Genomic DNA, 121896 nt, shown 5'->3' on the forward strand with positions numbered 1-121896 from the left:
CCAGCCCTATTTCCCCTGTTCTGGTCCAAGATTTGATTTGTTTTAAGAACATAAGAACATAAGAACATAAGAAATAGGAGCAGGAGTAGGCCATCTGGCCCTTCGAGCCTGCCCCGCCATTCAATAAGATCATGGCTGATCTGTCGTGGCTCAGTTCCACTTTCCCGCCCTCTCCCCATAACCCTTAATCCCCTCTCTTATCAAGAACCCATCAACCCGCTTCTTAAAAATATTTAGCGAGGCAGCCTCCACCACTTCAACGGGCAGAGAATTCCAGAGATTCACCACCCTTTGAGTGAAGAAGTTCCTCCTCAACTCCGTTCTGAACCGCCCCCCCTTTATCTTGAGGCTGTGCCCCCTAGTCCTACTGTCTTTTTTGAGCGGGAAGAGTCTTTCCACCTCTATCCTATCCATCCCATTCATCATCTTATACGTCTCAATGAGATCTCCCCTCATTCTTCTAAACTCTATTATCGCAAGAAACTACAAAAGGTTGTGAATGTAGCCCAATCCATCATACAAATCAGCCTGCCATCCATTGACTTTGCTCCCTCAGTGAAGCAGCCAGCATAATTAAGGACTCCAGATACCCTGGACATACATTCTTCCACCTTCTTCTGTCAGGAAAAAGATACAATAGTCTGAGGTTACGTACCAACTGATACAAGAACAGTTTCTTCCCTGCTGCCATCAGACTTTTGAATGGACCTACCACACATTAAGTTGATCTTTCTCTACACCCTAGCTATGACTGTAACACTACATTCTGCAGTCTCTCATTTCCTTCTCTATGAACAGTATGCTTTGTATAGCACGCAAGAAACAATACTTTTCATTGTATACTTATATATGTATACTTATATATGTAATAATAATAAATCATTACAATCTGCACTGCTCAGCCTTATAACATGACAACCCTTTGGCATGCAGGCTTACCTATTGGGAATACATCCATGTTAAAAGTATGAGCACATGCTCTCACAATTTTCAAGCTTTTTAAATCACATAAAATGGGCCTTTAGTGGAGACAATGGGTCTTTCATTTATTTTTCAAAGGATTTGGGCATTGTTGGATAGGCCAGTATTTTTATTACCCGCCCCTAATTGTCCTTGAGAAAATGGTGGTGAGCTGCCTTCTTGAACACTGCAGTCCATGTGATATAGGTACACTCACCATGCTGTTTCAGGAAGGAGTTCCACGATTTTGATTGAGTGACAGTGAAGGCACAGTAATATATTTTGAAGTCAGAATGGTGAGTGACTTGGACAGGAACTTGCAGGTGATGGTGTTCTCATATATCTACTGCCGTTGGTAGAGATTGCGGGTTTAAAAGGCATTGGTCAAAGGATCCTTGCTGCAGTACATCTTGTGAATGGTACATACCGTGTGTCTGTGGAGGTAGTGGATGTTGGAGGTGATGGGTGGGGTGCCAATCAAGTGGGCTGCTTTGTTCTGGCTGGTGTTAAGCTTCTTAAGTGTTCAAGCTGCACTTAGCCAGACAAATAAAAACTATTTCAGCGCAATTCTGGCTTGTACTTTTTAGATTGCGGATAGGCTTTGAGGAGTCAAGAGGTGAGTTACTCTCTGCAGAGTTCCCAGCCTCTGACTTGTTCTTGTGTCTACTGTTCAGTTTCTGGTCAGTGGTAACCCCTAAGATATTGGTGGTGAGGGACTCAGTGATGGTAATGCTATTGAATGTCAAGAGGAGATGGTTGGATTCTCTCTTGTTGGAGATTGTCAATGCCTGGCACTTATGTGGCATGAATATTATTTGTCACTTATCAGCCTAAGCCTGAATGTTGTTCAGGTCATGCTGCATGTGGGCACAGGACTGCTTCACTATGTGAGGAGTCACAAATGGTGAAAATTGTGTGCATTGATACCATTATCAGCAACACAGGAAAAAGATGACTGTCAATGGTTTAATTCATTTGCAAGACATGCCATCGAGGCTTGTGGCTATCTTCCAACCTCATTTAACATGAATACTCTTGCCCAGTTTGGATCATACTTAATGTCCTACCCGGTAAACCCACCTGCTCTAGAGGTCTGGCTTGTAATTTATACTCAGTTCTATCCACGTGACCTTTATGTGGTTGCTGGACTTGATACTACTGCTTCCTGGCCTGCCCAATCACACTGTGACCCAAGACCTCCTGACCTCACCCTCATGGCTCCTGTCTTCTATAACCTCTTTGCAACTCCCGGTTCAACAACTCAATTTCCCTTGCACTGCTCCTTCTCTTATAGATCAAACTTAGTCTGTCTGCTTTGCTGGCATAAGCTGACCACCAGCTTTTGGTCAACCACAGGGTGGGAGAAGAATGTTAAAGTGATTGCAGAACTGACAGCGGCCATCAGTAGTACTGTGGAACTGAGGGGCATTCCCACACCTCTGACTCAATATGAAAGTTTTGTGAAAAGTTTCTTGGTAGAACAAACAAAAATTCAAAGGCCAAGTCTAGGCTCAGGGTTCAATTACATCTCTAATTACAATCTCTTCTCAAGTTTAAAAAAAATCCTAAATTGGATGTCCTGATAATATGTGCATTTCCTCTTAATGATATAGTAACTCTTAATGAGTCCTTCTTCATCTTGCACAAAGGATCTGATGAAACTGTAACTACAAGTTATAATATAAGAAAGTGTTTCATGTCATTTACCTAAAGCAGATGTTACCCTTGAAAGTTCAGCTGCTTAACAGGTGACTGAAGCATGTAAAGCATTCCCATTCATTGGAACCTGAGAGAATCAATTACCATCAAAAATAACAATGTAATGATACAGCTTTCTAACAGGTATATTACCCATAGACAAAAATGCAGAATTCATTTGTTTCTAGTGGTGGGAAATTTTGCAATTACATTGAAAATTGGTTTAATTTAGTTGTATTACCTTTTATCTTGCCAATTTTCCTCTTCTGCTGTGCAGTAGAGTCTCAGATTCCTCTTCTTGAAGAGTGGCCATTAATCACAAGGCAACCTTGTTTGACCTGATAGTTTTTTTTTCCCTAGAAATTTTTACGAGATAATTTTGTGCAGTGCTCTTAGTCTTGCTGCACACAAAATGTTTATGCTTAAAAATGGAGGAATTTACCTGGTGTTAGTACAGCATTAGAGTGGCATGGTGGCAAACACTGTTGCCTCATGGTGTCAAGGACCCAAGTTCAATTCCAGCCAGGGTGACTGTTTGGAGTTTGCACATTCTGCCCATGACTGCAAGGGTTTCCTCTGGGTCTCCTCCCAAAGATGTTGGGTGGGTTGCCCATGCTAAATTGCCTCTTAGAGTCAGGGGGACTAGCTAGGATAAATATGTGGGGTTATGGGGATAGGGCCTGGGTAGGATTGTTCTCGGTGCAGGTTTGATGGGCCGAATGACTTCCTTCTACACTGTAGGGATTCTATGATTCTCTAGGTGAGCTGGATGCTACTTTTGCTCAGCGCAAAAGTGAAAAGTTTCATGCTGCAGCAATGCCATATTTCACCTTGATGGTTACATGACTCATCACTAAACTTTGGCACTAGGTAGAAGTGCAAGTTGTTATTTTCAAATGGTTGCAGGTCTGATGGACAGCACTCACCATGTTCAGTGTCTAAAGGGGCTGCACTAAAGGGTCACAGTTTATCTGGTTGCACTCCAATCCCTTAATTTATAATTTGTCTTCATACCAATGTGAACCAAATTGAAAATATGTCAACCTCATTTCATGCAGAATCCAGGGCACACATGCTGCATCACCCACCTCTGATCATTCAGCTGATGAGCTCACTTTGGCACATATCAGAAAGTGTGCACAGGGAGTTGATATGATCTAGTACTGGTCTATCTCTAATCTCGTGCAGTAGGTAGAGGCATAGGGGTGATTGCTTCATTCAATGAACAGATAAATCATTTTAAAGGTGCAGCATCAGTATTTCTACTTGTAAACCAGCAATTCCTCATTGTAAATTTTGATTTATATTATTTTAGATAATTAGCAGCAATGCATTCTGTCTTTATATCTTTACCATTGTTGTCAGAGGGAAGACATACATTTATATCGTGACTTTCACAAGCACAGTCTACAATACTGACAATGAAGTCTACATCATTATTGTAATGTACAAAATGCAACAATCAATTTGCACACAGCAAACTCCCACGAACAGCAATATAATGATGAGATATTTTTGTTTTAGTGATGTGATTAAAAGATAAACATTGGACAGGATACCCGGGATAACTCCTCTGCTCTTCTTTGAAATAGTAGCATGGGATTTTTCACAGTAACTTCATTGCAGTGTTTATGTAAGCCTTACTTGTGACTAATAAGTAAAATTTAAGCTTTAACTTTATATTCACTTGGCAAGAATGCACAGGCCTTCAGTTTAATGTCTATTGGAAAGGACTGCACCTCTAACAATGCAGCACTCTATTAATACCATACCGAGTGTCAGCCTTGATATTTATGCTCAAATACTGGAGTTAGACTTGAACCTAAAGCCCTGTGAATAAGAGGGCACCAGCAAATGAGGCACAGCTGGCATACATTGCATAGAATTTACAATAATGGTTATCTGGCACAGGAGTGAGCCAGTTCCTTCTTTTCCTCTGTGCTTGTCTGCCAATGAAAGGGAACATGTACCATGTATGAATGTGTATGTGTACATGTATGTATGCAGGAGACTAAATAGTATAGGTCACAAGTCAAAATTAAATTTCCCCATTGACAATTATGTAATATCAAAGGTCATAATTATTCTGCTTTGAAAGCTATCAATCTGAATTAATGGAATTGTGTTGATATATCTAATTTATATTAGATTTCAAATATTTCAGTTGCTAAAGTGCACCGTATATTGTCATCAAGCAGCAATATTGTTAGATTGACCTGGAAATCATACTGTACAATGTTACCAAATAAGTTGCGTATCTGTTGTCAATTCCTGAATGAGCCAATCATACACCAGATATTCCATCTGCAGCTCAGAGGATCAGGCCCCCCAGTCCACTAACCTTTAGCTGCCTCCTCAAGCTGAGCCTGGATCTGAGGAGCATTGGTGCCTTGCTTGACCCTGAGCTCAGCTTGTGGGAGCTCCATAACTACAAAGATTGCAGCAGTTCCAGAACAAGGTCCACTATCATCTCTTTGAGCAATTAGAGATGGATAAAAATTTACCCTTATCAGCATCATTCCCAATGTGAAAATACATATTTTTTCCTCCATTACCAAAACAGTTGCAACACTACAATGCTGCATGCTTCTATCCTTTCTCCTTCTGCCGCTGAAACCCTCACCCATACTTTCATTACCTCAAGGCTTGACTTGTTTAATACCATTTCAGTTGGACTCCTCGACTTCTACCACAGCCTATTGCTTTTGAAACCTTAATCCTTGCCTTTGACATCCCCAGACTCAATTATTCTAAGGCACTCCTGGCCAGCCTCCCATGCTTCACTGTTTAACACATACGAACCTCAGCTGCCTATATGATATACTGCACACCCATCTCCAGTTATCTAACAGTTGTTTTATTTTTTTCATATTGACCATCCTCAATGCCCCTTTCAATATTGATCATGGATCAGTTTCCTTTAGAGTGCACTGGGTTCTTTTAGCAATTCTCCCAGACTTCTCACAGTGTAAGCTGTGGATTCCCAGGGTTGACTTTATTGTTGAGGTTGTTATCTACCCCTCTCTTGGCTGGTCTCTTCAGTTTGCAGCTATCGATTTTCCCACTGATTTCTCTGAGCTCCTTTCTATTAAGGAGCAAGTCCAATTCCATTTGTCAGCTGCAAATAATGATGATAAAATAATTATTAAAATAATCATAAAATGTAATAGATTCAATCCTTCCTATTGAACCTCCATTAGGGTTCCCAGCGGCATCCGTCTAAGTGCAACCAATCCAGTATTTCTTGGTGGCTCCCCAATATCCTTGGTTGAGGGATTTTTTCAATTTGTGTGATTGTTTGTACAGCTACAATCTGTGCTTTATGCTTTTTAATCAGGCTTGCAATCTTGTCATTACTAGAGTAAGCCATACATCTTTGAATGTCAGTGAGAGGGCTGGGAGCATTAAGCAGCTTACATCAAAGTCCTTTCTTTAAACCTGTAAGAGGCTTTGATTATGGCTTCCAGACTTTATTTTGAAATGTTACTAAAACCTTCAAAAGAAGTCAAAACAAAGAGCAGAGACTGAACTCCAGTAGAGAGAGGGTGTGGTTTGTGGGAAATCTTTGGGAAAGATTATCGGGATCTTAAGCCCGATTTGCAGCAAAGATGTACAGCCATAATGAATCTCAATTTGTAATTCATTCAAATCAAAAGTTGTCTGTAATGAATATGAAATAAAGCATATAATGCATCACAAATTTTATGGTGATCAGTATACTCATTGCCATTTTGGAAATTAAGTAGTTTTTCAACACATTGGACAATCAATAGATTCCACATATCAGGCACGTCACTGCTATGACTTGGCATTCTCTGAAGCATATTTCTAGGACTCCATATAACCTGAGAAATAATATCTAAGGATTTGGAGAAGTCAGCGTTGGACTGAGGTAAGCACAGTAAGGAGTCTCACAACACCAGGTTAAAGTCCAACAGGTTTATTTGGTAGCACGAGCCATTAGCTTTCGGAGCACTGCCCCTTCATCAGGTGAGTGGGAGTTCTGTTCACAATCAGGGCATATAAAGACACAAACTCAATTTACAAAATAATGGTTGGAATGTGAGTCTTTTCAGGTAATCAAGTCTTAAAGGTACAGAAATTGTGAATGGAGAGAGGATTAAGCACAGGTTAAAGAGATGTGTATTGCCTCCAGCCAGGACAGTTAGTGAGATTTTGCAAACCCAGGCAAGTCGTGGGGGCTACAGATGGTGTGACATGAACCCAAGATCCCAGTTGGGGCTATCCTTATGCGTGCAGAACTTGGCTATCAGTCTGTGCTCAGCGACTTTGCACTGTCGTGTGCTGTGAAGGCCACCTTGGAGAATGTTTACCTGAAGATCAGAGGCTGAATGCCTGTGACCGCTAAAGTGTTCCCCAACAGAAAGAGAACGCTCTTGCCTGGTGATTGTCGAGCAGCGTTCATTCATCCGTTGTCATAGTGTCTGCATGGTCTCCCCAGTGTACCATGCCTCGGGACATTCTTTCCTGCAGTATATCAGGTAGACAACATTGGTCGAGTTGGAAGTGTATGTACGTGTACCTGGTGGATGGTGTTCCCACGTGAGATGATGGCATCTGTGTCGATGATCTGGCACGTCTTGCAGAGGTTGTGGCAGGGTTGTGTGGTGTCGTGGTTCTCCTGAAAGCTGGGTAATTTGCTGCGAACAACGGTCTGTTTGAGGCTGTGCAGTTGTTTGAAGGCAAGAAGTGGGGTGTGGGATGGTCTTGGTGAGATGTTCGTCTTCATCAATGACATGTTGAAGGCTCTGGAGAAGATGTCATAGCTTCTCCGCTCCGGGGATGTATTGGATAACAAAGGATACTCTGTCTGCCGGTCCCGCGTTTGTTTTCTGAGGTCGGTGCGGTTTTTCGCTGTGGCATGTCAGAACTGTCGATCGATGAGACTAGCGCCATATCCTGTTCTTATGAGGGCATCTTTCAGCGTCTGGAGGTGTCTGTCATGATCCTCCTCATCTGAGCAGATCCTGTGTATATGGAGGGCTTGTCCGTAGGGGATGGCTTCTTTAACATGTTTAGGGTGGAAGCTGGAGAAGTGGAGCATTGTGAGGTTATCCATGGGCTTGCGGTACAGCGAGTTAGCTGAAAGTAAGGCTGAGGTGATCATCCTTGATGGAGATGCGTATGTCCAAGAGTGCAACCAATTCCGGAGAGTAGTTAATAATATCTAATCCATGGAACATAAGTAAGGCATTTCTATTACTAGTGTTATAGGATATCTCCAGGCAGCTCTGCGTCTAGATGCTATTTTTAACTGTTAGGCCCAGTCACAATCATGTTGTCACCATATTGTATTACAAGTTGACATGGGGTGGCATGGTGGCACAGTGGTTAGCATTGATGTGTCAAAGCTCCAGGGACCCAGGTTCAATTCCAGCCTTGGTTGACTGTCTGTGTGGAGTTTGCACATTCTCCCTGTGTCTGGGTAAGTTTTCTCTCATTTCCTCCCACATTCCAAAGATGTACAGGTTAGGTGGATTGGCCATGCTAAATTATCCCTTAGAATAGACGGATTAGCCATCTAGGTGTTACAGTGATAGGACAGAGCCAGGGGCCTGGGTAAGATGCACTGACAAAGAGTTGGTGCAGACTCGATGGGCCAAATGGCCTCTTCTGCAGTGATTCCAGATCATAACCACTGGCTATTGCTTCAGGTTCCCTTTTTCATTTTTATGGTGTTCTGTCACACAAGCTGCTATTTTATTCTGTACAATTTGTGATATTTGAGAGGGGGAAGATTTAAAATGAAAACTCAAAACAATTGGGGAGGCACTGGCCTAGTGGTATTAAAGCTGGCCTATTAATCCAAAAACTTAGCTAACGTTCTGGGGCCTGGGCTCAAATCATGCCATGGCGGATGGTGGAATTTGAATTCAATAAAAAATATCTGGAAATAAAACTGATGACCATGAAACCACTGTTGACTGCCTGAAAAACCTATCTGGTTCACTAATGTCCTTTAGGGGAAGGAAATCTGCCGTCCTTACCTGGTCTGGCCTAATGTAACTCCAGAGCCTCAGCCACATGATTGACTTCCAAGTGTCCTCTGAAATGAACTAGCAAGCCACTCAGTTCAAGGGTGACCAGGTATGAGTAATAAATAGTGGCCAGCCAGCCATGCCTATGTCTCAGGAATGAATTAAAAAAAAGCTTGGTCAGCTTATAGTGGAGGAGAAGCCCTGATTAGCATCAATTGACATCAAGGCGTCCAATGGAAATAATTTGTTTTTATCCTCCAGCCAAAACCATTGATACAGACGATTTGGTTACAATCACATTGCTGGCAGTAGGACCCTGTTGTGTGTAAATAGTCTATCTCACCTCCTGCAATAGCGACCATTATTCAAAAGTATTTCATTGGTTCAAAAGCACTTTTGAAACATTCTGAGATTGTGGAAGTGCTGTATAAATGTAAATCTGTACCTATAATCATAGAGGTTTACAGCATGGAAACAGGCTCTTCACCCCAACTTGTCCACGCTGCCCTTTTTTAACCACTAAGCTAGTCCCAATTGCCCGCATTTGGACTATATGCCTCTATACACTTCCTACCCATGTAACTGTCTAAATGTTTTTTAAAAGACAAAATTATAATAGACAATTAAATAACCTATTAATCCATAGGTTTTCTCCATAGATGATAACTAACCTACTGAAAGTTCTCAGTATTTTGTGTGTTAGATAACGTGGTTTTCTAAATTCAGTGAAGCCTTCTCATATTTAAAAATGCTTTTAGGTGGAGTATAGCCCTGTTTCAGTGTTGCTTGCCGTTCTTCAGCAATTTTTCATTGCTTTGCTTCGTGTTTGTTCTCTTTTCCGAAAGCAAACATGCTCTCCCTGTCTAACCGAGAGGAAGAGATTCTGTCTCCACCTTTCTGTCCTGTTCCTACATGTATACAGACCAGTACTGGTGGTGCTGCATCAATGTACTTGCAAGATAAGCTATCGGAATGGTTGATACTTGGCCAACTCCAGCAGCAACCATGCCCAGGCATTGTTCACCCAAGAGTGTAAACACACTTAACAGTTCCCTTGAAGCACTACTTCACTGCAATCAGACAAAATATCACTCATAGCGTGTAGGTGCACGTCAGTCTTTTCAGGAGGAAGAATTCAATTAATCAGGGTGATTTTGGATGCTTACCTTAAAGTTTTCAAGAGCGTGTCTTTGGACCACCAAAATGTAAGGCAAGTCAAAGTTATCGCCAGAGAGATCTTTCCACAATCTGCGTTTCTCATCCGATGCCACCTGACAGGTTTTTCAACAAGCAAAATAACTATACGGGTGAAATTTGGTACAGCAGTGTAAGTCCCTCAGGTAAAGCATATTAGCTGTTCTATTTTAATTGTCCACCACTGTTTTTATCCCATATATAGGACAAGAGACTAAGTTGCTAATGACTCCAAACAGCAGATGATATTGAAGAGTCCTTCACTGAACCCTCGAGCGTATAAAAAAGAAGGGAGAGCAAGATTTGCCCTTACCACACGCTTCTTCTAACACCCAGGAGATCAATTCTAGTGGATTACTTTGCAACATACAATATCCTAAAGGAAATCAGCTGAAAATAACCATTAATAAGCAAAGAAAAATATTCCTGAGACGTGGGTGAACAGCAAAGGCAAACCTAAATTTGCATCGTTCTCTACTTTCCTCCCCACCTCCCCTAGCCTGCCCCATTGCCACTCTGATCTCAGCTTGCCCATGAGACACAGTTCCTGTTTCTTCAGTCTCATTCCTGCAAATTCGTGTTTGAATCCCTCCCCTCAGGTTCCTGCTCCTGTCACAGTATAAAAACAATCTTATCAATGTTACAAATAACATTCAATCTGACAGCGTTCATGGTAAACTATTTCTCTTCATCCTTCTTCAGCCTGTCTGAAGCCTTTGACATGGCTGACTAATGTTTTTCCACCTCTGTTGAGTTGGGGAACTGCCCCTTGCTTGGTTCAAATACTGTAGCCTATCACGTGTTAGCACTGATGACATGGTAAGCGCCGTTTTGAAAGCCATCCACTGTCAGGCCTATAGTCGTTGTCTGTTTCAGACTTTGGGCCTCTATAAATCTTTACAACATAAGAACATAAGAAATAGGAGCAGGAGTAGGCCATCCAGCCCTTCGAGCCTGCCCCGCCATTCAATAAGATCATAGCTGATCTGTCGCTGCTCAGTTCCACTTTCCCGCTTTCTCCCCATAACCCTTAATCCCCTCTCCTATCAAAAACCCATCAACCCGCGTCTTAAAAATATTTAGCGAGGCAGCTTCCACCACTTCAACGGGCAGAGAATTCCAGAGATTCACCACTCTTTGAGTGAAGAAGTTCCTCCTCAACTCCGTTCTAAACCGCCCCACTTTTATCTTGAGGCTGTGCCCCCTAGTCCTACTGTCTTTTTTGAGCGGGAAGAGTCTTTCCACCTCTATCCTATCCATCCCATTCATCATCTTATACGTCTCAATGAGATCTCCCCTCATTCTTCTAAACTCTAACGAGTACAAGCCCAGTTTATTCAGCCTCTCCTCATCGCTCAACCCCCTCAACTCCGGTATCAGCCTAGTAAACCTCCTCTGCACTCCCTCCAAGGCCAAAATATCTTTGCGCAGGTGCAGCGCCCAAAACTGCACACAGTACTCCAGCTGCGGCCTCACCAATGCCCTATACAGCTGCAGCAAGACCTCCCTACTTTTATATTCAATCCCCCTCGCTATGAAGGCCAGCATCCCATTAAGGAAATTGGGGTCTGAAGACATAAATAGAAATGGTCACATACCATGCATATTCTGACAGTACCACAAGCGATAGCTCCAATAAGGGTTGCCAAAGGTAGGAGTCAAATTACTTCTGCGAGTCCCAGAGTTGCAGGAGATGCTGCAGCCCAATCTTCAATCTCAACCTGGTGAGCATCGATTACCTTTCTTGCGCCTTATAGTTGGTCTGCTAAATTTAACTGAGGTCAGGCCAGGGTCTCAAAATTGTGGGGACCTCTTTGCTGTTGAAATGAAGAGCCAATCAGTGCCATCTGCCATTCAGTTGCTTGAAAGTCAAAGTCAACCTTTATCACAAACCACTACAGTGATACAATTTACTAATTGGAAGAAAGAACTTTCAAGCGGTGAGCTTTTTATTCTGAGATAGTTATGTGTGTTCCTGTGAGTATGAAAAAATTGTAATTGCTCTGATTGCTCAACTCTTGTAGTTTATGCTTTGCACTCTATTATTATAATTGAATACAGGGCGAGACAGAGAGAGTATGGGTTCAGAGAGACAAAAATAGGAGAGAAAGAAAAGAAGGAGAGTGGCCTAGATTTTCAATCTGGGGTTAGGAACTGCACATTCTGATCATTTCAGAGTCTTGGCCCTTTGTCACTTCAGCATCAGTGACGCGATGTGATTCTCTTATATTTAGAACTTAATTGGCCAGGCTCAGTGAGCAGTGACCAATGCTTCTCCTCCATTGTTCAACCCAGTGTTGAAAATTCAGTAATCTATCTAGTACTTTGCCAGGTTCAGTGAGCCATTAGTGGTACTGGGAGCAGCCTGGATGCAGAACCCAGGAACCAAGGGTCCCTTCAAAAGACAAACGCCAGCCATGCGTGGGCTTGCCATTCACTGATGAGGTGCAGCAGTGTGTGCAATGGATCAAAGCTGGCATGGACAAGTGTCTATGGGTGGCACCAAGGTTCTGCGATGCCTCTCTCGCACCACGGGCAACTTCTGATATGAGTGTCTTGCTGAAAAAGGTGAAGGAGGGCAGACTCCTGATAAATAATTGTCTCCTCACACTGTAAAAAAAGAGAGTGTGCATGCTAGCAAGAACATTTTCAGATGGGTAGTGCTGTGGCGGCAGACCTTGACATTTGGACCATAATGGAGGTAGTGGTACTGGATAGTGTGCAGGTACTAGGCCACTAGTGATGGTGTGACAGAGCTTCATACAGAATTTGATAATTCTATCTTCAGATGAAGAGAATGGAGGAAACTCCTGCCTAATGCACCCTTGGCTATTTGACTGCTTTCATCAATGGGGTTTGTAGTGCTCTCGTCTCTTCAATACCTTTCCTCTTGTGTCGCCAGCAACAAGCAGAGGGCAAAATGGAATAGATGTTGCTGACCTCCTCGGTGGGGACAGACTCCACAGAGCTGGCACCATTAAATCAGACTTCCACAGGATGCACCAGCGCTGCCACACATACCTGGGGCCACAAATTAGAACAGGAAGCACAGACTGAACAGCAGGAGAATGAGGCAGAGTCAGCTGTAACCAGCCTCCTTCAGAGGATGGAGGACTGACAATTATCCATGCCCCACAGGAAGAGGAATCTGGCTTTGGGTATCACAAACAACAAGAGTCTATCCGCAGAATCAGAGGTGGATAAGTCCCTGAATATTGTATATTTGAAGGTCCTGCAGAGCTACAGGCAGTCAATGGAGGAGTTCTTGCAGTACATGTGCACCGTCATTGCTCAGGGATTTGATGAGTGAGTATCTGCACAGAAAGTGGCCATCTGCTTGGACAAATGAACCTGCACCTGGGTACAGGAGCAGTGCACAGACATGTACAGGAAGAGTGACGTGGAGTGCTCAGTGTCACTGATGGCACAGAGATCCATGGAGAGGGTGCTAGCTGGGACTAGCCACTTGTCAAGGACAGCATGAATGGGCTGAGGCAATTAAGAGGCAGATGAAGAGGCCACCCCTCAGGAAACACAGGAGTCATCCCTTGCCTCCTCAGCCCTTCCAACTCAGAAACCATCTGTGCTGCAAAGCCCTGTGGCAGAGGCTGCCCCTGTAATGGCACAGGCACAGCAGCCAGTGGAGGAACCCTCATCGACACCTCCATGATGAGGGTGGAAGCCAAGTATATCTCAGTCAGATGCAGAGAAAATGAAACAGACTGTCCCAACCTCATTCTCAGCCACAGCTGGACTCTTGTAGGAGTTGGTGTGAGCACAAGGCACCCCACCACATTTTGCACTCGATGGGACACCTGGGTTATAGTTTTACAATTTGCTTCTTCATTTCCTTTTCACGTAATGATAATTGCTTATGTTCTCAATCAAATGTGTTATTAACACTCAATGTCTGAAAGGAAGTGGAGTTTAGGGCTGGGGACAGATGGTGTCTGAGCCATGGTCTGTTCTGTAGGGCAGTGGTGTCAATGGAAACCCTATTCTCAATATTTTTAGTTGACAATGAAATTATTCAGATGTCCCGTTGTAGGATGATTTCTCCCTTTCACTAGCATTTGGAGGCATTTGAGTGAAGTGTTGCTGAATCAGCAAGGTCCTGCTGTAATGCCACCCTGTTGATCGCTTTGAGGCCAGGGACTGTCTCAGTGATCTTCCTCCAATGCCTGGGCACCAGGCACCTTTGGAGCACACACTTTTTCCTTCTCTTTCCTCTCTGCCCTGTCTTCCATTCCAAGTCCTTCTCTTGATCCAGCTCTAGGCCTCTTTCTATTGTCATGTTGTGCTGCAAGCAGCAGATGAGCACAATACAAGAGACCCCTGCTGCCTGGTACTGGAGGCAACCATTACAACTAAAGGCATTGAAAATGCATATTCAAGATGCCAATAATCAGTGCAGACATGTTTTAGTAGATGGCTCTGGTTGCAGTATCTCTCTGCATTATGTCAGGGATCTGGACAGGTAACAGAAGCCACCTCTTTAGAGGATAACTTTTATTCCCCAGCAGCCACTCATGGAGTCTGGATGTTGGCCTGTAGAGGTGTCGCACCTTAAAGGGTGCAGACCTGCAAAACGTGATTCATGTGATCACAGACCAGATAGATATTAGTGAGTGGAAGCTCTGCTCAGCAATCTGGCTGACTAATCTGTTGGTACCTTAATACCTACATGAGTTCAATCAATGTCCCTTGAAAGTGAGGGAATCCATTGAAAGTAGCAAAGCCCAATGCTCTTGTTGCCTGTACTGGCCCATCTATCTCAAAATGAATGTTTCTCCACCCTCCAGAATAGGGCATCTGTGACCATTTTAATGGCATGATGAGTTACCTGCTGCAAGATGCTAACCAGGTTCACAGTTGATCCTTGGAGTGACCCAGATACATAAAAATTCAGTGTCAGACTGACCTTGATGGGTGCAGATAGGGAACTGCCATGGGAGCATTGTGGTTTGGAATGCAAATATCTGAGGCCAACTGTTTGGATAAGAGTAACCTCCTACAGCTCTGTAATATGTAGGGAACTGACTCTTGAGGAGTACCCCAATGTCTTGGGCAGTGCTGTCCTATTCTTGTGCCCTCCTGACCAGAAAGATGCATCAGTGGAAGCTTCTCCTCACTCCTCTGCCCAATGTCAGAGTATCCTTTTCCCATCTCCATTCTCCACCTCAGTGGGAGGCAATGGTACAGTGGTATTGTCACTCGACTAGTAATTCAGAGAGCCAGGACAGGATTTGGGGATCTAGGTTCAAATCCCCCAATGACAGATGGTAACATCTGAATTCAGTTAAAATCTGGAATTAAAGGGTCTAATGATGACCATGAACCTATTGTTGTAAAACCTATCGGGTTAACCAATGTCTTTTAGGGAAGGAAATCTGCCGTTCTTATCTGTCTGGACTATGTGACTCCAGATCCACAGCAATGTGGGTGACTCCAGCAAGTTAGCCAGCCAGTGACACCCAAATCCCATAAATGATTTTTTTTAAAAAGCTAACACTTCTTCTTTTATCAAAATTACTTCTGCCAACCTTTGGGCAGCAACCTCACATCTGTTTCGAGAAACATACAGCTCACTGTTCACAAAAGCAAACATTTCAGCTTTAGTAGCAGTAATTATGATTGAACAGCTGAGCATTATTTCCTATTCCTTAAATACACTGACCAGTGAATCCAATAGCCTGACAGCTCCGTGCTGTGGACTTATAAAAGCTGCACCCTTACATGTCTCAGACAATATGTTGTCCCCATGCTTTCCAATTGAACATTTCAAAGTGCTCTTCTGAAGCCTTGTAATCAGCTCAACACTGAGCTCAGCAACCAGTTATTGGAGATGTATAGGTTTCCAGCTCCTCCTTTGAAAATCGCTTTGTGTTCTAGAAGTGTTGGAATGCAATGACGCCTTCTGAAAGGAGATTTTCAATGTTCACCTGCACTGTCAATTGAAAATCTAGCCTAAACGTCTATCTTCATGTTGAAGTTTGAGAGAGGCGGAAAGTAGCATCCTTCATTATTCCAATTTGATTTACTTTTAATCTATGGCTGGAATTTATGCTCTCTCTGCCAGCAAGTTTCCTACCCACCTGCCCACCTGACTTGTATCTAATTTTACAGGGGGTTGAGGAAGTTGCAGTTGCAGCCCGTGTACACTTGGGCCTATCACATTCCTTAAGTGACCAATTAATCATTACTTAAGGCCCTCATTCCACTCCTGACTCTATTTTGTCCACAGCAAGCAGCACCTTACCATTGCCATTTGAGAAAGCCTGCAGCACTATGCATTGGCTGATGTCTGGCAAGGTGGGGGAAACACTTGTGGGTTTCCTGTACCATTTGGAAGCACCCCTCGTACATACATGCCCCTTGACCCTTCCCATCAGGCATCTCAAAACCAGCTCCCAGCATCCCTATCCCTGCCAGCTTGATCCCAGGGAAGGCCCTAAACCCCATCCACTTCTCCTGTTTACCTTGGTGTCTGGCTTCAGCAATGATCTCCATCGGGGACTGCCTATAGTCTAAGCAGTGGCCACCCGATTGGTCAGCAGCTCACTGATGTGGGACTTCCTGTCCCTGAAGTGCAGAAATCCTGTCTCCAGTTCTTCCCCTGAGAGGAATCTATTAGCCAGGGAAGGGTGGGTGGAATGGCAATCATGAAATCCAAACCTTTCAGAATTTTGAAAGTAAACAGACTCTTTATCAAGGAATCATAGAATGGTTAAAGCTTTGGGTAATGGGCAGCACAGTGGCACAGTGCCACCTCACAATGCCAGGGACCTGGGTTTGATTCTAGCCTTGAGTGACTGTCTGTGTGGAGTTTGTATGTTCTCCCTGTGTCTGTGTGGGTTTCCTCTGAGTGCTCTGGTTTCTGCTCACAGTCTAAAGATGTGCAAGTTAGGTGGATTGGCCTACTTTAGTGTAGGTTAGATGGATTAGCCATTGTAAGTGTACTGGGTTACAGGGATAGGGCTGGAGGTTTGGCCTGGGTAAGATGCTCTTTTGAAGAGTTGGCGCAGACTTGATGAGCTAAATGGCCTCCTTTTGCATTGTAGTGATCTTATGTTACAATATTGTAAAAGCCCATTGAGTCAATGCTAGTTCACTGCAAGAGCAACTCAGCTGGTTCCACTCCTCTGCCATTTGTCCTTAATTCATGTTTTTTTCAGGATGAATACCCTGTTGAAAACCACAATTGATTTTGTGTCCATCACATTCTCTTGCAGTGCATTCCAGATGCTAATCATTCACTAGGTTAAAAAAAAGTTCTCTCATGTCACATTTTTTCCTTTGCCAATCACCTTTAATCTGTGTCCTCTGTGGTTCCCTCTTTCTATTCTGTTTAGACCAGTCATGATTTTCAACACTTAATCAAATCTTCACTCAATCTTCTCTTTTCCCTAAGGAATATAACCCCAGGATACCCAATCTGTTCTCGTAACTGAAGTACCTCATTCCTGGAACCATTATAAAAATCTTTTCTGGACCCTTTCTAATGCGTTCACATCCTTCCTAAAGTGTGGTGCCCAGAAGTGAGCACATTATTTCATCATAATCACTTCATATTTCTTTGCATTAAATGTCATCTACCACTTACATGCCTATCCCATCAGTATTATATTTAGACTAGTAGGGGAGTTATCCCTAATCAATCAACACACAAACATGGACGGCATGGTGGCACAGTGGGTTAGCACTGCTGCTTCACAGCTCCAGGTACCTGGGTTTAATTCCCGGTTCGGGTCACTGTCTGTGTGGAGTTTGCACATTCTCCTTGTGTCTGTGTGGGTTTCCTCCGGGTGCTCCGGTTTCCTCCCACAGTCCAAAGATGTATGGGTTAGGTTGATTGGCCATGCTAAAATTGCCCCTTAGTGTCCTGGAATGTGTAGTTTAGAGGGATTAGCGGGTAAATTAGTCGGAGAGAAAGTTTGATGAGGACTTGTCAGTTGAGGTAGTATGGGCGGAGATTAGAAATAGGAGAGGAGAGGTCACCCTGTTGGGAGTCTTTTATAGACCTCCTAAAAGTTCTAGAGAGGTTGAGGAAAGGATTGCGGAGACAATCCTGGTTAGGAGTGAAAGTAATAGGGTAATTGTTATGGGGGACTTTAACTTTACGAATATTGATTGGAGTTGCTATAGTTCTAGCTCGCTAGAGGGGTCAGTGTTTGTACAAAGCGTGCAGGAAGGTTTTTTGTCTCAGTATGTAGACAGGCCAACTAGAGGTGAGGCTATATTGGATTTGGTGCTGGGAAATGAGCCAGACCAGGTGCTAGACTTGGAAGTTGGTGTGCATTTTGGTGATAGTGACCACAATTCGGTTACGTTCACCTTAGTGATGGGAAGAGATAGGCGTGAACCTCGGGTCAGCAATTTTAGCTGGGGTAAGGGCGATTATGAGGCTATCAGGAGTGAATTAGGAAGCATGGATTGGATTAGGGGATTACAGGGACTGGGAACATCTGAAATGTGGAATTTTTTCAAGGAGCAGCTACTGCGAGTCCTTGATAGGTATGTCCCTGTCAGGCATGGTGGATTTGGTAGATCTAGGGAACCGTGGTGCACTAAAAGAGTTGAGTCGATGGTTAAAAAGAAAAAGGAGGCTTATGTTCGGATGAGATTGGAGGGCTCAGATAGTGCACTAGAAAGCTTTAGATTGGCTAGGAGGGAGTTGAAGAGTGAGTTGAGAAGGGCTAAAAGAGGACATGAGAAGACTTTGGCTGATAGGATTAAGGAGAATCCTAAGGCGTTCTATAAGTATGTCAAGAACAGAAGGTTGGTCAGGGCAAGATTAGGGCCAGTTACAGACAGCAGGGGGAAGTTGTGTGTGGAACCGGAGGAGATTGGAGAAGTATTGAACCAATATTTCTCTTCGGTGTTCACGCAGGGGGACATGAATATAGCTGAGGAGGACATTGGGTTGCAGGGGTGTAAAATAGAAAGTATTACAGTTGATAAAGAGGATGTGCTGGAAATTCTTGAGGGGCTGAAAATAGATAAGTCCCCTGGTCCGGATGGGATCTACCCTAGGATTCTCTGGGAGGCTAGAGAGGTGATTGCAGAGCCTCTGGCTCAGATCTTCAGGTCGTCATTGGTCTCTGGTGTAGTCCCGGAGGATTGGAGGATAGCGAATGTTGTCCCATTGTTTAAGAAGGGGAACAGAGACTTTGCCGGGAATTATAGACCGGTGAGTCTTACTTCTGTTGTGGGCAAGGTTTTAGAAAAAATTATTAGGGATAGGATTTATAGTTATTTGGAGTGTAATGAATTGATTAGAAATAGTCAGCATGGTTTTGTAGCAGGTAGGTCGTGCCTTACTAACCTTATTGAGTTTTTTGAGAAGGTGACCAAAGAGGTGGATGGGGGTAAGGCAGTTGACGTGGTATACATGGATTTTAGTAAGGCGTTCGATAAGGTTCACCATGGTAGGCTTCTGCAGAAAATGCAGATGTATGGGATTGTGGGTAATCTAGGAAGTTGGATCAGGAATTGGCTATCAGATAGGAGACAGAGGGTGGTGGTGGATGGTAAATATTCATCATGGAGTGCAGTTACGAGTGGTGTGCCTCAGGGATCTGTTTTGGGGCCACTGTTGTTTGTAATTTTTATTAATGATCTGGATGAGGGTATAGTTGGGTGGATTAGTAAATTTGCTGATGACACCAAAGTTGGAGGTGTGGTAGATTGTGAGGAAGGGTGTCATAGTCTGCAGGGAGACTTAGATAGGTTGCAGAGCTGGGCCGAGAGGTGGCGGATGGAATTTAATGCGGAGAAGTGTGAGGTAATTCACTTTGGTAGGAGCAACAGATGTGTCGAGTATAGGGCTAACGGGAGGACTTTGAATAGTGTGGATGAACAGAGGGATCTAGGTGTGTGTGTACATAGATCCCTGAAAGTTGGGAATCAAGTAGATAAGGTTGTCAAGAAGGCGTACGGTGTCTTGGCGTTTATTGGTAGGGGGATTGAATTTAGGAGTCGCAGTGTAATGTTGCAACTGTACACTACTCTAGTGCGGCCGCACTTGGAGTACTGTGTGCAGTTCTGGTCCCCGCATTACAAGAAGGATGTGGAGGCGTTGGAGAGGGTGCAGAGGAGGTTTACTAGGATGTTGCCTGGTATGGTGGGGAGGTCCTATGAGGAGAGACTGAGGGATCTAGGGTTGTTTTCGTTGGGAAGAAGGCGGCTAAGAGGGGATCTTATTGAAACATATAAGATGATTAGGGGTTTAGATAGGGTGGATAGTGATAGCCTTTTTCCTCGGATGGAGAAAGCTAGCACGAGGGGGCATGACTTTAAATTAAGGGGGGGTAGCTACAGGACGGATGTCAGGGGTAGGTTCTTTACCCAGCGGGTGGTGAGGGATTGGAATGCCCTGCCTGCTGCAGTTGTAGATGCGTCTAGTTTGGGGGCGTTTAAGAGATCTCTGGATAGGTTTATGGACGAAAAGGGATTGGTATAGGCTAGTGGGTCATTGTTTTTGTAACTGGTCGGCGCAACATCGTGGGCCGAAGGGCCTGTTCTGCGCTGTAATGTTCTATGTTCTATGTTCTATGTTCTATATTTCTCTTGAAATCTATTACTATCTCCTCCCTTTGCACAATATTTTGTAGTGTTATGTCATCTGCAAATTTCAAAGTTGATTCTTGAAGGTCATTAATACAGTTCAAGAAAAGTGGCAGCCCGAATAATGACCTCTGGAGAAGACCACTGTAAACATTCCTCCATTCTGAAAAGCAACCATTTACCAATACTCTGTTTTCTGTTAGTTAGCCAACTTTGTATCCATGCTATTTAGTCCCTTTTCTATTCCACGAGCCTTAACTTTGCTGACAATGCTTTTTATAAGTCCACATACACCACATTAACTAGATTACCCTCATTAAATTCTGTTACATCATCAAAAAGCTTAATGAAGTTAGTTAAACAAGACTTGCCTTTAACAAATTTGAGCTAGCTTTCCTTAATTAATCCATTTTTGCCCAAGTAATGGTTAATTTTGCCCCAAGTCATCACCCATTTCTAAAATCTTTCCTAGCAGTATTTAATCTGATTGGATGTAATTGCTGGATTTATCCTTACACCTTTTTTTAAACAAGGATGTAACATTGGTAATTCTCCATTCCTCTGGCATCACCCTTATCTCCAAAGAGGATTGGAAGATTATGGCTAGTGCCTCCACAATTTATATCCTCACTCCCCTCAGCATCCTTGTGTGTTTTGTTAAATTCATTTATGGGATATGGGCATCACTGGCTAGGCTAGCATTTATTGCCCATCCCTAATTGCTCTCGAAATGGTGATATATCCCAATCGTGCTTGTGCCTTATGAACCTTAATTACAATCAGCCTTTCTAATGCCTCCTCTCAACTGTTAGCCCATCTTTAATTACTCGTCCTGCACTATGACTTGGACAGCATTTTTTCCTTGGTAAAAACATAACCAGAGTACCCATTGAGTACATCAGCAGAGCCTCTGCCCTTATGCGTACATCCCTTTTAAGTTGGTAATTGGCCCCCACTCTTCCTCTTAGTACAATTTAATATTTGTATGTCTACAAAAGTCTTTTTGATTCCTTTTTATGTTAGTTACCAGTCTCATACTTGCTGTTTGCTTCTCTTATTTCCTTTTCTGCTGCTCCTCTGAACATTCTATAGACTATATAAGGGAGGAGGTAGCACCTCTTGGTTGAAGGGTCTAACATCTACATTAAAAGAATGCCACTGGCAAAGCATTAACATTACTATGAGCCATATGAGACAGTCTTCTGCAGATAGTGTTTCAGCTGATAATGGACCATAGCTTAACACATATCATCACTGCCTCATTTTTATGGAAGTCAGAAATGGGTAGGTACTTCCTGTGTCCGGTGGAGATGAAATTGAAAATTGAACTTAACTAGTTTTTCTCTGCAGACGCTCTCCTTGTAGAAATAGGAGAGAAGAACCAACAGGACATGAGGGTAAAATCAGAGAAGCATCTTGCTTCACTCATGTTAGCTGCAGGAGCAGTAAATGCTCCGTGAGCCTGGTCCCATTCCTAACATCTTGAGTGGGACACTGAGAAGGGGAAGAAATGAGAAACAGTAAGAAATGACCATTTTGCTGATTGACTGACTCTCCAAGTATTATGTGTTGTCAGCTAGACTGAGGAACAGGCAAAAAGGAAGCTTTCCAAAATCTTATGTTTGAATGTTATATTCACAATGTTGTTAAGATCCTGCAAAAGATTACACTAGTGTTCTTGGTGTTCAAGGGCATTGTAAAGAGAACAGAGCTTACCAGGAAGCCCTGTTATTAAAGAAATATGTGAACAGGCTGAAAGACAGGAATTTTATAGCTGATAAGTATCTTTAGTTGAACTAATCTCATTTAAAGTCACTGCAGTGAAAATAATTGAAGTTCTCTTTAAGCGTTTGCTATCAACCATCATGACCACCATAGCCCAGTGAAGCTAGTCACCTTCTTCAATTCACAACAAAATGTACAATTTAAACAGCTATGTCTTGTTTTTTTTTGAACCCTTTCAGATTTCCACTTAACGTTCTCTTGGCTGTTGCTGTAGGAATGCTTGTTCAAACAGTACTGGGTTTAAAGGACCTTTTGAAAATCTGATATAAACAAGTGTAATCATAGCCTTTACTGTCTTGGTATTTATAAAATGAAGTCAAAGTGCAACTTCAAGCTAATCAGATCAAGGGAAAAGTTTATTTAAAGAGGAATATAGAAATATGGGATCAGTAGTTGACTATTCGGCCCTTCAAGCCTGTTCAGTAGTATAGTAAATTACAACTAATTTTAGCACAGCTCCATTTACCCTGCACTTCTTCAATCCCTGGATACTTTTACCTAATAATCTATTGATCTAAACTTTTAACATGCGTATTGTAGGGACATTACTGGTACATTTCTCCTGGCATTGCTAATTGACTAAAAAGTCTGACAACACCAGGTTTAAGTCCAACTGATTTATTTGATAGTACACTCACTAGCTTTCAGGTTAGTCCTTTCGTCAGGTGAATGAAGACTTCTGGCCTCAGACAGAGCATATAAAGCACAGACAGTTTACAGATTACTGATTAGAATGCGAACCTTTACACCTAACCTGCTGTTCAAATCTTAAAGTGGTCGACAATGTGAGTGGAAGGAGCACTGATCACAGGTTAAAGAGATGTGTATTGTCTCCAGACAGTACAGTAAGTGAGATTTTGCAAACCCAGGCAAGTCACGGGGGTTACAGATAGTGCGACATGAACCCAAGATCCTTGTTGAGACCGTCCTCATGTGTGCGGAACTTGGCTATCAGTCTCTGCTCAGTGACTCTGCGCTGTCGTGTGTCGTGAAGGCCGCCTTGGAGAATGCTTACCCGAAGGTCAGAGGCTGAATGCCCGTGACCACTGAAGTGTTCGCCAACAGGAAGGGAACAGTCTTGCCTGGTGATTGTCGAGCGATGTTCATTCATCCGTTGTCATAGCGTCTGCATGGTCTCCCCAATGTACCATGCTTCGGGACATCCTTTCTTGCAACGTATCAGGTAGACAACGTTGGCTGTGCTGCAAAAGTATTTTCCGTGTACCTGGTGCATGGTATTCTCACGTGTGATGATGTCATCCACGTTGATGATCCGGCATGTCTTGCAGAGGTTGCTGTGGCAGGGTTGTGTGGTGTTGTGGTCACTGTTTTCCTGGAGGCTGGGTAGTTTGCTGCGAACAATGGTCTGTTTGAGGTTGCGTGGTTGTCTGAAAGCAAGAAGGGGGTGTGGGGATGGCCCTGGCAAGATGTTCGTCTTCATCAATGATATGTTGAAGACTCCGGAGATGTCGTAGCTTCTCCGCTCCGGGGAAGTACTGGACGACGAAGGGTACTCTGTCCACCTTGTCCCGTGCGTTTTTTTGCTGTGGCGCATTGGAACTGTTAATTCAAGTCGAGCGCCATATCCTGTTCTTATGAGGGCATCTTTCAGCGTCTGGAGGTGTCTGTCACGATCTTCCTCATCTGAGCAAATCCTATGTATACGGAGGGCTTGTCCATAGGGGATGGCTTCTTTAACATGTTTAGGGTGGAAGCAGAGAAGTGGAGCATTGTGAGATTGTCTGTGGGCTTGCGGTACAGTGACGTGCTGAGATGACCGTCCTTGATGGAGATGCGTGTGTCCAAGAATGCAACTGATTCTGGGGAATAGTCCATGGTGAGTCTGATGGTGGGATGGAACTTGTTGATGTCCTCATATAGTTGTTTCAGTGATTGTTCTCCATGAGGCCAAAGGAAGAAAACGTCATCGATGTATCTAGTGTATAGCATCGGTTGAAGATTCTGTGCAGTGAAGAACTCTAATTGAGCCAGAGATCACATTGTTGACTAAGGGGTTGGGGGTGGTATGAGATGTGAAAAGGACTATGGTCCTTGCATACTATTACCAAAACTACTGAAAGGTAAATTGCTGAACAAGCATATGGTGAAATACATTCTATAATAAAATTTCATAATTTAATTCAAATAGTTTACCAAAAATGTTTAGGAAGATAAAAGAGCAAAAGGAAAAGAATTAAGTTAGGTAAAGCTGTGACAAGTGACAGGGCAACATCCTCATGTCTGATGGCTGATGAAGTGGACATCCTGTTACGTGAGCTGAAAGGAGTGATGTCATACATGAGACTCTGGACTGCCTTTTAGACTATACAAGTGAACCATGCTTGGTATGAAGTGGTAATCAGGCTCCACACCGTGTACTATGTGCACAGGACCTAGGAACAGATGCAGAAAGTGATATATGTTAAGGAATTTAAGATTGCACATAACAAAGTTGCCAATATTTTTTACATTTATGTTTGGTAGTATCATACCCTTGTACAATATTATTACTTGTTGATAAGATATAATGTGATATTTCAAGGCATACATTCAAGCTACAATACACAATTGAATGATAGACAACATTGACATCTAGGGCCACATATATCAAATCATTGTAACACAACATGCCTGTATCATCTGATCCTGTCTGATCTCATGTCTCTGTTCTTGGTCTATAGACCTATAGGTTACATTAGTTCAAGTGCACGTCCAAGTAATTTTTAAATGTGATGAAGTTTAATGCTTCTAAAAAAAAATTCTCATCTCCACTCAGGACTGGTAAGGGTCTTTATGGAACAATAGGACAGCTTTTCTGTGCTTCCAGACAAGTCAAGGTACTGGCAAAACACCATGCTCAGAATGATTATCTTGGGAAGACAAAAGGACAAGTATCAAGGTCCCTAGTTATAATGGCCATGGGACATATTCCTTATATGTTCCATGGGGAGAGTATTGTCCTTCAATGCTGCGGCTTTATTGGTCAATCGTTTGCTGCTCCTCCTCTATGGTCAATACAGAATAACCAAACTTGCTCAGGAAAAGGCCGTTGAAGTCGTTCAGGGTCATATCTTGTCAGAACCAGTGGGAAAAACAGATCTTTGTAGGTACATTGCTGAAGAAAGTTTAGCTACAGAAACTACTATTTGAAACTCCTTTTTACCAGTAAGTGTAATAGCTCATACCGCCTTGGTTTCCCTCTGCTGAGATCAGGACAATTTGCTTATTTTGATGCCACCTGAGCATGAAGTGCATGTTCATGAAGTGGATGTATATCATGCTCAGGTGGCATCAAAATATCATGAAATGGATGTTCTATAAATGTACATTCTTCTCAGATTGTTCAAATTTCTCCCATATTCTTAATCCCTTATTTCTATCTTCCCATTTATGCACAAAGGCTTTTACACAACTCCATTATGTTTCAAGATTTAAAAAAAACACCATCTGACTTTTAACACCCAAAGCTCTCATTTTCATTATATGCTGGATTACTGTGAGGTCCACATTTTCCTACTGAGATGTTTTGCAGCAGTAACATAGAGATCATTAAGTTTACTAATAAGGCTTGGTTCAATGAATATAGTTATTCAGTGCTAGTCACAGTTTAAGTGGAGGATATGGTGTTAGATCAAATTCACAATGGTAGTTTAGTTACCTTCTGGGGACTAATTGTCACATATAAACTGTTTCAAACTGACCCAAAAACAGAAGCAACCAGATCCAAATTGCCCATTGAGTCTTTAAATGCCCATAAAATGAGAGCATAAAATATTTCACAGCCTCATAAGACATAGTCAAAATTAGGATGTGGACAAGGCTGCCATCTAGGAATAGAAAATATATACAGCAAGTGACAGGTATAGATGTAGGAGACTACCGCATGCTTATTAAAATGCATGTTTCCACAGCAACTCAGACTCCTGAGTGAACTGCAATAAACCGTAAGGGAGAAGCTTGCACTTTGAGATTTGCATTTTAGGTATTTCACTCTTTAAAATGAAGTGATTTTGATAATACACAGTTTAAAATAAATTATTGCAATTATTTTGAGTTGCCAGATTTTGCTAGTTTTTGAAGCTCACAACCAACAAGCATGAAAAAATTAATGTTTTCCTTTTATTTGATGTGTAACATGTCCAGTAGCTGACAGAAGTAAACAGCCCACAGCACCACAAGAGCAAATTATTCACTTTGCAGTACAAGTGCTGGAGCCATGGCCCATCAAATTCTCTCTCTTTTCCTTTACCAAGTACCAAAGCAATCTAGATATTAGCAAATAAAAAATCCTACTGCATGTACTAAAGCCCTCTCACCATTATCAGTGAAGACGTAATTTAAGAATATTTGTGTTGAGACATTTTTAATTTGTCACCTGGATGCAAAAATATCTTAAATGGTTATTTTAAATGAAAAAAGATTCACATTCATTGGCCAATTTTTAAATGTTAGCTTTATGTGCAGCCAACAAGATAAAAATCTACTTACGTCTCCAATGAAATAGAAGTGTCATTTTTGATAATAATGATAAGCATTTATCTACCAGTATCCCACAATATACTTTCAAGTTTAACTACTGGAAAAATAGCTTCAGTGCAATGAATTGTATTGAGATCTCATACATTAACTCAGAAAACCATTAAAAAAAAATACAGAAAACTGCAGATTACAGCAGATGATTATAAATTCAAATCCATCACTGGTTGGTTTGCCAGTGTTCTTCTATGCTGAAGTTTCTATGCCAGGCAAAAATCATTGACTGGCTTTAATAAAACTGTTTAGCACATTAAAGCAAGAAAGACGTTTACCAGGAATTCCATTGCATTTGTGTAAACCACTAGTGGCAGTCAGAAGCTATGAAGTTAGCATAAGCTAGTAAAACAATTGTGAAGTATATTCATGACCCTCCAGTTGAGGTAAATAAAACATTAACTTTAGCAGCAACCATACCATGAACAGCAATTCCTCTAAAATGGAGGCCCGAGCTGGATTTTCATTTGCTATATACCCAGAATAGGAAGTTAGACAAAGTGTAGAAAGATAGGAAAGGACTATCATAAGATTGCCAGGCTCTGCAAGGTTTTTGTTTAATCAACTTGGATGTAGGATTTACTTTTAATCAATGGTGAGCAAGTTTTCAGCAGATGTATTTTGGTGTTTTAATACTTTGAAACAATTATTTGCTTTACAGTAATTAGTCCACATATATGTATACATAGGGGATATACATATGTATATTGCTACATGGGGATTTTCACAGTAACTTCATTGCAGTGTTAATGTAAGCCTACTTGTGACAATATTTAAACATGTTTCATTTATACTGACAATGAACAGACTTAACAAAATGGACTATAACCAAGGAACATCTCAAAGCATGTTGATTTGACCACATTCCTTAGAGATTCAATTAATTTCACTAATAAGGCCATAAAATACTAATGGCTTTATCAATTGAAGCAGTCACATTTGAGACTGTTTTAATAAAGCTTTGTGATGCTGCTGTCAAAATAAGAGACATTGGATAAAGATGTCTAAGAGAAGTATTGAGATAAGGGGCTCAAGAATAGTTCACAAGGCTTGATGGTGATATATTGATGTCCCACAAGGTACTGTGATCTCACAGCCCAGGGATGTTCAGTATTTCATTCTAATGGATCAATATTTATGCCATTTGTAACCCTTTTGATTGGATTATGTCCAGCTAATGTAAGCTGTAGAATTGTATAAACCACAATGATTTTCTTCGTCCAGTGGAGTAGTGTTTTGACCCTTTGCCTCAAGCACCCTCCCCTTGCTGGCAAATAATAAAAAAAAGACCATCTGTTGGTTAAGTATCTTGTGTTAGTGTGCGTTTGTGTTAAAGTCAAACTTGGAAGTTGAGACTTTGACAAAGGTCTCCTCCTGCCACATTCCTATTTCACAATTTCCACTTTACACCCCAATAAGCAAGATGGATGACAGCTCACCTGCCCTTTTGCATGTAAATGATAAGAGATGGGATCCAGGAACATGCTCAACTTTCAAGCCTACCCATGACCTTGGGAATGGTGAGCAGAGGTGCTACAATTAGTTAAGAGTGCCATCGCATTTTCCCAAGCAGTGGTTGCAAAGATGTCTGTGTACACACTCTGACCTAGGAAAAGAATCTGGGTCACTGCCATTAAACAGCAACCAGAACTCCTCCTTCACCTCATCAGCGGAGCATACCTCCGAGGAAAATCCAACATCAAGTTTCACTGCTGTCAAACCCTGAAGTCCCATGAAAGCACCATCTTGTCAGAGAATTATTTTCATATGCCCATGCAAAAGCTAAACAGCTTCAATTATAAAAATGGGCAATAATAGTCTACTAAATAATTAGACATGAAATAATAAGTAATAAAAAATCACCTGAGAAAGAATAACTTCTGCAGAGATGAATTCGGGTCAACATTTCAGATAACTGGCTGACCAGGTCTGGGACAAATACTGTTTTCCTGTACATAAAAAAGTTGCTTTGCTGTGTGGCAACCTTAGAACAAAAGTGACTCAAGTTTTCAAAATTACATTTCAATTACATCCATATTTTAAATGTATATATATATATATAGACAAAATATACAAACATTGTGAAGTATTAAGTTTCTGAATTTTTTTTATTAGTTTTACTCCTATGCTGCCCTCAAACAAAACAAAAAGTATTTACATACATACAATCACCTTTTGGTTATAAATCAAGCTGGAAAACAAAGTACTGGATGCAAATTGTACACTATTTTTCCACCAGAAGGTCAAGCACTTAAGACATATGTTACTGTGTTGCATAGAACTGGAATCACAGCCCCTTTCTGTATACTTGAAATAATGGCCCAGTAAAGTGTGTCCTGATGCAAAGCACATAAGCTTTTGTGACTTAGTAGCAAGACAAAAGCTGCAATAAGTTATCAACACATAGCAAATTATAGAATTTACACTGCTTTGTGCATTTTTAATGAACTAGGGTTCTTTAAGTTTGATTTTGAACAGAAAATGCTAAAGAATTGAAATCAAATAAATTCCAAAGCCAGAAATAAAATCTCAAGTTTTACATTAGGGGTAATTTTAACCTATGCAAAGTAGGCAATTTACTTTTACTCATTATATAATTTTGCTCTTAAAATGTTGTTGACATTAAACTAGCTTAAAGTTATGAAATAACTGTACAACTTAAGTAATACTGTCTTTGATTTACAGATGGGAAATTTTTAGAAATCAATTCAGGTGCTTGAGTACGAGCTTTGTATTAGATTGAATTTGTGAAAAGCATCCAGACAGTTATAAATAAGGAAAGTCTGAGATCCAAAGAAGTCACAAAATAAATCAAAGCAGGAGAACACTGATTTTCGATAAGTTGGAAATAATGTGTATTTTTTGGTGTACTAGAGTGTTGTAATATTAAATCAAATGAGTTGCACAAATCTGGTTAATGAAGGGAGTTGGGGATGGGGGTTTGTTCACATAGGGCAGCTGCAAGCAAAACTATTCAAACCATGTCAATTCCAAAGAGGGTAGTAGACAATACCTCAAGGTGTTACTTATAAATTGCCAAAAACTGAATTGGGGGCTCACATGCCCCCCGATTCAAACAGCCAATGTCAAATTACATTTGGATGAGCGTTGATTGGGACTTCCACCCCTCACCTGGGAGAAACCTGCACCTTTCAGAGCTGCTGGTCAATCTGATTGCCTGGCAGCTCTCCAGGCAGAGTGCTGCAGTGGCTTGGAGACACTGCAGGAAGTTGTCTGGCACTAAGTGGCAGGAGTGAGGTGGTCACCTGGCCTTATTAGGTAGAGCTACTTACACTTGCTACAAGATTGGGGCAGGTGAAATGCAGAGGGAATCTTCTTTATGCAAGATCACTCACTTCTCCCCTTCAGAATCCACGGTGGGGGGTGGGGGTTTCAAACATTCACCAAGTGTGGCTAGAAGTGCATAATTGATGGGGTGCAAGAAAGATTTACAAGAATCAAACAAGAAGTCAAATGTCTCAAAAAAAAAGGAAGACACAAATGGGGCTCTCTGAGAAAAGTGAAGGCCGAAAGATCATAATAGAATTTTTTTTAAAAATGAAGAGGTCCAGCAGGTGGACCCAGAGAGCATTTTTCTACTTATGGGCAATCCAATATATATTAAAAAGTGGTTGAAGTGTGGCACTTAATGCCACATTGAATAGCTGCATTAGGGGGAAACTAGATAAAAACATGAGGGAGAAATGAACAGAGATGCTAATAGGCTTTGAGAAAGTTGGGGAAGGTGAGAGGCATAAGCAGTAGCACTGACCAGTTGGACTGAGTGGTCTTTCTATGCCAGAGATTTTATGTAATACAAAACCATCTCTTCCACTTTGTCTTTTGATGAAGAACAAGTAACAATCAATTATCAATACGTAAAAATGAAAAGGTGCCATTCTGTGGAATACAGTAAGTCTACAATAATGCTGTTATTACCTTATGATACTTATACACAAGTTACAAGCATCAAAACGAAGTTCTTTGCTTAAAAAAAACAGTATCTCAGTAGCACAGCAGTAACAGCACCAACAATACACCTTTATCCAAATTCCAGGAACAGATCATTGATCTGTCAATTCTCAGGTACATCCTGTAATTGGAAAAAAAATACAGTAGATCATTCATTAAAAAAGCAATGTATATCTGTATTGAGGCAGGAGGGAGGAGATGACACCATCACTGGAAAGATGCAGAAGGAGGAATGAATACATTCCATAAAAGTGAATTGTTTTTCAAGTCAGAATAATTCATGGAGCTACCAATTGCTTATTCCAGTTTTATTTCCTACTTGTTCAAGACTGGGCTCATCTCATTTGTCATCTAACAATGTCACAATGCCACAGGCAGGACATGAAAACTAAATAGACTGCGGCCAATCCAGTGTCACTTAGAAACTCAGCAATTCCAGCATGTGATCATTTCTTTTTTAAATAGCTTGTGTGACTCAGGTGAGTAAGTAAGTAAAACTCTTTACTGGTGCATTAATAATACACAGGATACTGTACTATAACAAAGCTTTAAAAAATAAATCAAACAAGTAATGCAGCTTCAAACTCCACATCACTCATGCTGTAGCATCCAATTCCTGAGACTTGAGAGTAGTTTCCGTTTCCATGGGTTCTCCTTTGCCACCTTCATCTAGATTCTCCTTATTCTCTTCTTCCTCTGTTATCACTGCAGCAGATTCCTTTTCAGATTTTGTTTTGAGAACTTCTTTCTGTTAAAATATAGTTTGAAAATTATTTTAGAAAAAATTGTTTATTGTGTCTCCTGATACTAACCAGTTAGGCACCTGGAAACAATTGCATGTGCATTCAGCCCACATTGTGACTACTGGTGCACATGGGATTTCTCCCATCAAAATGACAACTTTGGTGCCCGGCCAGTTTAACACTACAACATTAACTGTGTAAATGGAATATCAACAGTCAGGTTGCAACAGCATGTTTTCTGCACCAGTCTCTCTGGCACACTCTGTATCACAATCTTTCGACACTTGGTGCAATGAAAGAGCCGCCATGCGAATCATGCCAGCATGGAGGCTCTAGGTGAGTGATTCGTCCAAAATGGCCACAGCTGTGCACCTTTAACAAAGGGGGCTGCAGTTAAGCACTCAAGTCAGTCATATCAAGATGATAGCACGTTGTAGAGCAGCTCCACGGTTTGAGAGGGGATAATTGGGTCGGCTACTGGACACCGTGTAGAAGTAAGCTGCAATGCGCCAAGATACTTGTCCCTCTCTTGCACTGAGCCATGTGTCTTCTGTTGCAGATGACCCCGATGAGACTGGTGTGACAGGAGGCAGCATCTCCCTTGTGACCCCAGTCGACACCCTGAATGGAAAGTCTGAGGAAAAAGTCTTGGAGGAACGCCCCAAAGAAACCTCCGAGAAAAGCACCAACCAGTTGGCATCACGTGCACCATCCACCAGTGCAAATACATTAATAGTGAGGATTCTGGGGCACATTCTGTGAGCCCCAGTTGCATATGCACATCAGGAGGAGATGGGAACATCCGAGGGATTGAGAAGACGGAAGTCTCCCCAAGCCAAGGAAACTGCTGGCTCCCAGCCAGGTGCTGAGTCGCTGGGATCAGTTCTCCCAAAGCTGCTGGAGATACAGAAACAGAGCAGGGGATTGCAGGAGGGGCTGTCAGCAACATTCCGGCAACTGAGAGGCTGCCTGGAGGAGTCCCATAACCTTTAGGTGCAGGAGGCAGTGCCATTGTTGTGTTTCACCCAGGCCAACACTGCAAGGGTGGTGATCGCAGTGGAGCGCCTCCAGCAGGAAGTGGTAGTCATGGGTAGCAGGGTTCAAGGCATGACCTGGTCTCATAGGACAGTAAGGAGTCTCACAACACCAGGTTAAAGTCCAACAGGTTTATTTGGTAGCACAAGCCACTACCTTTTGGAGCACCATCCCTTCAATCGCTCACCTGTTAGACTTTAACCTGGTGTTGAGACTTCTTACTGTGCTTACCCCAGTCCAACATCAGCACCTCCACATCTAGCCTCAGAGGACCATGGCTGAGGAGCTCCGTAGTTTGGACATCACCGAGGACTTGCACAGACACAGCTGAGCCTCCAGAACTGTCCAGCTGTCTCATGTTGGAGTGTCACGGAGGAACAAACCCCCGAGGCAGGAAGGAGGGCTGAAACCCATGCAGAGCCTTTTACCCAGGAGACCCTGGTCCCCAACCCTTCCAAATCCCCCCTTCCTGACACGGTGCATCTCACAGGCAGAGAGGAAGCTGAACAGGTGGTATCCCTGAGAACTGAAAGTCATCTGGGGCTTGCTAGGGAATGCCTGCCAAGGCCATCACATGCCACATGGTGCAGAACACAGCTGATCACCTCCAGTTCTGTTGTGCATTCTGGAGGAGCATTAAGGTGTAGTCAAGGTTAAGTAGTTGTAGGGTCACCCAGAGGGCATGGGGGAATGCAAGCAACACAAGCCCCAAGCCAGTGGCGACCGCCAACCCATGGACCCCCCAGACTGGCATGAGCCCTGCTCAATCCCAGCACCCATGCAAGTTCCCACTCCATCCTGCACTATGGCAGCAGCTGAGACCCTCTCCCACCTTGCACTCCAGGGGGTGGTGCTCAGTGGTACTCACTTTTTTGCTCTCCTTCGCTACTGCTGCATGTGAACCACACTTAGAGCAGTAGCGAATTATGCTGGCATGACATCATGCCAGAGAGGTGGGAAACTTCAGGAAGCAGACGGTATGCATGCTGAACTCACTAATGATATAGAATAGAGTCAAATTCATGCTAATAAGCTTTGTGCCATTAAAAAGGATCTGGTAAGATAGCAAACTGATTTGCACACTTTTTCCAGCTTATCACATTGATCGCTGGGAACAGCGAGGTGACAAGATACTGCCTTTTGTTAGAAGGTTTTAATATTACTTGATTTGGTCATCTCCTCCAATGCATACCTAATGACTGACATCTTCTCAGGAAAAATATACAACTTAATGGCTATACCTTACTGCTCCCTTTTTTTTGCCTTCCTAAATGTTTTCCCTCATTTATGACTTACGTTGGTGTACAAATTCACACTTTGCTTCTTGATATCCAAATTATAACTTTTATACAGTTCAAGTGGATGTTAAATGTGGTTGGGCACATTACAGCAGTCAAATTTTGACCCCGCTTTCTAGAAAGGATCACTAAAGTTGCATTTAGTAGTGGGAATTCAGACTAATTCAGGGACTTGAATACCAACTGATGCAACTAAACCAAGGCCAGAAAACTCGGTATCAACTAGGGATTAAACATGGGACTCTCCTGTCTAAATGGTACAATATTATATCATTGAAACAGCAGGCAACATTCCATATAATCAACTGCTGACTAAAATGAGAAGTCACACTTGAGCAGGTAATTAATAGTTAAGACTTCCAGTTTTCAGAATAACATCTCTGCCCCTCCAGACAAAATTTTAAAACTAATGTTTCAACTGATAAATATTGTGCAAACTTAAAATAACGTGCCCCAATTAAATGTTGGGTTTCTCATTCTTGTGAAAATCTCTATTTCTGGTGTGAAGAATAAAAGCACGTTTAGCAGAATTAAAATTTTTTAAAAAGTAGAAGTTAACGTTCCATCTTAGGTGACCTCGGGGCACAGTCTGTTTTAATTACTCAAGACTGTACAATGTAACATTTTCTCATTTTCTTTCTTGGAAAATGATACAAAGCTTAAGGTGCAAATGGCAAACTGCTTAAAAACCCTAAAATCAAATAAACAGCCATTTCATCTGGTAATCCCAAATATGGTGCTAGCAAACTTAAATGTTGCCATATATGGGAAATGTTCACATTGGAAAAATAAATGGGATTGCTCAGGGACTGAAGCTTGGAATCAATACTTCATTTAATAGTTTTTTTTTATTAATTACATGGGAGTAAAATTTTAAATTTTAGAAAATTTATACCCAAATAGAAAGCAGAATAAATAATGATAAATACAGTCAGAATCAAAGATTTTGGTGAAGGCATTAGGCGGACCTCATGTGAACTATTGAGTAGTTCTGACCTAATCATAAGAAATTTACTGCAAGGTGACCCACAGACAAGCAACAAAAGGTGATTCTTGATATTAGGAGTTTACGTTGAGAAAATATACTGGTTGGACAGTTTTAATTTAAAAATAAATGGAAGTACCCTAATAATTTGAGATTACAAACATAACTTGAGTGATCTAGGCAAATTGTTCATTATAGTGGTGAAGCAGGATAAAAACATGAAAGAATTAGATGGATCTTCTCTCCATCTAAAGGGTAATACAAATGTATGATGTTAAAAGTTGCCACTGAAGCATACTGTATTAATTTGTTTAAGGGGCATTTAGATGCGATCAATTAATAAGAATCAGAAAATCCTACAGTGCAGAGGGGCCCACTTGGCCCGTCAAATCTCACTGACCATAAGCCCACCCAGACCCTATCCCCATACATTTACCCTAACTAGTCCCCCAATGCTAAAGAGCAATTTAGCATAGCCAATCCGCCTAACCTGCACATATTTGGACTGTGGGAAACCGGAACACCAAGGAAACCCACACAAACACAGGGAGAATTTGCAAACTCCACATAGACAGAGACACAAGTTAGGTCCCTGTGAGACAGCAGTGCTAACCACTTTGCCACCCTTATTAAGGGGCGGTTTCCTGGTTTAACTATCTTTTCCAGTTTCTACAGTTCTTGCGCTTAAAAGATTCAATATTTGTTAGCTCCAATACTTACATTGGCACTGGTATCTGCAAATTTTGGGAACATTTTAGCATAGATCTTTTTCTCCAGGTCCAACTGCTCTCTTATTTTTTTCTGGCAGATTCCAATCTGGACTTTGGCTGCCTTGTTGGGGTAAAGCTGCAGAACCTTTTGGAAGTTTTCTTTTGCCAGTTCATAATCATTCATTGCGAGTCTGGCCTCACCCATTCTAAAAAGGGCCTTTTCATTGGTTGCATCTAGCTCCAATGCCTGAAATAAAAGCAGAAGTTTAGAAACATCCTCACCCTCTTATCCCAGAAAGCAATCACAAATCAGGTACGAAAACAGGATTAGGAGTAGGCCAGTTAGCCTCTTGAGCCTGCTCAACCATTTAGTGAAAATGTGCTGATCCCTTACCTATCTGCATATATCAATCCACCTTTGCCCTATCTCTGGTTAGCAAGACTTTGATCAACCTCTGTTTTAAAATTTAGTATTGACCAGGCATCAACAGCTTTTTTTCAGAATAAAGTTCCATTGCTACCATCATTTGTGCATAGAAGTGTTTTCTAACTTCATTTTTAAGAGTGGCTCCTTGCAGGTTAACATTTGGAGTCTGGGTACCATTTTAAATCTAGACAGCACTCCCACAAAGGGTATATATCCTTGTTAAGGTGTAATGCAAAGAACTCCAGGGTATATGGTCTACGCAGAGCTCTGTATAGCTGAAACAGGATTTCAACTCCTTCCCTAACATCTCCTACTGTAGCTTAGTCCTCTACATTTAAGCCCAGCATTCATTTTGCCTTTGATTAAGTTCTATACCTGGTTAGCTATTTTCATAGTCAATGTACATAAATCCTCAAGACACTTTTAAACTTCCAATGTCTGTAGATTTTCATATTTAGTAAGTACTTTTCACCTTTCTTTTCAAGGCTAAAACAGGTGACCTCACACTTGCCTTTGCCAAAATTCATTTGCCATAGTTTTGCCCTCTCACTTAAGTATTGTCTCATTGCAAGTTTACGCTTTCGCCTACACTGCTTATACGTAAATGTTACCTCAGCGTCATTACTTGAATATAATTTGACAATTCCATCATCCAAATTTTTAATAAAAATGGTTGAGACTCCCAGATTCCTGTGGTGCACCACTAGTCACATTTTATGCACAATATAAGCTTTCACGACTCAAACATTTATCAAAGCAAACTGACATTGTCAAGCTATGGGCAGTTTTGTTATGGTTTGAAGACTACCTTGTGCCATTCTACTTAACAGTATGCTTTCTTGAGCTCCCAATGTTTCTCCCCAGTCTTCATAAGGCAATAACTGATAGATGTGCCAAGGTATCAATATTTGTGAATTTGGAGAGTAACAGCATGAAAGATACAAGCCTTATGAACATCTCATCTGAAAATCAAAGCCAATTTCTAGCAAGTGCCATTGACTGGCAATCAGGAACAGGAACTCCTTTACACTTTATAGGCCGGATGCCAAATGCAGTTCTATGCGTTTATTCAACATGGCACTCATCATGGATTATAGCCAAGGTCTTTCTAAATTTGGAAACTTATTTCTGCATCAAAAGTGATACATTAACTGAATTAAGAGAACTTATATGTCACTGATGTTTACAATTGATGATTTGTACATTAGGAATTAAAAAGTTCCTCACCTTTTCACAATTCTCTACAGCTTGCAAATTCTCATCCATTTTGATGTAGCACATGGCAAGGTTGAGATGGGCTGCTAGCCTTAATGCATTGGATTGTTTTAGGTTTTCTTCAGTTAGTCCGCTCTCATGTTCTAGCCAAGATACAATTTTCTTGTAGTGGATGGTGGCCTGCTTATACTTGCCCCCCTGGCAACAAAAGGTTACATGAAGCTTGTAGTTATAAGGAAGAATAACATAATTCTCAGCAACTTAAGATTCTAGCAACTTTCCACTCTACTCTAATCGTCACTGTTTTGCCAATTCTGACAGCTAACATTTATTTTACATTTCATGATTATTCAGAAAAATCAGTACAAGTATTTGGGTAAACATTTTTAAATTACTGTTTAGGTGCATTTCTTACTTTAACAGATAGCTATTAAATCACTTATCAAGTATCAACAGATTACATTGCACATGAAAGATGGAAAGGATAATGTGTGGGGCAAACGTTAATACAGTATTCAAGTTAAATAAGCTCAACTATTTTCTTTTGTGTTCATGATCATATTAAGTTCACAAATCCCAGTTTCACATTTTATTTGGCCTTGAAAAGAATGCGAGGTGTAGAAGACATCTAATGAACAATACCAGCTGTGTACAGGAGGCACATGATTCACTCATGGAGATGGGCAGAGGAAGGACTGTATTGGCCTACCAGGTTTTCTGTGTGAGTGAATGTCAAAAAGCGCACACATGATCAAAGGCACGTGGGTGGCGGCTCACAGACAATGGTATGCCCAAGGAAGAATGGATTAGCTTTTAGTGAAGATGCGGATCTGAATCCTGGAATTCTGAGAGGTTCTATTAATACTGGGAGATGGAGCAAATTGACTTTTTCTTTTAGCATGTTGTGGGTTTAGATTATTTGTTGGTTCGTTTAAAATGCTCTGGATCATTTCTACTGCAGTGATCTAATTTGTCAAAGTTGTCAAAATGTGAGTTTTCAAAGCAGGTCGTTGGATATGAATTTGGCCTGAAGCCTCCTGTGATTTGGAGGCTCTTATTAAAAGATTTTTTGCAGGGCAGAAGAATTCTTATGGAACATTTAAGTAATTGTATTAATGTTGAGATAACGTGAAGGTACGTGCTCTTTCCTTTTTATTTAATCGAAAATGGCAAAATTCATTTGTCTCTGATTGTTGTCTCTCCTTTTTAATTTTTATATCAAAGATAATGACGCTGTGGTGCGTTCCTGCATTCCACACTTATCCTATCTAATTTTCTGGAACTAGATTCAACATCATTTTCTTTGTTGTCCTAAAAACATACTGATTGAGAAAGCAGTTAATAGGGCATAGGGAATAAAATTACTGCACAGGCAAAACAAAACTCAAAGCCACTTTATCTGAATGCACAAAACATTTGCCTTAATAATGAACTGACGGCATATAGAGATAAATACATATTCTAAAGTGCATAATATTTCAAAAAGACAAGACTGAATGGAAAAGCAACAGTAGTCTCGATAGCAAAGGATCACATTAGGATAGTGGTGAAAAAAGATCTGGGCTCGGATTCGGGATATGGATCAATATGAATGGAGGTTAGGAACAAGGATCAGAAAATGACAGAAGTTAATGGACCCCTAACATTAATTACACTGGTAGACAGAACATTTATTGAATGTTGGAACAAAGGTAACACAATCATTGTCGGGACTTTAGTCTTTAGACTAGATCAACTAAGTAGACAAAAATGGTTTAAAGGTGAGTTTGTAGAATGTTTTTGGGAGTTTTCTGGAAATTGTTTCATCTCGTTTCATGCATTAATTAGTAAACTCATGGTGAAAGATCCCTTGAGAAAACGTGATCCTAATGTCTAATTCTGTATTGTGACGTACTCCAGACCGAAACAAAGTCAATTACAGTGGTGTGATGGAAGTGTTGGTCAAGGTTAACTGTGTAAATAGACTAAAAGGTATGACAACAAACATTTATACAGATAAATGCGAGGTGATGCATTTTGGAAGAAATAATGTAGAGGGGAGTTATATGATAAATGGTAGGACTATTAAGAGTATAGAAACACAGAGGGACCCAGGTGTGCAAGTACACAAGTCCTTGAAGGTGTCAGTACAGGTGGAGAAGGTGGCGAAGAAGGCTTATGGTATTCTTGCCTTTATAGGAAGGGGTATAGAGTATAAAAGCTGGCGTCTAATGTTGCAGTTGTATAGAACGTTGGTTAGACCGCATTTGGAGTACTCCATCCAGTTCTGGTTGCCGTACTACCGGAAGAACATGGAGACCCTGGAGAGAGTGCAGAGGAGGTTTACCAGGATGCTGCCTAGTATGGAAGGTCTTAGCTATGAGGAGAGATCGGGCAAATTGGGGCTGTTCTCCCTGGAAAGACGGAGAATGAGGGGAGATCTAATAGATGTGTATATTAAGGGTATAGATATAGTGAACAGTGGGAAGCTTTTCCCCTGGTTGGATACAAAAATCACAAGGGGCCACGGGTTTAGGGTGAGAGGAGAGAGGTATAATTCAGATGTTAGAGGGAGGTTTTTCACGTAGAGGGTTATGGGAGCCTGGAATGCACTGCCAAGTAGCGTGGTGGAGGCAGGCACGCTAGAGTTGTTTAAGGCTTACCTAGGTAGACACATGAGCAGACTAGAGATGGAGGAGTCAAAAGACTGTTCTAAATAAGGATCAAGAGCCTCAGGACATTCCTGGGAATCAACAGATTCCTATGGGCCGTCCAACATATTGTATGGCTCACCTGTCTTACGTTTGAGCTTCTGGGGATCTTCCGCGAATGTTCTGAAAGAAACGGCGGAGGTGATAGTGGATGCCTTGGTGGTTATTTTCCAGACGTCGCTGGATTCCGGGGAAGTGCCGGAAGATTGGAAAACGGCTAATGTTACGCCATTGTTTAAGAAGGGTGCCAGGCAAAAGGCAGGGAATTATCGGCCGGTTAGTTTAACGTCGGTTGTAGGTAAAACGTTAGAATCCGTCATCAAGGAGGAATTAGCGAGGCATCTTGAGGGGAATTGCTTGATAGAGCAGACACAGCACGGTTTCGTTAAAGGGAAGTCGTGCCTGACAAATTTACTGGAGTTCTATGAGGATGTGTCTAGGGCGGTGGATAGAGGAGAGCCGGTGGATATGGTCTTCCTTGATTTTCAGAAGGCGTTTGACAAGGTACCTCACAAGAGGTTATTGCAGAAGGTCAGGGGACATGGAGTTGGGGGTAGGGTGTTAGCGTGGATAGAGGATTGGTTGTCAAATAGGAGGCAGAGAGTGGGGGTCAATGGGTGCTATTCGGATTGGCGGTTGGTGACTAGTGGAGTGCCCCAGGGGTCGGTGCTGGGGCCTCAGCTATTTACCATTTATATAGATGATCTGGAGGAGGGAACCGAGTGCATGGTGTCAAAATTTGCCGATGACACCAAGATTGGTGGAACGGCAAATTGTGCGGAGGGTGTGGAGAGTCTACAGTAAGATCTAGATAGGCTGGGCGAATGGGCCAGGAGCTGGCAAATGGAATTTAATGTTGGCAAGTGCGAGGTGGTCCACTTTGGTAGGAATAATGGTAGGAAGGATTATTACTTACGTGGCGAAAAACTGCAGCAGGTGACGGTGCAAAGGGACCTCGGGGTCCTTGTGCATGAGTCGCAAAAACCCAGCTTGCAGGTGCAGCAGGTGGTCAGGAAGGCTAATGGGATGCTGGCCTTCATAGCGAGGGGGATTGAATATAAAAGTAGGGAGGTCTTGCTGCGGCTGTATAGGGCATTGGTGAGGCCGCAGCTGGAGTACTGTGTGCAGTTTTGGGCGCCGTACTTACGCAAGGATATTTTGGCCTTGGAGGGAGTGCAGAGCAGGTTTACTAGGCTGATGCCGGAGTTGAGGGGGTTGAGCTATGAGGAGAGGCTGAATAAACTAGGCTTGTACTCGTTAGAGTTTAGAAGAATGAGGGGAGATTTCATTGAGATGTATAAGATGATGAATGGGATGTCTAGGATAGAGGTGGAGAGACTCTTCCTGCTCAGAAAGGACAGTAGGACTAGGGGGCACAGCCTCAAGATAAAGGGGGGGGCAGTTTAGAACGGAGTTGAGGAAGAACTTCTTCACTCAAAGGGTGGTGAATCTCTGGAATTCTCTGCCCGTTGAAGTGGTGGAGGCTACCTTGCTAAATATTGTTAAGACGCGGGTTGATGGGTTTTTGATAAGAGAGGGGATTAAGGGTTATGGGGAGAGGGCGGGAATGCGGAACTGAGCCATGACAGATCAGCCATGATCTTATTGAATGGTGGGGCAGGCTCAAGGGGCTAGATGGCCTACTCCTGCTCCTATTTCTTATGTTCTTATGTCTGTATAAGCTGTGTATGTTTATTGATGTCTTTTGTTTTTACATCCACAGGTGATTCGGTCCGCCTTGTTGGCCAACAAGGGGCATACACGCGGTGGGTCGTGCGAGGGCTGCTCTTGCATGTTGCTTCGAGAGTTGCCGAGTGCTTCATGTTGTCAGTGTACGCTTAAACCAGACCAACTGACGGGCAACACGACAGCTCAGTGACCATCACTGTTTGCTGTGCAGATACGTGGACTTGGGTCGGTGTCTGTGGGAGTTTGCACGTTCTCCCCGTGCTTGCGTGGGTTTTCTCCAGGTGCTCCGGTTTCCTCCCAAACCCCAAAAATGTGCTTTTAGGTTGATTGGTGTTAACAAATTGTCCCTAAGTTAGACCTCCCTCAATCTGGCACACATATTTCTGTAAATTTGCACACCTTTATTGTGGAATCCTAGGTCGTAGGTAGGAGGAAGATTGGAATGAGGCATTCACTGAATGTTATAATGGTGGCGTGGGCTTGTTGGGCCGAACAGCCTGTTTCCTGTGCTGTGTTGTTCTTTGTTTGTTAAACAGTGGGAAACATAAATAAATAATTCCGAATATTCAACAAAATCATGTTCCATTAAGAAATAAAACTCAGCAAGAAAGATCCATCCCTGGCTTAGTAGGGAAGTTAAGGATTGCACTACATTAAAAAAAGGCTTATAATATTGGAAAGAATGATATCAAGTCTGGGGGATATGGCAGAGGTAGATATTAAATATTTATTTGGTCTTCACAGTACAAAACAAATTTTAAACCAGAAAATGAGGGAACATTAACTTAGGGCAATTAGTATGAGCAAAACAAAAGCAATGGAAAAGCTCAGGGGACTAAAATCTGACAAATCCCCAGACCTGATTGCCTACATTCTAGAGTTTTAAAATAGGTTGCCATGGATAGAGTGGATGTGCTGATGATAGTTTCCCAAAATTCCCTAGAGATTCTAGAATGGTTCCAACAGACTAGAAATTAAAACACCAGTATTACAAAAAGCTGGGAAGAGGAAACAGAGAACTAGGGGCCAACTGGCCTGACATCAGATGACAGGAAAATGTAAGATTACATTGTGGGGGAAGTCTTAACATACTTATTCTATAATCTGACCAAATCAAATTGGCTTTACTTAAAGAAATCCTGTTTGACAATTGTTTTTGAGGATGTCATCAATGGGATACGTGTGAATTAGATGTTGATATTTCCAAAACATATTCAATAAGGTGAGCATTAAAGGTTAATTTACAAGGTATTATAAATTTGGGCTGATATATTGGCAAAGATAGAGGATTGGTTAACAGTCAGGAAGGGCAGGAATAAATGGCACATTTTCAAGTTGGCATGCTATGCCTAGTAGAGCCTCATTAGGATCAGTATTGGAGCCTCAGCCATTTACAATCTATATTAATGACTTAGCTGGAGAAATCAAAAATAACGTATCTAAGTTTGCAACATAACCAGTGGAACTGTGGCACAGTGATTAGCACTCTGCCTCACAGCGCCAGGGACCCAGGTTTGATTTTGGACTTGGGTGACTGCCTGTGCAGAGTCTCTGCGTGGGTTTCCTCTGGTGCTCCTGTTTCCACAGTAAAACGTCTGACAACACCAGGTTTAAGTCCAACCGATTTATTTGATAGTAAACTCACTTTTTTTTTAAGTTTACTATCAAATAAATCGGTTGGACTTCAACCTGGTGTTGTCAGACTTTTTACCGTGTTTACCCCAGTTCAACGCTGGCATATCCACATCATGGCTCCTGTTTCCTCCCAGTCTGAAAGACGCACTTGATTAGGTGCATTGGCCATGCTAAATTCTCCCTCAGTGTATCTGAGCAGGTGCTTGAGTGTGGTGACTCGGGGATTTTCACAGTAATTTCATTGCAGCATTAATATAAGCCTACTTGTGACACTAATAAACTTACGCTTGAGGAGGATGCTGAGGCTGCAAAGATATAGACAGGTCAAGTGAGTGGGCAATATGATGGTAGATTGAGTATAACATAGCAAATTGTGAATTTATCAAAGCTGAATATTTTTCAAATGCCATGAAACCTATGTCGATATTCAGAGGGATTTGAGTATACTTGTACAAGGAACTTAGGAAGTCAGCATGCAGCTACAGCATACAACAAAGGCAGCAAATGGCAAGTGGGCCTTATATTGCAAAGAGACTGGAGTATAAGGAGGAAATCATTGCAACAATTGCACAGAGCTTTAGGTAAGACCACACCTGGAATATGGTCCCATATTTAAGGGAGAATATACTTGCATTGAAGATGACAGCAAAGATTCACTAGATTGGTTCCTGGGATGAAGACTGTCTCGCAATGAGTCGCTAAGTAAATTAGGGTTATACTCTGGCATTTACAAGAATGAATGACGATTGCATTAAAACACGCAAGATTCTGAAGGGGCTTTCCACTGAGATGTAATTTTCCCAACTTGGGAATCAGGAACATGGAGGAAAACAATCTCTGGACAATTGAGAGCGCTGATCAGTTAGGACTCAGATGAGAAATGCCTTCACTTTTCAAAGATTTGTGAATCTTAAGGATTCTTATTTGAGATATGCTTCATTGTTGAATATATTTAAGGCTGTGGGAGTCAGATTTTTGGTCTCTCGGGAATCAAGGGGAAGGGGTGTTGAGCAAATATGAAGCTGAGACACACAAATTCAGAGGGATTTGCATCTCCTATCGCATAATTCACAAAAGGCTTGTATGCAAGTATAGTAGGTAATTAGGAAAGCTTATAGAATTGGTGATGTGATAAATAAAGGAAAAAAGCCTTCAGATTATTGGGTAATATAGTTGGGCAGAGCAGTGACAACTGGATTTTAACCTTGAAGTGAGAGGTCTTGCATTTTGGGAGGAACAACAACACAAGGGCATACACAATGAATGGTAGGTTTCTAGGAAGTACAGAGTGCACTGAAGGAAGCAGGATAGGTATACAAGGTGGTTAAGAAAGAATATGGGATACTTGCGTTTATAAAGTTTATAGTCACAAATAGGCTTACATTCACACTGCAATGAAGTTCTGTGAAAACCTCTTAGTCGCCACACTCCGGCACCTGTTCAGATACACTGAGGGAGAATTTAGCATGGCCAATTCACCTAACCTGCACGTCTTTGGACTGTGGGAGAAAAATGGCGCACCCAGAGGAAACCCACGTGGACACAGGAAGAACATACAAACTCCACACAGACAGTGACCCAAGCCAGAAATCAAAACCGGGTCCTTGGCACTGTGAAGCAGCAGTGCTAACCACTGCCGTGCCACATAGAATAGCAGGGGGCTTATGATCGAGCTGTATAAAACACTCGATAGGCTATGACTAGAGTACTGTGTGCAGTTCTAGTCGCCACACTAAAGGATGTGACTGCATTAGAAAGGGTACAGATGAGATTCACCATGATGTTTCAGCTATGAAGAGCTGGCTAGGCTGGGGTTGTTTTCCTTAGAGCAGAGAAGGCTGAGGGGCTACCTGATTGAGGTGTACAAAATTGCTTCCCCTTAGTATAGGGGTCAATAACCAGGGGGATAGATTTAAGGTAATGGACAGGAGATTTAGAGGGTATTTGAGGAAGAACAGTAACCCAGAGGCTGCTGCAAATCTGGAACTCTTTGCCTGAAAAGGCAGTAGAAGCAGGATCCCTCAACATCTAAGAAGCATTCGGATGAGCACTTGAAACACCATAGCATGCAAGGCTTCAGACAAGTGCTGGAAATGAATTTAGAATAGATAGGAGCTTGATGGCCAGTGCAGATACAATGGATTTTTCGGTGCTGTCAAAACTCTATGACTTTATGTTATCATTACTGCAAAGAGAATTGAATACAAAAGCAGGGAGGTTTTGTTTCAGTTATACAGGGCATTGATCTGGATGCGGCGTATTGTGTACAGTATTGGTCTCCTTATTTAAGATGTAAATGCATTGGAAACAGTTCAGAGAAGGCTTATTAGACTAATACCAGGAATTGTCTTATGAGGAAAGATTGGACAAGGCAGGCTTGTACCCACCTGTGGGAGAACCTAGAGCTAGGAGTACTATTTAAAAATAAGGGGTTAGCTAGCAAATATGGATAGTTTAAGACTGCGTGTTTGAAATAAGGTATGCCTATAAGTTTAAGCTTAATATGTTTCTGTATTTGCACGCGAAGGGCTAAAACTTCAGTTTAGTTTCATGTTAAACAAAGGTACCTGCCAGTCTTTGATTGAAGTTTTTTGCCTGCATTCCAATGGAGGCCTTCTGACGCAAAAAAAATTTAAAAAACTAAGCTGTTTAGCAACCAGAAGCTCACGTTGAAAAGCAGAAGCAATTGAGTTCAGTTGGCACAGGTAACTGAGAAACAAGAAGCTTTGTACAGAAACTGCTAGGACAATGCAGAGGGACAGAAGTTAAAGAACATAATGTCCCAGAATCCAGAAGGAACAAATAACATATCTGGACAACAGATTCTGTTCAATGAGGTCAGGCACAAAGAGAAAGAGGCTCCCAGTTAAAGACAGAGCTGCAAAGTGCAGATCTGGAAATAACAGCTCACGAGAAGCCAGACACCTTAAGGTTAGCCTGTAAAGTAATAGTATTCTGTTTGGTGTGACTGGGTGTCCGAAAGATAACGCGAAGGTTTGAATGCACATGAATATGCAGGGCAGGGGAACACCAAAAGGAGGTTCAAAGTCTGAAGGCAGATCCTTTGTGAAAGCATCAGAGAGGGAGCAATGTTTGGAAACCTATGTGAGAAAGGCAGAGTTCCAATGAGACCAGTTTGCTCACAGTGCGACAAGTATCTGGGGAAAATTGACAAATCTTCAAATTGTTTTGGGGGGCATCTATCATTTGGTTTCAGAGATTTCTGGCTTGGGTCAGTGAGTGGAGACTGCACATTCTCCCTGTGTCTGGCATGGGTTTTCTCCAGGAGATCTGGTTTTGTCCCACAATGAGGCGGGTAGAATTAGGGACCTTGCGGTGAAGGATCCTCTTGGAGAGAGTGATCATTGCATGGTGGAGTTTCTGTTGCAGATGGAGGAGGAGAAAGTGGGTTCCCGGGCACGCGTCCTTTGTTTGAATAGAGGGGGAGTACGGTAGGATGAGAGAAGAATTGGCGAATGTGGACTGGGGGAGCGCGTTGGAAGGTAGGTCTGCTGAGGAGCAGTGGAGGATCTTTAAGGAGATCTTTCTTGGTGCTCAGCAGAAATTTATTCCGATGGTCAAAAAGGACAGTAGGAGGAGAGGTAATAAGCCGTGGATAACGAAGGAGGTGAAGGAAAGTGTTAAATTAAAAGCGGAGGAATTTAGAGTAGCTAAGAGCAGTGGGCGAGAAGAGGATTGGGAAAGGTTTAAATGTCAACAAAGACTGACAAAGAAGTTGATAAAGGAGGGTAGGAGAAGCTATGAAGCTGGGCTAGCACTTAATATAAAAAAGGATAGCAAGAATTTTTATAAATATATAAAAAGGAAGAGGCTGGCTAGGGTGAACGTTGGTCCTTTAGAGGATGAGAAAGGGTACCTAGTGGTAGGGGATGGGGAAATGGCTAAGGTCTTGAATAACTTTTTTGTTTCTGTCTTCACGGAGGAGGACGTGAATAATTTGCCGGGTGTTAGCGATGGAAAGGTGGTAGGACTGGAGGGTCTTAATGACATTACTGTTACTAGAGAGGTGGTGCTTGACAGACTGGAGGGGCTGATTGTGGACAAGTCCCCAGGACCGGATGGAATGCATCCGAGGGTTCTGAAAGAAATGGCAGAGGTTATAGTGGATGCCTTGGTGGTTATTTTCCAGACGTCGCTGGATTCCGGGGAAGTGCCGGAAGATTGGAAAACGGCTAATGTTACGCCGTTGTTTAAGAAGGGTGCCAGGCAAAAGGCGGGGAATTATAGGCCGGTTAGTTTAACGTCTGTGGTAGGTAAAATGTTAGAATCCGTCATTAAGGAGGAAATTGCGAGGCATCTTGAAGGGAATTGCTTGATAGGGCAGACGCAACACGGTTTCATTAAAGGGAAGTCGTGTCTGACAAATTTACTGGAGTTCTATGAGGATGTGTCTAGGGCAGTGGATAGAGGAGAGCCGGTGGATGTGGTCTTTCTGGATTTTCAGAAGGCGTTTGACAAGGTACCTCACAAGAGGTTATTGCAGAAGGTCAGGGGACATGGAGTTGGGGGTAGGGTGTTAGCGTGGATAGAGGATTGGTTGTCAAATAGGAGGCAGAGAGTGGGGGTCAATGGGTGCTATTCGGATTGGCGGTTGGTGACTAGTGGGGTGCCCCAGGGGTCGGTGCTGGGGCCTCAGCTATTTACCATTTATATAGATGATCTGGAGGAGGGAACCGAGTGCAGGGTGTCGAAATTTGCTGATGACACCAAGATTGGGGGAAAGGCAAATTGTGCGGAGGGTGTGGAGAGTCTGCAGAAGGATCTAGATAGGCTGGGCGAATGGGCCAGGAAATGGCAAATGGAATTTAATGTTGGCAAGTGTGAGGTGGTCCACTTTGGTAGGAAGGATGGTAAGAAGGACTATTACTTGTGTGGCGAAAAACTGCAGCAGGCGACGGTGCAGAGGGACCTCGGGGTCCTTGTGCATGAGTCGCAAAAACCCAGCTTGCAGGTGCAGCAGGTGGTCAGGAGGCTAATGGGATGCTGGCCTTCATAGCGAGGGGGATTGAATATAAAAGTAGGGAGGTCTTGCTGCAGCTGTATAGGGCATTGGTGAGGCCGCAGCTGGAGTACTGTGTGCAGTTTTGGGTGCCGCACCTGCGCAAGGATATTTTGGCCCTGGAGGGAGTGCAGAGGAGGTTTACTAGGCTGATACCGGAGTTGAGGGGATTGAGCTATGAGGAGAGGCTGAATAAACTAGGCTTGTACTCGTTAGAGTTTAGAAGAATGAGGGGAGATCTCATTGAGACGTATAAGATGATGAATGGGATGGATAGGATAGAGGTGGAGAGACTCTTCCCGCTCAAAAAAGACAGTAGGACTAGGGGGCACAGCCTCAAGATAAGGGGGAGGTGGTTTAGAACGGAGTTGAGGAGGAACTTCTTCACTCAAAGGGTGGTGAATCTCTGGAATTCTCTGCCCGTTGAAGTGGTGGCGGCTGCCTCGCTAAATATTTTTAAGAAGCGGGTTGATGGGTTCTTGATAAGAGAGGGGATTAAGGGTTATGGGGAGAGGGCGGGAAAGTGGAACTGAGCCACGACAGATCAGCCATGATCTTATTGAATGGCGGGGCAGGCTTGAAGGGCTAGATGGCCTACTCCTGCTCCTATTTCTTATGTTCTTAGTCCAAAGATGTGCAGGTTAGGTTGACTGGTCATGCTAAATTGCCTCTTAGCATCCTGGGACGTGTAGATTAGAGGGATTAGCAGGGTAAATATACAGGGTTACAGGAATGGAGCCTAGGTGGGATTGTTGTAGGTGCAGACTCAATAGACTGAATGGCCTCCTTCTGCGCTGCAGGGATTCTATATGTCTTACCATTTTTCACTTATGTGTTTACATGGCTTATGTATTTACTGTGAACATTAGAGTATATAAATAAACTTTGCAACTTGTAAAGGTATAGTTAGGGTGAAGAGGTAGTGTATTATAGTCAATCTTTTCTTCCTAATAAAAGGTTTTATCCTTTTGTTAGAAATTCATTGGCAGTCCTGTGACCCTGTTCATCCGTGTTGTTAAACAAAAGATAAAAGTCTACTGAGCTGGGTTTCACTCTGGGACCGGACTATCCAGTCGTGACATCAGCTGGGATAATTTTTAAGGCAGGTGGATTCTTGATAAGCAAGGGGGTGAAAGGTTATCAGGTGCAGGCAGGAGGTTACCATCAGATTAGCTACGATCTTATTCAATGGCAGAGCAGGCTCAAGGGGTTGAGTTACCTACTCTTGTTCTTGGTTCGTATGATCATACCGAATGGTGAAATAGGCTCAAGGTGAAGAATGGTCTATTCCAGCTCTAACTAAACTACTTATACTCTCTCATTCTGTAAAATCATCCCAGAGACAGCACTCTTTCCTGTACAAATCTTAATCATGTTAGCACAAGCTATTGGTTCAAAGGTGATCAGTGACATTGGCTCCAAATTATGAGTAAGTGACTGTAACTACAGTGGTAGCCGAGACCTGTAAGTCACAAATACTGTGCTGACTAATCACATACGTTAACAGCAATGGCAGATCAGCATGTAAATCTACACACTATTACCCAGGAAAAAGCAGCTGGACTTCATATTTCTGTCAACCAGGATACATTGGCTTTTTATGTTGAATAAGACACAGATAATCAATTTAGCTCTAATTGCATTACCTTGAAATACAACGTTCCCTTCTCTTTGACAATGAGACATTGCTCCAGTTTCTCATCAATGTTCATTTCCCAAGACTCTTTTGCCTGATAAAATGTAAAAATCATTTATACTCAGTTTAATGATTAGTACAGGGCAACCAGTCATAGATCTAAAACAAAAGCAAAACTCTGTAGATGCTGGAACTTGAAAACTAATAAAAGACGTAGGAAAAACTCAGCAGGTCTGGCAGCATCTGTGGAGAAAGAGTTAACAATTTGAAGCTGAATGATGATGGAATTATAGACCTACTCCAATAGGAATGAGCTATGGAAAAAAAAACACATACCCCTAGGATTTCTATTTCCTAGTGATCTTTGCTGCAAGGTGCACAAAAATCATTATTAGGCAAAAACAGAATAGGCAGCGACCCCCTCCTGACAAATAGTTTACCACAAATGATTAAACCTTGACTAACCACTACTCCATCCATTAGAAGCTGAAACTTTTCAAAGATGGTTGGTCCCAACGTTTCACTGAAACTAGAAGCAGCAGTAGCCCATTTGGCTCTTCGAGCCTGCTCTGCCCTTCATTTAGATCACGGCCAATCATCAGATTCAATATCCCAATCCCCCTCCCCGCCCCCATATCCCTTGATCCTTTTTGCCCCAAGAACCATATTTACTTTCTTCTAGAAATCAACCAACATTCGACCTCAACTACTTTCTGTGGTAGTGAATTCCACACATTCACCACCCTCTGGGTGAAGAGATTTCTCTCATCTCAATTCTAAAAGGTTTATCCCTTATCCTCAAACTCTGACCCCTAATTCTAGACTTTCCCACCAATGGGAACATTCTTTCCACCCTGTCTAATCCTGTTAGAATTTTAAGTTTCTCTGAGATCCCCTCTCACTTTTTTGAACTCCACTGAATATAATCCTAACCGACTTAGTCTCTGCTCACATGACATTCCCAAGAATCAGCCTGGTAAATCTTCACTGTACTCCCTCTATAGCAAGGATTTCCTTCCTCAGGACACCAAAACTGGTACAATACTCCAGGTGGGGCCTCATCAATGCCCTATACAATCGCAGTGAAACATCCCATTTGATTCACTAATGTCCTTTAGGGAAGGAAATCTGCCATCCTTACCTGGTCTGGCCTACATGTGACTCCAGAGCCACAGCAATGTGGTTGACTCTCAACTGCCCTTCAAAGGCAACTAGGAATGGGTAATAAATGCTGGGCAGCCAGTGATGCCCATGTCCCACATATGAATAAGAAAATCCCCATTCCTATACTCAAATCCCCTTACAATGAAGGCCAACATATCATTTGTCTTTACCTGTTGCTATACCTGCAAATTTGCAGAAGATACAAAGTTGGGTGGAAGGGTGAGATGTGAGGAGGATGCAGAGATACTCCAGTGTGATTTAGACAGGCTGTGTGGGTGTATGTATGGCAGATGCAGTATAATATGGATAAACGTGAGGTTATCCATTTTGGTAACAATAATAGAAGAGTTTCAGTGACTAATGCACAAAGACACAAATGTCTTGCTGACTATCCACCACTCTCAATTTACACCCATCCAAGTAACTGAAACTACCTATTATTACCAAAGTGGATAACCTCACGTTTATCCATATTATACTGCATCTGCCATGCAAATACCCACACAGCCTGTCTAAATCACACTGGAGTATCTCTGCATCCTCCTCACATCTCACTCTTCTACAGATTTGAAGATAATACATTTAGTTCCCACTTCCAAATCATTAATATATATTTCCAATATACATTAGAGCTTTTAATGATAATCATTTGTTTGGCCCATTCTCCTCACAACAACCTTGTTGTATACAGTCTAGAACAAAATTAATTGGTCATTAATGTCAGTTACAGTGACAGAATTGAGCTTCAAAGCAGATGTACAGTAGAATAGCTGATGGCACAACATCAGCAGTAATCTGGCTGCACCTTACCTTTTCAAAGTTTTTCAATACAACTTCATACACCAGGTTTGCACTTGGTGGGACGTTCAATGTTGAGTTTCCAGATTCTCCAAATCCATATCTACATGAAAAACACAAGGTCAAAGAAACATTCAAAATAATCCACAAATGCCATATTCTGAAGTTCTATTCATTAATAATCCTTGCTCCTCACATAATTACTCGTGTCTGGGCTGTTTTTATGTAAACCACTGATACCTTATAACAACTTACAACCCTCAGGATCTCTGATTCTTCAATTCAGTAGGATTAACAATTCTAGCTTCAATGTAGGATTCAAATCACCAAGGCATGCAATTTCCATTTTTTTAGCAGTGCAATAAATGGCTGGAGTACTTCAATCTTCTCAATTCCATTTGATGAATTGTAAATTTGTTTCTTCCAATTCTTCAAAGTCAGAGTTTATCGGTCTGTCTTTCAGATACAAGTACCACCTTGTATCAACTAAGGAGTTTCTCAGCAAGATGAAATCTCATTAACAGTACCTTTAGGACATGCTAGCTATTGACTGCCTATTTTAATACAGGTAGCAGCCAGTTCAGAAATTCAGCTGGGAATTCACCCTCAGCTCCCCTTGGGAGGCCAGGTGCAGATATTCCTTTTCCAGCCTCATCTCCCTGAATCAACCAGGATGCTCAACATGCCACGCAACAGGATTTCCATGGACTGAAGGTGAGCCTCCACCAAGCAAACTGCCCTCTCGGCTGACAGGATTCTCTTCTCTGCTTCATCCGTTCTCTTCATGTGTGCTGAAGAGCTGAAACCATCTTCACTCTGCTCATAATGGCAGCCATCAACTTGTTGCCATACGTGTAGGCCCACTGACCAGTGAAACCACCACTGCAAACAGGATCCCAACCCAGCCATTTTCAACTGCCTCAATCAAACCTTGTTTTGTCACCAAATTTTAACCAGGATCTTAACACAGATTATAGACACCAGGATCAAATAATTATGGATTGTGCACCAAGATGAATGGCACCAGAACCCGTGTCAACAAAGTCACTCCTGTGCTTACACCACGTTGACACCCTGCCCTGGGCCATTTTTGAATCCATTTCGATTCTCAAATGGAATTCCAAGTGTCTTGTTCCAGGTATTGGGAAGGTGTTGTCAATAATACTACCCAGCAGCACTTACTCACCAGTAGTCAATCCGTGTTCCATCCAGGGTCACACTATTTTGGTGATACCAATTGTATATCTATGGTCATCTATTTTCAGAACCATAGAAGCCCTACAGTGCAGAAGGAGTCCATTTGGCCCATCAAGTCTGCAGCAATGCTCTGGAAGAGCATCTTACCCAGGCCCATAACCCCCACCCTATTCCCCATAATCCCATGCATTTACCATGGCCAATCCACCTAACCTGCACGTCTTTGAACTTCCCTCATTCTTCATAGAACATTATTACTCTGCACATTTTGCCATTCTTGCATCTTCAGCATGTTAAAAAAACTCAAACTGTCTCCTCCTTGGATATAGTCTTCTCAGGAAACTATTCCCTTTAGTCTTTCATTCTATTTGCTTTCAACAGGTTTTTAAAAATGTTTCTAATTATTTATTCGTTCACCTTGTCTTCTTTACTATGTTTTTCAACCTTGAGGGGCCAACAATCTTGGCCCTTCATCTACGTTGCCTAATAAAAATGCTTAGCTATTGCTTCAGACAGGAGTATATAAGTTGTCTCTAAGGGCACTTTATTTAAACTTACTTTGGCTTTAGTGATATAATAGCCTCTTCTCCCTTTTCCATTTCTTGTAATGCCTTCTCAATTCCTGGAGGAATATTATATTCTTCACCATCTCCAATGATAAATGACACATCACGACTGTCAAAGGTTGTACCCTGATATTTTCCTTCCAAGTGGACTGAAATAAAAGAAAGGGGAGGTTTAAAAGAATAGCAGCTGACTATACATACACACTATAGGACTACTTTGTTCCAAGATTGCTAACTTTCCATTTCATCCATGTCATTTGTACCCGAATGTTTGTACTTGTTATTTTAAGTCTGAGTTCTAAATGAACTAGCAAACGTTTTGCTAAGTTTCTCAAAAAAAATCTAGCAACATCTAGAAAATGTTACTTTGCTCGATACAACATCTAATCATCTAATAAAAATGTTGCGGGTATACACCGGCTTGGATCTTTCACAAAGTAGCAGTCGTTATTGGAGTGCTGCTCTGCTCAAGCTTTTCCACTCCCAGATGCTACTCTGCATTTCTCACTGGGTTTTTCTAGCTCTGCTTCATAGAAATGCAGAATACATTGTCCATTGGAAAGCCTGTTGGGAAAAAATACAAAACCCATCAGCTTCCAGATGACAAGTTTAAATTTCCAGTGTGAAAGGCCAAGTGAATGAATGAGTGAATAGGTAGGTGGGTGAAATAAGGATTTAGGGTAGATAAGGTAAGTGGGTAAGATGGGGTAAAAAGATCAAAGGTTTGTCAGGTTGAAGGTGGTGCGTCTGCTCAGTGCGCAATAGTGGCAAGACTATCCCAGGCCAAACACTTTAGGAATATCCTCAAAGTATTCCTGAAAATATCAAACACTAGACCCTCTCCCCATCCTCAACTCATGGGAGCAAACTGGAAAAGGTTAATTTGGGAAGGCACAAAGCAAGTCCAAGGGACTGCCTAAGGAAGGGAGAAAGGTGTTGGACTGGAATTCTGACAGTGTGCCCACTAGTATTCCAAGGAGACTGAACAGTTTGTCTGGAATGGATCATTTCATCCTGCCCGTTAGAATAATTCAATGTGTAATTTGATCAGATCATTGTCAGGCTGTCTATATAAGCACACAGTGCTAACATTACTTCTGGGGGACTGCACTCACATTCCTGGGCCTGGAGCACTGACAGTGCTCCTGGTTCATGGAGGAACAAGGGATGGAGAAATTTCAGCATGAGGGGGACTTGAAAATTGAGGCTTTGCTGCACTTGTGACCAATGAGCAAGCACCGAGGTGATGAAAAACAGGACTTACTGCAAGTTAAGATATGTGCAGCAGTTTGTAGATGACTTCACATTCATTGAAGGTGGAAAATGAGGTTCTTACCAGGGGAGCACTGAAGTAGTTATTTCCCACAATAAAATGTAAATGCAATGTAACATATGGTGGTAAGAACACAGAATACATTTTCACTTTAAGAACAAACCCAGTTTCACAAGTCTCTGCATATAACCCAGGACTTTACTATTCTAATAAAGTTTCTCTGCATTCTCTCCAAGGATTTGATCGCCTCCCTAAAATGTGGTGTCTAGAACAGGCCAGTATCAACTTAAGTTTAACAAGCATTTATAAAGGTTTAGCCTACTTTCACTTTTTTTTAAAAATATCTTTCTATCAGAAAAGCCAAGGATCCTGCAAGCTTCCTAACAGCCAACTCTGCATGTTGTGTCACCTTGACAGATTGGTTCATGTACACTTGAAGGTTTCCCATGATGTGTAACCTTTTCAAATTGTATCATTTTGTTTACATTAATCTCTCAATTCTCCCTAGTTTCTTAACAACCTCCAGGTTCCTTACCATCTTTGCCTCACCCTACTGAAGTCATGACTCACCTCATCCCTGCACTATTCCCCTGCTCGCCACCAAATTCAAGATCTTTCCCCTTCACCCACAATATCCCTGCACTGCAAGTTGCTAATCTTGCACTCTCCCATCCCACAATTCTAGGATTTACCTTGGCAAAAAGTGAGTTAGAGAAAACGTGGGTCAGGCTGCTGGTTCTGACTTGGTGCACGCACAGCAGCAAATCAGATCAGCGTGGTCTTCAGGCTTGGCCTCTCTACCCTTACATATAGTAGCTGGCCTGCTGACATGTCTTGCAAGTAATTACTCTGAAAACAACAGTAGCAAAACATTATATGGGTAAAACAGTAGCATCTTACTCTCAACTGATGCTCCCTCATTGGGTTTAGAGTAACTCTCTCCCTTCTTTTGGATACGGCGAGTAATTCCACCATCTTCATCCTCCGTCAGATCTTCTGCTTTGATTTCAAAAAGTTCAATCTTCAAAGTGATAGGAATAATGGAAATTGTGTCAATATCACCACGTAGCACGTCACTTTCATGGAGAATTTATAACAATTCAGGACTTATTCTTCACATCAGATTCTCTGATCCTCTCTACCTTGCCTATTCCTGGACTTGAATGTATGGGGCATTGTGCTATAAATATAATAAAATTCCAATTTCTGAATATTATATATTCACTAATAAGCCTTGTACAGTAGTCTTGTTTAAGTGTCAATACAGTACACAGCAATTGGCTTGCCCTGTGATGAGATTTCCCTCAGCTAAATCACTTAATAATGCTTCATATGATTCAAGGTAGTTCACAACTTCTACAAATAAACTTACAAATGTGAACAGGAAAAGAGTCAGATTTTCAACAATTAGCAATAAACAGGGTACAGACATTTAGATATGGACCCTGTTGAAAGGGAGAGAAGTAATTTTAAAAAGTAGGTACCTCAAACACGAGAGTAGCATTGGGTGGGATTTTTGGCGGGCTGCCTGCAGAGCCATAGGCATATTCTGGCTTACAGATGATCTGACAGACTTCATTGATCTTCATGGTGGCCACAGCAATGTCCCATGCTTTAATAACTTGCCCTGTTCAAAGAAAGTTGATATTTTAGTGCCGTTGTCAATGTGTGATTACCTCAACAGAAACAAAGAAGTATTCGCTTACTCAGGGGAACTAATTTCACGTCAACATGAAAATCAATATCAATGCCAATTGGCTCCCACTTTAGTAGATACAATAGAATATTACACGTAAAAAGTAAACTGTCTTGGGGAGTTGGATGAGTCAGTGGATTCTAACACTATCTGCACTTAAATAAGAACACTGTATCATCATCTAATCAGCCTGGCAATGTCTCTGACGTTGTAAGGATCCCGACTGAAATGACTCAATATTCTGAGCACGGTATAATAATATTGCCGGCAATTCTAAGCTAATACAAAAAGAATGATAAACGTCACTGGTGAGCATTTCTGAGGAAAGATTGATGGGCATTACTGGAGTAGGGTTGGAGTGTGACTTCCCTCATGTCCAGCTTGTGCTGTGCCTTAATAATTGGGTAGGATGTAAGAAGATTTACTCTGATGTTGAATGCAGTAGTCCATAGAGTGCTTAATGGGAAAGCTGACAGCAGACTTTGTACCTACTTCTAACTCATGCTATGAAACTTGGTGGTCACAAAGTGCTTATTCTGCCGAATCAATATTCCTTCCGTTGGAGTTCAAAGCTCCTTCAAACCTAATGCTGTTAGAATGCTATTACCCATCAAGAGCATCTAGATCAACTACAGTAAAGGTTAAATAAAGGAACTAACAAGTTTGCATTTGACCTATACCTAGTCTGCAACATATATTCTTTAAATATATGAAGAATATTCGAATGACTTGCCTGCCCATTGAGGTTTCAATGTTTCTACATGACATTCTCCTGCTTGGTGCAACATTAATCAAGAATTGAACATGATTCAAGTTGTAACCAAAATCAACAATCATAATTGAAACAAAATGCAGCATCCAATTCTGAAAAGGCTGAATAGCCACTACGTAAGTATTCTCCCTCTAAGCAAAAACTGAAATGACATTCAGTAAAAAAACTAGTTATCTCCATCTGTCTCTGGTGTTGATTTTGAATGAACATGGAGTAAACAGGCTTTCCAACGCATTCCTGAAGAAGTTAGTGATGGAGCAGAAGTTGAGAAAACTTCTGAATTTGCTGTTTTAGAGGCAGCAAAATTCAAAGAACACAATGAATCAAAAGCACCTTACCTTTGCCAAGGTCAAATGTGAAATAGTCATCTCGGTCCCTACTAGAGTCAAATTTAGTTCCATCTAACAGCACCCCAGTATAGTGGACAGAGACCTTATCTCCTGTCATTGGAATCTCATCACCAGTGCCATCCTTTTTTATCAGCTGTAAGACAGGCAGACAAGATTAACGGTTAAACATATTTTTAGGATTCAGCATAGAACTCATGCAGTTAAAAATAACTGAATAAGAACATAAGAAATAGGAGCAGGAGTAGGCCACCTAGCCCTTCAAGCCTGCCCTGCCATTCAATAAGATCATGGCTGATCTGAAGTGGATGAGTTCCACTCTCCCGCTCTCTCCCCATAACCCTTAATTCCCTTGTCTGTCAAAAATTTATCTACCCGTGACTTAAATATATTTAGCGAGGTAGCCTCCACCACTTCAACGGGCAGAGAATTCCAGAGATTCACCACCCTTTCAGTGAAGAAGTTCCTCCTCAACTCCGATCTAAACTGTCCCCCCCCCCCCTTATCTTGAGGCTGTTCCCTCTAGTCCTGCTATCCTTTCTACGCAGGAAGAATCTCTCTACCTCTACCCTATCCATCCCTTTCATTATCTTATACGTCTCTATAAGATCCCCCATATATAAGATCCTTAACTAAGTGAAAAGTCACAGAATTTTAACTATGAAAATCTAGTACGCCTGATTGCTGTTTATTTTCTCATACTCCTATTATTCTTCATCATAACATTTTTTATTTGTTCAAGGAATGTGGGTCTCATCCTATTATTCTCTATAATAACTTGTTTTTTTTTATTTGCTGATGGAATGTGGGTGTCATTGGCTGGGCCTACATTTATGGTCCATTACTGGGGGCTTTCATTTATTGCCCACCCCTGAGGGCACTTAAGAGTCAACTACATTGCTGTGTGAATCTAGGAATCATATGTAGACTAGCTCAGGTAAGGGAGACAGATTTTTTTCCTCTAATAGGGCATTAGTGAAAGATCAACAATGGTTTCATGGTCATCATTAGACTTTCAATTGCAGATTTTTACTGAATTAAAATTCCACCATCTGCCATAGTGGAATTCAAACACAGGTCCTCACAGCATTATCCGGAGTCTCTGGATTACTAGTTCAGCGACAATACCACTATGCCACTATCTCCCCACTTTATATCATGCATACCTTATAGGAAGTCGCTTTTAAGGTAAAAATTCTGATTGATTTGAGCTTGTCAAAGAAAGATGTCAATCTTTAGGAACAGAACACATTAAAGTTTTAAATGCCCACAGCTGCATCCAGCATAACTACATGCCTTAATCACAACTCACTGTACCATTTCCATTGCTCATTATCAATATATATACACAAGTAACAATGACTTGTGTTTAATTGTATGCAGAGGTAGGCAGTCACATTCTGCCCCAAAACTAGACATGCACTAAGAATATGGTTATTGGGTTAGGGGGTAATGTGTGATCTATAAATAATAGTTTATAAAAAGGTAGGTTCTAGCTCTATCCTACCAGCTGACCTTCTGGCTTAGAATAGCAATCCTTGAAGAATTATCAAATCTTGCAGAATTACAGCTGGTTTTGCATTGTGGGACTTTGCTCTGAACGTGGTTGGTTCAGAGCACCAAACTCATTTTGCATAGGATCCACACACCTATCAAACTGTTAAGCTGGAACCAAAAAGAGCAAAGATAGAAAGAAACCAACTCACTGTACCACTTGGTTCTGTACCTTTTACCCATTTACACCCATTAAATTTTTGCACATTGAGCTTTGGATGTTTTTTTTCTTCCCCATTTCTTGTTTTAGGTCATTTACGAAACACTAGAAGATATGATTTAGAATGAGGTGCCAGAGGACTGGAGCTCATCTAACGTGGTACCATTATTCATGAAGGGACGTAGGGATAAACCAGGTAATTACAGGCCAGTGAGTCTAATATCAGTGGTAGGGAAATTATTGGAAAAATTTCTGAGCATCAGAATTAATCTCCAGGGAGTATCCAGATGCAAAACTGTTCTCACGCCACAGATGCTGTCAGATCTGTTGAGATTTTCCAGCATCTGCAGTAATTTGCTTTCATCCTAGAGGTCATGATGGAGCTATATAAAATGGCAATAGCTAGAGTAACGTATGCAGTTTTGGTTGCCATTGTAGGAAGGATGCGACTGCACGAGATAGCGTGAGCAGGAGATTCACCAGGATGTTGTCTGGGCCAGGGCATTTCAGCTAAAAGACTGGATTTTCCTCAGAGCAGAGAAGGCTGTGTGGGAAATCTGATTGAGGTGTACAAAATTATGAAGATTGTAGGGTAATAAATTTTTCTCCTTAGTGGATAGATTTAAGGTAAAGGCAGGAGGTTGAGAGAGGATTTGAGGAAAAACTTTTGCACCTGGGGGTGGTGGTGGTGGGAAACTGGGCTGAAAGGGCGATAGAGGCAAAAACCCTCAACATTTAAGAAACACTTAGATGAGCACTGAAATGACATAGCATGCAACGTTACAGACCAAAATGTGGGAAAATGGATTAGAACAGATAGGTGCCTGACAGCTGGTGCAAATACAATGGACTGAGGGATCTTTTAGTGCTGTAAAACTCTACAGCTCTATAGATTATAGATAGATCGTGACTTGAGCTGGTAGACTTCTCAGCTTTAGGATAAGCTGAGGAACTAGCATAATCTTAAAGATCTACAATCAAACTAGCAATAAATGTAACAATAACATTTAAAAAAACCACAAGATCTAAATGGAGAGAAAGTTATTGAAGTAGAGTTCATTTTAATAAAGGCAATCTGCTAAGTAAAGAAAGACAGACAATATTTATGCATAACAGAAGTGAGCAAGACTGGGATTAGGAGTTTCATGTAGATCACAGGAAAAGACCTGATAAACCAAATAGCCTGATTCTGAAATATAGGATTTTAAAAGGGTATTTTTCTACAACATAATTAATTCAGAAACTCAGTATAAAGAGGACTATGGCTCTGAATTCTTGAGTAATGCATGGATATATAGATCTGTCTGAAGAAAATAGCAAATTTTGTTATAAATTGGTTCAAACCTTTTCTGTTGTGAGATGGGGATCGGTTGGACAGTACAAATGAAGTTTTAGGCTAAAACGCAACCAGTGCTGGTAGGTGGAATGGGAAACAATTTCTTCTAACAGCATATTGCTTTGGATGGGCACATGGAGTAGCAGGTAAAATGAAGTTCTTAATTTTCAACTTAAAATGCAAGGAGATCACAATGCAAAGATGTCAGGCTTGTGACTGGTTCTCACAACTTACTGAGGGCCACTCCTTCCCTTAACTGTCACGAACTTGATGGATAGGTGACGTTAACAACGATTATTACCTGGTATAATGCAGACTAACTGGTTTTCACCATTTGTGTTTCCAAAATCCACCACTGTGTTGAAACGTGTTCAGTTTCACTATGTTTAGGAAAACCCTTCCAGTCTGAGGTAAGGTATAATGAGTGGAGGATGGCAAATCCATTTCAAAGGAATCTAGGGATTCAGACGGGAGGGGAAAGGTTTAAGACATTAATGGTTGTTTTCTGGGGCAGAGTTTTGCGGTGTGTGACACACGGGAAGTGGGGGGAAAGAAGAGAGGGGGGAAGGGGAGGGGCAAGGTGGGGGGTGGGGGGCAAGATGGGGGGTGGGGGGGCAAGGGGAGGGCAAGATGGGGGGGCAAGGGGAGGGCAAGATGGGGGGGCAAGGGGAGGGCAAGATGGGGGGGCAAGGGGAGGGCAAGATGGGGGGGCAAGGGGAGGGCAAGATGGGGGGGCAAGGGGAGGGCAAGATGGGGGGGCAAGGGGAGGGCAAGATGGGGGGGCAAGGGGAGGGCAAGATGGGGGGGCAAGGGGAGGGCAAGATGGGGGGTGGGGGGGGCAAGATGGGGGGTGGGGGGGGTGGGGAGGCAAGGGGAGGGCAAGGTGGGGGGTGGGGAGGGCAAGGTGGGGGGTGGGGAGGCAAGGGGAGGGCAAGGTGGGGGTGGGGGGGAAGGAGGGGTAACTCTCACTGAACCCAGGGCAATCCACTGGGGCACATCCCGCAGTGACATTTTGCTGCCACTGAACCAGCTCGAAGGGCAGACGGAAAGCCGCCAGCAAACCGGAGTGTAAGGCCGGTTATCATGAATCTGGTCAATATCTGGAGGTGAGGCAGCCGATTGAATCGACCATTTTAGAAACACTGGCCAGAAATGTAGCTCACGCTTTCATGGTTTAGTTGAAAACACTTCAGACACCTCGTGTTAGATATAGTGACCCTCGAGATAGGCAGCCCGCCGCTAGGCGTCCATTTCTTAAAAAAATAAATAAATAATCGCATCCAGATATTTATTATGGCCAAAGCTGGTGAGTTAACACTGATTCCACCTCAGTATTTTTTTGGGGGGGGGAGCAGCGAGCAAGACTGCTGGCTGCTTATTCCGCCTCTTACCTTTAGGACTCCTCCATCTTTCTTGGAGCTGATATCTTCCCCCTCGATGGGGATCTGCTGCTGCTGCTCGGTTTTCTCCTCTCCCGCAGTCATCCTTCAGCTCAAAACACTTTGCTTTCCACCCGAGAAGCTTTGACTGGGACGGCGGCGATTCGCACGCTCAACCAGAGCGTTACCCAAACTGGCGGCCGTTTGCCAGAGTGATAATGGGAGGCGGGTCAGAGAACTTTCCAGAGAAAAGCTGCGAGAGGTCCGCCCACCTGCCCAACCAACCACCCGCCTGCCTCCAGCACATGGCTCTCTCTCTCTCTCTCTCTCCCCCCATCCTGCCTCTAGAAAATTCTCCACTGCGGATTCAACCGGCCCGGTCTACCTGCCACCTTGACTCCTTCGTCTCCAAACCCAGTCCAACCTGACTCAATCTTTTGAACGCACCTAGCTGGCGCCATTCTCCCCCCACACTCGCTGTCAGACCTGCTGAGATCTTCCAGCATCTTCTGTTTCAGATTACAGCATCCTTGCTTTTACTATTAAGTTAATCTTTCTCACCGCCCTTTAACATTACATTCCGCACCCTCTCTTTTAAAAAAAAAGTTTATTTATTCGTCACACGTAACGCTTACATTGACACTGCAATTAAGTCACTGCGAAATTCCCCTAGTCGCCACATTCCGACCCCTGTTTGGGTCAATGCACCTAACCAGCATGTCTTTCAGACTGTAGAAGGAAACTGGAGCATCCAGAGCAAACCCATGCAAACACAGGGAAAACTCAACACAGTGGGAATCGACAGCAGTGCTAACCACCATTTTGTACATACGGTATGCTTTGTAAAGCTTACTTGTCATAAGTAGGCTTACATAATATTCTGCATATCCTATAGGTGTTCTGCAGTTGCGTTCACTATCTCATTCCAAGGCCAGCTGCAACAGAATAAAGAACAAAGAAAACTACAGCACAGGAACAGGCCCTTCGGTCCTCCAAGCCTGCACTGACCATGCTGCCTGTCTGAACTAAAACCCCCTACCCTTCAGGGTACCATATCTCTCTATTCCCATCCTCTTCATGTATTGGTATAGATGATCCTTAAAACTCACTATTGTATCTGCTTCCACTACCTCTGGCAGCGAGTTCCAGGCATCCACAACCCTCAGTCTAAAAAACTTCCCTCATACATCTCCTTTAAACCTTGCCCCTCGCACCTTAAACATATGCACCCTAGTAACTGACTCTTCCACCCTTGGAAAAAAGCTTCCGATGATCCAGTCTATTTATGCCCCTCATAATCTCGTAGATTTCTATTAGGTCGCCTCTCAACCTTCATCATTCCAGTGAGAACAAACTGAGTTTCTCCAATGTCTCCTCATAGCTAATGTCCTTTATACCAGGTAACATCCTGGTAAATCTTTTCTGTACTGTCTCTAAAGCCACATCTTTCTGTTGTGTTCAATTCTGGTTGCCACACTATATTCCGTGCAGCCTAACTGAAGTTCTATAAAGCTGCAACATGACTCGCCAATTTTTAAACAATGCCCCAGCTGGTGAAGGCAAACATGCCGTATGCCATCTTGACAAGCTTCTCTACCTGCATTGCCACTTTCAGTGACCTGTGTACCTGTACATCCAGATCCCTCTGCCTATCAATACTCTTAAAGGGTCTGCCATTTACTGTATATTTCCTATCTGTATTAGATCTTCCAAAATGCATTACCTCACATTTGGCTGGATTAAACTCCCCCTGCCATCTCTCCGCCCAAGCCTCCAACCAATCTATATCCTGCTGTATCCTCTGGTGGTCCTCATCGCTATCTGTAAATCCACCAACCTTTGTGTTATCCACAAACTTACTAATTAAACCAGTTACATTTTCCTCCAAATCATTTATATATATTACAAACAGCAAACGTCCCAGCACTGATCCCTGAGGAACGCCACTTGTCACAACCCTCCATTCAGAAACACACCCTTCCACTGCTACCCTGTCTTCAATGACCGAGCCAGTACTGTATCCACCTTGCCAGCTCACCCCTGATCCATGCGACTTCACCTTCTATACTAGTCTGCTATAAGGGATCTTGTCGAAGGCCTTACTGAAGTCCATATAGACAACATCCACTGCCCTACCCTCATCGATCATCTTCATCACTTCCTCAAAAAACTGAAACAAGTTAATGAGGCATAACCTCCCCTTTACAAAACCTCTCACTAATATGTCCACTTATTTTCAAGTGGGAGTGAATCATGTCTTGAAGAATCCTCTCCAATAATTTCCCTACCACTGACATACTGCTCATGGGCCTGTAATTACCCGGATTATTCTTGCTACCCTTCTTAAACAAAGGAACAACATTGGTTATTCTCCAATCCTCTGGCCCTCCCCTGCAGCCAGTAAGGAGACAAAAATTTCTCTCAAGGCCCCAGCAATTTCCTCCCTTGCTTCTCAGTATTCTGGGTATATCCCATCAGGACCTGAGGACTTGTCTACCTTGATGTTTCTCAACAACCCCAATACCTCATCCTTTTTAATCTCAACATGAATCAAACTATCTGGACACCCTTTACCAGATTCATCATCCACCAAGTCCTTCTCTTTGGTGAATATTGACGCAAAGTATTCATTTAGTATCTCGGCCATTTCCTCTGACTCCATGCAGATTCCCTTCCCTGTCCTTGAGTGGGTCAACCCCCTCCCTGGCTACCCTCTTACTCTTTATATATGTATTAAAAAGCCTTTGGATTTTCCTTAATCCTGCTGGCCAATGATTTTTTGTGACCCCTGCTTACTCCTTGCTTAAGTTTCTTTCTACTTCTTTGTATTCCACACTTGCTTTGTGTTCCCAGTCTCTGATTGATTCCAACACCTTCCCCATGGCAGATGTCAAACTGTCTCCCTCCCTCCCTTCTTGGATAGAGAGGCTACATTTGATACTTTGTAGTCTGATGGACCATTCTAGAATGCGGGGAATAATATATTATCGTTTGTTTTATCTGGCTATTTGTTATGGAACCAAGCAAAATTGGCTGCTGCATTTCCTTACATTAAAAGTGTCTAGACTTCAAAGGTTGTCAAGTGTTTTGGTCATCAAGTTATGAAATGTGATGTATAAATTCGAGTTCTTGTAGCACACTTTGGCACTGCAGAAACATTAAGTATGGATTACTTGGTCGTCCTGAATGATATCAAATATCCACCTTGTAAAGCATGTCGTTCCATGGGAAGGTGTGCGGATAGTGTATACTTACCCAGGAGGAAGAAGTTGTTTTAATTTTGAAAGAAACTTTTTTTGGGAAATTATTTTGCTGTCTGACAGTTGGAACCACCCGAAGTTTGCGATTTAAATCGCATTTTCGGGGCAATTTCTTAAAGGAAGTTTGAACTTCCCGGGCAATTGCCACGCAATCCTTGTTTGGGTGTTCCCGTTCTCCCCCTGGAAGCTATTAACTCTGACCCTTTCCACAGATGCCACAGAACCGCTGATTTTGTTTTTAATTCCGATTTGTAGCATAGTTATTCTTCCCCGAACCACGGGATGGGGAAGTGACAATTCACTCAGGATACATTCCTAACCATTCACTGGACTTTGTTCCTGATTAACCCCAGGCCTTTAAAGACTTTCCTCCCCAAGTAGCCAAGGACAATTGTTATCCAAGTTGGCTGACCACTAAGGTGCTCTTTATTCTCTCTGAGCACAAAACCACCATCTCCTTCATTACACACAATTCCCTTTCAATTTATTCCTCTCTGCAATTCCTAACCTGTCCAATCTCATTTCCATCTACACTGCTTTTGCCGCCTGCCGTAATTCCCGCTGCCGGCTGCAGCGTCGCAAAGAAACAGTGACGATGTCGCGCGAGCACTGGCTGTAACTATGGAGACGACCCGAACGGTAGCTGCCACCGGTTGCTGAGCGCGAGCGTCGGGCGCGAGTCGCAGCCGGTTCAGCGTCGGCGCCATGAGGTCGGTCAGTTACGTGGAGAGAGTGGCGCTGGATTTCAGCGGAAACCTGTTCACACAGGCTATTTGCCTGGGAGACACCGACAATGACGGGGTAAATGGTTCCCTATCCTGATTTCCACATACAGCCTGGAAAAGTGCCCTGGGCAGTGTACAGGATTTAACTACAGGACAGGCTGGGACCCCGCCCCCTCCAAATGTTAACAGGAACTGTATCACTGATAGGGCAGGACCTCCCACTGTTAACAGGAACGATACCAATGATAGGGCAGTATCTCTGTCTCCCCCCCCCCCCCCCCCAAAGTGTTAGCAGGAATCATACCAATGACAGACCAGAACCCCCACTATTAAGAAGAACTGTACTAATGACAGACTGGGACCCCAGTGCTGATGTGGAGATGCTGGCGATGCCCCCAGTGTTAACAGAGACAGTACCAATGGCAAGCTGGAACCTCCTCTAAACGGTAACAGTAACAGGCTGGGGCCTCCACTGTAAGAAGCCTCACAACACCAGGTTAACACCACATCATGGCCCCCACTGTTAACAGGAACTGCATCAAAGACAGGCTGGGACCCCGATTGTTAACAGGAACGGTATCATGACAGGCTGGGACCCCCACTGTTAACAGGAATGGTATCGATGATAGGCTGGGACCCCCATTGTTAATAGGAATTGTATCAATGACGGGCTGGGACCCCCACTGTTAACAGGAATGGTATCAATGACAGGCTGGGACCCCCATTGTTAATAGGAATTGTATCAATAACAGGCTGGGATCCCCACTGTTAACAGGGACTGCACCAATGACAAGGCTGGAGTCTGTAAGTGGTACTTTTATCTGCAGGAACTGTGACAGTGGGGCAGATGCATAATATTTACAGCAACTGTGGCAGTTTCAGGTGGGGATTTCTAATAGCGGGAACTACTAGGAATAGGTTTGGGAGTCTGACCTATAAGAATTGTGCTAGTGACAAGCCTGGGCCTTATCACAGTGACTGGTTGGTAACTGCAGTCGTGAAAGCTCAGCATCTGCTCATATTATGTGAAAACTCTGTGATAGGTGTGATCCCAGCCATAAATTTTCAGAAATTAGTACAAGGGACAGGCCAAAACTCATCCCGTTCAGAGAAAATATAAAAATGCCTTCCCAATATTCTCTCTTTTTACAGGAACTGTATCGGTGACAAACTGAAGTTCTCTCTGTATTGATAGGAACTATGTGGGATTTAACAAAATTGTTCCAGTATGAGGCTGTGGCTATTTTATTTACCAGTGATCTGTACCAAGCACAGGTTGGGACTGACATTACCTGTGGAAAATAAACCAGTTTTACAGCCAGGATCCACCCTTATTTACAAGAATAGTGTCACTGACATGGCTACATTGGTGTTAAGCTTTAACTTTTTGTTTAAAGCTACTGTACCAGGGCCAGGCTGGGAGTTCTTGTAGTTACAAGAACCGTGCCACTGACAAGCTGAGATCCTCTCTGTATTGACAGGAACTGTAGCACTGAGAGAGTGGGTCCATATTTTTATTAGTGAAAATGTATCAGTGAGAAGATGTGGCCTATTTCCACTTACAGGAACTGTACTAATGACAAATTGAGATCCCCTTTAGTTTGGAACAGCACCAATGACAGCCCAGTATCTATCTTTTTACAGGAACTGTACCAGTGATGATGGAAACCCAGATTTACTGAAATCTGTCTCAGTGGCAGGCTAACACCTCTTGTAAAGTAACTGTACAATAACAGACTGAACCCCTACTACTTAGTGTAGTGTTTCAAACTGAGAGTCACAACTGAAGCACAACTTTAAGATAGATTGACCATCAAATAAAGCATTATACATCCAGTTCTAAATTAGACTGATAGCATATTGTTCTTGAATCCTCCAAAAACTGACTTTGAACCTAAAGTAAAAGCTTTAATGAATGGAATCCATTGCCAATAAATCAACAATTGATTGCTTTAATTTTCTTTTGCTTCTATTACAGTTGAATGAGCTTGTGGTTGGGGATACCAATGGGAAACTATACGTGTATAAGAATGATGACTGCAAGCCATGGATTACCCGATCTTGCATAGGGATGGTATGTATTAAGTCTCTGTGTTTTCTGTGGGCCTTTGTTACTAAAACAGGCTGATTTGTCTTCTCATCTTTTTCCCCCTCATATTCATACAGTTTTACAGCACATTCAAGTGCCAAAAGAATAGGAAATTTGAAAGTCTGAAATAAGAAAGATATTTCAGTTATTTTCTTTACTGTTTTCTTCTAGGCTAAGAATAGTGGAAAGTGGGTTATTGCCTAGAAATGGCAAAAGATCAGGGATCAAATCCCTGTCCTGAACTTGTGGAGAGACAAGAGAGCAGTAATTTGCTGCAGAGAGCTTGTATTCACTGTCCTACCATGATAAATTCTAGCTAGTATGAGGCATTTTCAGAAAGAAACTAAGGGATAGGTTGATCAAAAATGGGCATTAGCTGGACCAGAGTGGGTGCCTGGTTCATTCCTCTTAGTGTTTTTTTTTAAATAAGATGGATCATTTTGGAGCTGTTAGTCTTATGATTTTATTCCTCTCATATTTGTTCTTATCGTCCCTATTCCCAGTCATGGTCATCATTTTTCAACAGAAAAAATGTTAGTTTTCTTCTTCTTTCCTCACCACGGGCTGACTCTTTCAGATAAAGTTCTGTTTGCTTATGGATGTAAAAGATCCTGTGAACAAATTTGAAATGTTGATGCCAAAGAATGTTTCTTGTGCCCTGACCAACACTCTTGCCATTAAAAGGAGTTAATTCATTTTAAGTTGCAGTTTGTGAGATATTGTGTACAAATTGATTGGCATATCACTGACATGACAGTGACTACTCAGAAGTATCTCATTAGATGTAAAGTACATTGAGACATCCTCAGAAGTAATGAGATTATATAAACACAAGCTCTTTCTTCCTTTTTCTTCTTGGTCTTTTTTCTCACTAAATTGAAAGATGAGAACTTAAAGCGTAATCATTGTTGTCTTGTAGTGTTTCAAATACACCTGTAATGGAAGAATTCTCTCTTTAACGGAAAAGCAAAAGTGAATATAAAAAGCAACTTCAGATGTGTAATGTTTTAATCTGTGGTATATTTTCTATATTTAAATTCTCAGTTTTGAGTACCCACTTAATATCTTGGCTTCAGGGTTACTAAATTAATTTGTTTGCTGGTGTAGTTAATTGAAACTGCGGATAAGTTCCCTCACACTTGGTGCTTATACTTCTACTCTTTGGTGCTTATGAGTAGTTTCCTTCTCTTTCAAATAGAAGTGAACTCATCAATTGCAGATTTTCTTCATAAGACATTTGTTTTATTCTTAAAGTCACTTGTACAGTTTTTCACGTGCTACGCTTATGAGATTAAATTGGTAGATTTAGGGCTGTTACCATAGACATTATAATTGAGAAATTAGATTCCAATAAAATTTCTCATTGCCTATAATAGAGAAATAATTTAGGCTTGCTAACTGAATATACAGTGTAAAATTAATATTGTTGGGTAAAAATGTTGCTTCATCTGCTCAGCTCCCTTATTTTTATTTGTAGGTAACTTGTGTTGGTGTAGGAGATATCTGCAACAAAGGGAAGGTATGGTATCATATGCATTAAAGTTCTAAATGAATTGTTGATAGTTTCTTTGAGAAAATGTAATTTTCAGATCTACAGTAGATCTTAGAGATGAAGATAGCAGGAAAAATGATTTCTGTAATAACAAAATGGAATAAATCATAAACTTTTGAAATAAAAACTGAAATGATGGAAACATTGAGAGGGGCAGGCAACATCTGTCGAAGTGAAACTGAGTTAGTGTTTCAGATCAACTTTTCATTTAAACTTTTATTTCTATGTAAGGTGACTTTCAAAGGGAAAGTGATCTATTTCTCTATATATAAAAGTCTTGTGTGTGGTGCGCTCAAGACTATTGCACTTCCAGGGTAGTGGTCGTACCTTAAGGTGCCACACCTCAAGATGTAGTCATAGGAAAAAAATCAAGATTAGCATAAATATCAAAATATAAAGAGACTGAGAATAACCCAAAAAACAATGTATTATGCATACACCACTGATTAGTATTTTATTTTCTACCTAAGTTTGGCTTTTAGCCAATATTGCAACAACTCAAAATGAAGTATTAATCACTTCCTTTATTAAATTGCTGCAAATGAGCAATTATGAGATTTTGAATAGATTGATCGGTAGTTTTTAAAAATTGTTTAACAGCTATGTTGCTATCCACTAAATTATATCCACCATCTGATAACTAAATTTATAACAAATGCATAAAATTATATTTTTTGAAAGAATATTAAACACATTAATTCACAGAGGTTAGTACTCCTGCACCAACGTTTCTCTGCCCAGGAGAAGCAGCGTTTCGTTCAATCTCCAAATTAACTATCCATCTCTGACTTAACTTTCCGTTGTTCCCTTCTTAAGTACACGAGCATTATGTCCCACGATATCCCTTTCTCATTCTCTGTGAATGTGCAGTTTGTCAGTAGCTCTCATGTTGCTCCATTGTACATTTGAGTCGAGTCCTGAGCTTTCCTTTCTGGTATTCTCTGAGTTTGAGTGCTGTTGCTACCTCTGCCATCATCCTAACTCTAGCTGCTGCTGTCCTTGAAGCACCTCTGCTGACGTTCAATGCTAAATTCAAGCAAGGAAATGCTGTCAGAATTACAACTGAGTAATGATCAGTAAGTACATGTGACACAGGGGAGTTATGTTTTGATTAACATATTCAGAGCTGCATGTTTTGACTTCTGCTTCTTCCCAGTCCGGACCTTCCCTTGTGCAATGACAACTTAGTAGCCACATTCCCCATACTCCCAGAAACAGATGAGATAATTTCTGAAACTGGCACAAGTTTGGAACTCTGACTCTGTTCCGTGTGAAGGAAACAGAAAAATGGTTTATGTACAAGGAAACATTTTCTGAATGCCATGAACAGGAGTGAAACAGGCACTGTGAAATCTGTCTTCTGATCTTCTAGTTGGGCCAGAAGTGCCCATGGTGAAAATTAAACAGAACTTTAGTTAAATATTACCATGCAGTTAAATGAAGCCTGGTGCAGTTTTCCATGTTCTTTTGCAAGATATTATGCTGTGTGCATTTTTAATTGATCTTGGTAAGGCGAAGGGCAATTCTGTAGGTGACTGGGTGGAAAATCTGAGGACTCTGATTTGAATTCAGCAAAATTAATGGAATCAAAAGTCTAACATTGACCATAAAACCACTGTTGACTGTCATAAAAACCCATCTAATTTATCAATGTCCTTCCTTTAGGGAAAGAAATCTGTTGTCCTCACCTGGTTTGGTTTATGTGTGACTCCAGATCTACAATACTGTTGTTGATTCTTAATGCCTTCTGAAATTGCCTAGCAAGCCACTCAGTTGTTACAAACCACTAAAAAAATCAATAAAAAGCAATGAAACTGGACAGACCACCCAGCATCAATCTGGACACTGGAAATGACAACAGCAAACCCAACTGTGTCAACCCTGCACAATCCTCCTTACTATCATCTGGAGGATTGTGCCAAAATTATTAAGCAACAGCCTGACATAGTCATCCTCATGGAATCATACCTTACAGACAATGTCCCAGACATTACCATCACCATTCCTGGGTATGCCCTTTCTCACCACTAGGACAGACACAGCAGAGTTAGTGGCACAGTGGTATACAGTTGGGTGGGAGTTGCCCTGGAAGTTCTCAACATCACCTCTGGCCTCACATAGTGTTGTGGCATCAGATCAGACATGAGCAATGAAACCTCCTGTTGATTGCCACATTCTTGTGCAAAGTCCTTGTGGAGAGAAGTTGTGCCTCAAATTGAGAATATCCTCCTTTGTGTTGTGTAGCTCTGCCACCATGCTAAATGGCATTGATTTCAAACTGACCTAACAACTCAAGTCTTGGCACCCATTAAGTGATGTGGGCCATCAGCAACCAGCAGAATTGTATTCGACCACAATTTGTAACCATGTGGCCTGAAGTGTCCTCCACTGTACCATTAGCACTCAGCCTGGTTCAATGAAGAGTGCAAGAGGACAGTCCAGGAGCAGCACAGGCATACCTAAAAATGAGGTGTCAACCTGGTGAAACTACAACATACTACCTTTGTGCCAAACAGCATAACAGTAAGTGATTCCACAGGTAGTGGTTCAGATCTAAGTTCTGCATTCCTGCCACATCCAACCGTAAATGGTGGTGGACAATTAAACAACCCGTGGAAGGAGGGCGTTCCCTAACTATCCCCATCCTCAATTTTAGAGAAGCCCAGCACATCAATGCAAAAGAAAAGGCTGAAGCACTTGCAAAATTTCAGCCAGAAGTGTCTTTTCTGGAGGTCCCCAGCATCACGGTTTTCAGCCGATTCGATTCACTCCACATGATATCAAGAAATGTTTGAAGCTACTGGATACTGAAAAGGCTGTGGACCCTGACAATATTCCAGCAGTGGTACTGAGCCAGCAATTTACCAACCATCCAGGATATTTTCATCTGCACAATACCGAGGAATTCAACCCCTTGATAATTCCCCATGCTGCTTGATCAATGCTGGCTACTTAGCACCAGTCACAGCAATGCCTAATTACTCAGGCTTGGTTATTTGCTTCCACATTGTAGGTTACGGCAGTGCCTGGTGATAGGTAAAATGGTTCCCAATTCAATATGGTGTACTTGGTTCTAGTTATTCTGATGTCCAATATGATTATGTCATTATCTGGTGCTAACTATACCAATGTTAGTTATGCCATTGTTTGGGATAGTTATATCAGTGCTGGTCATAGTTATGTTGGTGCCCTTTTTGTTCACAATTTACATTAATGATTTATTAGACTTTCGAATCAAAGAAAAATTTCAAAATTTGCAGATGACATGAAAATTGAGTGATTGTCAATACTGGTGACTGCAATAAATTATAGGAGAATGTTTGTTAATGTACACTGGGCAAATAACTGTAGGATGAAGTTCAGCATGGATAAATATGAGGTTCTTTATTTTGGTGAAAAATGGTAGTTGTGTATGCCTTTGAAAATAAGAATCTAAATTGGGTAGAGAAACAAATGGATCTGGAAGAAAAAATATACAAATCACTAAAAAGTAGTGACATTGGTTATCAAAGCCATAAATAAAGCAAGCCAAGGATGAGGATTTATTTCTAGATTGATAAAATTAAAAAGTGAAAAGTTATGTTAAACTTGTGTTGAACCTTAATTAGATCACACCTGGAGTATTGTGCACAATTTTGGTTGCCATTTTATAAAAAGGATACAGAGACATTGGAAAGGGTATGAAAACGGTTTATAAGGATGATATCAGAAAGATGGGGGCATTCAATAAAATCTCGATGCGTCAAATGCTGATGTCCTGAAATTCTAGCTATGTCAATATTGTCAACTAATATTGGCAGAATAGCAAATTTTATGCCCATGAAATGTTGAAACTCCACACTCGTACTTCTGGATTAGCCAAACTTGTTTAAAAGCTTGTCATATGACCGTGTCGACCAATCAAAGCTGAGTTAGACCACATGAGCATGAAACAGAGGAGCGCTGAGCAAGTCATAATTTGACATTGAGATTTCCTTGTGAAAAACCATGCAAGTATGGCTAAACTGTGAACTTGATGACTCTAAATAGCCTGATGAGTGCCCATCCGTCTGTTTCCCTAGCCATTGTAGAAAAACACCTAAAACATGTTTAACTGCATTGATGGTGTGGTAAATTGCATCATGCATGTTCCAAGACAGAATGCTAAGCAGAAAAACATTGCAGAGCTTTTCAGGAGCTAACTCCCCACATTTATCAATGCAAAACTCCAGTCTTTTATAAGGTCAGGCCATTGTAAGATGTGAACAAATTAATAAAAACATTTGCACATTTTTGCCACTTTTTATTGTGCTTTTGTTTGGTATACGAATCTGTTATTTTTGACATAGACTGTGTTTATTGGCAAATTGAATTACATAAAGAGGCATTCACTTGGGATTGGGGCTTTCTTGTCTATCAAAAAGCTCTGGTTAAACAAATTTGTGGGCAGAACCCCTGGGATTTGACTTATTGAGATTTTACTGTAGCTATCAGGAGAGGATGAGCAGGCTAGATTTCTTTCTCTTGAAAACAGAAGGCTGAGCATTGACCTAATATTTAAAGTCTTTAAAATTATGGAAGGTTTGGATAGAATGGATGCAGAGAGAATGTATCCACTTGTGGGGAAGAGCATAACTAGAAGCCATCAGTAAAAGATAGCTGCCATGAAATACTGTAAGGAATACTGAAAAGCTTCACCCAAAAAGTGGTGGGAATGTGGAACTTGTTACCAAGGGAGAGATTGAAATAAATCGTCTAGATGCATTTAAGGGGAGGCTAGACAGGAATATGCGAGAGAAGAGAGTACCAAAGGTAAGGCTGATAAATTTAGCTGAGGAAGGACGGGAGGAAGTTCAAGTGGAGCAGACATACTGACGTGGGTTGGTTGGGTTGCATGGCCTCCTTCTTTGTGCCCAGCTTGCATAAATGCTTGGTTCACATACATGTTCTTAACTGCCTGAATGGGAGAAGAAGGAGGGAAGTGCAATACAGCTGTGAGGCAAAGCTCATTTGCTGTTATTTGCAAATGTCTGGCATTGTTGGTTAAGCACAGCACAGCAGAGGAAATTTTTGGTAGTGGTTTATGTGCAATAATTTGACTTTGTACCTCACTGAGATAATCTTGTCCAGTGGCTGCCCCACTGCCTGAAATGCCTGTTAAAGTGCAGGAAAATCTAAGTCTGTTTGTTTGGGAATTGGTCTGTGGTGATTCTGTTATTTTAGTTTATTTCTTCAAGCGTGTCACTGGTTGGCAAACCTTAGAGTTGTATTATTAATAATTCCTGCACTTGCTTGCACTGCATTTTTAAGGGTGATGATTAATCACTGCATTTCTAATAAAATATTATATTTTTCTTTATCACGCTCTAGAATTTTGTTGTAGCTGTGGGTGCTGAGGGTTGGTTCCATATCTTTGATCTAAGTGGCATATCAATTAAGTCAGAGACTTCCAGTCATCATGACTTCCTATTTGGCGATGAACAGAAAGCATTTTTCACACAGCACATCCCTGCTAACACGAAAGTGATGCTCATTAGTGATATAGGTGAGTTGATGGAATATGTTGGTTCGGTGGTAGGGGTGGGGGCTGAGATAGAAGGGTTTGAAATTAGAGGTTTAAATAAGATGTGTTGGATTGTTCAAAGATGACATATGCTGCTTTGGCTGCAAATGAACTGTACCTATTTGGAAATGATTACAGCTTACAACAACTTGTTTGTTAATATAATAAAGATTTCCCATTTAGCAGACTTGTAAAATAATTGTTTCAGATCTCAGTATGTGTTTGTCTTCAACAATATCACAGATCCAATGAGCAAAAAAGATACTGGGCTTCTGTTGCATTTTGCATTTGCACTTGTTTATTGTTCATCAAATGTTCTTTGGTACTGGCTACCTATACTCCTCTACCCAACTGTACCCCTTGCTTTCTCCGCTGCTTTGCTCCCTTCCCTCACCTTGCCCCCTCCCCTGCCTTGCTTTCTTCTCCTGCCTCGCCCCCCTCTTAAATATACACAAGGACTCTGTCCCCACAGCTCTCTGTGGCAATGAATTCCAAAGACTCTCAATGAAAGAAGAAATTCCTCCTCATCCTAGTGTTAAATTGGCATTCCTTCATTCTGAGATTATGCCCTGGGGTCCCAGGCTCTCCTGTGAGCGGCAATATCCTCTCAGCGTTTACCCTGTCAAGCCCATTAAACATGTATGTTTTAGTGAGATCACCTTTTACTCTTCTAAAATCCAATGAGTGGACTCCCACCCTGTTTAAGCTTTCCTCATAAGACAATCCATCCATAATGGGGATCATCCTAGTGAATCTGAACTGCTTCTAAAGAAATAATATCTTTCCTTAAATAAGGAGACCAAAACTGCTTGCAATACTCCAGATGTGGTCTCACCAGTACTTGTACAGTTGCAGCAAAATTTCCATACTCTTGTACTGTCACCCCCTTGAAATGAAAGCCAACATTCCAGTAGCCTTCCTGATTAGCTGCTGCAACTGTGTGCTAGTTTTCTGTGTTTTCTTCACAAGTACCTTCAAGTCCCTTTGTGTTGCAGTTTTTCTCCATTTAAATAATACTCATGTTTTGTTCTCCCAAAATGAAAAATTTTACTTTTTCCCACATTATACTCCATTTGCCAACTTTTTGCCCAGGGGTGGCACAGTAGCACATGGTTAGCACTGCTGCTTCACAGCTCCAGAGACCTGGGTTTGAGTCCCAGCTTGGGTCACTGTCTGTGTGGAATTTGCACATTCGCCTCGTATCTGTGTGGGTTTCCTCCGGGTGCACCGGTTTCCTCCCACAGTCCAAAGATGTGCATGTTAGGTTGATTGGCCTTGCTCAAATTGCCCTTTAGTGTCCTGAGATGGGAAGGTTAGAGGGATTAGTGGATAAATATGTCGGGATATGGGGGTAGGGCCTGGGTGGGATTGTGGTCGGTGCAGACTCGATGGGCCAAATGGCCTCTTTCTGCACTGTAGGGTTTTATGATTTCTATGATTCTAACCTAGCAATCTGTCTTTGTAAACTGTTTATATCCCTCTTGCAACGTGCCTTTCCACCTATTATAGTGTTGGTTTGCAAATTTACCTACAGTATATTTGCATCCTTCAGCCAAATCATTAATATATATTGTAAACAGTTGCGGTCCTAGCAGTGATCCCTGTGGAACTGCACTGATTACAGGTCATCAACCTGAAAAAAGAATCCTTATTTGTTGTTTCCTGCCCATTAGCTTATTCTCCATCCATGCCAGTATACTACCTTTAACACCATGGTTCCTACCTTAAATTTAGCCTTTTGTGAGGGTACCTTGTCAAACGTCTTCTGGAAATCCAAATACAATACATCTACCACTTCCCCTCTATCCACCCTGGTGGGAGACTCCCTTGAAAAACTTTAATAAATTAGACATGATTTTTTTTCATGAAGCCATGCTGACTCTGCTTGATTAGATGATGATTTTCCAAATGTGCTGCTATTCCTTCCTAATAATTAATTCCAACATTTTCCTAACTATAGATGTTAGGCTAATTGGCCTATAATTACCCACTTTCTCCTTCTCTCCCTTTTTTGAATAAGGAATGATATTGGCAGTTTTCCAACCCTCTGGTACTTCTTTAGAATCCAAGGATTTTTGGAAAATTATAACTAATGCATCCACTATCTCTGTAGCTACTTCTTTTAGGATCCTAGGATGCAAGCCATCAGGGCCAGGGTACTTAATGTCTTTAGCCCCATTAGTTTGTCTAATACTCCTTCTATAGTGATGGCGATGGCAACAGAAGAGTTGCCTTTTTCACCTCTGCATCCAATCCCACTGTGCTCCAAATTCGCAATACCCACATTCACTCTGACAATGTCTGTCTCAGGATGCGCTCTCTCCCACTACTTGTCTGCAAAGCTCGGTGATCATTCCCTTCCCCAGCCTCACTAGTCTCACTGCCTCGCTACCTTGCCCCGCTTCACCGCCTTCCCTCACTTCACCCTGTTCTTCATCCCCGATCCCTTTCTTTGTTCCTGCTTGCTTGCCTTTTTTGCCTGTTTCACGTTCCGTGCCCTCATTGATTTTTGTAACCCCGCAACTTCTCTCTTCATCTTATTTGCCCTCTCGCCTTTCATAAAATTATAGAATCACTGCAGTGTGGAGGGAGACCGTTTGGTCCATCGAATCTGCGCCAACTCCAACCGAGCATCCCACCCAGGCCCTATCCCCATAACCCCACATATTTACCCCATTCATCATCCTAACCTACACATCTTTGGATACTAAGGAACAATTTATCCCCCTAACCTGCACATCTTTGGTCTATGGGAGGAAACTGGAGCAGCTGGAGAAACCCACGCCGACACGGGGATATCATGAAAATGTCACACAGTCACCCAAGGCCAGAATTGAACTTGAACATAAGAAATAGGAGCAGGAGTAGGCCATCTAGCCCCTCGAGCCTGCCCCGCCATTCAATAAGATCATGGATGATCTGAAGTGGCTTAGTTCCACTTTCCCACTTTCTCCCCATAACCCTTAATCCCCTTGCCTACCAAAAACCTATCTACCCGCATCTTAAATATATTTAGCGAGGTAGCCTCCACCACTTCAACGGGCAGAGAATTCCAGAGACTCACTACCCTTTGAGCGAAGAAGTTCCTCCTCAACTCCGATCTAAACTGCCCCCCCCCATCTTGAGGCTGTGCCCTCTAGTCCTGCTATCCTTTCACCTCTATCCTCTCCACCTCTACCCTATCCATCCCTTTCATCATCTTATACGTCTCAATAAGATCCCCTCTCATCCTTCTAAACTCTAACAAGTACAAGCCCAGTCTATTCGGCCTCTCCTCATAGCTCAACCCCCTCAACTCCGGTATCAGCCTAGTGAACCTCCTCTGCACTCCCTCCAAGGCCAAAATATCCTTGCGCAAGTGCGGCGACCAAAACTGCACACAGTACTCCAGCTGCGGCCTCACCAGTGCCCTGTACAGTTGCAGCAAGACCTCCCTACTTTTATATTCAATCCCCCTTGCTATGAAGGCCAACATCCCATTTGCCTTCCTGACCACCTGCTGCACCTGTAGGCTGGGTTTTTGCGACTCATGCACAAGGACCCCCATGTCCCTCTGCACCGTAGCATGCTGCAGCTTTTCGCCCTGTAAGTAGTAGTCCTTCCTACTATTATTCCTACCAAAGTGGATGACCTCACACTTGCCAACATTGTATTCCATCTGCCAGGTCCTCGCCCACTCGCTCAGCCTATCTAGATCCTTCTGCAGACTTTCCACACCCTCCGCACAATTTGCCGTTCCACTTATCTTTGTGTCATCAGCAAATTTTGACACCTTACACTCGGCTCCCTCCTCCAGATCATCTATATAAATGGTAAATAGCTGAGGCCCCAGCACCGACCCCTGGGGCACTCCACTAGTCACCGACTGCCAATCCGAATAGCACCCATTGACACCCACTCTCTGCCTCCTATTTGACAGCCAATCCCCTATCCACGCTAGCACCTTACCGCCAACTCTATGCTCCCTAATCTTCTGTAACAACCTTTTGTGCGGCACCTTATCAAGTGCCTTCTGAAAATCGAGAAACACCACATCCACCAGTTCCCCTCTATCCACCACACTAGACACATCCTCATAGAGTTCCAATAAATTTGTCGGACACGACTTCCCCTTAACGAATCTGTAACAGTAATGCTAACCACTGTGCCACCATGCCGCCCTTTTCTTGCCTCCTCGCCCATCTTGCCCCTTGCCCTTTTTGCCCTCACTTTTTTATGCATCACATGCTATTTTTGCCCACTTCATCTCCTTCGCCCCTGCCTTCACATCCCGCCCTTGCCTACTTTGCTCCCCACCAATGCTTTTGTGTCTCGCTCACCCTTTTTCCTACCTTCTTGTCTCCTATGCTATTTTACTAAATTTTCTAAGCCTTTTCACTAAATACGATATTTGAATGAACAGAAATAGACAGTATTATTAACATGTAGGCTTGCCTGCCTGTTGTGGACGACACTAGATCTTGCCAGTGCTTCTGATTTTATATTGTACCTGGAATTTCAAAATTATGTTTTGATTCATTTTGCATAAGTATTTTGGTTGCATTTTTCTTCTGAACATATTTCCTATGTTCTATGCTTTTTTTTGATGAACAAAGTATTACAACGGCATAATGCTCCGATGTTACGTAATTAAAAAGTGGAGACTGCTTTAAGTTGTTTCTAATTAAGTACCTTAACCTTTAGAATCAAGGATCAAAAAAATCTTCTTTGTAGATTACTTATAACTGGAATTTTCTGGTCCTCCCTTGCATCGCCTGCCTGCGCATGGTTCTTTCTGCCCTGCTGAAATCAATGGCCATTTGTGTACGTCACCAGTTGTGCTGCTGGGGATCCTGCCACAGAGTAGGAGGGGGAAACGACACTGCCTTTGATGGGACTGGAAGGAAAAAGGGCAAAAATCCTGTCCCATGTGTCTATTTGTGCTCTTTTGCTAGCTAATGATTGCACTGTGTCACACATTACGTTGGATATTAGGGTGGGACGTCATGCAGGGCCTGCAGCTCTCTTTACTTAGCAGGTGGAGTCTATTTAAATACTGTACCCTGCACCAAGTTTGCAGGGTTTATTTAAAAAAAGGTCCCTGCAAAATTCAGCAAACAGAATGCAACCAAAAACATAGCAGCATCTCCTGATAAAAGTAGTGCGATCTCTTCAGCAAAATGCAATCAGGGAAGGGTAGTTACATGCAAGTTATGGCATGGAACCATTCCCAGATATTTAAGCAGTGGGATCCCAGGTGTGATGCAAAATTATTCATTCATCTCGGGCATGATGTGGAGATGCCGGTGTTGGACTGGGGTGGGCACAGTAAGAAGTCTGTCAACACGAGGTTAAAGTTCAACAGGTTTATTTGGAATCATGAGCTTTGGGAGAGCTGCTCTTTCAACAAGTGAATGATGAAGGAGCAACACTCTGAAAGCTCGCAATTCTGTTTGGGAACAGTGGTTTCACCACATACAGTCTTACTGGTACAAGACTGAGATACACTGAATACTTGTGACCCTGACTTTATAGTTACAGGTTTGGCAAAAACTGAGTTAATAATGTGACCAGTTGAAAACAACGATCCTATATAGCCGCAGTAAATGGGATATGGATTAACATTTAAAAATAGGACAACTAGTTGGTTATGTGATGGCTCACATGTTTATACCCCAAATTCTTCTACATAAATTGCTAATCTCAATGGATTTGGAGAGGAGCCATAGGATGAAAAAGGGCCATCTTCCCCAGATGAGTGAGGATCATCCACTCAAAGCATGGAAACAAAGAAAATAGGAGCAGGCCGTTTGGCCCTTCAAGTCTTTTCCACCATTCATTATGATCATGGCTAATAGCCTGATCCTGTTTTCCCTCATAATCTTTGATCAGCAGGGGCAGTGCATGGTGAGGCTTTCTACGCCTTGCTCTTAACTATTCAAGTTATATCTAGATAAGCAAAATGTAAATTCTATTTATAAGTTTGAAATTATGGACAATAAATACACTAAAATGATAATTTTGATGGCTTCTTCATGCAGATGGAGATGGAAAGTGTGAAATGGTGGTAGGTTACACTGACCGGGTAGTGAGAGCATTCCGTTGGGAAGATTCTTCTGTTGATAGTTCTGGACAGCTGGTGCTACTGAAAAAGTGGCTTCTGGAAGGACAGGTATGGGTCAGTAACCCTGAGATGAAGGTTGATTATTTCATTTTGTAGATGAATGTCCCAAAGTGCTTTACATGTAATAAAAACACAGATGTTTAATCTACAAAGGAGATATTAAGAAGTGTTTTAAGGAAAATTGTAAAAAAAGATTTAAGAACATAAGAACATAAGAAATAGGAGCAGGAGTAGGCCATCTAGCCCTTCGAGCCTGCCCCGCCATTCAATAAGATCATGGCTGATCTGTCGTGGCTCAGTTCCACTTTCCCGCCCTCTCCCCATAACCCTTAATCCCCTCTCTTATCAAGAACCCATCAACCCGCTTCTTAAAAATATTTAGCGAGGCAACCTCCACCACTTCAATGGGCAGAGAATTCCAGAGATTCACCACCCTTTGAGTGAAGAAGTTCCTCCTCAACTCCGTTCTAAACCGCCTCCCCTTTATCTTGAGGCTGTGCCCCCTAGTCCTACTGTCTTTTTTGAGCGGGAAGAGTCTCTCCACCTCTATCCTATCCATCCCATTCATCATCTTATAAGTCTCAATGAGATCTCCCCTCATTCTTCTAAACTCTAACGAGTACAAGCCTAGTTTATTCAGCCTCTCCTCATAGCTCAATCCCCTCAACTCCGGTATCAGCCTAGTAAACCTCCTCTGCACTCCCTCCAGGGCCAAAATATCCTTGCGCAGGTGCGGCGCCCAAAACTGCACACAGTACTCCAGCTGCGGCCTCACCAATGCCCTATACAGCTGCAGCAAGACCTCCCTACTTTTATATTCAATCCCCCTCGCCTGAATGTTGTGCTTTTCACATGCTCAAGTCATCCAAAGAACTTTACAGGTGATGGAATACTTTAGAAGTGTAATCGCTGCTGAAAAGTAGGAAAAGTAGCCCCCAATTTCCACAACTCAGTCCCAGAAACAGCAAAAACGAAGAGCTGGGGAGGCTCCAGAGTGAGGGGTCCAGCCAGCTGAAGGCATGATTACTAATTGTGGAGTGCAGGTAAGTGGGGCATGAGTAAAAGATGAGTGAGTTCTTGGCATGAGGTGCTAGAAAGCTGGGAGAGGTTACAGTGTTATAAAATCCAGACCATGAAAAGATTTAAATACCATGACAGATTTTTGTGGTTCACTGATCAGGCACGGCAGCGCCTCCCTCGTGATTTGCTCTCCTGGCTAAGGAAAAAGGGGACTGTGGGGGATATTGCAAAATTACTTTGGCATATCATTTACCTCGAAGGAAGAAGTTTGTCAGCAGAGAAAGTCATGTGCTGTTAAATACAGGTTTGGGGGATATCTGACTCTATACCTGAGCACTGCTGGTCTTGTTTGATCCTTATGATTTCTATTTTGTTGCAATAGGTAGACAGTCTGACGGTGAATCCAGGCCCTGATGGGACCCCAGAACTAATGGTCTCACAGCCAGGCTGTGGATATGCAGTTCTACTCTGTACCTGGAGATCGGACCAGGAAAGGACACCAAAAAGAGATCCATCTGGAGCCTCTAACAGGTAAAATTCCAAAGAACATACAGATCACTTTATAACAACAATTTCAACAGTGAATTCACAATGATACTTCTTAATCTCATTAGGCCTCCACATTATCTAGGAGGAAGAGTTATCAGCAGGAAGATTTATCAATTGTTATAGAGAGATGTGGGGGATGCCTGGTGCTACACTTGAGCATTGATAAAATGCAGTAATTGTGCTTTCTGGTATTTTACCAATTAGGCAATGTTGGGGGATCAGGAAGCTGTTTCTGTGTTCAAGCCTCGTTTAATTTATTTGTTCATGAAAATGAAGTGAGGCTCTTTGCCTTGTGTTTTGATTAGTCTCTTGTCTTAGGCACAACAACATTTTGCAATAGGAAAGCCTTCCTAGCGAGAAGGTAATTTGCTTTGGTTTATTCAGTTTTTTAATTGTTTTGGTTTGTTTTTGTTATGTCAAGTTAGGAGCGTTATAAGGATATGAAAGCAGATCTAGCTAAAGTGAATTGGGAAACTAGGTTAAAAGATAGGACAGTTGAGGTTCAGTGAAAGTTTTTTAAGATGATATTAAATAACTCACTGCAAAGATTTATCCCAATGAGAAAGCATGCACACACACATATACATTTTCCATTCCCCACTTTCACACGTATGAATACACTCATCCTCCCTTCACAATCACTCTTACCACTCCCTGCCAACACACACTCACAAACACATTCATCCCATCACACGCACACACACACTCACATGTTCACCCCATCTCTCACATGCTCAACTCATCCCTCACGCAGGCACTCGTGCGCCCTCACTAAATACACTGGTGAAGGATGGTGGGGATAAATGAATGGAACAGAAACCTGGAGAGAGGCCTGAGGCTGAGTGGCACCCAATTGTGGGTGCCTGTCGAGTAGATTGCCTAGAACCGGGGAGCACAGGAGTTCTGTGACATCATCGCAAGATCATGTGAGGCAGGTGCACGAGTGTTGGAAGTGCTCCTGTCATCAATTAAAGAGACTATCAATTCAATTAAAGGGCCAATCGACTCCAATTTTGAGAGGACCTTTCATTTTTATACTTGCTGCATGGTCAGTTGGGTAGGGGGTTCTTTTCATATTTTCAACTTTCTGGATCCAGTTGGTATCTAAGGGCCAGAAGGTGAGGAGAAAAGAGTTTAAAATTGGGATGAGGATTTACATGGCAGTTATCCAGATGTGCAATCTTCCCTGGACAATTGGCCTGCAAGTTAAATTGAAAACTTCGGATGGTTCCAACAGAGCTACACTAATAGTTACTCAGAAAAAGTTGGAAGAATTGAAACCTCTTCTAACTTCTGAATAACTATTGTAAAGGCCCAGACCACTCTTGCATGTGACTCCAGCCACAGCTTTGATACTCCATGATATGCCCCACATAAACAAATAACGCCCCCCCTCCCAATAAGATTCTACCCCACCCGCACAAGACCATTCCCCTTCCCTGGGACTGGCTTTCACCCCCACCACCTGAGATTCACTGCTAGAGGTCTAGCTAACAAGGTTCAATCCCTCCTGCTCTGCCAAACCCCAGCCATTAACCTTGGGACGTTTTCCATTTCCCTGGCCTGTCAGTTTCAATGGGACCTTTAAACTTAACTGGTTTACAGCAGCTAATGCTGTAATAAAGGGGGCATGTCGTTCACTTTGACAGAACTGGACTTCAGTGCTGAGCCTTAAATACAGTTACACAGTCTGGATCTCGCCTGGTCCGAGTGAGAAAGTTGGGCAAGGTAGGTATGGAGAAAATTTAGTGTAATTAATTGAGCATGGAATGACAATCTGACGTTGATTGCCGAAGAAGTTATAGATCACAAAGATTGTGCAAATATGGCCTGAAAATACTAGCCTTTAATATCTGTGCCCTCGAACGGATTCTTCACCTGAAAGTTTTACCTTTAGCAGCTCAGGATTTCAGGTATTCTTGGACTGTTTGTGGGACCTTCATGCTGAAATTTATTGTCATGCTTACCTTCACAAAATCAACACTCTAGTGTGTGTCAAAATAATTTAGTGGCTGTGAAGTACTTTTGAATTTTTTGAAGAATTGATGGGTACTAAGAAAGCAGGTTCTTTTTCTTGTGTAAGCATTGACCTAATCACAAATTGGATCAAGAATGAAAGTGGGCAAAAATCAGATGGAACTGAAAACACTAGGGACTGACAGCTGATGAAGAATGTATGCTGCACCTTCTGTGCTGCAATATTTAAATCTCAGATCTCCTTCCTACTGTTTATTTTATTATCTCCTCTTTATGCATCTTTTCTGTGGAGCGGTCTCTAATTTTAGTTTAGCAGTGGTAGTCTGATTGGAAATCAGGAATGAGAGTTGATCTTCAAGCATCACTATTTGCTCTATCCTGTGCACACAGCCTCAACCAACAGCAGCTACGAAATTGCAGTAACGTTCAACAGCCACAGCATGCCGTGGAAGTACTATTAATATCATGAGGTCTTTTGGGATTGAATATTACTGTCCACCAGAAATAATAAAGATATGTTTTAAAATTCAGTTAACTATTCACATCAACTGGCATAGATTTAGGATTAATAACTGGTATAGATTTGGGATTTAATCTCTAATGTTATTGGAAAAATGTAGTAACTTTAGAGATTAAAATGACATGCAAAATCAGATACACGTAGATGCGCACACGATGACTTTCTGGATATTCTGAGGTTATTTGCACAAGTGTGCAGAGAGGGAAGTTAGTTTAGTCTCTGATTTTGACCTTGTGATGTTTGATTTATTTCCAGTTGCGTAGAATGACATTTCTTAAATTCTTAATTGTGTTTGGTGGTTTTAGTATTGGTTTACTTATAGAATAAATGAATGATTTGCTGGCACAGTGGTTAGCACCATTGCCTCACAATGCCAGAGACCTAGGTTCAATTCCCAGCTTGGGTCACTGTCTGTGCGGAGTCTGCATGTTCTCCTGTGTCAGAGTGGGTTTCCTCCAGGCACTCCGGTTTCCTCCCACAGTCCAAAAGATGTGCTGCTTAGGTGCATTGGCCATGCTAAATTCTCCCTTACAGTACCCAAACAGGTGCCAGAGTGTGGCAACCGGGGGATTTTCACAGTAACTTCATTGCAGTGTTGATTTAAACCTACTTGTGACATTAATATATAAACTTCAACTGATTTGAAAAAAAACCCCTGAAATGCAGCATGTAGGATTAAGGAGCAGGCATGTACTTGAGATTACGCATTGATATTTTGTGGTGATGAACCTGTTATGAGGAAGCCAGCAGATTGCCCAAGAAGGTTGTCATCACAAAGAAAGAAAGACTTGCATTTCTATGGCATTTACATCCCAAATCGCTTTATGATCAATTAAGGACTTTTGAAGTGTAGTCACTGTTGCAACACAGGAAGAGAAGTTGAATGTTTGGGAATAGTCTCCACCTGCCCACTTAGAAGAATTTGAGGATAGGGGAGAGGGAACAAGAGGCAAAGAAAAAGTATGAAGGAAAAAACGAACATACAAATATTAGAAGTTGTTAGGTTCTTGTGTTTTTAGACAAGGAAGAAGCCAAGGCTTTCGACCAGCCTGACTCCAGAGGAGAGCGTGGAAAGGCTGCAAAAAGTTGTAAAATGAATAGATGATAATTTTGTAGGAAAATTCATTCAACTACAAAAGATCTTTGGAAAATAAGTTACATGACTTCATTTGGAACAATAATATTCTATAATTAGGAGAGGGAACTGAGATAGAGGCTGAGATGCTGAGAGAGAGGTACATTAGAGTGTAGTAAGAGACTAGAAGAGAGTGCAGAAAGAATTAGGCTCAGATAGACTCCTGCAGATATTCAAAAAGCCAGGACGAGATAGCAGCAGCATTAGTATCTACGTGTAAACATTGAACAGAAGGAGAGAGAGAATGCCAAACACTGATGGATGGCAAATTCCTATCTTCAAAACTGGAGACAGAGCTAATTCAGGGAATTGTTAGCTTAATGTTGGTGTTTGGAAATATGCTAAAATCTTTGTGAAAGGATGAGATGACAAAACACCTAATAATGGAGAATATCATGTTTTAGCAATTGTATTGAATTATCTGAAAAAGAAAGTAAAGGGATTGAAAGAGAAACAACTGATATAGTATATGTAGATTTTCAAAAGGCCTTTGATAGATTGCCAAAACAGAGTTTCATGATAAATTTAAGAGTCTGACAGGGTCAAGGTCAGGCAGCAAAATGAATTGAAAGATGACTGTAAAACAATAAACATGATGTAGGAATTAGAGGAATTTTCTCAGTCTGATGGAAAAGCAAGAAATTGTGTCCCACAGGGATAATAAGTAATGATGGGGAGAACTTCACCAAAATACAGAAAGGCACAGCAGGTTTGCAGAGGAGCCGGAGAAATAGTAACTGAAATTCAGTTTAGCAAAGTGTGAGTTGCTCATTTTGGTAGGAAAATAAGGAGAATACTTTATTCTTTGGAAGGTAAGAAACTAAATAGGGCAGAGGAGCAAATAAATTTGGAAATGCAGATGCATGAATCCTAAAGTAGCAATACCAGTTAATGAGGCAATAAAGATTGCAAACAAAATACTGGAGTACATGATTCATACATAAAACTTAGAATCAGGAGTATACAATTTGGCCCTTTGAACCTGGAGGGATAGAATACAAAAACAAGGAGATCATTTGTTCATAGAATTTTAGCCAAACCACACTCGTGTTTCACGCTGTGTTCCTGAAAAGTTTAAGTGAAACATCTTTAAGTGAATCACATTTTCCCATTACAACAAATTTAAGTTTGTAGCTACGTTTTGTAAGACCGTTCTCATCAGAAAAAGCATTAAATACTATGCATTCTTAAATTCCTATATTTGTAAATTAAATATTTAAAAATATATAATACATTAAAAAATATATAAGAAATATGCTAATTCTTTTATTTACCTCACGCTCACCAGCTGTCCCACAGGCCAACTCTTTCGAAGACTTCCTCTCCCCATGCCTCTATATCCGCCCACTAATCACTCACTCCCTCCCATTTGCTCACTCCCCCCCCCATTTGCCCAGTCTGCCTCACCGTCGCCACTCCCCCCTCCCGTCGCCCACTGGCCCCACTACCCCCCCCAGTTACTCACACTCCCATATGCCCAAGTGCACCCCCCATTCACCCACCCCTTCTACTCACTGACTTCCCCTATTCACCCACTCCTCAATTCTTGCCCTTTCTTGCCTACTTGTCCCTACTTGTCACTCCCTCCTGCTTGCCTGTTTTCTCCCACTCGCTGCTTCCCTGCTGGATGACACTTAATGAGGAAACTCAAGATGGGGATGTACAGAATTGCATGCAGTTGTGGTCTTCAAATTACTAAAAGATGTTGAAGCTCTGTAGAAAGTGTAGGCCAGATTTATAATGATTACCAAAATTGAGAGGCTCCAATTGTCAGGAAAGAACAAACAGATGGGACCTTTGCAGAGGTCAGAGAGGAATTCTGACGATTTTAACCCCTATTACATGTTCATTGGTGGTGGAGAGCATTGTGATGTCATGTTGCAACTATGCAACATGACTGAATAGAATCATCTTGATGGCCAAAGTGGTCTTTCTCTGTTTGTCTTGTTTATGTAAAATCCCATGAGGAAAAGGGATTACAGATACAAGGCAGACTGATCTTGATCAATAGAATAGAGTCCCTACAGTGCAGAAGGAGGCCATTTGGTCCATCAAGTTTGTGCCAACTCTCCAAAGACCATTTTACTGAGGCTCACCTGCCCACCCTATCCCTATAACCCCACATATTTACCTTGGCCAATCCACCTAACCTGCATATCTTTGGATGATGGGAGGAAACCAGAGCACCTGGAGGAAACCCACACAGACAAGGGGGCAAGATGCAAAGTCCATGCAGTCACCCAAGGCCGGAATCAAACCCGGGTCCCTGGCATTGTGAAGCAGCAAAGTTAACCACTTGGCACCCAAACTGGTGTTTATGTTCCACATGAGTTTCCTGCCCACTTCACCTGACTCTGTCAACATATCTTATTTTCCTTTCTTCATATTTATTCATCCTCCCTTCACAAAAGACTTTTCTGATTTCTTTTGCACCCTCCTTTGCATTGCCCCATTATTGGTAGTCATGGTTTTGAGCTGCCTCTATTGTATTCATTCCTAAACTCTTGCCTCCTTCCTTTCCTCTCTCTCTCAATCTCCCTTTTTTTCTGTAAGATTCTCCTTAAAATCCAAATTTTTAGTAACCCCTTTTGACATCATCTTTGGCTCAATGTTGAATTTTGTCTGATTACATTTCATGAAGCACCTTGGGGCAGTAAAGGTGCTCAATAAATTCTGTTGTTGATTTATTGCTGGTCAATCTCTCATGGTTTGCACCACTTTGTCTTTGCATTGGCTATTTTCCTATTTTCTACCTCTCATGACTTTTTTCCTTAACTACTCCTTTTGTTTATCAGTCATTTCTTTTGGTGGGATGTGCTGGTTAATCTGATGTAATTTGGCAGTAAAAGCAACCACAGTTGGCTGCGACAAAGAGTCATCTGGACTCGAAACGTCAGCTCTTTTCTCTCCTTACAGATGCTGCCAGACCTGCTGAGATTTTCTAGTATTTTCTCTTTGGGTCACAATTGGCTGTATTTAGGATGTGAATTGTGAAGCAAATATGACTTTCATTAATTCTTATCTCTTTTGCCAATTGCCCATATCTTTCCCTGTTTTCAGATCTATCATGTGTCTAATTCTTTCACTTCAGTTTGTTCACTTCCTTACTATGGTGGATCTCCAAGGAAAGAAGCAGCATTTGTTGGCATAGTTCTCTAGCCAGAGATAAGTTTGGATCCTTGCCTCTGTGATCATATTAATATAGGTATAGAATAATGAATTTTAGAAATTTATTGGACTGTGGGGCAAATTGCAGCCTTTTCTGCTTCTTTCCTCATCCCAATATGTGTGCATAAAAAAAACCTATACAATGATCAGAAATAGGAATTTAGTTGATTTCTCCTTCCTAACTGAGTAGTACAAAGGCCAGTATTGATGTTTCATCCACTGTTCTAGCTTAGCTTAGTTAATTCAGAACAACTTGGGAATTGAATCTGTACTTTCTTTGGCAATGTGGCTCAGCTACTCTGTTGAGTATTGGAAAATTAAAATGCTCAGTTGAGCAAATATTGTTCTAAGCATATGTAAATCACCAAGAGTGAAAAATTGTTGTTTAAGTCAGGGGTTTTCATCCCAGAACCATGTTTATATTGTTAATTCTCTTTTCAGAACCCACATTTTCTTTTTTCTTCTGTACAGTGAGGGTCTGATCCGGGACGTTATTCTTCATCAGACTTCGGGCCGGATTCACAATAAAAATGTTTCCACACATTTAATTGGCAGTATCAACAGAGGTAAGTGTGTGAATCCTTGAAAACCTTCACCAACTATGAAACTAAGATTGAAGTGCAAAGACTTCAAGCTGCCTTATCTTCTACTTTGTGCAGTTGGCACAAGTGTCCACTGAATTGGCTATTTCTTCTGTTCTAATGTGGAGTTGAGCTGGAGTATCGGCTATAATAGTATTAAATGAGATAGGGTGCAAGGGCTGAAAGGCCTACTGATGTTCCTATTTTTGTTATGTTCTTAATAAATCTTAAGTAGTAATTTTTTTTCCCCTTTTCATTCACAGGTTTTAAGTCGGTCCGCCTTGTGTCCAACGAGGGGCATACATGCGATGGGTCGTACTGGGGCTGCTCTTGGTTGTTCGAGATTGGCCTGGTGCTTCATGTCGTTAGTGTGTGCCTAAACTGGACCAGATACTGGGCAAGACGACAGCTCAGTGACTATCGCTGATTGCTGTGCAGACACATGGATTTGGGCCGGTGTCTGTGGGAGTTTGTGCATTCTCCCTGTGCTTGCGTGGGTTTTCTCCGGGTGCTCCGGTTTCCTCCCACACCCCAAAGATGTGCTGTTAGGCTGATTGGCAGGAATAAGTTGTCCCTAAATCAGTTTCCCTCAATCTGGATGGCCATAAAACATTAGACAAGGGTTGTGGGTGGAGAGGGGGACTGGTGGTGTTGAGATGGCGGCGCGGGCTCATTGGGCTGAAGGGCCTGTTTCCCGGGCTGTTTTTTGTTCTTTGTTCTTCGTTCTTTGTTCTATGAACAATAATTTGGGCTGGCCACCTTGTATCTGAATATTATCTATAATATGTAGTGTGCATTGATAAAGTTAGCTCATTTTTGTTAGTTAATATACAATCATGGTGTACAGGTATGTCAACTCCTAGAATCCTACAATGCAGAAGGAGGCCTTTCAACCCATTGAGTCTGCATCGACCACAATCCCATCCAGACCCTATTCCCATAATCCCATGTATTTACCCTAGCTTGTCACCCTGACATTAAGGGACAATTTAGCATGGCCAATCAACTTAACCTGCACATCTTTGGACTGTGAGAGGAAACCCATGCATACATGGGGAGAACTGCAAACTCTGCACAGTGATGCAAGTCGGGACTCGAACCCAGGTCCTTTGCACTGTGAGGCAGCAGTGCTAACCACTGTCCTGCCAGTAGACATGTGATTATAAGAAGGGATAAACCCTACAGCAGGACATCCCATTTTTTGAAAAGAGTGTATGGTGTGTTCCTATTGCTGTACTCCCAAAACTGATTGTAGTTATTTGAACCTAACGTTTTTCTGTAATGTGTCATGATTTTACCCGTTGATTGAACCATTTAGATTTAAATCTGTAACTCACTCTCGGGCATTAATCATTTTGCATGCGATTCATCTGATTTGCTCAATCAGATTTTAAATGAACATAAGAACATAAGAACATAAGAAATAGGAGCAGGAGTAGGCCATCTAGCCCTTCGAGCCTGCCCCGCCATTCAATAAGATCATGGCTGATCTGTTGTGGCTCAGTTCCACTTTCCCGCCCTCTCCCCATAACCCTTAATCCCCTCTCTTATCAAGAACCCATCAACCCGCTTCTTAAAAATATTTAGCGAGGCAGCCTCCACCACTTCAACGGGCAGAGAATTCCAGAGATTCACCACCCTTTGAGTGAAGAAGTTCCTCCTCAACTCCGTTCTAAACCGCCTCCCCTTTATCTTGAGGCTGTGCCCCCTAGTCCTACTGTCTTTTTTGAGCGGGAAGAGTCTCTCCACCTCTATCCTATCCACCCCATTCATCATCTTATACGTCTCAATGAGATCTCCCCTCATTCTTCTAAACTCTAACGAGTACAAGCCTAGTTTATTCAGCCTCTCCTCATAGCTCAATCCCCTCAACTCCGGTATCAGCCTAGTAAACCTCCTCTGCACTCCCTCCAGGGCCAAAATATCCTTGCGCAGGTGCGGCGCCCAAAACTGCACACAGTACTCCAGTTGCGGCCTCACCAATGCCCTATACAGCTGCAGCAAGACCTCCCTACTTTATATGCTCTTTGTTGCACGCATCAATAATCCATTTGAGTCTTCCAGATATTGTGGTAAAGAATTTGCAGTACTTCAAGTTGGAAAAAGCACTTGGTGTCTACAAAATGATAATCTTCCTTTAATTTTCTGAGTGTTGTGATATAGTGACTGTTTCTGCTGGCATTTTGAAGCAGCTTGGCACCTGTCTCAAGTCGTGCAGAATTTATGTGTAGGACATGCCCTGGAATAATTCTGCCAAATTGCTAAAAGAAAAAATTCACAAGCTTTCAGGTTTGCAACGTGAATGTCTTTTTGCAATTTTGTTTGTACCATTATCACTTTCTTGGAGCTGTTCCGCAACAAAGATTTATCTTTGAACAGCCTCATTTGGAGTCCATTAAGTTGTCCAAATTCAGTAAATGAAAATGACTGTCTTCACTTGCATTTATTTCTTGTCTAATGATAGCTATTCGACAGAAAATTCCACTAAATTGTGATTGGTATTTAAACTTGGAATTACAATTGGAATTCACATCTCGAGGTTGGCCCAAGGCTGTATAGTAATATAGTTAATGAACTACTTTAGAAGTGTAGATGTTTATGTTTTGTAGGTAAATGCTTCAGTGAGTTTGCATTCAGCATTGTTCACCTATCAGCAATTGAAGGGCCAGTTAATCTGTATCATTGGTTTGGTTGACTGATGAAAATTGTTTGGAACTTTGGGAGAAATCTCTGCTTTTCTTCAGTTATGCAATTGGATCATTTATCTTCACTAGAACCTGATCCCAAACACCCCCGTACAGTGCCTTATCTGGAAAGTCATGCCTTGAACAGGGTGGCACAGTGGTTAGCACTGTTGCCTCACAGCACCAGCGACCCGGGTTCAATTCCGGCCTTAGGTCACTGTCTGTGTGGAGTTTGCACATTCTCCCCGTGTCTGCGTGGGTTTCCTCCAGGTGCTCCAGTTTTCTCCCACAGTCCAAAGATGTGCGGGTTAGGTTAATTGGCTATGCTGAATTGATCCTAGTGTCAGGGAAGTGAAGAGTAAATAAATGGGCTTATGGGGTGGGTAGGATTGTGAACGGTGCAGACATGATGGGCCTCTTTCTGCACTGTAGAGATTCTATGATAAAGAGTACTACTTGAGTTGATTTTATATATTTGCTATTTTTTCTGAGCATGTTGCTTAGAAAATAGGACAAGGAAGTACAAAGCAGGGTAAGATACATTAAGAAAAGTGTACAGTTAAAACAAAACAGGAAAGTGCTGGTTTTCATAAGGTATTTTATAGGAAGTTAGAATACAATTTAAACTCAACAGTATAAGAAGTTGGGTCAGGATTATAAATGTCTATGAATGGATGTAGTAAGTTGACCAAAAGGAATTTATCTTATTATTTTATAGCAAGCCAATATGATTAGTGCAAAACAATTCATGTACTTGATTTGACTTCGTGCTTCAAGAAGAGCCGCATTAAGATAGTAATATACAGTATTGAACAAACAAAATTGGCATGAAGGCTTTGATAATTCAGAGAATTGAGTCATGTTGGGGCAGGGGTATGGAATTTGTTTGGGTTTTAGATGTTTGCATCTCAATTTGACTGATCTCATTCAGTCACATCTTACATGAACTACAGACAGGGTGCAGTCAGCCAATGTGATATGACCATACTAGAATACACTTTAGGAAGTATTTGTGAATTAGCAGATCTTTCATAGCTCTGCTCATATGTAATCTGCAGTTTGAAGTGTTGTTGTGATATTTAGCTGCCAACCATGGTTTTTCCTTTAAGGGCCATATATTACTCTAAAGTCTAGAGAATTGTGGTTATAGAGTTAGATTTTCATCTGACATTAGGTGGTGTCTGGATAAAGTGCAGGAAGGATCACACACTGAAAAGGCCGTCTTTTTCCTTTCATTCAAATTAGTGGCAAGAAAATGTAGCAGGCTGTATAAGAAATCTATAAACATGATATTTGTGTGGAAGTTTCATTTTGTTAAGGACTGTGCCACACAGTGTTTAATGTGAATAAGCCTTTCTTTCTAATTATACAATGAAAGCCTTGAAGAAGGTATAGGCATAAGAAAATATTGATAACTGTTCCCAGTAAAACATTTCATAATGTAATTAAATAAGTCTTTATATATTAAGTATTAAAATGGGTAAATCCAATTGAAATTTTAAATATGCTCCCTAATCAATTAGTTTATACTCGTCATCACAAGAATAAATGATTAACAATTTTGGCAGGAGTGCATGCTTTATCATGAAATTTGGTATAGCTACGTGCTAACCTCAGTCTTACTAATTTGAGGAGCTGCTGAAAAACGACCAACAGATTCTGTATGCAAAGAATGGTTTTGGGTTTGTGTACCTCATTAATCCTCCAAAGTGGAATGATGCAGATTATACCCGCATAAGTTATACCATGCTCAATTCCTGACTGCAACAACATAATTAAGTGAGACATTCCGTCAGGAAGGATGGAAAAAAAACGAGTATTCAGTATAAACAAGTGAAAAAAAAACATTTTCCTTTTTGTTTACAGGTTCCTGTGATGATGTGTCCAAGTCTGGCTTATTTGCTCTTTGTACATTGGATGGTAAGGACCTATAATAACTTTTAGTTTGGCATTACTGTTGATGATTTATACATGGGTTCAACAAAGTATAAAGTTATTATATTTAACAAAATAAAATGTAAGTTAAAAATAAATGGTAAACTATTGCTGCCTTCCAGGATATTTGCTGGTGTAAAATAGAACTGAAGCCAATTTATATATAAAGTTACACATTACAAGCCAACAACTGCAGTTTCGATATGTATTGATTTATAGACCTCAAAGGAACCCGCAGTTAAAAGCCACCACATACACATGATACAACTAACAGAATTTTTCCCTATCTTGAAAAAAAATAGGGTTAATGTGCATGAACAATATTTCAAAATGTAGGGATGTTCCTCTGGCTGCGGGGTCTAGAGCAAAGGGTCACAGTCTCAGGATATGGGGCATGCCATTTAGGACTGAGATGAGATATTTCTTCATTCAGAGGGTAGTGAACCTGTGGAATTCTCCACCACAGAAGGCTCTGGAGGCCAAGTTACTGAATATACTTAAGAAATAATTAGATAGATTTCTACACTCTAAAGGTGTCAAAGGAAACAGGAAGAGTGCAGGGGTATGGTGTTAAGACAGAGGATCAGCCATGATAATGTTGATTAGCAGGTCAGATTTGAAGGGCTAAAATGCCTACTCCTTCTGTTTCCTATATTTCTGTGTTTTACTATGTTTCCAGTGTCCTTAGAGTCAGCAACCAGGCAAAGATTTATGCTAATTGACAAAAGAATCAAAGGCTAATTGAGGAATAAAGCTTTTACATAGAGTTATGATTGAGAATGCATTGCCAGATGGGTGGTGGCAACAATTTTAATAAAAACATTCATAGAGAATTGAATAAGTACTTGAAGGGGAAAGATTGTTAGAAGAACAGGAAAGTGGGACTAATTTGATACTTTCACAGAGCAAGCACAGACTAGATGGATCAAATGGGTTTCTGTGCTGTTATTCTGTGATTCTAAGGACTCTTAGAATCACTTCATAGTAATAGTTAACATTCAGTTTGTTTTTTGACAAACTTAAAAATTTCCAGATATAACCATATTTCGATAATAATTTTATTTAGCTTGCAGCTGACGTAATCAGATTTTCTGACCCAGATTCAGAGACTTCAATAATCAGCCTGAGAGAAATAAATAATTTGTAAAGGAAGTTATTAGTACTATATAAGTTAAGTGGTTGTATGATTGTTTTAAGAGCTGATCACAAAATTTGATGGTGTTGTCATTTGGGGTGTTTCACAAGCTGCTGCGTTTAGTTTCAGTTCGACATCCTGGTGCCCAGTGGACAGTGCCAGGGTGCCAGATTGGTGGTACCAGGTTGGCACTGCCCAAGGGGCAGTCCTCTCTCCTGATCTCCTGGGAAGTCTTCAATTGCCCTGTTCCCAAAGGTGGGTGATCATGCCTGATCCCCATTGATGGGGACCAGCTTTAACCTTCACTGGTGGGAACGGGGGCGATAGTGGGAGAAGACATTAGCAAGCCCAGAGAATACCGTCGCGGGCTTGCTCATGACATGGAAATTTGAATTTCCGTATTCTGAGTAGCCTTGTGCTGATTTCTGGTGCGAGGCTGATTACATAAAAAAAAGGGCCTGGGAGACTCATGATCAGCTGGACACCAGTTGCGAATCCCAGTACAGGCTAATTCTCCCAGCCTGTTGTGCTATTTGAGCAGCGCAGTGGCTGGGAAAATTGCCCCCCATCTCTTTCAATAAACCTATTACATGTGCAAACTACTGCTGGAATTCTATCGCCTCGCCCGCCACGGAATCGGAACAGGCAAGGGGCAGACAATGAAATTGTTGACTTTGGACAGAATTTTTCTGGTCTCAGGTTGAGTACAGCTGTAAAATCCCACCCCACATCTGTTCTGTCTTAAACCTAGAACCCCTAATATATTTAGGACATCGTAAAGAAAATTGGAGACAAGTTGAGATTTTGTTACATTAAGAAAAGATCTTAATAGAAGAAAAAGCATTTTGGGCCCTCACACTTCGAATATTAGAAGACTGGGAAGAAGCTATAACAGGATTAAAGAACGAAGTGCCCAAAGGAAGATAAAGTAAGAAAAAAGCTCTGTGAGGTTCTAAAAGAGAGGGTATTTCAGATCAGAGAAGGGTGAAGTTCCAGGCAGTATATAACACATTTGAAAAGTGGAATGCTTCACTGTACAACTGTGATCGCTCGAAAAAAAATACTTCAAGTCATTGATCTTCAGGAAAAATTGGACAGTACTGGGAACACAGTAAAAAAAAATGTATATACTGAGCAGTCTTGAGTTGCTCATGACTACAAGAGAAATGGTGGGTCAGATAGGATCTATAGTTCTTTCAATGAAGAAAATGAATCATGGAGTTCTTGCACAAAGCATTTTCAGTACTTTGTACAAGTGAATAAAATTACAAATGAATTACTTGTACCAGTTTTTCTCATTACAATAGGAAGTAAGACCTTCAATTTGCTCCTGAACTTGGTTCATCCAGCAAAGCCAGGAATCAAAATTTATGATGACTTAACAAAGATCCTTGAAGAGCATTATTCTCCAAAGCCATTGATCATTGTAGAATGGTTCAGATTCCACTGAAGGAATTAAATGGAAGGCGAAAGCATTGCTCAGGTTGTGGCAACCTTATAATGGCTAACACAACATTGTGAATTTGCGAGTCATGAGAAGATATGATGTGGAATTGCCAGTGTTGGACTGGGGTAGGCACAGTGAGAAGGCTCATAACACCAGGTTAAAGTCCAACAGGTTTATTTTGTAACATGAGCTTTCGGAGCGTTGTTCCTCCATCAGCTGAGACATGCAGTTATAAAATCAAGGTAACCTGTGCATAAGAAATACACCAGCGTTGTCTCCTTTACACATTTGCCTTGGCAACAATTGCATGTAGATTTTGATGATCTGTTTGAGGGTTACGTGTTCTTAGTCATAATTGATGCACATTCAAAATGGCCAGACGCTGTTATCATGAGATCTACTACATCTGAACAAACCATTGAAAAACTTGACAATTTTTGCCAGACATGGTAAACCGGAACAAATTGTTAGCAACAGTGGTTCCCAGGTTACTTCACAAAAGTTTGAGGATTATCTCAAAGTAAATTACACCTCATCATCTGTCAACCAATGGATTAGCTAAAAGATTCATACAATCCTTGAAACGTTCTTTAAAAGCTTCAAATTCATACATCATGTGAATATCTTTTCGGCATCTTATTGAAACACCACTCATGCAACTACCCAAAGATCACCTGCTTTTAAAGAGAAAGTAGATTTGTTATTACCTCCAGAAACTTCAAAGATAGTAAGACATAAACAATAATCCCAAGTTATTGGATGAGAAATGAGAGAAAAACAACGCTCATTTCAACAAGGAGCTCGAGCATTAGCTGTAATTATGCCACAAGTGAAAAATGGGTACCAGCCATAGTTCTGGCAAAAACAGATTCAATTTTCTGCATGGTTCAAGCCAAAGATGAACTTGTTCGGCAGTGCCATGCTGACCAGTTGTTGTCATCTCAGAATGATTTCTCAGAATCATGTCCGGAAGTACCAACTACTTTAGTCCCTAGTGTTGTGCAACAGACTTAGTTGAATCTGGTGGCCTGATGATTGTGTCCCTGCTGCTGTACTAGGTGAGAATAAGACAGGATTAGTTCCAAGAGAGTAAATGTCTACCGAAGTTTCTAATCATACTTCTAGGGTCAAGGACAGCCAAATTCCAGAATGTCACATACAACCAAAGAGGAATAATCCTTCTGATTGACTTTTTTATTGACTGTATATAATGATTAATGATGCATAGTACTGTGTCTATAAAGTATTATTGATACTATGTATAGCAGCATAGTAATTTGTTGTAATGACCACAGAAGTAAAGGGAGAAGATGTTATATATTTAAGTCGTTGTATGATTGCTTTAAGAGCTGACCACATGATTTGATGATGATGTCATTTGAGGTGTTGCATAGGCTCCTCCTTTAAGTTTTAGTTTGTACTTTGTGTAGAGAACTAGGCCAGAATTCTCCGGCTGTTCACACCGGCGGGATTCTCTTGTTCCACCAGCAGCGCACCCCCGCCTGTGGGTTTCCCGCCAGTGTAGGATGACGTCAGTGGAAATTCCCATTGACAGCAGTGGCACCAGAGAATCCCACCCCTAACAAATAATGTGCCACCTCCCACCAGTGGGAAACACACAGCTGGGAGGCTGGGGAATCTCATCCCATATCTTCCAATATGTTGTGTGTTAGTTTGAATCTGTGTATGTAAACCACATATTTTCTTTACATTTAAAACCCACAGCCCCTAACATAGTTAGGACATTACAATTAGCACCAGCACACGCTCTGTGTCTTCATTTGGCAGGCCCAGTTTTCTTCCAAGTGCCACTCAGTTTTCATGATCATGTCTCAACAAACGTTTACCCATCAGGTGATGTTCAAGATAGTCATCAGTTGGGAAATTTTAAAATCAACCCAATAATTCTGCAACAAGGGACAGAGCTCACCTCTATAACTGGGAAGGATGCTATTTCCAGGTGGTCATCCAAAAGCTAACACTGATATTGGCCTAAGGAGAAAGAACCTGCTTAATCCATTATGCTTCTGCAGGCTGTCTGTGTATCTGTTCCAACTGCTGACATGGTGGCCGGCTGCTGCTGTAATTTATATTTTAACATAGATTGTAACCTATGTAGAAGCTGGAAGGCTTTTTTCCAGGATACAAATTTTGTATTATCTAATATTAGGTCTAAATGTTTAATGTTCAGAAGCACTATGTGATAAAAATTAACATTAACAAAGTGTTTCATTCCTTCATAATCACCTGCTGATGGAGTACAACCAATGAATAATGGGGAAAAAGGAACAGGGACTGAGATCAGAAAAAAATCTCCTGTTAGCACCTAAACTTCAGACAGCATATGTGTGCATAATGTATTATTCAGAAGTGTTCTTGCAACACAGAAGAATTATTAAAACCTGATATCAGTAATTGAAGAAATTCTAGGAAAATTTTGAATTTCTGGGAGAGAAGATTGGATTGGGAATTTTGATAGCGTCTACAATGGTGCAAATTCTGGACTCATGCAAATGTGAGTATTTGTAAAATTAGTATACTTTGTTTGTCAAAAAAGCTGAAAGTTTGGATTTTTTTAAAGACCTACAGAGAATAATTTTAACGATTCAGTTTTACTTTTTATAATTTAGCAAATTATAAGGAAGAATTGTTCCAACTTATTTATTTCAATTCAAGCAACCTTGAAGCCGTGAAGAGCTTTTTTGTGTGTACAGTTGTGGCTAATTACTGGTATATTTTTAACTTTTTTAAAAAGGTCTTTTTTCCTTTGCCTGTCATCCAAAGTCTGCTTGTGTAGCTGTTAGATAATTAAGACTGTCAGAGCAGCAGGGGCAAACTCCTTTCTTGGATGACACAGCAGGCTGCAAGCTTATTTTGACATCCCCCTTGACTTCAATGAGCTACTTGGTTGTGCATTTCCTGGCTTCACACAGCACTCTTCTTTTATATGAACATTAATGTTGTGGACTGCAATTAATTGCTCAATTTAAGTGTCTCAATTAGTTCAATTACCACTTTTTGTAGTCAGGAGCCGATGGAACAGTAATTACAGAGAGGGTGATGACGTATCATGCTTTTATAGAAGAAAGGATTGTTGTATGATGGACAATGCTGAAACTGGAATGCATCCCATTTTATGTCTCATAATTGTTGCTATGTATTAGACATGGTCCAAGCAATCAAAATGAAAATGAAAGGACATGGACACCTTACAGGTTATTTGAATGTGATGTTTTGACCTCACTCTGACGATACCCAGACAAATCTGTGATTACTTCCACTCTTGTCATATGTGTCCAGTGTTTGAATTCCTATGTTATAGAATCCAAATGACAGCCTCTATTGCCTACATTTTTTATGATATCAGTCAAGTGAATCCCAGCAGAACACATCTGACATCTAATATTGATGCTGCTAATCTGGTTGATCTCAGATCAATTCTGAGAACATTAAAAACTAGTTCATTGTAAATCAAATGCAGTTGGATTTTAAAGCAATAATAATGTACGTCAAGAAGCAAATGAGCAGGCACAGTTGTTTCAAACATATGACTAAGAGCTTCATTCTGCTGAGTAAAGTATCATTAACAGAACCACTTTAAAAACCAAAGATTATTCTAACTATCATTTGATTTATTATTTCACATGTATTGGTATATAGTGAAAAATACTGTTTCTTGCATGCTATGCAGACAAAGCATATCATTCATATATAGGGGAGAAGAAAAAAAGTGGGTGCAGGACATAGTGTTATAGGCATAGCTAGGATGTAGAGAAAAATCAACAATATAAGGCCATTCAAAAGGCTGATTAGCATCAGGGAAGCTGTTGTTGAGTCAGTTGATACATTATCTCAGACCTTTGTATCTTTTTCCCAGTAGAAGAGGTGAAGTGAGTATTTCTGGGGCGTGTGGGATCCTTGATTATGCTGACTGCTTTGCCGAGGCAACCGGAAGTGTAGACAGAATCAATGAATGGGAGGCTGGCTTGCATTATGGACTGGGTAACGCTCACAGCCCTTTGTAGTTTCTTGCGGTCTTGGTCAGAGCAGGAATCATACCAAGCTGTGACACATCCAGAAAGGATTCTTTCTATGGTTGCTTCAGTAAAGATTGGTGAGAGTCATTGCGGATATGCCAAATTTCCATACCCTACTGAGAAAGTAGAGGCAGTGGTTAGCTTTCTTAACTATAGTGTCAGTGTAGAGGGACCAGGACAGGTTGTTGATGACCTGGGCACCTAGAAACATGAAGCTCTCGACCATTTCTGCTCATCCCCTTTGACGTAGACAGGGGCATATCCTCCATTATACTTCCTGAAGTTGATGAGTATCACCTTCGTTTTACTGATAATGAGGGAGAGACTATTGTCGTTGCACCATTTCACCAGATTCTTTATCTTTTTCCTGTACTCTTATCTTGTTGTTGTCTGAAACCTGACTTACTATGGTGGTGTCATCAGCAAACTTGAAAATGGAGTTGGAGCGGAATTTGGCCACACAATCATAAATGTATAAGGAGTATAGTAAGGGGCTGAGGAGACAGCCTTGGGAAGCACTGGTGTTGAGGTTGCTATTTACTCATTGTGTATATTCCTAGTTTGAATTTACTTTGGAAAAGTTCCTTGTTTTAGTTAGCTTGATTTTATAATATTTAAGACACTTCTGTTTTCTAAATGGACTGCATTCCAGTTTGTTAAATGAAGCAAGGCTGGAAAAAGCAGAAACTCTGTGACTACAATCTTTTAGTCCTCTTGATTGTGAGTTTGCTGCCAGAGGACTGGAGGATTTCAAATGTAACCAAGCTACTCAAGGAAGAGAGAGACATCTGGTAACTGTATCAGTTAGTCTAATGTCAATGATGGGAGAATTCTGAAAAATCATTGTCAAGGACAAAATTAATTCTCACTTGGAGATGTATGTGGTTAATAAGGAATAGTTATCATGAACTTGTTAAAGGCAAATCATAATTGAGAAACCTTTTTGTTAAAGAACAGAGAAGTTTGATGAAGGCAAGTGCAGTCGGCCTACAGACAGACTTGCAAAAAATGTTTGATAAAAATACCTTGAGAATGATCTACTTGAAAAATAGAAACACATGTGATTAAAGGAACAGTGGTAACTTGGGCCTGTCACCATCCTGGTTTTGGTAGTGAAAGCATATTCCAACCTAACTATGCCCCTAACCAAGCTCTTCCATTACATCTACAGCTTTGGCATCTACCTGACAAATTGTGAAAAATTGCCCAAGCACGTCCCTCTCCACGACGTCAGGACAAATGCAATCCAGCCAGTTATCACTTTATCCATCAGTAGACACTCAATTATCAGCAGAGTAATGGAAGGTGTCTTAGCAGTAATGTCAAGTGGCACTTACTCAGTAATAATATGCTCAGAAAAGCTGAGTTTGGATTCTGCCAGGGCCACTCTGCTTCAAATTGCATTACAGACTTTGTTCAGACAAATACGAAAGAGCTGAATTTCAGTGGTGAGACAGTCCTTGAAATCAAAACAGCATTTGACTATGGCATCAAAGAGTGAATAAAATTGAAGTTAATTTTGAAGTTTGCAAATGATTCAAAACTTTGCAACATAGAAAATATTCAGGATGTAGCAAAAGTCAGGAGGACATATATGAGTGAAAAGGGATGGAATTTAATTTGGGTAAGTGTGAAATGGTGGATGCACTTTGGAAGGAATAACATGGAAATACATTGTAATCAAAATTGTACATTTTTAAGAGGGACCAGGGAATAAGTGCAGGAACTGGAGGATAAAGAAAGCAAGACAAGTTGATAAGATGTTTTAGAAATGATATGGGAAACTTGGCTTTGTAAGTAGGTGCAGTGAGTACAAAAAAAGAAAATCGTACTTAACCTTTTCAGGGAAATTAGATTCTTTTCACACACTGAGGCCTGGAACATATTATTTGAAGGTTTGTAGCATCAGGTTCCATTGGAACTGTCAAAAGGCAGTTGGACATCTACTTTAGGACGATAGGGTACAAACTGGAGTGTGAAATTAAGTTGGACAGCTCTTTCAAAGAACTGGCTGAGGCACACCAAGTGGATCGATCTTTTGTTCCGTAACTTGCTATGATTCTTTCTAGAATCCTGAAAAAATAGTTTGTTATTTATTCTGTTTGGTATTTATAACTATAAATAATTCTGGTGAGAAAACTGGATGAGTCTCTTCAGCTCTACTGACCTGTTTTCTCTCCAAATTTTGAGCTTTTTAGTCTGTGTGTGGTTTACGCTGTCATTCTGATGCATCAGGGATTCTGAGAGCCGATAAGACCAGCTGCATTGAAATCAGGGCATTATCTTTAAAGGGCACCCCGATTGGAACACAAAGCTTAACTCCCCCAACCCAATGATCATTGCTGGCATTTACATCCTCCCTCAGCACCTGCTTACTCCTCCCCCCACAACCACAATTAGAATAAGGCTCCCCCAAGGGCCTGCCCATGAAAGTGCCAGGGCATTGCCTGGCTTTGTCCCTCACCCCCAGGGACAATGCTTTGCCCTTCTTCCCCACACATCCCCCTACCCCCAAAGAGTCCTCTTGACAGGTTTACATTTGGCCATGAGATGTTATGTTGGCAAGGAATGAATATTTAGTGAGGGAGGATAATTTGGCAAGGGGATTAGATAACTATATTTAAATTTATTAAGATCTATTAAGTCATGTCCACTCCCATTACACGCTGATTATGTCACCAGTGATGTGTAGATTTTGCATTCCTGCCAGAGATTTTGCATATGGAGGATGTGAGCTCAAGATCCCGCCCAAAGACACCAAAGGAGAAAATGAACTTCCTTCTGAGGAGGAAGTATGAAAAAATCTCTCTGGAAGTGATGTTGGGGATTTTCAATCCCTATAACATGTTCCTTGGACAAAATGTGTGTTATATGATATTTTTAATGTTACACAAAGCTCCTGTGGTATTTTTGAATTGAAAATTGAGTCCAGCATTCAGTGTATTTGATTCTGAGCACTTTTAGACCGTTGGATGCTCCAATTCTCCAGTGATGACTTTGTCATAATTTATTGGAGATCTCATTAGAATAGGCCTCAGTCAGGCCAGTAATGATTTAAAAGTGTACCACGAATGACCATTGACAAATGCTTGTTATTCCAACTTTGATCACTTGAATAGTATCACATTATTCATCCACTTTTTATTCTAGTTTATGGGAGTATATGTTTGAATTGTGAGTTTTGTTTTGTGAATTTGACACATCTGTTAATTTTAATTTCTAACGTTATTTCCAGGTTTAATGAAGGCATAATGTGCTGCTGCAGATACTCGAACCAATTAGTAGCTTCCAAATTGAAAATCATTTCAAATGTTAGTCACTGTTTTGAATTTTAAAGTTGTGTTCTGTAGTGGAAAGGTAGGGCCAGGCCATGGTGTGGTCTTTAATAGTCATCATAATTCTTTAAATAGACCAATTTTATATTTATTCCCTCAACAAGATACACTATGACTATTCAATTTGTTGTGAATTAATTAAATTAATTTATTAAGTGAATTCCAAAAGATGTACTTGCATTGATACGCAATGTGAAAATTTGTGATTGATGCTGTTAATGAACTACAGATCATTGAATTGCTCCAAATAAATAATTTTCCAAAATTCAATTCCCTTTAAAAAGAAACTTTCTGGCCAACTGGTATGTTCACAAAAGTGTTGTTGTATTAGTTAAATAAATCAACAATGCTCAATAAAAAGTCATATTTGTTTAAGGGAAATCAACTTTACAGCAACGAATCACATTTCTGCCAGATTGCTGTTGCTGTTTGTTTAGTCTACATTTCAACATTGATCAAACCAAATTGAACATTGCCATTGATTCTAGTGGAGCTAAGAACATGGAATTCTCATTTATTTGGCAGGTTTTATTGCAGAGCTTTCTAGACGACCCCAGCAGGTTTTTAAGTGACGCTAGTAAAGGTGTCACTCATGCCATAACTTAGTACAAATGGTACTGTCCATCATATATATATTGATTCTTTTGGCACAAGCATCCAGTGAATGCTGGCTAATTGTTTGGAGCAATATGGCTGTATTAAACAACAATGGAACTGAATGCATGGTCCCAGAGCCCATAACTTAAGTTTAGAAAAAAGCAGAGATAATCAATTACTTAAATGCTGCTGAAGCCAATGATTAAATAAAAAATATTGTTATCATTTAAATAAATAAAGATGGCTGGAATCCTAAAATGCAAACAGGAAATGCTGGAAATATTTAGAAGGCCAAGTACCATCTAAGGAGAGAGAAATAGAGTTTATAGGCAGAATTTTCCCAATCCCTTTGGAGCGACTCCAGGATTAAAATTAGAGAATCGTGTGTTAGAATGCCGGCACCGACTACCTGCTTGGCAATGGTGGCAGATAACCGGGTTTGATTAAGCAGTCAAACTTGTGATGCTAACAGGATCTTCCCAGTGGTGGACGGATCTCCTGTTGGGGTCCAAAAGTCTTCCTTTGAATCTCATATATAGAATCATAGAAACCCTGCGGTGCAGAAAGAGGCCATCTAGCCCATTGAGTCTGCACTGACCACCCGGGCCCTACCCCCATATCCCTACACATTTACCTGCTAATCCCTCCACCTACACATCTCAGGACACTAAGGGGCAATTTTAGCATGGCCAATCAACCTAACTCATACATCTTTAGACTGTGGGAGGAAACCAGAACACTCAGAGGCAAACCATGCAGACACGAGGAAAATGTGCAAACTCCACACAGACAGTGACCCAAGCTGGGAATCGAACCCAGGTCCCTGGAGCTGTGAAGCAGCAGTGCTAACCACTTTGCTACCGTGCCTCTTGGAGCCATGGGTGGCATTTTGTGGAGTCGTACGTCCTTTACACTGATGGTCTGCCTATCGTGGCAACACTTTTTTTTAACCTTTTTGTATCACTTCAGAGGGTGTTTCTATCTTTACCTTCTTGCATTGGCAGCAGTCACCCCCAAGCTGTGGCAGTAACATATCTAACAAGGGAGGAAAGGCAAAGTAACAGTTGATTTGTTTCTCTTTGGTTACAGCTATCACTAGATAACCTTAGGAATGCCTTGTCATGAAATTATGAAGGTGCAATAACTTAACTACTATACCAAAAGTTGTGGAAAAATTAAAATGAAAACTTATATATGTTAATCTGGCGCTAACAGAAAAATACTAATTTCTGGTGTTTTGAGAATATTTTCTTTTCTCCTGTAGGTTTCTTAGTTGGATTTTTTTCTTCTAAAGGTTTAATACATACCTATTTGGAATCCTGTTAATCAATAAAACTGAGTAAAACTCTCTTGTCTCTTTGCACAGGTACTCTAAAGCTGATGGATGGGTCAGACAAACTCCTGTGGTCTGTTCAAGTGGATCATCAGCTCTTTGCCTTGGAAAAGTTAGATGTTACAGTGAGTATTATCATAACCCTATTTTGAAACTGCTTTCTTTCAACATCAAAGTATCACAAAGTACCAAGCTATTTCCTGAATCTATTCATATAACTTGTCCATTAGAATGACAAGGCTTCTATACATGTTAGTGATTGTGTTCAATAAATACAATGGCGCTAAATAGGGTTGTAAGCCTTCAGTATAATGGGCAGAAATAACATGCTAGTTATTAGCTTGAAGCACGCTACCTGCCATATTGGTATAGGTAAAGAAATAATGATCTAGAACTGATTGTGATGAAGGTGTTATTACTAATACAACACAGATGTTATTGAAAGTAGGCATGCCTGGCTGGCTTGTGGCGGGTATATTGAGAAATGCATAATTGTCATCTGCACTTTCTTCAGGGTGATGGACGAGAGGAAGTAGTGGCCTGTGCTTGGGATGGTCAAACGTACATTATTGACCAAAATAGGTCTGTTGTCCGATTTCAGTTTGATGAGAACGTCAGTGCATTTTGTGCTGGTAAGTGTCGAGTAACTGTTAATTTATAGGATGGTATTTCATGCCCCTCCTGTCAGTGGGATTTCTGGTCTTGTCAAAGTCAATGGAATTTTGAATCGCTTGCCGCATTTTCTGGTCCTGGCCCTGCTGAGGCCATAAATTTCTGTGAAAGGGATATCAAATCCAATTTTAGAAACAAATCATTGTTGACTTTAACAAATGCAATTTCTAGAACCACTCAGTAACGGTGGAGAGAACCGATAAGTTAACATTTCAGGTACGGAACATTTTTTTGAAAACACTTCGCTTTTGCATCAGATTTCTGAAATCTGTAGTATATTTGCTCTCTGTTTATATAACTGATTTTAGCTTCAGCTTCCTCTTCCTGTTTTCTGCATTTTTTTTGTTGCAGTTTTTTGTTTAAATAGTAATTATAGGAGAACAACAGGAACTGTCATGTATTGCAACATTTAGGATTGAATTTTCCTCTGGGGACAGGAATCAGGGGTCGGAACTGTTTTTGGGTGCTGGACCCACTCCCCTGGGGAAAACATTCACTAATTTGGACTTGAGACAGGTTTACTGTCCAATTAAGATTGGCTGCCAGGCTCTTGAAGCTTAACAGCTCAAGCTTTCCAGCTTGAAATGAATAAATGGTTATGATGAAAGTGAGAGAGTACTCCAACATTTGAAACTTTAAATTAAAGGATGGATTCTGTCAAAACTTTACTATACAGAAAGATAATAACAATTTACAATATGCATCCTATGGATGTATCCTATTTGAGGTACAATTTGACAGCTGGTGCATCTTGGAAATCATGTGCTTGCAGCCAGAATTGGCAGCCCATTGCTAACTTGTACACTCAAAATAAGCAATGACCCATTGCTCATCCAATATCTCCTTGTCTCCACTTATCACTGGTACTAATTTCAGCAATGTAAGCAGTTTTCAGAACCAAATTAGCAGTGCAATCCCAGTGCAGCATTTGCGACTCCTGCTTGATGAAGCTAGTGACAGAACCACAGTAAATGGGTCTGCCAGCCCTACTAACTTATTATCGGTGAGCTTTAAGTGCCAGTTATGGCCCAGAAGAAACTCTCTGGTCCCAGGTGGCAGTGGATGTTCTAGTCATAATAAAAGTCCATGGGGATGGTGGGAGAGGGAGGCAATTGGGAAGGTGAATTCTGGCCTGTAATCTGCAGATTTAATGTGAAGCTGGGGGAGCAGTCCTACACTTCCAGCTTCACAATAAGGAAGTAAAAAATAAATCAAACTTGCCATTCATAAGAACATAAGAAATAGGAGCAGGAGTAGGCCATCTAGCCCTTCGAGCCTGCCCCGCCATTCAATAAGATCATGGCTGATCTGTCATGGCTCAGTTCCACTTTCCCGCCCCCTCCCCATAACCCTTAATCCCCTCTCTTATCAAAAACCCATCAACCCGCGTCTTAAAAATATTTAGCGAGGCAGCCTCCACCACTTCAACGGGCAGAGAATTCCAGAGATTCACCACCCTTTGAGTGAAGAAGTTCCTCCTCAACTCCATTCTAAACCGCCCCCCCTTTATCTTGAGGCTGTGCCCCCTAGTCCTGTCTTTTTTGAGCGGGAAGAGTCTCTCCACCTCTATCCTATCCATCCCATTCATCATCTTATACATCTCAATGAGATCTCCCCTCATTCTTCTAAACTCTAACGAGTACGAGCCTAGTTTATTCATCTGCATTAGTTTTGCAAAGTGGGCCTCAAACAGATTTTTGTGTTTTGTGTTTTCATCTGTCTGTTTCAGGATAAAAGTCATAGACCTGAAATGTTAACACCGTTTCTCTCTCTCCACAGATACTGCCAGTATTTCCAGCATTTTCTGTTTTATCCTCCTTCCTAAGATGTGATGCCCAGTTGGACTTTTGCCGTTTTTCATTCTTCCATTTTGCCAAGTTTGAGAAGCTTAACTTGTGCTTCACCTTTTCTTAGATCTTCATTATCTGTTTACCTCCAAAGAACCCTTAGCATCAAAAACCTTCTCAAAATTTACCTCTCCAATCATTTAGTAAGTTTTTTTATAATGATGCCGTGCAAATATAAATTCTACTTGGGCTGTTAGTAAAATCGCAAATGTCTGACAGAAGTTGCCTTTTACTGTATCAACCCATATTGACAGTAGTTCAAAATCTTACTGAGTTTGGAATAGTCTGCCTGAATGGAAAGAGGAAGATTGCTCATGCACAATGAAGCAAGTTTCTTTGATTAACAGGCTTTCACTCTCTACAATTTACTGTCACCTGTTCTTCTGCGTCTAGGCATATATGCATGCAAAAATGGTCGGAATAGTCCCTGTCTGGTGTACGTCAGCTTCAATCACAAAATCTATGTGTACTGGAGGGTGGAACTGGAGAGAATGGAATCAACCAATATCTTGAAGGTGTTGGAAACAGATGAATTCCAGAACCTACTGCAAGGAACATCTGTGGGTGAGTATTTCTGTGTTAGCCTTTGGATATGGTGGAAAGGACTATTGCTTTGTTGATATGCACAGTATATTAAATCAGTGCAAAAAGAGTTGTTTCACAATTAGCCAATTCTTTCTTTCAAAAATTTCTGTCTTTCTTGTTTGCAAGTCACGTCACAATGATATCACACGTCACAATGATATCACACGTCACAATGATATCACACGTCACAATGATATCACACGTCACAATGATATCACACGTCACAATGATATCACATGGTGCCAGTGTTTAATTACTGCCATTATTGATTATGCAATTATCGATACATCAGTTTGAATTTGTATAGGATCTCTAGCACCACCACCAACATCACCACACACACACCGCCCCCCCCCCACCCCCCAAGCTGGTCTCAGGTTGAACTAAATATATATCAACTTCCATATCCTATTCCACTCTACACTGAACTTCAAACACAATATCCTCTCTATCAGACTACCCACTTCCACCTCTGTGACATTATCTGCCTCTGTCCCTGCATTGGCCTCTTTGCTTCTGAAATCTTTATTTGTGCCTTTGTCAGAGTTGGCTATTCCACGGCTCTCTTGCCTTGCATCTTCCTGTAATCTCCATAAATTTAAGCATGTACAACTCTCTGTTGCCTTACTCTATCCCACACCAATTCACAATCATCATTAACCCTCTGCTGTATTTCTGATCCTCCAATTCCTTAAATTAGAAAACAATCACTTCTGCGTTTAACTCTATGGACTGATTTCTTCCTATCTCTGTAACAATTCCCAGCCATACAACTCTGTGAAATCATCTCTCCTCTCCCCCACTCTCCTGAGTTCCAAACTATCTTAATTGGTGAATTGTTATCTCTATGGCCTTGAGAATGTATTCACTTGCTTTGATTTCTGGTTAATAGCACTGTAGTGGACTTAAAATAATTAAAATTTTATGTGCTTCTTCTAAGCTGTTTCCTCATTTCTTCCAGAGGCAGTTGAATAATTCTGATACAAGATTTTGTTTCAAATTTGGGCAAAAATGATTAGAACAATAAAATAATATCGAAACACCATCAGAAACATCAAGGTTGCAGTGTTTACTAATCTTTACCCATCCCTTATTTAGTACAAAATAATATGATTAGCAAACTCAGCACTAAAGCTGGCTAATTTATATCCTTACCGTCCCAACTTCAAAAGCTGCCTGGCTGATATTGTTTTCAAAGACATTATTCAGACAGCCATTCTTCAAAGACTTCAGATTGAACACATTTATTCAAATCCCTTAATTCAAAAGCTACCAGTCAGAAACATATTTGAACAAATCACAAAGGGCTGGAATTTTCCAAAAAAAGTCAACATTTGAACAAAGCACACCATTATTATTGTGAAAATCAGCCAGTAATTTGTGATGAGGAAAAGATACCCATGAGTTGCAAATTTCCACAAGTTGCTGAACAATTTGTTCCACTCTGCCGTTAATTTGGCATAAATGATATTCTCTCCATGAGTTTCACGAAATTGCCGCAGTTGCACATTATTGCCATTTAGCTCTTCACAGAAAGGTGAGTTTAATTATCAACTAAAGAAATGCCCTTTTAACAGTAATAAATGTTAAAAATTGCCATTCAACCTCCCTGGTACAAAAAGTGGCCAGTTAAAGCTATAGGGGGCAATCTTAAGTTCAGAACGAGAGTTAAAACAGAAGAGTTTCGGATCCATTTTTTTGGTGAGTCGAAATGTTGAATCTTATGCACTCAGTGCAAGAACAAATGCTGGAAACCATTTTGTGCCTGTAGGGGGAGTAGGCAAGGCTTAAATCACCCAAAAGCCAGCTGTTGATAGCAGAGGGTGCAGTGGCAAATGTGCAGGTCTTCCCTCTCCTCCCCACCGGTCCCTGTTGCAGAGTGCGCAGCAGTTCCTCCTGCAATTGATTGCCCTGCCCATATTCTGGCTCCACCCCTCAAGTCCTGTCCCCTTGGCATTGCCTGGTGGGCAGTGCCAGGTTGGCACTGGCCAAGGGGCACTATCCCCTTGCTCCCAACCTCCAGAGGGGGGCCTTAATGGCCTCTAGAGATATGGGGCAGGAGATGCTAGTGGGCCCAGAGACTTCAGTCCTGGGCCTGCTAATTACATTAAAATTGGATTTAAATAAAGAGATGCACCCACTGCGGATATGTATGCGCGAATCCTGCACATGCCCAGCCATGAGATTCTCCCATGCTACTGCATTAGAAAATTAGTGCGGCGGGATGGGGGAATTCCCTCCTATATTTTGTGAGATCTGAGGTGGTGGGGAAGGGGCAGGGGGGGACAGCAGGAATGCTTCTGTAGGCTGAATCTGAGTACCTGAGCTGCTATCACCCTGGGACTTCCTCAAACCCAGCATTTACCTTGCTATCAGTTGTGGTGGCTCAATTTTGGCCAGCCATAACCTGGCAATCTGCATTGGGAAACCCATTAAGCACCCCCCTCTTTGCAGCTTGATGTATTGATGCTGGGGTTTCATATCTGCAGCCCTTTCTCTGTAGATATAGGCAACTGGCAGACACTCTCTGTCGGGAAGGAAAAGTTGTCTCTTTTTTTTCCTCAAAGACCAGAACAATTTTAGCAGCAGCAAAAAAAATGTTCATAAGAATTTTGTTAAGGGTGGCGGTGAAAAGGAAGAGTTGGTATAAAGTCATAACAGGGGCATGTAAGATTTCAGGCAGTCTCTGGAGGTTTTACTAAATTGGTAGAATCGCAATAACATGAGAAATTGCAGTCTCGTCTAAAAATATTGACTGTGGGAACAAATCTGTTGTCTGACATTTACCTCTTTTAAGTGAGAACCCAGCTGTGCCCATGTTTGTTTCCCTTGAGAATCTTTTAAATTATAGTGCTGGTGTACATAGTGTTTGAGGGAGAAAGAGAAAAATAACTCTTAAAACTTTCAGTAAAAACAACATTTCTAAATGTTTGATCACCAAACTAAGCTCTGAACTGATGTTCCTTTAGAAAATACACTGATGATCAAGTTAAAACCACCTTAACATGATGCAGCAAAAGTATCATCAAATTGTTTAGACATAGCAGATGCAATCTTACCACCTCACCACGCCCATCGATCAGCAAGGTGAGCTGAGAAAATAGTGTGCGAGGCAAAAAGTCCAATTCATGCCTGGCGCGTAATGGTTTGCTATCTTCCCGGGCCCTTTTGAATGATGTTAACTGCTACTGTGCAAAACTTATCAGCATGAATTTGATTGGATTTCAGTATCATTAGCAAGGTCAGCACGGCTGCTTTCCCACCCACCCCCGATGCTTGTCGCCTCTCCGGCGAGATGTCACGCCGGCACATATCATTACTGCTCTATAAACGAGTGGTTCAAGCATAGCAGTAATGAAAGGAAATGGGAAGGCCAGTACCACTGAGCACCAGCCTGGGGGTGTGTACGTGGAGGTGGGAGTGCGGTCATAGCCATTGCCATGGTGCGATATGGGGTGGGGGAGTTTGCTCTGAGGCTTATCGCAGCCCATTCTAACTTAAACGTTATACTTATTTAGAGCGAAAATCATACTGCTGCTAGGACAGTCCAACATTACTATATTAGTGATGGCAACTTGCGTTAAAAAGAATACAATGATTCTGTTGTGTACAATACACCTTTAAACTAATTCAATATTTGACTTAGGAGATTTTCATAGTAACTTCATTGCAGTGTTAATGTAAACTTTTGTGGATTACTTCACCCATTTGGGTTGTACTTAAAGAAGGTAATGAAGCTCAGACCTAGGCTGTTTCATCCTCAAAGATAATTAAGTTGTGAGCTGCTTGTATTCAATACACTGTGCATAGCCTATCCCTGTCAATTCACAGTGAAATACTGTAGGACCTTTCCTGTTACAATCATTTAGGCAAAGGATGTACAGCTTTCTATTTTAAGTAAATTACCTGCCCTTTTACTCTAATTTGGAATTGTTGTCCACAGCTTGCAGCCCAATTAATGTGAAATCACATATTTAATCAATTCTGTCCCTACCAAAAAATGTCAAATCAAATGCAATCTTGTTTTCAGTATTTGGTGCATTGAATGCTTGTCATTCCAATGCCAGTTTCTCTCAAGTGAGCACCAACTTTTCCTGTATCTGTACCTCATTGGGTACAAATTTATTATTTAGGCAGCATTATTTTCCACTAACCAACTACAGGATTAAATTCTAGTCTTGTATTAAATATAACATGAATTTAACTGCATTTTGAAGAATGCTGAGTGAGGGTTCATACAGTGGTTGGGGTTTTCCAGTCCCATCTGCCCTAAGACAAGAAATACTCATCCGAGGTCAACGGACCTTTTACTTATCCGTTGAATTCTCTGTTCCACTGTGATGATTCCCGCAGCTGTCGGGACCAGAACATTTAGGCCATTAGGTGAGTTTCAAGGGCCAAATTTTGTCATGCTGATGCTGAGCAAATCTGTGTTTGGCAGGTGAAAATGAAAATTCTGTAAATTTTAAACTTCCCAGTTGATTGCTGCGGGTTGCAATTTTGACTGACTGTCATGGGAAACATGGCAGTTTGCAACCCAATGTCACGTCAGGTTCGGTCTTTTAAGTATCTGCCTCAATATTGAATTTCCCTGAGTTTAAGATCTGAAACGAAGTTGATGGGTTCCTGATGGTTCAGCAAAGCACACCAGGCCAGTCAGTTTGTGAACGCTGGGGGAAACCTGATGTAGAAGCTGGAACCTTTTGAGAAGTAGATTTAAAAGATGTTGTCAACTTTGAATGTTATAATTAAATGCTGTACGGTAAGTATATTATTAATGCAGTGATTCATTGTAAGGTCTGTCCCTAAAACATAAGTGACTATTAAATTGTCCAGCATTGTGAAAGTGTTAAGATGCAAGCTGTAGTGGTTAAGAGGCTCTTTGCCATTCAACAGTCTTGAGAAACAGACATTAATGTGTTATCTTGCCACTGTGCTTTAATTTTTACATTGAATTAAAACCTGGCTATATGTTGAACCTTTAGAAAGTCCTTTTTCGGAGCAACTGTGGTCTTGTGCCAAAAAATTGGAAGAGCTGCCCCACAGACTGACATAATTGTATTCGTGAAAGCATACCTTGCAGACAATGTTCCAGAGAACACTATCACCAATCCTGTGTGTGTGGTGTCCTGTCAACAGGACAGACCTACCAGAGTGGTGGCACAGTGGTATACAGCTCAGAGGGAGTTGCCCTGAGATTCTTCAATATCAATTCTGGACTCCATGAAATCTCATGGCGTCAGGTCAAACATGAGCAATGAAATCTGCTGCTGATTACCCATATCGTCCCCCTCAGTTGATGAATCAGTATTCATCTATGTTGAACTCTTGGAGCAAGTATGGAAGCTCAGAATGTCCATCACCAAGAGTGACTTGACAGCACCATGACTGACTGAGCTGGCTGAGTCTTAAAGGACATAGATGCTAGACTGGGTCTTCAGCAGGTGGCGAGGAAACCAACATGCGATCTAGGGTGTTTCTGGTCATGTGAGGGTTGTTCAGCCTTAGTGGTCACGACCAAACTCACTCATGTATGGTCAAAGGCCTGGACATATATTTATGAACCACCCTGAACGATGATGAATAATACATTCAACGTAGGTTTGAACTTTTAATAGGAAGAGTATGTTTATTACATGCAATGAATCTAAATAGGGCACAACCGATGCTAAACGTTCTCATGTGGCTAATGTCAAACAGTACTTCCACTTGGACTTCACGGAAATAAGCCAATCCGGGTCCTCTTACTCTTGGTTGTTAAACCCCCAAAATTGCCTCAGATTTTGTCAAGAGATGCGAGGCAACTCTCGACATGGCACTGGGCTGAGTATTCTGCAGGCCCCAAATAGAATGTTCACCCTGTTGTGCTCTCTCTGGTCAAGATCCTTGGAGCAGTATCTGTTCCATGGGATTAGCGACTTTCTTCAGTTCTGGTTGTAGAGAGAGGGAGGGAGGGAGAGATAGAGACCCAGTTTCTGCTTTGATATACTGATTCAGGACAAAAGAGACTCCTTAATTGTCGCCCCATTCAGTAGCTTAAACATTCATTCTCTTCACAACTGAAGCATGGTGGCAGCAATGTGTACCATCTATAAAATGAACTGTAGCAACTCACCAAGGGTCCTTCAACTGCATCTTCCAAACCCATGATCTCTACCACCTCAAAGGTCAAAGGCGACAGATGTATGGAAACATCATCACCTGCAAGTTCCTCTCCCAAGTCTCACACCATTATCACTTGGAAAAATATTACCTTCCTTCGCCCTCACTAGGCTACAAACCTGTAACTCCCTTCCTGACAGCACTGTGGGTATTCCTACAACTCGTGGATCCAGCAGTTCAAGAAGGCAGCTCACCACAACCCTCTCAGGGGCAGTTAGGGCTGGGAAATAAATGCTGGCCTAGCCACTAAATATCCCATGAACAGATAAAAAGCAAATTCCCCGTATAAGGTATCAATGTTTCTTCTCTTGTTCAAGTAAATGGTATAGCATCTTATTCATTCCATCCAACTATGTTTTCCAACTTCACCAGGGGAGGTATAATCTGAGAACTCGTGGTCTCCAAGGAATACAGTGTTGCAGTGTTCAGTGTAGGGCCAGTAACCTGTTCCATTGGACCACTATTGTCCAAAAAAGGATGAAACACCTGCATCGGAATTTTACCACCCCGCCGCCACAGTGAAGGGTGGACAATGGAAAAGTCCATTGACCTCAGGCGGGAATTTCTAGTCTTACTTGAGTGAGGCTTTAAAATCCCGCCCCTGATGTCCAAACTAGTTCTTCCCTTACTTGTCTTAAACCTGACTCCTGGTCCATTCTAATCAATTCAGTCAAAATGTTTCATTAACTCAGTCCCATCATCCCTCAGTCTATGCTTTTCTTAAGTATGCAGACCCAAGTCTTGAACCTATCTTGGTCGGTTGTTGTGAGCTAGATATTAATCTTGTGATCCTCTTCTGTGTCTTTTCTACTCTCTCAATACCCCACATCTTATTGAAGATTGACCAGGCTGAGGATTAAGATTGGCAAGGAGAAATGAATAGACAAACTTGGGTATAGGTAACTTGTTTTCAGGCAAGTAATGGACGAGACCCGAACTTGATTTGTAGTTTGCACGTTGTTCTTGTAAGATGCTTTAAAAGCACTTGACAAAGTTATTGCAGGTTTTACCACTGTAGAATATTTCTACCTGCAGAGATTAGGATTCATCCTGTTAACTGGAGAACTTATTAGTCTTTCAGAGGACTGAAGCTAAGAGTCAAATTAGGGTGTCAGTTATGGGAATGGCCTAGTGATATTAAGATAGTAGCCACTGTTAGAGGGAACCAGGATAACCAAGCCCAATTAGGCCTAAGGTTGGTCATTAGATAGCTTCACCTATCTTAGAGATGAGCAGACTGTGCACAACTGGCAAAACCTCAAATTCTGTGGGACAATTTATTGGAAAATTACAGGCCCATTTTCTTCCACCAACCAACATTGAAAAAGTGAGATTTTCCAAAAAAAACAGCTTGATGCAAGAGAAGCATAACTAGTTGTATATAATCAGAAAATCTTCCTCTCATTTTGAAGAAAGTAGCATGACAGCAGGAATTAATTAAGAGTTGCTTCATAAAGCACAAAAAGAAACAACTTTTAAGGTGCAAAATTTGGACCTGCATTGCCCCCTTTTTGAGGTCTAAATCAGCATCTGAAGCATGCATACTCAATTTTGGTGCTGGATACCATACTGGTGAGAGCCAGGGGTATGCAGAGTAGGCAGATCATGATGACAATTAGTGTATAATGTCAATTTCATGCCAGTGCTGCCTTTTTGAAATTCACCTGTCCAGTTCACATCCTCTGCTAATCACACATGACTGAACACTCAGGCAGAATTTCAACCAGGACCATTTCAGGGGATCATCAATTACTTTCCTATTAGTTGTTGATTGATTTATACAAGCTATTGCTACAATTGAAATGTTTTGTGGTTTCTAAAGTTCCTTAAAGTTGGTAAAGTCTATAAGAAGTGTTTTGACATGTTGAAAGACTTGGTTCTTATATCAAGGCTTCTGCACTAACCGGTTGCTCCCAGAAATTCATGCATGCATTCCAGGGTATTCCCCTTGGAATAAGGCATGATTCAAAGGATGAGCACACGCAGCACAGAACAGGACAAATCTCTAGAAAGGAGGAGTGGGAGAAGGAGTCTCAGAAGGAGACCACATCTGCCCAAGGTGCTCTGAAAGCACTTCTCAAAAGCAATTCTTCTACTTGAATCTCAGCAAGGAATGTTGTGTGTGAAATGAATGTGCTTCAGTAAGGACATTCTCACTGAAGTATGCCAACCGCTGTAGTCTCAACTGTGACTGCGCAGTAGAGTGAGGACTGTATTATCAATAAAGATGATCGTGGCAATGAATTTTTACGTACTGAGTTTGTTATGAGGTGGAGCTGGAGATATTTGCAACATCTAACAATTTGTTGTCATAGTTGCTTAAGGGATATCCTTGACCTTCTTTCTGAAAAGAGAGCTATCTACATTTCACTCTTGGCAGAAAGCAACAGATGGAGCCATCATGTAGCTTGGGGAAGATTGCAGCCATCAGCATGATACATAATGCCTTTGGTTAGAGATACATCAATTTGTTGCAGTTGGAAGGGATTCTATTCCCTCAATGTCCAGGTAGTGTGCAACAATACTCGGTGAATCTTACAAGTCAGTGCCAAGTATCCTGGCAACAGTCGTCATACCTTCATTTGTAATTGCTGTATCATCCATATTTGAGCTATCACAACAAATCAACTCGCAATCTGCTGCTGATATGCATGATGACTCCATTGCGGAGCTCAGGCACATGTCAAAGACATGCATTCAAGTGCTGTATCATCCATATTTGAGCTATCACAACAAATCAAAGTGGGGCTACTGCGCTATCTGCTGATGATATGCATGATGACTCCATTGCAGAGCTCAGGCACATGTCAAAGACATGCATTCAATGAAAGCCATGCTGCTACATGAAATGAAAAAAATGGGTGGTGAAATAATGCTTTCAGTGTTCTGGAGGAGGCTGGAAGTACATGACAGACTAGATATCAAAATACATGGTCCACTATCTGTGGCATAAGAAACTGGAGGAGGAAGGGAAGAGACAATCTCTTTCTGGCCAGGTTGGCCATGAACAACTCATCCGACTGAGATTCCAGTGCACATCATCCCATTCCTCTTCTCAACTATCTTACAACTTGTCTTTCTTCTGTATTGTCCGCTATATGGCTATAATGCAAAATAAAAGCCCATTCAAAATAAACATTCCAAACCACATTTAGAAATCAAAGCATACCATATTGTTTACAAAGGTCAACAAATCACTTTGCTCATTCCCTTAGTACCTGTCTTCCATGTGTCTTTATCCAAGGAATGCACAGGATTATGCAAATTCCAATTGGATAGGCATCTATCCTCTCAAATTCCCAGTGATTAATTAATTTTGGGGAACACGGAAGATATAAGAACATAAGAAATAGGAGCAGGAGTAGGCCATCTAGCCCTTCGAGCCTGCCCTGCCATTCGATAAGATCGTGGCTGATCTGAAAGTGGTTCAGTTCCACTTACCCGCCTGCTCCCCATAACCCTTAATTCCCTTATTGATCAGAAATCTATCTACCTGTGACTTAAACATATTCAACAAGGTAGCCTCCACAGCTTCAATGGACAGAGAATTCCAGAGATTCACTACCCTCTGAGAGAAGAAGTTCCTCTTCGACTCTGTTCTAAACTGACTCTCCCTCATTTTGAGGCTGTGTCCTCTAGTTCTTGTTTCCTTTCTAAGTGAAAAGAATCTCTCTGCCTCTACCCTTTCTAGCCCCTTCATTGTCTTATATGTCTCTATAAGATCACCCCTCAGCCTTCTAAACTCCAATGAGTACAGGCCCAATCTACTCAATCTCTCCTCATAAGCTAACCCCCCCATATCCGGTATCAACCTGGTGAACCTTCTCTGCACTCCCTCCAAAGCCAATATATCCTTTCGCAAATAAGGAGACCAAAATTGCACACAGTACACTAGTTGCGGCCTCACCAGTACCTTGTACAATTGCAGCAAGACCTCCCTGCTTTTATTCCATCCACCTCGCGATAAAGGCCAACATTCCATTTACCTTCTTGACCACCTGCTGCACCTGCAAACTGAGTTTTTGTGATTCATGCACAAAGACCCCCAGGTCCCTCTGCAGAGTAGCATGTTGTAATTTATCACCATTTAAATAATAGTCCATTTTACTATTATTCCTTCCAAAGTGGATAACCTCACACTTGCCAATGTTATATTCCATCTGCCCGATCTTCGCCCACTCACTCAGCCTATCCAAATCTCTCTGCAGACTTTTTGCGTCCTCCATGCAATTTGCTTTCCCACTCATCTTGTAATATTGGGGCTAATCATTGGACAATTTTTGCTTCCTTGAATGTTGGTCCAGAAACTTGTTTATGGATTTACAGTGTTGGGTGGGGTTTATGTTGATATCCGATTTTAATCTAGCAGCCTAGAATTATATGACCAAAAAATTGATCATTGTCATTTTGAAATGGCTGTCTTTCTGAAACAGTATGAGAAGCAAATTAAAGAAATTATATCAGAAATTATTAATTCTTCTGTCTCTTATGTATTTCAGATATAAATAACAGTAGTGCCGTCCAAACCCTGATACATGAGACACTGTACTTCCCTGACCAACTTCGGGACATGACCACAAGGAGGAATAAATAACGTAGACTTTGTTAAACTGGAACTACCTGATCGACCTCAAACTATTTGGGGGGAAAAAGCAAAGAATGTAAGTTTTTATTATCTAGGTTGGGAAGCCAACAGAACAGGCTACACCTCATTTTGAGGCATCCGAAGACTTACGGGCGAACAATCAATAACTATCTCTGAACTATAGTGTATTGATTGTGTGATAACAACCATATTTATTCCCCTGTCTAATCAATGTGCAAAAAAAGCATGGGGATTTAAAAGAATGTTTTAACATAGTGTGCAAAAATAAAACTAAATCCTTCATGGTTATAGCCTTTATCATTATCTTTGTCAACCTTTTGTGAGAGAATACTAGGAGAAATGAATTTGTGTTGTCTATAGAATCATAAAAGTGAAGACTGTAACACTGTTTGTTTCTTCCTGAACTTAGCGCATTTTGTGAGTGCCATGGATAGACTATGCTCTAACATAGTGTATATGAGAGGAGGAAGAAGTAAAGCTTCCAAAGCAGTTTTAATGAACCACAAAGCATTTAGATGCACTTAGGAATATAGTGAATGTGCTAAAATGGATCTCCTCCCCCAACCTGGCTCTCTCTCCTTTCATTATGATAGCAGACACACATCAACTCATCTCGAATCTTGCCTTATCTCCATACTGCCTAAGTAGTATCCATTAGGATAATTAAGTGTTGAAAGTAGTAATTGAGAATCTAGTCATTTCAGAAGTTCCTTGAGTGAGATAACTGAACTGTGTATCTGCAGAGAAAAATGTTGCTAGAATCAAGGCCTGTGAGAAAAAAAGACGCTATTGATGGATTAAAAAAATGGTATATATCTCCAAATGGATCATTTTTCCAAATGTGGACTGAGGGAAGAAACACCTTGAATTGAGAGCATGTGATGGTCATTGAAGGTTATATGTAGAGCTGCTTCTGGAGAGGGAGAGGTTTCAGAATGTAGAGCGGAAACCAGTGTATGTATTGAACCAAAGTACCACAATAAAACTGTTGTGAATCGTCAAAATGTCTTCTGCTTGCCTAATTAGGGAAATGGGTATTCACCTGTTTAACATGTACACAGGGGATTGACCTCTATCTTAAGGCGGGAAGATGAAGAAAACCAGAAGCAATCCCTGTTTCTGACCAAAGTAAAGCTCCCAGTGGCTTTTAAGGTGAAATGGCTGAATCATACTGCAAGATCAGAAACAATGATTCTCCACCAGTCTTTTTAGAATTGGAATCATATGAACAATAGGAGAACAAGGAGGCGATGTAAACTCAGATCACTTCT

At 41.5% G+C, this 121896-nt stretch overlaps 2 protein-coding genes across 3 annotated transcripts; one reads left to right on the plus strand and one right to left on the minus strand.

Moving 5' to 3' along the window:
• Window positions 1-28811: 28811 nt before the first annotated feature.
• fkbp4 (FKBP prolyl isomerase 4) lies at window positions 28812-62275 on the minus strand. The gene is made up of 10 exons (XM_080190966.1): window positions 62042-62275; window positions 57592-57736; window positions 56270-56412; window positions 55686-55806; window positions 53505-53661; window positions 51762-51852; window positions 49798-49881; window positions 37130-37315; window positions 35486-35722; window positions 28812-31452 (listed from the first exon to the last, which is right to left on the minus strand). The coding sequence occupies exons 1-10, from the start codon at window positions 62132-62134 to the stop codon at window positions 31300-31302; spliced, it is 1410 nt and encodes a 469-aa protein (XP_080047092.1). The 5' UTR covers window positions 62135-62275; the 3' UTR covers window positions 28812-31299.
• A 3449-nt stretch (window positions 62276-65724) lies between these two features.
• itfg2 (integrin alpha FG-GAP repeat containing 2) lies at window positions 65725-121618 on the plus strand. Of its 2 annotated transcripts, none has more exons than XM_080190967.1 (12): window positions 65725-66090; window positions 67993-68088; window positions 69581-69622; window positions 75005-75179; window positions 81218-81348; window positions 82703-82851; window positions 90141-90235; window positions 94801-94854; window positions 106787-106878; window positions 107268-107385; window positions 109666-109836; window positions 120519-121618. In XM_080190967.1, exons 1-12 carry the CDS (start codon window positions 65995-65997, stop codon window positions 120611-120613), a joined length of 1314 nt encoding a protein of 437 aa, XP_080047093.1. In that variant the 5' UTR covers window positions 65725-65994; the 3' UTR covers window positions 120614-121618. The 2 variants fall into 2 exon arrangements, with proteins under 2 accessions (XP_080047093.1, XP_080047094.1); XM_080190968.1 differs by lacking the exon at window positions 65725-66090 and adding an exon at window positions 66381-66460.
• The last annotated feature ends 278 nt before the right edge of the window (window positions 121619-121896 follow it).

The sequence above is a fragment of the Carcharhinus amblyrhynchos genome, chromosome 6, assembly GCF_965287045.1.
Source record: "Carcharhinus amblyrhynchos chromosome 6, sCarAmb.v2.hapA, whole genome shotgun sequence".
Lineage (NCBI taxonomy): Eukaryota > Metazoa > Chordata > Chondrichthyes > Carcharhiniformes > Carcharhinidae > Carcharhinus > Carcharhinus amblyrhynchos.

Bases quoted from the DNA above. Each gene is read 5' to 3' on its own strand.
- fkbp4 (XM_080190966.1), bottom strand. From the start codon at position 62,134: ATGACTGCGGGAGAGGAGAAAACCGAGCAGCAGCAGCAGATCCCCATC. The intron at 51,853-53,504 runs GTAAGTTTAAAT...TTTTTCATGTAG, and splicing joins ATTATATCACTAAAGCCAAA to ATATGGATTTGGAGAATCTG. The intron at 37,316-49,797 runs GTAATGCAATTA...TTTTGTTGCCAG, and splicing joins AGGGAACGTTGTATTTCAAG to GGGGGCAAGTATAAGCAGGC.
- itfg2 (XM_080190967.1), top strand. From the start codon at position 65,995: ATGAGGTCGGTCAGTTACGTGGAGAGAGTGGCGCTGGATTTCAGCGGA. The intron at 90,236-94,800 runs GTAAGTGTGTGA...TTTTGTTTACAG, and splicing joins AATTGGCAGTATCAACAGAG to GTTCCTGTGATGATGTGTCC. The intron at 106,879-107,267 runs GTGAGTATTATC...CACTTTCTTCAG, and splicing joins TGGAAAAGTTAGATGTTACA to GGTGATGGACGAGAGGAAGT.